Raw genomic sequence first — 117641 nt, 5'->3', positions numbered from 1 at the left:
TTCATAAAACGTGAAAATAAGAGTAACCAAGTATCACTGAACATCTTGTGCGAGTTATAGTAGTTTTCAAAATCAGCACTGCTGCTATATTGAATCGCGTGATGCAGGTGAGACGGCCAGAGGCATTCCACTTGTTACTAAAATAACTATGCCATTCCTTTTAAAATAATGTTTCTAATTGTGCTATGACACTTACCGAACCATATGGATCGTTTCTTGACTTCTCTTTGGTGTGTTTTTAAGAAAAAAAAAGAATTTTCTCGTGATCTTCACGTAGATACCGCAGGGTCATCGTGGTTGTAAACTTTTGCTTAAAGAGGGCGCGCGATATTATTCACAAGATGTTTGTTTACGGTTCTGTAGCTTGTACTGCTAGCTGCATTTTAGACGCTCAGCATTATTTTCCTCTTTTTTTTTTTTTGCTGTCAAGCGGTATTTTCTATTGTAGCGCCATCAGCGATGATGAAATGTAAAGAGTCGCCTTGAAATGAAGAAAAATTATGTCACATTAATTCGTTAGTTTGTTTCCTATTTTTTTGCACTTTTTTCTTCTTCCTCATCTATGATCAAAGATGAATACCTTTTTTTGATATCTGTTCTAAAAGCTGGACATTTTAAATATTTTGTTCAAGTAAATAAATCAACAGGATAGTAATCAAAATGCGATAGAGCTGCTCGAGCTGAAAATTCTGATACAAGGACTTGAAAATAAAACATTCTGAGCACTTTTTATAACCATGATGAGGAGACCTATATATATATATATATATTTATATATATATATATATATATCTTCGGAATATATATATATATATATTCCGAAGATCTATATATATATAGATCTATATATATATAGATCTATATATATCGAAGATCTATAGATCTATAGATAGATCTATAGATAGATCTATAGATAGATCTATAGATCTATAGATCTATAGATCTATATATATCGAAGATCTATATATATATAGATCTTCGGAATTCTATCTTGCAAAGGAAGTGATGAGGACAGAAAGCTTTTGGAAGAGAAGATTATCCATCGCCTTGGATGTCTCCAACCCAATGGACTCAATGTTTCTTTCCACTCATTTCGTCTGACGTAGATATTTCTTTTCTTTTCTTTTTCTTTCTTTTTATTATTATTATTATTATTATTTTTTTTTTTTTTTTTTTTTTTTTTTTTTCTTTTACCCACTCTTCCTTTCTTTCCTTGTCTTTTTCCTTCTCTTTTTTCTTTCTTTCTCCCCTATCTCCCTCCTTCTCACCCGCTCTTTCTTTCTTTCTTTCTTTCTCTCTCAATGTTTCTTTCCACTCATTTCGTTTGACGTGGATATTTGTTTTCTTCTTTTTTTTATTTTTCTTTTACCTTCTCTTCCTTGTCTTTCTTTCCTGTTCTCTTTCCTTTTCTTTTTTCTTCTCTTTTTTTCTTTTTTTCTTTCTTCCTTATCTCCCTCCTTCTCACCCACTCTCTCTTCTTCTTTCTCTCACGCGCTCTCTCTCATTTTCTCTCTATCTACTCCTCCTACTGTCTTCTTTCGTTTCCCCTTTATGACGTATCCTTTTCGTCATCCTTTGTGCGCTTTTGCTCACTGCTTGGATACCGCGCATTTTTATGATGCATTATTTTGACGCAATCTAATAAATTTGTCATAACTTGACAAAGCCCTATGGGCGAAAATTCGTTAAAATATTACTGTCCACGGAGTTTTTATACTTTTCTTTGTTTGAACCTATATATTTATATATATATATATATGTATATGAAATAAGCTAACACGAAAAAAAGACGTTTTGGGGACTGTTGAATAAGAATTCATGAGTGGGATAGGTAACTATCTATTCTATTCTTGTTCGTTTTCTATTATTATTTGTGTGTTGTGTTTATTTTTCTTGAAGCACCAAAAGGTGGACATGTCCGCTAAGATATATTAACGAAGTCACCATTATTATCACAAGCTAACGGATCAAAATGCGAGCGTGAAACGTGAGCTTCTTTTTTTCTTAATTCAGTCTTAACGATACTTTTTCATCATATTTTAAAGGTGAATCTCATGATTCAAAATGATAAATGCTTGTCGCACGGGCAGAAATAGCGGGACCAATAGTTATTTTCAATATTCCGAATTGCATTCTGGACGTTGTATAAGCGCCTTTGTATAAAAATTAAAAGGGTAGGCCTATTTACCTTACAAATTATGCGAGCGCTGAACTTTTGGACATTTAAACCTCAACAAATGGACATTTTTAAAATATGAACAACATCATAAATGTCACTTACAAAAATGATGCCAGCGCGAAGCTCGCGCTTAGAGTTTTTGATATTGATGACAGGACTGTATCTAAATGAAAAATAATGCGAGGGCATTTGCGCTTAAGATTTAAATTTGGGATTTGAAAAGTCTGACAGATTACCTATACTTTTAAAAGAGGAATGACCTCCAGAATTCAAGCGCGAAGCGCCAGTAGATTTATGTTGAAGTTTAGACCTAGAACAGGGACGTTGAACCTTTATAATCATGAAAAAGATGGTATTTTTATAAATAAAACATGGGAGTCTAATTTTGTTTTAGTGTTAATATTCAGATCTTCAAACTTGACATTTTCCTATCCCCTTCATCATCCCCTCTACTTCTCCCTTTCCCCATTTTCGTTCTCCCTTCTTTTCTTCTCTCCCTTTCCCTTCCCTTTTTCGCTTTTCCTTTCCCTTCTTTTCTTTCCTTTCTCCCTCCCCTACTCTTTTCTCGCTCTTTCCATTTTTCTTTCCCTCTCCCTTCCCCTCTTCCTTTCTTTTGTTTTCTTTCTATTTTATGGTCTCCTTTTCCCTCTCTCTCCTCTACTTTTCCCCCTCCCCTGATCTGTCTTTTATTGTCTCTCCTTTCCTTTCCTTTCCCGCCCCCTCCATTCCCTTTCTCCCTTTTTCCTTTCCCTTCTTTTCTTTCCTTTCTCCCTCCCCTACTCTTTTCTCGCTCTTTCCATTTTTCTTTCTCTCTCCCTTCCCCTCTTCCTTTCCTTTGTTTTCTTTCTATTTTATGGTCTCCTTTTCCCTCTCTCTCCTCTACCTTTCCCCCTCCCCTTTTCCTTTCCCTTTCCCTCTCCTTTTTTGTGCAAACATTAACACGAATATCTTGCTTCCTACACACACACACAAACGCCCGCAATCTAACACACGTAATGCGAAACAATCGGGACATTATCATTTTGTTCATATATATATATATGTATATTTTCTCAATGAACATTTTCATCTATTTAAAGCTTTGAAAATTATTAAACAATGATTCCATAGGCGAAATCTCAATGATCATTAGGAAGGTACTTTACCCATTTTCATTTTATGTCATTGTGATTATTCCATACTAAGGCAACATATTTTGGATATAAAAATACGTGAAGGATATGTTCCTCTTCTGTTTTATACTTTAACAGAAAACATTTTGTTCAACCAAATTATGATTTGTATTTCCAAGTTCCATGTAATATTTTCATTGGAAAATCTCTTAAAGGTCAAGTGCACCCCAGAAAAAATTGTTTGAATAAATAGAGAACTATGTTGTTTTTTGGTACAATTTCCTATTATGCGCCGACGACTTGAATCGAGAATGTTCGATAGGAAAATTTCGCATTTCGATTGTTGTTTGCGTAATTTCCACCGCAGTACGAAGGATGACTAAGGACGGACCGAGCGAAGTATCCTGGTTGAGATTTGGAGGTAAGCGATAAAAACACTTTAATAAATAATTTATAATTTCTTTTTCAAATAAACTTAAACCATACGATCAAGATTAACATAGTGGACAAATATTGAAAGGTTTGGCGTAGTTTAGTCCCTCACATTCGTGTGATGAATGAAAACGTCAAAATGCACTATGAAATCACATGTGTTGTGCGAGGTTAGTATACTAACCTCGCATGTTGTGTGAGTGGTACCAATGAGGTCCAAACATTACATGTATGGACCTCATAGGCGACAGTAGTATTTTTGGTTAGAAATCTCTGAGAACAGGATATTTATATATTATATCACAAGTACAAGCTATATTCCTTTCTCTTATTTAAATTATAATTTTATAGTGTAAATGCATCGTTAGCAACAACAAAAAAATGAAAGAAATGAAGGGGAACTTACATTTTCACGGCTTTTTCCTGATTTTCTGGGCAGTTGCTCTTCACTTCTGACTCGCGATCGAAGCTGATATGAAGATCACGTGATTAGCGTTCTCGTCAGCTGATCGGTTGGGTATTCTTTTCGTCAGACGTTAATAATATATATTTTATAATGCTAGCATTCATCGCTAATTTAGGTGAAAGAGATTGAAGTTAAACAGCGCCAGGTCGGAATCATAATTATTTTGGAAGAGTGTATTTATACACTCGATCTCATACCTGACGTAGACAGCGCTATTCAACAAATGCACAATCTTCAATATAAAAAATAAAACAGAAAGAACGCCTTGAACACATGCCAAAATGCCTAACGATTTCTCCGCGGCATTAACAACTATCGTAAAGGGCGCTCCATTTATTAATAAAGATGGATGTATAGCTGTCTATGGCGACAAAATTTGCCGCAAATATTTACGAAGAATTGTGAGAAATGGTCTGAAAATGCAACAAAAGAACCGGTGAGTACCGATTAAACATTATCAATTTATTTAATAGAACATATTTCATGACTAGAGTTTAACAATTTCTAGATAATATTGCTTAGTTCTAAGCTAGGGCGGCCCAAATGCGCGTGAGTGGAGTCCCAGTTTATTAGCACGGGTAAGTATTGGGGTGTCGCCTAGAGTGTTCGTGCCCAGCCCCAGGCCCACTCACACCTTAAAAATAGCCTGGAGGCTTCTGGAGAGTAAAAGTAGTTTTACTAACGTAACGTCCATGCGCAGTGAGTCGCCATCAGCAATAATCGGCGGTCTTCAACCTTCAATTTTGCACAAAAAAAAAAATTCTTACCCAAGGCCAAATCTCTGACTTTGACTTTGACTTGTTAGGATGGGGGATCGGGTGTCCGGACACTTTATATTTTTGAAGCCTTCTTTTTGTCTTAAGATTAGACTAAAAATGTGAATTCAATAGTTGTAATCATCTTCTATTTTGTTCTCTATAATATTTTCTAAAATTTTGTACTAAAATTTGATGAAACTTTGCTTGTAATTTTTTCCAAATGACTTTCTAAAATTGATCGTCCGGACACACAACCTGTCCGGACACACAACAACTGGGTATATAGCCTATAGTAGGGAGACCGGACCTAATTTCTATCTTTGGATAGGGTTTGACTTACGTGCTATGAGTGTAATCATTTTATAGGGAAAATTTCACTCATACCAACTGCCAAATTTCTTGAAGTAATTCCATTTTACTGCAAAGTTACAAGCGAAGAGAAATTGACATTTTTCCGCCAATAATAGCTCAAAAACCTCCCAAAATATGGTCATCCACGATACGCGTTCACGTCCAAAAAAGAAATGAAGGCCTCCCTCGTAAGGAGGAGTCTCCGCGAATGTTGCTAATGACGTCAGCGCGCCATGATTTTTACGCTGCACGGTCATGAATATGTATTACTTTGACCCCGACTGTCTTCAAAAGTTCGAGTTACGCACCCGTACGGGTGCGTTTAGGTCAAGCCATGTCACGAGCGAATTCAATGCATAGAGAGAGAGAGGGGGAAAGAGACGCGATCGTAACGTCCAGAACCAATGCTTGAGAGGTTATGAGAGAGACAAAAGCTTATGATGAAATGTGTCTGGGATTATTTGTGTGCATCAAAAGTGTGTCCATTCAATGTACCTTCCCACGTGGCTCACGACACGGCATGGAAATTTCCTTTGTTTATATTTATGTCTGACATGGTCTGAGAGAGTCTGGCATTTGTCTGTGATTTGCATGTGATGTGGCAGTGCATTATCGAGTGTGTATCTGCTAAGACAGAGAAAGTTTAATCATCACTTCATGAAAAAGGTATTCCCCAAAATGCGAGAGAGATGGGGCGGGGGGGGGGGAGGCGAGGCAAAGAATGAGAAGAATCAGCATGTAGTTTTCAGCATGGGATTGATTTTTTTATTGTGTGATTCTCTTTCTTATTAATTTTATTGATTCTTCTTGAAAATTGTTTTAATGCTTTTAATCAGGCGCTGGTGGGAGGGGGGGGGGGGGCAAGTTCCCACCCACTCCATTTTGATTTCTTTTTGCTTGATTGTCAGAAATTTATCCAGTTGTCAACTTGACAGTGGCGGCCAACTTCTTTTCGTCCAAAAAGCGTAACCCCCACCCCCCCCCCCCTGTTCTGATAATTGGATTCACCCCTTCAAATAATTAACCCCCTTCTTGATTTTGCACTTTGGTTGTTACCGATTCCAACACAGTCATTATCATATTTGTCGTATCTATAGCGAGTTGTAATTGATAAATTTCCTATGATTTGTGAAGGCTTTGATAACTGGGATCCAAAGAACTAATACAGTCAGACCGCAGCTCGCGCGATAATGAGCATATTCACAGAGATTTATTCAGCGGCCCTCTAGCGGTCTCCGAAGGAAAACGTGCGATCAATTTGGCTTGATTTTCCCACTGAATTGGAGGGGCTGAAGTTATAGCTCTGTACTGGTCGCTAACTTCAGTTTACGTCGAAACGAATTGTGGTAAGTTATTCTTAAGACCTTCATCTACATTTTGGTATATAATTTTCCATATTTCGACATTTTCAACCTACCATTTTTACCTCTTTAATTGATGCTTATTTTAGTAATATTTTAACTGCGATTTTGTAGTCGGAATTTCACTTTTGGTTCCTGACTTTGCTACATAACCAAATTGTTTCGATCGGGGTTTTTTAGAAAGAAGAAAAGTCACTGTTCAAAATATGTCAGAACCAACTTGACGCAAACTCACCTTATATTTTTATTTTAGAGAAAATGATACCCTAAAAATCAAGAAATTTACGTTTTACCCGGAAGTAACCTTCTCGTTCACTCCACGATGGCGCGAAATAATGCCAAAATTACGTTCGTCGCGGGTTGGTAGAATTTCGCCTTTGGTCCCATACGTTGAAACTTCTGTAATGATGACAGATGGCTCGCATTATATATGTGACTGTGCCTGTGGACGGTGGACTTGTTTTTTTTTTTAAATTAAGACTTAATATAAACGAAGCTTAATAAGTAGATCCCTTCTAAAGTTTTATTCAATGATTATCAGGTTTCCGAATTCCATCAAGTTTTTATAGATTGAGATATTTCTTGATTTATGTTGAAAATTGTTAACCTTTTTTCTTAATTAGGCCTAGTCGAAGTTGAGCCCCATGATGATTTTTGCCCCAGGCTGCGGTTAAGAATTAAATGATGATTAGCTCAGACAGTCTACTCTCGACACTATAAACAGTTTAAAGTCAAATTAAAAAGTCTGGTACTACCGTACTCAGTAGTATTTATAAACCATTTTGTTCAAATAAAAAAATTGTGGCTGTCACAGACAGTACTTAGTTAGTCTCTTAATTGACTTACATGTAACATAATTCATACTTTGAATAATTTAGACTATTTCTCTCTTTTTTTGTCTCTTCTACACACAGATCTGCATACTTGCTGACTCTGGTCTCTGCTTGCTACTTCATTCTGGGAGATTCCATCATGTACTATAATGGTCAGACCATGATTTGGACAAAGCCCTTTTTTCGTTTGCAAATTTTGGACTGATAATGATACAACAGAAAATTGATCTTTATCGATATTGGAAACAAAAAAATTAGAGCACAGTTTTGGGGAGGACTAAGAATACTGACTTCGACAGGAATACAGCTTGACAAAAATAAAAATTCACAATTCAAAACCAAAGAACATTTTTAATGCATTGCAAGAAACTTTCTACTCAATCTCACATTCCAAAATTAAGGGTAAGTCCTTTGAATAAACACAAACATGTAGTTGATTTGCAATTGAACATAAGTTACCTGCAATGCCCCATAATTATATTTTGTTCTCAAGCAACTCTGTTATATGTTATCTAATGTGCTGAAGGTTAAGTGCCATGTATGTTCACAATTTTTGTTTTCGAAAGGTATAATATATTTGTCCTTATTAACGGTATTTGAATGTGGTTACGCCTTGTTTTTGTTTTCCACAGTAATTATTGCATATATGAACAGAAGTGAAATATTTGTTGTGAAGCACTGTATGAATGTTGTGTGATCATGGAGCTATGGTGTGATGGTATTATAATTAATTCATAATTTTTGTTATAAGACTGTAAACCTGGTGGATGTGAGGGAGTGGCCTCGATGAAAGGAAAGTGAGCATGTGTCCAATTACTGATTTGCATATGTTTAGACAATTTTGTTCGTGGATAAATATTAATGTGCATTCCCTATTCCAAGCAAAGAGTAAAGGAGAAGTCCACCCCACCAAAAGATTAATTTGAATTTAAAGAAAAATAAAGTATTGTAGAAAATGTCATAAAAACTATGATTCAAAATTAAAAAAATTACTATTTTGACATTGAGAAATTTGCCTAATTTTATAAAACAATTATATGCTCATCTTGGTCAATGTGCAAATTACAGAACCGATTATGTCACACGCACTCTAATTTCTTGTGTATTTTTTTGTTTGATAATTGTACATGACATGTATATTTTATTTTAATTTTCATTAACAAATTTTGAGAGGGATTTTAATTCCTCCATTAACATTCGTAGTTTCCATAAATGTAACCTATTGTGATTCGAGAAAGATTTTTTAGATCAAATTTGCTAAAATTTATATAATAAAAATGCAACAAAAATTTAAAAAGTAATGTGATGTGAGTGACATAATCAACTCTATTTGCATACCATTGTTTTGTGTATATAACTGTTTTGTGTTAAAACAGGGAAATTTCTGTATTTATTCAAATACTTTTTTGTTGATGTGCACTTGACCTTTAACTCACTTCCCTTCCCACCCCTGCCCAAATAAGTGTAATCAAGAACTTGAAAATCAAAAGCAGTGATTAAGAAGAAGTAAGAATTAATCATAGAGCTATTAATAGCTCCATGATTTAATAAATACAGGCCTAATAAAACTTCATATGAAAGTAAAAAGAGAATAAAGCTGGGTAGGAACGATGAAGGAATATGATTTAAAGAAAAAGCAAAAACATATCCCCATCAACCCCCCCCCCAAAAAAAAAAAAAAAAAAAAAAAAACACCCCGGCGGGTGCGAACCAGGGTCCTTGCACACGTCAAAACATTGCGCTTACGCACTTCGCCATCGATCTCTTCCGTACTACTTTCGGGTTTTTTAAGCTATATCAAATGTTGTAAGTCTGTGCGCCGCTGTTGACCAATCAGAACGCGTCGGCAATTCCAATCATTTCGCGATGGACATTGCCGTGGTTTTTTGTGGTTCCTGACTTTGCGACATCATAAAATGTCATAATTCTTTTTCAGTCGTAAAGAAAAATGTCTACGCTTTATATTGATTATAATATCAATTTGACGCAAGTGTGATTTCGATGCAAAAATGCGCTCTGTTTATTCACATATATTTCTTGAAAAAAAATCATTTTTTCTAAGCTAAATATCGGTCTTCAAAATACATTAAATGTGCATTTTATTTAGCTGATCAGAAATTTCAAAGTTTTATCTATAAAATAAGACCAATTTTGGGGGGAATAAACGATTCTAAGAGTAAAAAACACCGATCGGAAAGTTCGTCTTCACAGCTCATTACGTATGCATAACCACGGACGGCTATGCATACCGCTGAATAAAATAGAGCACTTTCGGACGGGCTGCGGACTGACTGAATATGATTTATATAGTTACTCTGTCATGGCAACTACCGTGGGAACAGGGCTCGACCACAATCGTTTCCATGTTCAGAACATGGACCCCTGGGAATGACCCGGCATTTGACCTCCATTCTCAGTCTCCAGATATTTGTAAACAATGATCTTATCTTGGCCGCTGGTCACCATGGTAACGGACATTCCAACGTATGTTCAGTTCATGGACCGAGAGGTCCATGCACAGTTGAATCACGATCAGAGTTGAAACATGGAGAGGGACCTCCATGGTTGAAAAAAAAGACACTCTCGATCTGGAATAAGTGGAATCAGTTCATGTAGGATTATATAAGAGCATTTCTACTGTAAGCATTAAGATGAAGGAAAATAATGACTGAAATGAGCCCGGGAAATGGGCAAAATATTTGGACTTGGAGACGGCTTTTTTTTTTAATCATCCTTCGAAGTTCGAGGGATATATATACGAAGACGGCCAGCAAAATTATTGTTCTATGAATTTAATTCTGCATGTTATTTATTTTTTTTAATGTGTGATTCTCTTTCTTATTCGTGATCCCGTTGATTCTTCTTGAAAATTGTTTTTAAATGCTTTTAATCAGGGCTGGTGGGGGGGGCGACAAGTTTCCATCCACTCCATTTTGATTTCTTTTTGCTTGATTGTCAGAAAATTATCGAGTTGTCAAGTGTCAACTTCACAGTGGCAGCCAACTTCTTTTCGTCCAAACAGCGTACCCCCCCCCCCCCCCCCCGTTCTGGTAATTCCTGGATTCACCCCTTCAAATATAATTAACCCCTCTTTTTTATTTAGCGTTTTGGTTTTAACTGATTCCAACACAGTCATTATTATATTTGTCGTAGATAGCGAGTTGTAATTGATAAATTTCCTATGATTTGTGAAGGCTTTGAAAACTGGGATCCAAAGAACTTATATGATTACAGTTACTCTGTCATGGCAACTACCGTGGGAACGGGGCTCGACCACAATCGTTTCCATGTTCAGAACATGGACCCCTGGGAATGACGCGGCATTTAACCTCCATTCTCAGTCTCCAGATATTTGTAAACAATGACCACCTGCATGTTATCTTGGCCGCCAGTCACCATGGTAACGGATATTCCAACGAAAGGTCCATGCACAGCTGAATCACGATCAGAGTTGAATCATGGAGAGGTATACCTCCAACACCATGGTTGAAAAAAGGACACTCTCCATATGGAATAAGTGGAATCATTTTATATAGGATTATAAGAGCCTTTCTACTGTAAGTATGAATTGTATACAAAGTGAAAATTAAAGATTAAGATGAAGAAAAATAATGACTGAAATGAGTCCGGGAAATGGGCAAAATATTTGGACTTGGAGACGGCTTTTTTTATCATCCTTTGAAGTTCGAGGGATATATACGAAGACGGACAGCAAAATTATTATTCTATCAATTAAATTCTTGTGCCGATGAAGGTACAGGTTCGTGGAGGGGGGGGGGGGTAGATTGTACCTGCCTTCTGACTTTTCAGAAATGCCATTTCATTGCCATATCAAATGAAGTAATATTGACATCATCCAGGACTATATAATTTAGCATGGTCAACGTTCGATTTTTTTTTGCTTGATCTCTATTGTTCAATTACATAACGTGAACTTGTCTCTACCCCGAGGTCTCTACCCAATTTACATAAATTCTCATCACACTGCTACTCCGACCTCTCCCCTTACATCTAACTTATCTCTTTTTCTGCTCCCTCTTGATCTTCTCTTCTCAACCCCCCCCCCCCCTCTCTCTCTCTCTGGGTGCATCATCTTTGGTCAATATATCAAAGTCTGGCCGGCTCGAAAATTCATTAAAAAAAAATATTTAAAAATGTCGAGGTCTCGGTAGCATACCGGCCTTGATGCATCTTGATGAAATATTATTTGGACTGTCTTCTTCCACTAACATTGTTGTTTTGGTTGAATATGATTGCTGCCGCGAGACTTTGATATATCGACCAAAGATAATTCAAAAATTGATGTAAAACAGGGGATGATAAATGGACAGATCAAAATACATGCACGGTTGAATGATTACACCAGTGATGAGTCTCTAAGTTTACATGTGCAAATGCAAATCATCCACGTGCATGTGTGTAAGCGATACACTCACGATCATTCACAAAGTACATGCAGACAAAATTGCATTGAAACTCCATAGCATTGCGCACAGCGACACCCGCGATGAACTTGAATTCTCGCGCCGGTTGGGCACGTGACCACAGGCGCGGGACCGCTTGACGTCATCGGGTTTACCACGCCCTTTTTTCGCTGTTCAAACACTCGCATGGTAAGGGTATTTTGAATTGCAATCCGACACATGATCCTCAGGGATATGCGAAAAAATGATGTCATAATCAGATTCAGCATCGTCGAAAGTGCAAACTGGACTCGGTTTACGTACAGAGACTTTAATCGTACTCTCGCTATCGCAGAAGGAATGTTACTTCTCATTATATATTTTTTTGGCGAAAGCGAGTGAATCGTAAACCGATATGAGTATACAGAGCAAATTATTTCCTTTCTTTTGGTATATAGATCATGATCATACGATGTGAGGATCAAGTGTCGAAAATGCTTCAAAGTGGAATTTTGCTCCAAAATCTCTGACCATTTCGAGGGGAAATGCGACCTATGCGAATTTGCGTGTGTTAGCGCTCGCGCTGATGAACCGTTGTTCAAACCGGTGAGTGAGGGGTCATTTCCGTTGCTTCAAAAGCATGATAAAACACCACGATCTCTTCTATTTCGACATTGATGAGCTTGAGAATATACTTGATGATGATGTTGTTGGCTTATTTTGATATATATTGACTATTTTGTTTTGTGATGGCAAAATAATGAGAGACATGTCGTATTTTTGTGAGCTGCTCGTTGAAGGTCCGTGCGGCGTGTAACAAAAGGCGGAATGCAATTGACGTCCGCGCGGTCTCCCTACCTATAGTACTATAGACCTTATCGCAAATTGATTCACGCAAAGGATCATGGGATCGCAAAGGGGGCAATAGCGCCGCTGTTGTCCGGATGCGACCATGCGAGCCCAAGCAGCCGACAATAAAGTGTACGATTTCCATAGTGTATCAAAATACGATCGACGCCCGCAGCCAACATTTTGCTAACTTCCAGTAAACGCCTCGTCATATTTGTTCCAGAGTCTAACATCACTTTTCTTCTTAATCATGGATGGCAGAGATAGATGTGCTGTCTATAGCTGCAAGAATTACCACAGATTTTATGAAGACAAGTGCAATTTTCTTTCATTTTCGCGCACTGTCTGTGCGTATTTTGAGCTGTGCAGCTGCTGTGCAAAGTGTGCTTGTATGCACGGACAGCGGGCATGCACTCTCGGCCCAGGGGTACGTCGGCGAGGCAGTGGAGGAAACTGGTCCCGAAATTCCAAGCAATAATAAAATGATGATCAATAAAACAAACTCTAAAGTAGATTTGATTACTTTATTCTAGTTATATATTTTTGTAATATCAATCAAGAATACATGTTTCATAAATAATTATCTCAATCATGATTTTATTCAGAGTTAGAGTAGGCCTACAAACCGAGCTGTGGTTTCTTTTTCTCTCCACAGATAGGCTACATAATGTTATTGCATATTATTCAGGATCGTGGTCGGACATTCTGAAGTTTTATTAGTGGCATGCATAGACAAAATAATGAATGAAAAAGAAAAAAATGAGAATAGATGAAAGTACATTTAGAGAAAATAAGCTAAAAGAGAAAAAAAGAAATTAATGAGGAAGGTGATCTGTTAGAGAAAGTGACTGAATGCGATGAAAATAATTGAAGATGTAAATGTTGAAATAAGATTTTTTTATCCAAAGAATGGAATATATATCATTTATATGAATTAAACATCCATCATCTGCTAAGTTTCAGACAAAATAAAATTACAGAGAGGTTGGAGGGATAGGGCCTATATGGGATCATAAAATGTTTTAAATTCAGGGATTTCTGCATGTCATAGGCCTATTATTTTATATGTCCTTAATATTATGTATGTATATATGTATATATATATATATATATATATATATATATATATATATATATATATATATATATATATATATATATACACTAGCTTATTTTTGGCTTCAGATTTGTCCGATATAGAACTTGTATGATCAAACAGCCCGAGTTGCAAAATAGGACTATATTTCCCCCAAAATAACAAAAACTAGCTAAATTCATATGGAGATATATGGTCTACATTATGATTCTCATGAACATTCTTTAATGGAAAAAATATGCTATCTAATTCGGATCGCCGACGTGCTCTTTTCTAAAGTCGATCGGCATTGACCCGTAATCACCGTCTCACTTTTCCCACAAAATCTTTCCAAGTTTAGCCCCAGAAAACTTCAAAAATACGGTGATTATTGAGTTCATACTTTCACTGGGCAATCATGATACAAAGATTGTTCTATAAATCCACATTCAAGTATCCAAAATAATTTAAATACGAAGAAATCAGACTTTAGAAAAAGCCTGGATTTTGAGTGACACTATACAAAACATATGGCATTGTATGGCTTCCCGAAAGCCGATTCCGCGTTTGCCCCCTTTCGCATCCCGTGATCCTCTGCGATGACAGACGCCCTCACGCGACAGATGCTATTTGCGATAAGGTCTATAGGTAGGCACTTCAGTCGGGTGAGCGATCGCGCAGACACAGTGCTAGACGCACTTGTTCTCTTCAACCATCCTGCCTGTGGGGAATCTACAGGTAGGACTATGGTTAGACCAAAAGCTTCAGTCTCTGTATTTTTTGGCTGAACTACGTTGGCTCCACTCACCAATACATAGACTGAAGTCAGAGCTTGGAGGCCCATACGCACTCGTCATCCCTGACCATTTGCCATACAGCAAAAGGTAGGGGATGGGACTAGAGGTATGTGAGGCGTACTCATAGACAAAATTTGTTATAAAAAAATGTAAAAGTAAGAGAGTTTGACTTAACAGTCTTTCCCCCAGAACCAAACGTTGATCTTCCTTCCGTTGTTGCTGGAATTTATCTTGGACCCAACGATATATTGTCATTTATTCGAAGACTCTTCGGGAAATCGTCGGAATGTATGATGAAATTTGTCATGATCCTCAGCAGCGCATAGACTTCTACGTAGAGGATGTAATGCGCCCTCTTGTGCTCAATTAAAGAAAGCTAACGGAAGCAACCACACCACTGACCTCTACAGAGCTGTATAAAAATGCTTCTCACCACAGATACCTGTTTCCGGTGATGCTTCTATTTCGGATCTCCGAGATCCAGCGATAGTAGTCTCTTTCTCCCCTTTATTATTTTATACACAAGAATAATTGTTGTAACGCCATCAGCTTAGTTTATTCTATAATGAACTGTATCTTGTCGTATGGTGAAAGGAAATATGATGCCTTTTTTTTGGGGGGGGGGTTATTGCTTCTTCTCTCGATCCCTCTCTTTTATTGAGTACTATCATTGTAAGGGTTAATTATTAAAGGAGAATGAAACTCTTGGAGCAAGTTAGCTTTTGTGAAAGCAGAAAAATCAAAGAATAAGATCAACAAAACTTTGAGTAAAATAGGACTAGCAATAAAAGAGTTATGAGCATTTGAATATCGAGATCACTAATGCTATGGAGATCCTCCCATTGGCAATGCGACCAAGATCTGTGATGTCACACACGTACAACTCTCCCATTTGGACACTGAAAATATACCCCAAAACATCTCTTTTTGCTTATTCTAATCATATGACAAACGATTCATCAATGGTATAATGTTGTGAAACCTCTGTACTTGTCATCTCATAAAGAGAACACCTCACCTTGTGATAGACTCTATAAAAGTGAGAATATAAGTGAAATAAGTACTAGAGTAATGAGGGAGTTGTACGTGTGTGATATCACAGATCTTGGTCGCATTGCCGATGGGAGGATCTACATGGCACTGGTGATCTCAATATTTAAATGCTCATAACTTTCTTATTATTCATTCAATCTTCCTCAAACTTTCAACAATATGTTTCTTTGATTTTTCTCTTTGATATGGATTCAGCTGGTTTCAAGGGTTTCATTCTCCTTTAATATTATTATTTTGGTTTTCTATTATTTTTCATATTGTTGTGGAATATTCATTTTCATCATCATATCACTTTTGTAAGCCCACATTTTGTACTGTCCTGAAATTAATAAGGGTAAAGGGTGAAATGTGAAAACAATGAAAGGGGCAAGAAACTCAAGACAAAGTGATGAAACAGAACATAATTACGTTCCAATATTTTTTAATGAGTTTCTTTTATTTATCCAGGATGGGGAGCACATCAGGCTCGTGCCCACCCCCTCGAAAGCAATAGAACAGATTTATTTTGCATCCATTTTGTTTGATAATTTATATAAATTGTTAATTTCATTTGATTGTAATCCTTTATGTTTGGATTTGAAATCAATTAAATTAACTTGAAACTTTCCAGCCCTCCCCTTGAAAATTTTGATCTGCCCCTAAATAGGCCTTTGTGGTAAGAGATTTTTTATTTTATTTATTTTTTAATGAAAATCCTTTAGGTTTGGATTTTAAATCAATGAAAACAAACTTGAAACTTCCTACTGTATAGCGAGGAGCTGTTATCATAATTGTGAAATTATTCGTTACATAAATCTCCTTCACGGGGGGGGGGGGAGCTTGTTATTTTTTTCTGTAAAAGAAACCACCCCCTCCCCCTTTGGAAAATCCTGGATTCTCCCCTGATTAGACCCACAGTAAAGTTTGTTATTCCAAACTTCTGTTACATTAATAATTCGGAAATTAATGCCTAACTTTGTTAAAAGTATTTCTATCGTCAGGTTCATTAATCAGAAAAGAATAAGGGGCTTCTTCATCAAGAGTCCCATAACAGAAAATTAACAAAATCGAAACAACTGAATTTCTCCTTTATTTTTTTATTTCATACAAAAATGTCTTATTTCATTTCAGTTTCACAACTACTAGTATCACTTTTGACTATGTATCAATATGAAACAAAATTGCAAATTTGTCTTGATTGAGGCTATCAAGACTTCCTTACCAGAATGCATTACGAGCAAAGTTTCGTCGAAACCTCAACGGTCAGTGGTCCAAACGGGTTGATGAGCCTCTATGGTTTCGTGAGATCTTTTTTCTTTTTCGATTTGTCACTGTCGAACACCATAGACGTAATGGAGGCAGTTGGATGAGGTTCATGTTGAGAAATCGGTGAGTTTTTATTCATTTTTTATATCATATTTATTAATTTCAAGTCATATCCGTCAAAATAACAGTTTACATCAACGGATCAGTTCAAGTATGAACTGATTCGCGATGCTTTGGGCAACGGATGGGGGGAAAATGAGCAATGTATATTTTAACAATAGAGAGGTATACAGCCGAGAACGAGGTTATATTATAACCTCGTTCGTAGCCGTAGGATGAGTGCCCGTTCGTACAGCCAACGTATAAGTGAACTAACGTTATATAGGTCGCGATTTAAAACTGTTTTTAAGCGAAATTTACAGTTTCATGGTTTCCATTATCAGGGAAATATAAATCACTTTAAGTAATTGCGTACCTTGGACCGGAGTTATTGATAAAAATCCTCTGATAATCCTCTGATAATTGTCCGGGGGGGGGGTAATCGTCCAGGGGTAGTTGCCCTTGAATCAAAGAAATCATATGCCAATATGTCAAATCAATCTGAGTACTTTAAGATTTTAAAAATAAAAAGCTTGTACAATTACCCATAAGCTATGTATTATAAATGTGCCATGCCCAAAACAGAGAATAATAAGATTTCGTAAGCCCTGTTTTTGTATCACAAAGATGACAATTGTTATTTTGTATGACCTTTAAAAATAAGAGTAGTGCCGTCAATAAAAAAAATTATAAAACAAATAGGGCAAGCAAATATTTTCATCACTTGCCCAACAGGGCAAGTGACGAAACTTTTTTTTGTAGAGGCCTGACTTATATAATTTCCTTATTGTTCAGAATTTTTTGACAGGAACTTCTGCAACAACACATCTTCTAAATAAAACTTTCAGAATGATAAAACATTGAATACGTACAGAAAGATCTCAGTATTGCAGTATTTGATAAATGTATTGATTAGTAATTATCAATTTGCAAATTAATTAGTTATCTATTCAAATCTCACTGCTGCAAAAAAAAATCCTGTTTTGGTATATTTAAGTTTGCCTAAATAAAGGATAAATGACATCCCAATTATCTTACAACAAAATACTGAAAACAAGCTAAAATTGTGTAATGTGTATATTTATAATCATCAAAGGATGTAATAACTAATAATATAAATATAAAACAAGTAGACTCTAGATCTCAAAAGCAAATAATAACTCGATCAATGCGATGCACAAACTGCTAGCATAATCCCTCTGAGCCGGTGCACCCATGCCAGGGCTCCCGGCGACACTGCACTCATGATGGTCGCGTAGCACGCAACTCTCGCAGCAGTTTGCTTTTTCTGACAATCAATTTTGAGGAAGTAAAAAATAAATGATGGGATGTTTAGATTCGATTTATATTCACCACACACCAAGAAAAATATATGAACAAGCTGTTAAAATAGGTTTAAAAACTGTCAAAACTTACCTTCAGGGCCGGTCACGATGGTAAAGACAACATTAGACTTTCACATGAGCCAAATCCAACTTCTATGCGTTCGATCTTCAAAATTTGACAACGAGGCAAAGGGGATTTTTCTCAGCTACGTCATCAGTGAAAATAAGCCAAATTGGTGAGAAGCCGCCAAATCTACACCCATTTAAAGCCACCCCTTACAGAGCAACCCAAACTCGTTCTGAAACCGCTGCCGGTGCCGCGGTATTGAGATCACATCGCGCGATATTCACATACCTACTTTGTATATGGGTCATTCCATGGGGTTGGGGCAAAAATTGTGACATCAGGGTCAAAAAATAGAAATGTAATAAATGAAAAGTTTTTTTTCTTATATGTTTCATGGGACAATTCTTCAACTAAATCCACTTACAGGCATTTCATACCACCCTGCATATTTGAGTAAATTGCGAAACAAGATTTGACAAAATACCACCGTTACATGGACATCATTTATCATCCTTACTTAGACTATACTCTCCCACTGTCAAAATAAAAGGGTTGATCTCAATTCCTCTCAATAAATATTTTGCTAACAATATTTTTAGTCACTTTATTCCACATTTTCCAACATGGCATATATATTTTGAAAGATTTAGCATCAATAAATGGAACTTGATGCTCTGTGTGTATACCAGTGCCATGTTCTGTGTCGTTCTTTTTTCTCACCAGTCAAGAAAATTCAATTTATGATGGCATGTAAAACTAAATAGTTGACAGAAGTCATGCCTCAACAGAATGGAATATTCTTTTTGGAAAAACTCAACTACTCTTTCTGGCCTAACCTTCTATTTTTGGTGTTACCACCGTTACATGGACATCATGTCTCTGTAACAGAGGTATAATTTGAAGCATTGTAAGTTAAGGTCCATTAATGGTCATCACATACCAAATTACACTTTCTGCCTTAAATTATTTGCACAAGATCAATTGATTATATTAGAAAAAAACCATTTTGCATGTCAAATTCTTTGCAAATAAAAGAAATTTAAATTAGAGTTTAAACAAAGAAAAATGTACAAAATTATTGACAAATTATGTGTCGTTCTTTTTTCTCACCGGTCAAGAAAATTCAATTTATGATGGCATGTAGAACTAAATAGTTGAGAGAAGTCATGCCTCAACAGAATGGAATATTCTCTTTGGAAAAACTCAACTACTCTCTCTGGCCTAACCTTCTATTTTTGTTTGGTGTTACCACCGTTACATGGACATCATGTCTCTGTAACAGAGGTATAATTTGAAGCATTGTAAGTTAAGATCCATTAATGGTCATTACATACCAAATTACCCTTTCTGCCTTAGAATATTTGCACAAGTTCAATTGATTATACTAGAAGAAAAACATTTTGCATGTCAAATTCTTTGCAAGTAAAAGCACTTTAAATTAGAGTTTAAACAAGGAAAAATATACAAAATTATTGACATTATATTTAAAATCATACTAATCCTCAAGGTTCCACTTCCGTCTGTCTCTGGAAACATTTATGTTTCTGTCTAAAGGGGAAAAAACGAAACAGTGCTATCTTACGATCTCCAAATCTTTTATTACTTTGAAATATCTCCTTCAAGATATTACTTTCAAATGTAGATACCTCTGTTACACGGACATCATGTCCTTGTAATGGTCATATTGAATAGCATTACTTGAATATTTTGACATATTTTTCTAGTATCAACACACTAAATGCAAGTTAACTCATCTTACTCAAGTGTAGAAATACAACATCTACAAGCAAGCTTCTGTAATTCATATCAATGAACAGGTAAAATGTTTTTTTATTCATACACAATTATAAAATTTTTTGATACCTTTGATACAATATTCAGGTGAAAAATATGTAGGGAAAAGGTACTAGTTTAGTTCTTCTAAGCTATGGTTTTTCAAGACAAAACAAGACAAAGTTCGCATGGAAGACATGGACAACGCATTTATACCTTACACATATAAACTTGTTCAATTTGTTAACTCTAATTTGTTTTACCTCAGTTACATGGACATCATGTCCTCAAAATGGTAGTGTAGAAGTGACATTAATTAAAATATAATCATGTCATCACTGGAACTTACATACATTAGATAAAACATTAAGTTCCAACATGTGAAAAGGACAATTGTAAAGTACTTAGTGGACAAATTTAATTTAAGAAACTCACCACCTTTATATCTTCTGTTTTTTTAACAGAGTTGTAAGCGAGAAAGTAAAATGTACTAAGCTATTCTAATGATCAAAAATAAAACTGCAAGAACTCTTTGGTAAACTTCTTACTGGCAAATGCAAAAAAATGTATTACACTGTACACTAAACCTGACTATTAAAATTAACATGCAATATTTCTCTCTGCATTCAGGTTACAAGTTTATGAACTTCAAGAAGACTGGTGACCCAATAAGAAATTTCAGTTTGGAAGAGGATTCTGTCAATGTCACAAAGTGGATGGAGGTAGAATTGTGCCTCGCCATCAGGCCAGGAGTACAGGTCACCAGATTGACACTTCATGTACTGAAGATATACATTTTCACCTTGAACAGAGGCTACCTGTAGTTGAGAAAAATAGTATTTGGAAGTTTGACTATATTTTTTAAGCAATAAGCAAATATTTTTTATATCATATCAAATCATTTACTTATTTATGTCTTGACATTTTCTCATTAAAGGGGGTGGATTACTAGGGACAATGAATCTGATCTGTTCTTGCAAAATACACAGGAACCTTCACTTTGTATTTTTTCATAGCAAATAGAATTCATCATTTCATAGTTCATAAATTAAATATAAAGTTACGTTTTATAGAAGGTTTTTGTATTTGTGTTGTTGTGTTCTACTTTGTTTTCACAATACAATTACTTGCCCATTACCTTTTCATAAATTATCTGTACTTCAATTTCATTTCTCAATGGATTAATTTAATCTAATTTTATTCTGCATTCTAATCAAGGGTGGTTATCTAGACAATTCCATTTAGTTTTTTATGACCATCCTATTTAATTTTCATTGCTGAAGTTTAATTGTTCAAGCAATTACATAATATATGTATGTTTTATTGGAATTAAATAAATTAATGGAATTCAAATCTGCAATTTACCTTCTGATACAGCAAATAAACTCTTGTGAAACAAACTTGATTGTGTCACATTTTCTTTTGTTCACTTGTACATGTTTTAAAAATCTCATTATATTGCAATAAAAAAAAATCACATTGAAAACAATCACACAGGCTTTTGCTTTCTGATAAAACGAATCCCCCCCCCCCCTCTCCTTACAATTGAATATATAGAAATCAAAATACAAAATATTGAAAAAATATTGAGAGAAAAAAAGAATGTGCTGAAAAGTATAACATTCAACAAGATGAAAAGTTTTGGGAAGGTTAGGCCTACAGCCAAGAATTACTAGTAATTGGATTATGGCCATGCTTCATCATACACAAAGCACATGCACTATGTGTAGGGGGTAGTAACAGAAACATTATTTTGCCCCCCCCCCTTCTTTCGGATTGGGATCAGCTGACAAGCAAAAAAAAAAAAAAAAAAATGGGCGGGGGGGGGGGGGCCTGCCTCCCCCGTGGCGCTGCCACTGGTTCTAAACTCTCATTTTTTGGGGGAAATTCAAATTTGATCATCAGGTCTTTGATACCCATATTACGTAGAATCAGTAGGAGCCAATTTCAACAAGGCGAGATTTTGTACCAAATCTGAGATGTCAGCATGATCATCGGTGATAGAGCAGTTTTGAGTATCCATTGGCCTATTGAAATAACATATTTCGGTGTTCAAAAAAATCAACTAAATTGCGATTGAATCATGTCAGCTAACATTCAAAACATGTTTGCACGGAATCACAGTAATAAAAACATTATTTCTTTGGGGCCGTTTAGCAAATCTGGAACAAACACGGCGATGTCTCAATCACATATTTCACTTACACGAAAAGATACATGTGGGACTGTAGTAAAAGATTATGGAAAATTAGCGAGATTTTTCAAACTTAAAAACACTTTCTGCACGATAATATAGTTTCACATTTTTAAGATAAGGTTTAACTGATTTAAAAATACGAGTATCGGGATAAATCTCCGTACTTACGTCGCTTTGAAAGGGAAAACATCGTGGAGATCCAATCCACCGTTACACGGACATTGCGGGAAGATTCCCAATTGCAATGCTGCAAAACACCCGATATCATAGCCGTTCATGTGCACGTGGATTTCGGCTAACATCCCGTCCGTCTGATACATACAACGACGGTCTCTTCTCCGGTCTCTCCTTTTTACATACGCGATGAAATGTGATCCACCGTTACAAATTTGACCCGGACATCGCCCAAAACATCGGCGACCCTCGATTAATTAACATGACATTAACATTGGTTTTCAAAGCTAATCTTTTGATGAAAAGTTGCTTACTGCCTGCCCTTTATTTCTGACACATAACTTTGGAAAGAATGATTTCTGACTTTTAGTTATTTACCACTTTACCGCCGTTACAGAAAAAAATAAAGGCGGACATCGCATGTAACGGTGGTATGCGATGTTGTAGGAATTAATAATGATATGAAGCCTCTTTTCATTTGCTATCCCATTACTGTTTTGTTATTAAACAAATGTTGCTTTATCAATCATGGCCATTTGAATTTGACTTAGTTTATCTTTTAATTAGATATCTTCAACTGAAAATGACCATTTTGGATGTCACACTTGGTACCCCAAAAAAGAGTCTGGACATCATCATTTAAAGTCTCATCATCAAAAATACTTGAGGTTCAACATTTTTATTTCTGCATCAAGTAATTGCTTACATAACTGCCTTCCAACAAAACCACATTGCAACATCCAAACGCCAAACACATTCTCAGGATAAAGCCAACAATTCATAGGGAACACAAAAAAGTGCTGTTGCCCCAACCCCGTGGAATGACCCATATGACTAAGTTATGTCTATGAGATGAAAGTATCCACAAATCCTTTCAAATATGTGAAAAACTTTTCTCCTGAAATTGCTGCATTTTTAAGTAAGAATGTCATGAATTACGCACTTTCGGAACGGTGACACAATGATGGGTAAATTTTGAGTCACCGATTCGAAACGTCCAATACATTTACTACACAGACATATCGCGCATGCGCACACACACGCACCGATCGTACACAAAAGTGCATTGACTCAGCTGCGTTGTTGAGACCTTGGGTTGAGATATACGTTGAGACGCCACCCCCTCTTATTTTGATAACAATTGTCACCCCCACTTTCAAAATGAAATGATCGTGAGCATTTTTTTATAATCTATATTTTGATAGCAAATATTGGTAACTTGAGCGGGCAGCTATGGAAACATTGATTGCTTAGTGTGGGCGTCTTAAATCTTCGCCCGAGAAAAATGGCAGCTAAAATTTGCACCGTATGGACCAAGTTTGCAAGTTGTATTTATTTATTTCACATCTTTATACAGGGTAACTAATTCAGCTATACACGATAAAAACATTGACAGTCTGATTTTGACTGCGCTAAACTCCTTTTTCTTTTGCTGGATCTTTTAACCAAATGTTGCAGCATTTCAGGGAATTACTGAGGATTAATATCAGATGCCACAAGACACTTTTCAACATTGCAAATGATTTCTAGAACCATTTTGGTCAGGCAGTGACAGGTGAGTGGCGCAACAGTAAAAAAATTGCACATGGCAACTCACTGCGCATGGACGTTAGGCTTACTCTCCATGAAGCCTGGGATGGGATGCCATAGGCCCACACACACCGAGTATTTGGAGACAACAATGTTGCTCCAAAATACTTGATTTCTTTAACTTACTAATTACAAACTTATGTAAAAATGTAACCTTTTTACACGAAAAATAATATAACAATTAAGAAAAATCATGTAAGAAGATGAGCAGATACTCACAGATGTTATTGTCGCCATCTTGCCGTCTTTGTTATCGTAGCCTAGCTAAAAGAGAGGGCGACAATATCATGAGCAGTGCCAATTTAAATAAAAAAAAGATACTTCCATTGGCCGATAAATATCATGAATCGTAAAATACTTGCATTGGCCAATAAATATGATATTTATTGCCGATGCAAGTATTTTACGATTCAAGATATGATGATATTTATCGGCCGATGCAAGTATTTTTTAAAAATTTAAATGAAAAAAAAAGGACAAAAAACAGTGACCTACTTCGGCTGTCGCGCAACTCCCACTTCCCTAGTTTATCTGAACTTAATACATAAACATATGTCCATTGAGTCCCTGTACAGATCGAGTTAGAACTTCGGTCTGTGTAATTGGTGAGTGGAGCCAACGGAGTTCAGCGGAACAACCAATATAACAGAGACCGAAGCTTTTGGTCTAGATCTACTTAGACCGTACTAATGTTATATCTCAAACTGACTCGAGGATGAGGGGTTCGATCGAGTCCCGCTCATCATGCGGAAAGAGTACATCTATCCAACGACGACGAAAGTTCAATGTCCATGCCAACCTATATAAGAATCATTATTAAACATCAAATCCCCCACTTAAAGGGGAATAATGCATTGAGTCTATGGGGTAGAGTTCCCTTTCACTGTGAGCAGGATGGATGGCTAGCCATCTTGTATTTTTTGTATGACACGAGGATAAACCAACAAAGTTTTTTTTAAATGTCAGTACTGCAATTTTCCAAACAGACTAATTTAGCTGTCTACACTTCACTTGAATGAAGACATTGCTACTGATAGTGTTAGCAAGTTCAATAACACCAAACATGTCATGAACTGCCTGATTTAGTTGGCTACAGTGCTGGCATTGTTGCTCAACCTGACTCATTGAGGTCAAGAGTCCGGAGACGGCAAGAAATCTTTATTGAAGCTAAAATATTGTAGTTTCTGATGATAGATGTACAGACATTCAGGTGAAAGATTGTTTAGGAAGGTTGGGTTGGGCAAAATTTGGGTAAGAAACTTTAAATTCAATTGCTAGAGAAACCACCTACATTTGGGCAGGTTACGATTGTCTTTGTTCAAATTTCATGAAGTTCTTCTTCCTCAGGGTGGACCTGTGTCTTTCACACTTGAAGATTAATACAGGCGAATACAGGTTCTCTTTTGTCTAAATAAATATAATGTTTTAGTGTCATGTACATGTAGGTGTCACTATTTATGTAAAATTGAATACTCAATTTGGCAAATATATAAAATATTAGAATCTGTTGAGGTAATCATGGCTTCACTTCATAACCTACTTACCTAGCCTTTAACCTTTTTGAGACAAAATTAGATCTTTAGAAATTATTCATCGGCATATTTTCCTTTTATCAAACAGTATTCATGATCTTGCATTCAAGCCTGATGGAACCCAACTTATTGTTGCTGCTGGTAATAGAGTACTGGTAAGCCATGATATTATTATGTCTGTATTCCAACTCAGGAAGCCATTACCTGTGTGTGGAATGTCTTATTCCCGCAAGTGAAATATTATATTTCATTTCTTTGATGTATGCATTCAAAGAGCTCATCAACTGCTGCTACAGCAAAACCTTGCATTAAGTGTGAGTGCTGTATGTTTTCTGGTCAGTTAAATTTCGACACTTGAGATGAAAGATGCAAATTAAATAATTTTTCCTTCAATAATTCATAAATTCTTTAGATTTAAGTTGGAAAATATTATGAGAAAAAAATTTATTCACAATGCTCTATGATATTTGATGCATACTAGAATTTGAGAAATCCAACTGCAAATTAAAAGTTGTATATATCTCAAGTTCTTATCTAATCCCCAATCTTATTAGATTGTAACTCAAGTCAGTTGATCTTGTTTGCTTCTCTTCCTTTTTATTATTTATCTCTTGTTTTTCCTTCTTCATCTTCCTGTCTTGTTATTTTTCTTCAATTTCTTGTTATTCCTCTGTATTTCTCTTCCCTGTAAACCATTTTAAATAAAGATATGAATTCATAGTATTGGAAGAGATTTTGAAGTTGTTTGATAGTATATCATCATAATGGCCTTTGAAGATAAATTGCCTTTAAGCAGGGTTGGGCTCAATTACATTCAAAATACATTCCTAATTACATTACAGAGATGATCCAGCTACTTACCAGCTTCTAATTAACATTATATTAACCTGTTAAAGTCAGCCCAATGAAAAATTATTGTCAAGTTGATTATAATCTGGTCATTAGCTGGCTTAAGCAGGTTATTGTAATGCTAATTAGAAGATGGTTAGTAGCTAGATCATCTCTGGAATGTAATTAGGAATGTATTTGGAATGTAATTGGGCCCAACCCTGCCTTAAGTAGATATTCACATTGTTTGTTTTTATCTTCATAATCAAATAGTCAACTTGATGTGTTTGAAACTTGCGAGAAATTTGAAAAATCACATTTAAACTTTTTTATTTCTTTTCTTCCTAAGTTCCTTTACTGGAACATTAGTGGGAGCAGAACTCAACAATTCATACCAAATGCTTGTATTTTTATTTCAAGATAATTAGCTCGATCAAGTACGATTATTTTTTCATCGTGCATTTGTTTATTTCAGTCTAAGATCTACTCTGTTTTAAGTTGAATTTACTTACACATGGTCTGTATCACACTTTTCAGCTTTTCAATAAGATTAAAATATTAGTAGTATTACCAAGGTTCTTGAATATCAACAAAACTCATCATACAATGTGTTTTATGTCATAGGTTTATGACACTAATGATGGCACACTTATGCAGCCTTTGAAGGGTCATAAAGATACTGTCTATTGTGTGGCATACGCCAAGGATGGTAAAAGATTTGCTTCGGGATCAGCGGACAAGACAGTCATCATCTGGACATCAAAACTAGAAGGAATATTGAAATATACGTAAGTCATGTGATACAAGAGACAATTACTTTAATTATACTTTATCCTGCAACTTACTTGATTACCAGCCTGTAGAGAAGTCATCAGTGTTATTCTCAATGCCCCCGAATAAATGCAGTGGTGTATACTGTACAGCAATGATAAGGTTCATATGTTATCTTTTTATAGGGCACCGATGGTCTTGGTTTACATCTAAAAGAAGGCAATATATTTAAAATTGATTTAACTGGTGTTGATGATTGATGGTCATGAAGAGGAAATTAATGTGAAGGATGAAAAGAATATAGATGTTCAGTAATAATTGAAGCAAAAGAACTACTGAATTTTCAGAGCATTTATTAGAATTCATTAATTTGAAATTAAAAAATGGTGCTGAGTAAAGACATGCTCACATTTGTTTGTTTTTTACTTGCACTTATCAAGAATGAACAGAAGGCGATTTCAAACAAATCACAACAGAATAAGGGATGTTTCTAATCGTTATTTTTTACATTAAAAAAAATTGTTTGTATTGTTTTATTACAGTCACAATGATGCCATTCAATGTCTTGGGTTCAATCCAATCACACATCAGCTGGCTAGTTGTGCTTTCAGTGATTTTGGTTAGTATCTGCATTAGTATTATTTCTTGTTTATTCCTTAGATTTTAGTATGTCCTAAATTTCATATATTCAATTCGATTCAATCTATTCTTGATAATAATTAAAACATCATCTAATGTACATTCGTATATGGAAATTTCATTACAAGAAAAGGAGGGCAACAAATAGTTTACACTTGAAAATTAGAAGCCTCCAAAAATACAGTAAGTATTGTATGTACACATTAGATGAAGCGACCTGTTGAATATTTTCACTTCCCCTTTTCCAAGATATCTAAATAAAATTGAACATAATGCAATTATGGTACCCTTAAAATTCTCTTGAAGATAATCATTTAATAATTGAAGGCAAATTTCTTTGTAAAAATATTAAGATACCTGTTGTGAGACATACCTAATATGTGTTTAAAATCATTTGTTTTATGAGGAAACCTCTTTTGATTACTTTAATCTAAGTTTAATAGACTGTCAAAGATACAGTTCCTGTCAACTGTGTCTATTGAATATAAATACAATGTATTATTATTATTATTATTATTGAAAAGGGTTACAGTATTCTTAGTTTAGGGAGAAACAGAAAAGGGTAATTTCAGTGCATTTGTTCCTATTTTGTACAAATTTGTCTGACATGATATATAAGAAATTGAGGAACATTTCTGTTTTTAATTCTCTTTAAAATTTATACCTATGTCTTGCATTTCGGAGTTGGTAATGTTAGATATGAAAAAGTTTTTTTTTTCTTTTCCCGGGGGGTCCTAAATGATTTTCATGTAGAGAAAAAGGAGATGGAGTGGAAGGGTGGATAAAATGATATTATGGAGCAAGCAGGCTCAGTTAATTCAACAGGTCACTACTTCATGAATTCTAGGATACATCTATTGCTATAATATTTGAAAATAAAAAATATTGAGAAAATGTTTAAGTAACAAAAAATGCTGTTAAAATCTAATTTCCATTTAAGTAAGTTAAAAGGAAAGGCGACAAATGTATTTAATACTGAATGAAATTATCATGTATACATGTATGGTGGAAAATTTTCATCAGAATATATGTTGACCTCTATTTTTTTTCTTTCAGGATTATGGTCCATGGAGCAAAAATCTGTTTCCAAACACAAAGTGACAAGTCGTATTACATGTTGTTCTTGGACTAACGATGGTCAGTACCTAGCTTTAGGACTGTATAATGGATGTATCACTATCAGGACTAAGGTAAATACTCATAAGGAGACAGCCGATTGGATGATATTATATGACACCTAGGTAGATCCTTGTCATTTGATTGGTTGGTCGATATCGATCATTCAGCCCATTCTACAATGACGTTATCAACCATGCAAGTTTAGATCCATTCATCGTGCAATTTTGGATCCATATGATTTTGCGCACCCAGACTACAATGCAGGCACCACGCGATAATCAACAGACCAAGCTCGCACTGCATTAGCATATTTTGCATCGAAATTCACAAATTTCATATGAAATAGAATCTATTTTTAGGTGTCATATAAACCAAATAATGAATGTTCTTTTCATTTGTGCAATGGACAGAATACTTCATTCGGTGAAAGATGAAATGATCCATTCCATTCTCGGCTACGCCTCGTCGAATGGATCATTTCATCTTTCACCTCATGAAGTATTCTGTCCATTGCACTCATAAACATTCATTATTTGTATATTATCTCGAGTCATATTTCAGTATTTTCTGAATCACATGTAAAAAAAACAGTACGATTTCTCTGTTATGATTTTAAGATTATTTTCGAATAAACCATTGTTATGATATGGCAAAAAATAACAAGTTAGATTAATTCTAAATTTGATTCCTTTCTTTATTTACAGGAAATAGATCATACATTAAACAAAATAAAAAATTATCTTACATATCTTGAAGAGTCAGTTCTGAGTATTTCCAAATTATGTCCTGTATTAAATCCGTATAATATCCAAATTGGCTGGCAACGATTCCTATGTTCTTATTATGCAATGAACTTCCTTAGAGAAAAAGAAAAACTAAATGGATGAACGTACATGTGATTTCGCTTACAATTCTTAAATATAATTTGGCTCAGTATCGTTTTATATATTTCTTTGTAGGAAATGAAAACGAAATGTAATTGAATAATCAAATGACTGGAACATTTTTTTCAAATCTTTATTTGCCATTGAAGGTAGGGAGAAATGATTACACTACAGAACAGGATTCATGGGATTTGGGATGTGTATGGGTGTAACATCTGTGTAAACAAAGTAGGTGAGATGGTTTTTATTTGTTATTATTATTATCATTTTTTTTTCTGGTTCAATGTGATAAAATATGATTTTATGAATCATGCTTATTTTTATAGAATGGTGAAGAGAAGCTCAAAATTGAGAGACCTAATGGTGGTCTTAGTCCTATATGGAGCTTACAGTGGAATCCTTCTAAGTAAGTTATCTTTATTTCTACTTCTTATTGTTACAATCAGCTCTATATTATAGCAGCTATATGTTGAAAGTTAACCCCTTTTTTGTGTGTGTGTATTGTCAAACATGTAGTGAGGTACTTGCACTTTGGATAGGATAGCAAGATATTCATTTTCTTTTTATTATTTCAGAAAATATCTCGCAACCAGCCAGGTTTATGCATTGAAATGATTACTCATTGATCAGATTTAACTAGGAGAATGACTGAATGCAAATGCATTATGTGCATACCATGTAAATTAGAATAGTAATGGTTTCAGAAAAATCTATTGTCATCTTTGAAGTTTAAGAATTTGAAAAGTAGATCACTCTAGAAAGAATAAACAAGACACTAAATATTCATTAGATCTTTTAGAAGGCAGATAAATATAATTCAGTCTAAGTTTGATGTCATGGGAAATTGATAAGTTTGATGAATTAGTTCCGCTATTAATCTAATCTTCTTACTGATATTTTGGACAGATCATTATTTTTCTTTGGGTGAGTCTGGATATTTGAAGTAAAACTTTGATATTGTGGTTGTCAATAATTTTTGTTTTTTGTTTGATTGATTTTGAAGGATTTGTTTCATTGGTAGTTCTGGCTAGACTAATTTTACAAGCCTTTAATAATGATTGTGTGCAGTATCTTGGCCTGATGATGGACACTGTTATTCTCTGGGGAAAAACATAAATTCTAGAATTTTATCTGTAAAAGGAAAGTAGAATAAAATGGTTGTGGAATTGAAAGAGATCTTGTTTGATGAGAATGTGAGAGTATGATGTGACCTTTCAGTTTGATCTGTATCTTTTTAATGTAACTTCCACTGATATGAATTCCAAAGATGTGAAAATTATTTGTCTGTACTTAACCATAAATAATTTAATCTGATGAAACTATTACTTCAACAGTTGGATTTTAAAGTACAGTCCAGTTTTGGAATGTATTCATGAATAGTTCATGGAAAATTTATTTGATTGTAATAATTTCTTTATTTTGATTGAATAGTAAGAGTGGAAAGCTTTTCACATTGTTGCTCACCGGAGCATAACCTTGTTCGTCAAGTCCATAATTAAACAAAAAGATTATCTACTAAATATTAAATAAAGATGATTGAACTGAAGTCCTGTCATTTCAGGGTTTTGTAGATATAGCTAAATTATTCTTGTTGAATTGATTTATGGCAATCTAATTTTACACTTTCTTAATGAATACTTGTTTTACAGAGATGAATCTGTTGATACCCTTGCCGTCCTTGATTGGGGTCAGAAGTTATCTTTCTACAATCTCAGTGGAAAACAGGTATGATGATAGCTTACAGATTAACATCTACTTGAATTAAGATTGATCAATTACTATAAGTGCAATAGATTATAAGCAATTAGTGATTCATTGATGTAAACACAATTCATCAGCAATTTACTTGACTATTCTTTCTATATTTAGTTTAATTCAACTCTTCATTTTTGTCTCACCTGCATTATGCATAGCAGAGTGAGACTGTAGGCGCCGCTTTTCCGATGGCGGCGGCGTCAACATCAAATCTTAACCGAAGGTTAAGTTTTTGAAATGACAGCATAACTTAGAAAGTTTATGGACCTAGTTCATGAAACTTGGACATAAGGTTGATCAAGTATTACTGAACATCCTGCCTGAGTTTCAGGTCACATGATCAAGGTCAAATTCATTTAGGGTCAATGATCTTAGGCCATTTTGGGAGTTCATGAAACTTGGCTATAAGGGTAATCAAATATTACTGAACATCCTGCCTGAGTTTCAAGTCACATGACCAAGGTCAAAGCCTCAAAGGTCATTTCAGTTCAATGAACTTTGGCCAAGTTGGGGGTATTTGTTGAATTATTTTCATAACTTTGAATGTTTATGAATCTGATTCATAAAACTTGGACATAAGAGTAATCAAGTACCACTGAGCATCCTGTGCGAGTTTCAGGTCACATGACCAAGGTCAGAGGTAATTAGGGTCAATGAACTTTGGCAATGTTGGAGGTAATTATTAAATTCCTGTCATAACTTTCAAAGTGTATGGATTTAGTTTATATGAATTGTGGATATAGGGGTAATCAAGTATCACTGACAAGTCGTAGGTAATATGATAAAGGTCGAATGTCATTTAGGGTCAATGAATGTAGTATTGTATCATTATATGAATGGTGTTTTTGTGAATAATTATTCTATAGTAATTTTCAAAGTCATTACTGCTGCTATATTGAATCGCGTAATGCAGGTGAGACTGCCAGAGGCGCTCCACTTGTTTGATGCTCTATTTACTTTGTAATATGAAAAATGAAGAAATCTACCTATTCGTGGAATTTAGATAATACTTCTGAATATTTTATTTGTTCTCAGATCGGTAAAGAACGTAATTTAGGTTATGATCCATGCTGTCTGAGTTACTTCTCTAGAGGAGAATACCTGATAATTGGAGGAGCTAACAAACAGGTTACACTTCATACTAAAGATGGAGTTCAGTTAGGAGTGGTTGGTGAACAGAACTCATGGGTATGGTGTGCCAAGGTTAGACCAGATCAGAATCATGTGGTAAGTCATACCATATAACAAGATGCTTTTAGTCTCAAATTATGTATTTACATGGGTTAAATCACTATTCTCCTTTTGCTTTTGTAGCTCTAGACAACATTTTAAACAACATGTTTCTACTCATCACCATCTGAAAGTGATAGATACGTATTCTTCAGGAGTGCATTGTATGGTTACATTATCCAAGCTTAGAAAGAAGCTCTAGATGTAGGGTAGTGTTGCTGTAAATAATTTTGTTGATAACTGTCTGTTTCTGTTTGGGTAACTCCCGTAGGAACTCGGCAAAGCAGCTTTCTGCTGCATCACCGCCAAGCTGGTATATAACCAATTACATATATGAAATAGTTTTGTACGTCTAGGTTAATCAGTCTATATGGCTGACCGTTATAGAAATTACTCTCTGGCCTTTTTTGGGGGTTAAAGTGGAGATAATGGCACTCACAACCATTCAATCACTAGAACACATGAAGTAGTGTTCTTATATTCATGTGCTTTAATGAAACAACCCAATTTTTAGCAATAATTACATTATAGGTTAGTGCAATATAATCCATCCTTATGTTAATGGATGCAAATTAGCACACTAATCTTACCTTCTTCTATCCAGGCTGTCGGATGTCAGGATGGAACCATAGCTCATTATCAACTCATATTCAGTACAGTACATGGTCTGTATAGAGATCGGTATGCCTTCAGGGAAAACATGACTGATATCATCATACAACATCTTCTTACTGATCAGAAGGTCCGCATTAAATGTCGTGATCTCGTCAAGAAGATTGCAATCTTCAAGAATCGTCTTGCTGTGAGTTATCTGGATTGTATTTTTGTTCATCGTTTGGAGAGGGATTGAGAGAAATGGTTTTATTTAGAGATTATATGTTATTAAAACTTTAATCCTAGTTTAGATCAAGATTGAATATGTATTGTAAATCATTACATGTACTGCTAGAACGTAGCTCCACTCTTTAACCCTCATAATCTCAGGGTATTTTTAGTCTTATGGGGGGGATTACTACAAAAATTTGCATGATGATGGATTCTATGTACAGTATATGCATAGCTAAATTTCACTAAATCTTTTTATTTTGTATACATGAATTGATTATGCTAATTTACATGTAGTAGAATATAGCTGTAATCATATAAACAAAGCATTGAAGGTTGTTTTTGTCTCACCTGCATAGCAGAGTGAGACTATAGGCGCCGCTTTTCCGATGGCGGCGGCAGCATCAACACCAAATCTTAACCGAAGGTTAAGTTTTTGAAATGACAGCATAACTTATAAAGTACATGGACCTAGTTCATGAAACTTGGCCATAAGGTTAATCAAGTATTACTGAACATCCTGCCTGAGTTTCATGTCACATGACCAAGGTCAAAGGTCATTTAGGGTCAATGAACTTATACCCTTTTTACACACGCTAAAATTTCCTTAACCCCGTACTATAGGTGGGGCTAAATTGCCATTTAGCCCCACCTGTAGTACGGGGTTAAGCTTAGCCCACTTTCTTTTTACACAGCATTTTTGCAAAGTAGGCTAACCCCACCTTTAGTACGGGATTATTTGGCCCTGCAAAAAAGCAGGGTTATCCCAGCAATTGCGGTGCTAAGAGCGATAGTACGGGGTTAAGATCACTAGTGTAAAACAAAAGTCGGCTAAGCGCTCCCATTCATGCCCCTCAACAGAGCCGGCCCTGTTGTCCAATCAGAGGTAAGTATAATGAATATTCATGACAGCGAACACGGCGATGAGAAATTCCGAGTGAAGTACTTGTACTACAATGATCGACAAATGTATTTAAAGCGCGCGATTTTGGATATGACCCGAATGACCCCTCAGTGCGCTCGTGAATATTCATGAGCTACCACTAGTCCGGGGTTAGCGAGTTTTGTGTGTGAAAAGCAAGCATTCCTTATCCGGGGTTAGCAATAACAATTTGGCATTGTGTGAAAAGGAAAAAAAATAGTACGGGGTTAAGAAAATCCTGTGTAAAAAGGGTATTAGACCATGTTGGGGGAATCAACATCAAAATCTTAACCTAAGGTTAAGTTTTTGAAATGTCATCATAACTGAGAAAATATATGGACCTAGTTCATGAAACTTGGACATAAGTTTAATCAAGTAATACTGAACATCCTGCATGAGTTTCACGCCACATGACCAAGGTGAAAGGTCATTTAGGGTCAATGAACTTTGGCCAAATTGGGGGTATCTGTTGAATTACCATCATAACTTAAAAATTTTATGGATCTAGTTCATAAAACTTGGACATAAGAGTAATCAAGTATCACTGAACATCTTGTGCGCATTTCAGGTCACATGACCAAGGTCAAAGGTCAATGAACTTTGGCCATAATGGGGGTATCTGTTGAATTACCATCATAACTTTGAAAGTTTATGGATCTGACTCATGAAACTTGGACATAAGAGTAATCAAGTATCACTGAACATCCTGTGCGAGTTTCAGGTCACATGATCAAGGTCAAAGGTCATGTAAGGTCAATGAACTTTGGCCATGGTTGTTTTTTTTGAAATACCATCATATCTCTGTAAGTGTATTGGTCTAGATCATAAAACGTGGACATAAGAGTAACCAAGTATCACTGAACATCTTGTGCGAGTTTCAGGTCACATGACCAAGGTCAAAGGTCAATGGATATTGGCGATGTTGGGGGTATTTGTTGAATTACCATCATAACTCTGTAAGTATATTGGTCTAGTTCATAAAACTTGGACATAAGAGTCGTCAATCATCACTAAACATCTCATGCGAGTTTCTGGTCACATGACCAAAGACAAAGGTCATTTAAGGTCATTGAACTTTGGCCATTTTAGAGGTGATTATTAGATTGCTTTCATAACTTTCAAAGTTTATAGATATAGTGTATAAAATGTGGATATAGGGGTAGTCAAGTATCACTGACAAGTTTTAGGTCACATTATCAAGGTCAAATATCAATGAACGTAGTATTGTATCATATGAATGCAGGGTGCTACATAACTTTTTTGAAGCACTTGCCCAGTCGGGCAAGTAAATTTTCAAATAGTTGGAGAATACTTGCCCGAATATAGATTTCACTTGCCCGAAAAAATTCTTCAAAACAAGTTATAGCCTTATAGTCTTACATACCATACCATTGACGGCATTAAAAATACATTTTTCAACATGACTACTGATGTACCTTGTAGTTGTATTTCTTTTTTTTAATGATTTTTATCTTGAACATCATGACAAAATATATGGTAAATATGCTATTTAATTAATTTCCTAATCTCATATATTTTCCATATATTTTGGAGGGGACTAGGACACAATAAAAAACGGGGAAAACACTGAAAATAATCAGAGGAAAAAAAAATAAGAGGGGGAGAGAATGAAAGAAAATAAAGTAAGAAGACAGAAAGGACGAAGAAATAAAGGAAGAAAGAAAAAAAATAAAATAAAGAAAGAGAGAGAATGGCTGCGGGGGAGAGAAAGATGGAAAGAAAGAAAGGAAGAAAGAAGGGAAAGGAGGATGGAAAGAAATAAAATAGAAAAAAAATGAGAGGAAGAGAAAGGAAGGAAAGAAAGGAATGAATAAAAGGAAAATAAGAAAGAAAAAAGGTAAACAGAAAGGAAAGAAGGAAGAAAGGAAGAAAGAAAAGGTATAGGATAGATGGAATTAAAGGAAGGAAAAAAAGAAAAGATAGATACAACGAAAGACAGAAAGAAATGAAGGAAGGAATGAAGGAAAGAGATGAAGGAAGGCAGAAAGAAAAAATAAGGAAGAAAAGAAAGGATGGATGGAAAAAAAAAAGAAAATCAGAAAGAAAGAAGGAAGAAAGCAAAGAAAAAATATATAAAAAAAAAACTGAGGGGAAGAGAAAGGAAGGAAAGAAAGGAACGAATAAATAAAGAAAAAGAAAGAAAAAAGGTAAAAAGAAAGAAAGGAAGAAAGAAAAGAGAAAAAGAAAAGGTAAAGGATTGATGGAAGGAAGGAAAAGAGAAAGGAAAGAAGGAAGAAAGAAAAGGTATAAAGATAGATGGAAGGAAGGAAAAAAAAGATAGAATGAAAGACAAAAAGAAATGAAGGAAGGAATGAAGGAAAGAGATGAATTAAGGAAGACAGAAAGAAAAAATAAGGAAGAAAAGAAAGGATGGATGGAAAAAAGAAAGATCAAAAGAACGAAAGACAGAAATAAAGGAAGGAAGGAGAAAGAAAGAAAGAAAGAATGAAAGACAAAAAGAAAGGAAGGAATGAAGGAAAGAAAGAAAAGAAAGAATGAAAGGGATGAAAAAAGTAAGGAAGAAAAAAAGACAGGAAGAAAAGTTAAAGAATGGATGGAAGGAAGGAAGACAGTAAGAAAGAATGAAAGGAAGGGGAAAGTGAAGGAAGGATTAAAGAAATAGGTAAACAAAGGTTGGATGGAAGGAAGAAAGAAAAAAAGATAGAAAGAAAAGAATGACAGCTATAATAGTATAGTAACAGAAAAAATGAACAAAAGAAGGAAGGAAATTTAAAGAAATCAAGAGAGATTCAAAAGAAGGAAAGATAGGCAGAAAGAAAGAAAATAGAGAGGAAGAAAGCTCAAACTATCCAGTCATAAATAAAGAAGAAAATTTCATAAATTTCCTTGGCTAAAAAATAGTTACGAAAGAAACCACGTTTATCAACATACACACAAATGTATATGTGGGACTGTCAAACAATGTATTTCAGTGTGTGCGATACAGACGATCATTCGAAACCCGATCTTTTTGAAGCATAACAAAAGTGAAAATTTCTCCTTTTACCGCTTACAAATGACAGAGCTACCACCAATTTTTAGGAAATATGGACACTACAAGAATTTTCATTGGTAAGAAATGTGAATTTGACAGTTCTGTGGGAGATTTCTTCCAGAGCAAACTTCGTTCGTGCAGCACCGTACTCCATAGAAACTTTACTACATGCATCGGCTGCGTGGACTAGGCGCTAGCTAGCTAGGTATGCTAGACTGCCATTGATTCTGTGTGTGTGTGTACGTCTCTGAGCTGTGTGTTTATTGCAGAATATGGCGCAAATTTTGCAATTCGAAAGAAGAAATTAATGATATTGCTTTTTTTGTCTCTCTTTCTTTTCTATATTTTGATGGTGAAATATGGGGAATCTTTCTAAAATATAATTTCCATAGGAGAATTTTGCTTGCCCGATTCGGGCAAGCAGTTTTTGTCTTTGCTTCAAAACACTTGCCCGACTCTAACTTTTACTTGCCCCGGGCAATCGGGCAAGCGCTTATGTCGCACCCTGTGAATGGTGTTTTTTGTGAATAATTATTAAAAGGTTGTTTTTCAAAGTCAGCACTGCTGCTATATTGATTGCGTGATGCAGGTGAGACCGCCAGAGGCATTCCACTTGTTTTTTTAAGAGACTGTATTGGACTATTAGGGTTAAATAACAAACTCTGTCTCAGATTTGAATTCTGTAATAAGTTCATGAATTCTGTAGGAATGGCTTGTATAGACCCCTGTTACATCAAGAAAATCGTTGGCCCGGAGCCTGCCTCAGGTAGGAAAGAAATCCGATGTAAACATCCCAAACCAACCTCGGGCCACCTTTTAGCGAACCTACCTGAGACCACCTCCAGAGGTAGTCTCAGGCAGTGATTTGCTTATGAGACTTACTGTAATTTTATATTTTATTTGATAGAAGACAATAAACCGAGAAAAACATGTTATAAAACCAAAAGAAATCTACTCGGTCCCATGTAGCTTGACCCTTCCGTCTGCATCCCGAAGAGGGGAGGAAAAATGCTGTTTTGTAAACAGGCACATTAACGGACCAGGGGGCCGTTTCATAAAGCTGTTCGTAAGTTGAGAGCGACTTTAAGAACGACTGGTGAACCTCTCTTACGTGCTTAACCATCGCCAATTAATATTTCATTTACCACAAGAAAGGATCACCAGTCGTTCTTAAAGTCGCTCTTAACTTACGAACAGCTTTATGAAACACCCACCAGGTCTGTTCGCAAAGCTAATCCACTTGATCCTCATCAAGGTTGCAACTGCACACAGGCCGACCCCTGGCCACCGATTTTTAGATGTAATGGGGGTCATAGATTTCTCTTTTTCTTAAGCACCCTCTTGTCAAATGAATGACATTACATAGTAATATTACTATGATTCTTAATATTATCAGAAAGATAATTACTTTGAATTTCCATCAGATACATGTGGGCAATACTATGTTTTTGTTTCCTTTATCTTGTTGCAAATTTATAAATCATTATGATTTGAGCAGTTTGTGGAGTGAAGTAAAAATGCAGAAAAATAGACTTTCCAAATGATTGATTATTTCCTGGTATTGCCTTTGTATAAACATATTCAAGATGAATAGACAATAATTTTACATGTGAAATTAATGATTAAAAGATTGTTCAAGCATGATCCTAATGTTTATCATTTTAGGTCCAATTATCCGACAGGATTGTTGTATATGAGCAGTATTCTGATGATGCCTCTGATATGCACTACAGAGTTAAAGAGAAGATTAATAAGAAGTTTGACTGTAATCTTCTTGTGGTTTGTGCAGAACACATTATCCTCTGTCAGGTATGTTAGTTGTAGAATTGTTTGACTCTGTATCTTAATTCACCATAAGTATGATTTTATTCAACATACCATGAGGACGCTGCATATCAACATTTTTAGGGACACAGACAGAATGGTGGAGACGGTCCAATTTCTTGTCTTAAACTAAAAAATTTTGCAATATTTTATGAGTATATGATTTCTAGCATCCTGATTATATTACAAGGAGAGTATTTACAGAGCTGCCAACTGTTAGTCATAATTATTACTCTTCATGTCAAATTATGCCTTTATGCTTTTGACCTTAATTATTACTCTTTTTGAGGGCAAGTAAGTATGTTAACATTTAATGTATAGGCCTAGTAATACATTGGACAGTGGTGAACTCATCTGTAGGTTGCCAATGATGCTTGCTATTCGCATGATCCTGTATCTTTGTTTAAATTGCTTTGAATGTTGTCATCACTTGCTTAAATACTGACTCGATCTTGCAGTTTTTTCCTCTTTGATTTGTCATAGATTTACACAAAATAGAGAGTACCAGAGATGATTACGAATCTAAGCCATAAAATAAAGAGGATTCATTTTTTAAAGGAATCTGTTCCTCATATTACATGTACCTCTACAAAGAAATTTACAATACCGTGTGGCACATATTAAATTATGACTTTTATGTCAAAATTATGACTTTTGAGTTTCTGGATTACTACTTTTTACCTTAAAAGGTTGTCAGTTCTGTGTGTATTATCTTTTATGTTGACAGGTTTATGTTTTAGAAATCTATAGACATATTTCAATTCTTGGCTGTGTAATTCTACTCACACTGTACAGTTTAACAACAGACATAACAATGATCAATGTCTCCTTGTAATCTATGGTTCATTTTTCCTCCTATACAATATTGCATGATAATGAAATTTGGGAATCATTTTTAGGAACGTCGTCTTACCAGTTTAACCTTCTCTGGTGTGAAGGACAGAGAATGGGTAATGGAGGCCTTGATCAGGTATATCAAAGTGATTGGTGGCGCTGAAGGTAGAGAGGGTCTACTGGTTGGTCTTAAGAATGGACAGGTAATATATTGATTTCTTTTATTTCTTAACGACATCAGTAAAGTGGAAGGAAGTGACATTTTTCGATATCATGAATTTAATAGAATGTTTATTTCAGTGTTTTTTTCTATAATAAGTTTGAATAATTATCATGTTTTATCATCTATTGAAAATCATACCTGTGTCACAACTGTCTATATTCCATACCAGATGTGGCAAGTGTTTATTTTTTAAATTTTTCTTTTTAGTTTAGATTTCTATCTTGACTTCCGATGTGTAGATTATCATTGATTACCAATCAGAAAATGATATTGTTTATATATGAAGTACCCAGTGATCTAAATTTTCCTGTGATCCAGTAGAAATTAAACTCAGATTATTCTTGTATACTAAATGATATGAAGATGGAACTCGTAGATTTTCATGCTGAAATACGAACAGTAGGAGAAATTCATGCATGGAACTTTTTATAAGCTATAAATTTGCAAAATGGTGATGAAGTGATAGAAAGTTCATCAATTTAAGATTGTATTTGTTTATCCCTTGATATTTCTTCAGATCTTCAAGGTTTTTGTGGACAATCCTTTCCCTATCTTGATCCTGAAACAACAAACATCAGTTAGATGTCTTGATATCAGCTCATCAAGGAAAAAACTTGCTGTGGTTGATGAACATAATACCTGCATGGTCTATGATATCAATACAAAGGAACTACTCTTTCAGGTGTGTATAGGAGACTGTTCATAGGATTGAAGAGAGGTAGAAGCAATCTTTCTATATGTTAAGATATGATATGAGCATATGTTAAGATATGATATGAGCACTCGTATCTGCATTTAACTTTATGAGGCGAAGAGCAGGTTCTCTTGAACAAAGAATGTTGCCTTTATATAGACTAATGACCTTTCTATTTGATACCCCAACTGTGCTTGATAGCTGGCTACTGGGAGATGTTCTTGGGAGATTCTCTCAAAAGTGGCACACTTATGAGGAATTTTTATCACACTAGTTAATGAACTATCAGGTTAAATTCCCTTATCTCTGCTTTTCTGATTTGGAACTTTACTATATTTTGATGCCACACTAGAACTACAAAGATGAAGTTTAATTTCTTTTGTGACATCATAATAGCTTTTGCATATTCATGAGCAGTGACAACATTCGTTGATGGCTCTCATCTGAGAGTTAACCTTCTTGCATTTGGCTCTTTAGTTTTCCATGGTTAACATAGTTACCATTATCAGTTTTGTTAATATTTTATAAAGCTGTTAATTCATTATGCGCAACTTCACGCTTGACTGGTGGCCTAGTGTTCTTGTACTAATTAAGATACCCATTATTTTTAATGATTTTGTAAATTTGAACAAATGAGGAGCTTTGCATTCAAATGCATGTTAATACATGTACTTTAATTGACTATTAAAATTGGATTGCAATTTTAGCTGATGGGAATCATATTGGCACTCAAGAACAGGTCACCAGTCATCCATAAAGTTGTGTGTACCTTACAAACATTGAAACACCAACCTGGTTTAGTTTTGTGCAATTGGGCCAGATTTATGCAATTTGTGTTATGAGCACTCGGGAAACAAACTGAAATTTTTCTTATAAAAATTGATAATGAATAAAGTTTGCTTCATGACAAGCCAATCCATTCAATTTTATTGATCCTAGGAACCCAATGCCAACAGTGTAGCATGGAATACTCAATATGAAGACATGCTTTGTTTCTCTGGGAATGGAACTCTCAATATCAAAGCCAGTACATTCCCTGTCAAGCAACAAAAACTTCAAGGTTTTGTGGTAGGATTCACTGGATCCAAGATCTTCTGTTTACATATCTATGCCATGACAACGGTAGAGGTTCCACAGTCATCTGGGATGTATCAGTATCTAGAACGCAAACAATTCAAGTGAGTTAGAGACATCATCATGCTATATCAGTTTTTTATTTGGGAGAAGAAGAAATGGGCAGTTGCATGTTTAAGGAGATTGTATGGGCTATAAGTGTGTACTTTCCTCTCAAACATGTAAATCAGTCTTGACAGGAATTGAATTATTTCAGTTAGGATTCCTTTATGGGCGATTCCACACCAGAACTTCAAAAATATCATAAATTTCAACATGCTTTCAATAAGTCACAAGTAGTGTAATATTTTACTATGATACCTAAATTTTATGAAAATTATGAGTTTTAACCAAAAGTGAAGTCAGATATAGTTTTTTTGGGGGGAACAATGGAATTTTCAATTTTCAATAATTTTGCTAATTAAATAGTCAAGTACAAACACTGCCTGAAACAATTATTGGCAAAGTGCAAGAAGATTGAAAATATTGCAGGTCAATGGAAAAATGTATCATTGATGGTTCCAAATAATATCTACAACATTTTCATGATCCATAATGGGGGCAGCCCTGATTTTTCCGAACCTATTTTTGGCAATGTCCCGTACGACACATGAAAATGCAAAAGTTTTTCCTACAATTTTATTTTTGATGATGCAATTTCACAATATCAGTTTCTCTCTCTTTGACCCATGGGTGATCGATTTATCCCATAAGGATCTAATTACTGCCCTTCATTTTTCAATAATTGTCCTATTAAAAGTTGTCCCGTACGACACACAATATATAATGCATGTAATTGCAGGATTTGGATTCAGAAACTATAAATAGTAGGCCTATTTTTATTCAAGTAATTGATTTGACATAAAGTGAACTGAAAAAGTACTTTCTTATCTTCATAGAACATGAAATAGGTGATTCTAACCATTTTGATTGATTTCATGTAGGCGTATTCTTTTGTGAATCCCTTCAGCTAAACTGGCGATTTTCACTGGTCAGAGCAGGTTAATTTCTTTGTCATTGAGCATGAAAAGAAAACCTTTATAATTGATTCACCCTAGCCTGGAAGATGACTTCCTCTTGCATGCTAATGTGGAATTATTATAAGATGTAAAACGAAAATTACATATCAAGTATTGAAAGTCCTTACTTTTTTCAAGTTGTAAAAAAACATCACAAACCATGTTGTTAAAAAAAAAATCTGGAAAATAAGACAAACCATATGGTTTCATGAAATGCAGAAAGTTTTGAAAAAGTAGATCCGCATTTCTTTAGAAAAAAATTATTTTGTGGAATTACAAGTGACAGTTGTGACATATATCATGTATATATACATTTTATATGAAAAATTATAACATTTTAGCCCCATAATTTACACAAACAGTTTCATTCATTCATTGTTTAAACAGTGTATTGGAAATCATCAATTAATTCACTAAGATATAACTTCACACAAAACCTCAAGTTTTTCAGCTCATAAAAATGCTGTGAACCCTTGTACATTTCCCCATCATGAAAAAAAAATGATAACATATTGCTCCCGATTGTATATATTGAGGTTTAATACTTAATTATATTGTCCTGAATGACTACTTATTAAAAGACTTTGCATAAAAAGGAAGAATTTAGGGGCAATGCTCCCCTTCTGATTGATAAAAAGTTCATTGTTTTATTCAGGCTGCCCAGTACAACACGCAAGTGCCTGTACAACACACAAGTGTCCCGTACGACACACAAGTGTCCCGTACGACACAGAAGTGTCCTGTACTACACACAAGTGTCCCGTACGACACATTATTTTGTTTATGATATATTGACAGAAATATTAAGCCAATAGCGGTTTCTAACATAATGAATGTCTTTAGTTTGATAGGATTATCATTATCATCAGCCAAATAAAGGGATTGAAGAAGTCAAAGAGACATAAAGTAAGTAAGTTTGGCTTCAATTTAGAGATGTCCCGTACGACGCATTTTGAGTGTCCCTTACACCACAATGTTCTCGAAAATTGTAATTTGCTTTATTTATTCATGAATGTTTATTTTGCTTTCTTTCATAGATGTGTTTGTTCTTGGGTAATTGAATATCAGTTTGAGTTCAGTTTCTATGAAAATTATCTGTCCAACTCACAGACTTTAGAGTACAAACTTGAGGTTTCTAAAAAAGCCACTTTTTCTGCGTCCGTACGACACATTACTATTTAAAATCTGTATTATACAGGATGTGAATTCAAGTCATGTTAAGTCTTGGTTTTTCTAACACTCTGGTAGTGCTTGATGATCACCTTTAGTTACTGGAATATTTTTTGTTTTTCTAGTAAAAAAACTGTCAAATGTTCTCTAAATGTCCCGTACGACACGTATGGAATCACCCTTATTAGGCTTAGGAGTTAACTCAATCAGTGATGAAAGTCGACCACTGAGCAATACTGTAAACAAAAATTATTGTCGTGTTAAAGATGTTCGTTGCAAACAGTCATTACAAGAGTTTTTATCCTGCACTAAAGTATTTGCATCACATATCACTTAATTTCATGAATCCAATGCACCTGTAAAGTTTATGGACATTTATTTGTAGTAAATGTTAGGAAATTTTTGATTGGTGAATCAGGAATCTGAATAGGATACTTAAGCTCATCTTGACATTTTTTTTTTACTGTATTCATATTTCTTTTTTTTCATAATCTAGGGATGCATACAAAGTAGCTTGCCTTGGAGTAACTGTCAAGGATTGGACAGCTCTAGCTCATGAAGCCATTCAAGGTCTGGATTTTGATACTGCCAAGAAAGCCTTTACTCGTGTCAGAGACTTACGCTATCTGGAATTAATACACAGCATAGAGGCAAGTTCTTGGTCTCATCCATACCCCATTGTTTTTTAACAATTAAAGATAGGCATTGTATAACATCTAGGATTATCAATATAAGTCTTTTTATTTATAACTTGGGTAAGTCGTACACATTCATTATATTTCTCTTTGCTATGTTTGATTTTGTCACAGAAACTTTATTGAATCCTCTAAATCTTTTTATTGTTGTCATTCATTGAAGTTTAATTATATCGAATGAATACACATGATTGACATGATGTGACCTTTGACCTTGATCACAGGAGCGGAAGCGTCGTGGGGAGGTGGATGATCAGTTGTTCTTAGCAGATATCTATGCATATCAAGGCAAGTTTGGTGAAGCAGCTAAACTATACAAAAGAGCTGGTCAAGAACAGAGAGCAATGAATATGTACACAGATCTACGCATGTTTGATCATGCTAAGGTAATGATTGATCTCATTTTTTTGTTTTGTGACTATTTATCTGACTGTGTGGGTTTAAATATAAGTAAGCAACTAGAGTTCCAGGACTTTATATCTACTCTTAAGAGAATTGATATTAAAGAAAGTGTACAAGCCCTATTTCATGTATAACTAGTTAATCAATTTGTTATATAATCTTTAGATTTTGACTAAAGGTATCATGACCTGGTGGGGATGTCTTTAGATAAAAGGTATGGGGTTCAAATCCCACTGTTGCACTAGCGTCCTTTGGCAAGGCACTATCTACATCTGCCACTTTCAACCCAAGTGAGATTTATAGATGCCCGGCAGGAATTTATTTCTTGAAATGCTGAAGTGCCTTCATGGCAGCTTGCCAAAGCAGAGGTTGTAATTGCGGAGCGCCTTGGGGGCATTTCACAACGTTGTTCATAATGTTATGTGATATCAATACTTCTACAGTAAGTATAGCAACTCCAACTTCATTAGAAAGTATTACTCATGCTTCTTCCAGCTAAGCTTCTTAAGCACACACATTTTATGGGTTTCTTATTCACTAAATTCCTCCTTCTTACTAAAAGGTCCACTCCCCTCAATTCAGAGTAAAGTTATGACGTACAGATTGTTTTGGTCAAGTGTCCAAAGTTGACCAACACCTGTTTGGCTGAAGAGAGTCTTGACCTGATCAATAGAAAAGGGGTTCACTTCTGAACCCAAGTCAGATTGGTTACAGAATAAAGAATAGTTTAGAGATTGGTTCCAGCATCAGAGATCAGGTTTTAGAGCTACAGAAGAGTTTATATTATATACTTTCATCTTCCTAAGATATGAGGACAACTTCAGCTCGAAAAATGATTGATTTATATGATATTATTGTTGAGTAAAACTTAGTTTTAACATATTATTACAATGTATACTGTTCTGAGACATCTCAAATTGTCCAAATCTTATTGACAAATTAGTATAAGTGTAAGAACAAAATATTGTTTCATAAGAACATTTTGTTTCAAATTAGTAATCAAACAAATTATTCAAATTCAAAGACCTGTATTTAGTTTAGGGACTTATCTTAGGGACTTATCTTTGTGAAATATTTTTCATCTTGTATTTTTCATACAATATTATTTATGTCTAGTTGATATATATTGCTGTAGATAGTAATCATTGCTAGTGTAGAGTGTTAAACAAACTATAGTTCAGAAGAAGGTAAAATAAAATTTGTCACAAAATGGATCATTATTTCAATATTTTTTTCAACAAATGTGGGAAAGGCACATTTTCTAATAAAAGGGGATGTTATGTGATACCAATATATATTCAATATTTAACTTCTACAGGAAGTATACCAACTCCAATTTTTTTTAGAAAGTATTACTCATGCTTCTTCCAGCTAAACTTCTTAAGCACACACATTTTTGTCTCACCTGCATAGCAGAGTGAGACTATAGGCGGCGGTGACGGCGGCGGCGGCGTCAACACCAAATCTTAACCTGAGGTTAAGTTTTTGAAATGACAGCATAACTTAGAAAGTATATGGACCTAGTTCATGAAACTTGGCCATAAGGTTAATCAAGTATTACTGAACATCCTGCCTTAGTTTCATGTCACATGACCAAGGTCAAAGGTCATTTAGGGTCAATGAACTTAGACCATGTTGGGGGAATCAACATCAAAATCTTAACCTAAGGTTAAGTTTTTGAAATGTCATCATAACTTAGAAAATATATGGACCTAGTTCATGAAACTTATACATAAGGTTAATCAAGTATCATTGAACATCCTGCATGAGTTTCACGTCACATGACCAAGGTCAAAGGTCATTTAGGGTCAATGAACTTTGGCCGAATTGGGGGTATCTGTTGAATTACCATCATAACTTTGAAAATTTATGGATCTGATTCATGAAACTTGGACATAATAGTAATCAAGTATTAATGAACATCCTGTGCAAGTTTCAGGTCACATGATCAAGGTCAAAGGTCATTTAGGGTCAATGAACTTTGGCCAAATTGGGGTATTTGTTGAATTACAGCCATAAATTTGAAAGTGTGTTGGTCTAGTTCATAAAACTTGGACATAAGAGTAATCAAGTATCACTGAACATCCTGTGCACATTTTAGGTCACATGACCAAGGTCAAAGGTCAGTGAACTTTGGCAATAATGGGGGTATCTGTTGAATTACCATCATAACTTTGAAAGTTGATGGATCTGACTCTTGAAACTTGGACATAAGACTAATCAAGTATCACTGAACATCCTGTGCGAGTTTCAGGTCACATGATCAAGGTCAAAGGTCATGTAAGGTCAAAGAACTTTGGCCACGTTGGGGGTATTTGTTGAATTGCCATCATATCTCTATAAGTGTATTGGTCTAGTTCATAACACGTGGAAATAAGAGTAACCAAGTATCACTGAACATCTTGTGCGAGTTATAGTAGTTTTCAAAATCAGCACTGCTGCTATATTGAATCGCGTGATGCAGGTGAGACGGCCAGAGGCATTCCACTTGTATGGGTTTCTTATTCACTAAATTCCTCCTTACTAAAAGGTCCACTCCCCTCAATTTAGAGTAAAGTTATGATGTACAGATTGTTTTGGTCAAGTGTCCAAAGTTGACCAACACCTGTTTGGCTGAAGAGAGTCTGACCAGATCAATAGAAAAGGGGTTCACTTCTGAACCCAAGTCAGATTGGTTACAGAATAAAGAATAGTTTAGAGATTGGTTCCAGCATAACAAATAGATCAGAGATCAGGTTTTAGAGCTACAGAAGAGTTTATATTTTCTACTGCAGAGTTTATCTTCATCTTCAGAGTATAGTCACCATCAGACTTACTCATGTATTTGTCATCATTATCATGTTATAATCATCTTTAAGAAATGTATATATAAACTGTACATCCTGCATTGCATTTTCTTCACTTAAGACTGGTTGAAAGTAAAGTGCAATATCGACCCAACAACAACATAAGTTAAAGGACATGTCCACCCCAACAAAAAGTTGATTTGAATAAAAAGTGAAAATTCCATCAAGCATAATGCTGAAAATTTCATCAAAGTCGGATGTAAAATAAGAAAGTTATGACATTTTAAAGTTTCGCTTAATTTCACAAAACAGTTATATACACATCCTGGTCGGTATGCAAATAAGGAGACTGATGACGTCATTCACTCACTATAGTAGACCGGCCAAAACGATTTTTTATACTTTGGACGGCAAAATTTGTTAATGCTTGCTAATGCTTGGCATCCCAGCTAATAGTCTTGCAAAAATACCCAGGAATAGCGTACGGCCGGATGCCAAGCGCAATTTTGCGTGAAACTGTCTTTTTTAGCGTAAAATCTGAAAGAATGTCGAAAATCACGCATTTTGATATTTTGACGGATTATTTTAATATTTTTGATTATCTTTGATATGCAATTATTTTTATTCAGAGTTTCAAATTATAAGTCTCATAAATATGCATTTCAAATTTGAATATTACACACATACATATGGCACAGGGAAACATAAAACTGCGATTTCCTCCAAATAAAAGTTTGTGAAAACTATCAATAGTTTAAAGTTTTTTACGCAACTTAAATTCTTCGATTTAACTGCGTTTATCCATCAAATGTATAGTAAATGTCCTAATGCCACAAAAATTAAAAGAATTTTCAAGTAAGATGGAATATATCTCATTTTATGTTATCCGAAAGGAGACAATGTGCATTTTACCAGGCGCGCATTTTGAAAGAAAAATTGAAAATACCGTACATTATGTACATAATTACATGTATCAGTACATACTAAAGCGGGTTTTTAATTACATGTATAAGTACATACTAAAGCGAGTTTTTAATTGAATAGCACAATTTGTCAATTCTTTGCATCCCAGCTCAAATTCTTGTGGAAATACTGAGGAATAACGTACGGGCGGATGCCAAGTGCACTTTCGCGTGAAAGTATCATTTTTGCGTGAAATCTGAAAGAATGTCGAAAATCACGCATTTTGATATTTTGACGGATTATCATCATATTTTTGATTATCTTTGATATGGAATTATTTTTATTCAGAGTTTTAAATTATAAGTCTAGTAAATATGCATTTCAATTTGGAATATTACACACACATATATGGCAATATGAAATATAAAATCGTGATTTACTAAAAATAATAGTTTGTGAAAACTATCAATAGTATAATGTTTGTGTTCCGCATCTCAATTTCGTCAATTTTAGCGCTAACCGAATAAATACATAATAATTGTTGTCATGGCACATATAGTGAAAACAAATGTTGAAATAAGATGCAAGATATATCATTTTATGTTATATGCGAAAGATAACAATGTACATTTATCGGATGCGCATTTCTGATAAAATACAAACAGCGCACAATATTACATCTATATTGCACATACTAATATTAATCAGTGCGATACTCGTCATGATAGTATATAGGAATATGTTTACTTTTGTAGAGTTCGATCTTCTTGCTATTTCCGCGAATTAATTGGTGCTGAACGTAAAATCTACCTGTGGCGATATTCATAAATAGGTCTGATATTTAATTTGCCGTTACCGTGGTAATATTAATTTTGTAGGAATATCTATATCCAAAATCATAGAAACAGTAGCGTACCTAGGATTTTCCACAGGGGGGGGGGTGCAAAACCGTCGGCCAAAAAAGTCTTCAAGCTCGTCAGGGGGGGGGGGGGGCAAAAAAGGTCTTCAAGCTCGTCGGGGGGGGGGGGGGCATGGATACGTCTTTTGCATGGGTTGGGACTCGTCAGGGGGGGGGCAGACTGCCCCCTCTGCCCCCCCCCCGTAGGTACGCTAGTGCATAGAAAATAAACATGTATGAATAAAACGATCGAATTAGCATTTTTAAACTACTCTGTCAATCTACATTTTACTTCAATTATTGGATTATCAAAGTCTAAAAAAATATGGCCGTTGCCACGGCAATACCTATTTTATGTCTCGCCTGCATGCATAGCAAAGCAGGACTAAAGGAGCCAGGGGGGTGGGGCAGGGGTACATCTCCTGCATGAGTTGTGACTCGTCGGGGGGCAGTCTGCCCCCCCCCCCTTTACGCTAGTGGTATATTATCTTGAAAACGGGACACTTTCAGCTCCATGTAATCCTTTCGGACACTATATATACATGACCTTAGGCAGCGGGGGGAGGGGGGGGGGGAAGAGGCAGTTGCGGCCAGAAATTTTGTAACTCGTTTTAAGTATGTACTTATTCATGTAATTATGTTGATAATTGACAGTATCTTCAATTTTACATTCAAAATGCCCCCCCCCTCCCCGCTAAATTTTGCATGCCCCCTTTCGCAAAATATTTCTTCCATCTTACTTGAAAATTCTTTTAATATTTGTGACATTAGAAACGATCGATATTCAATAGATGAACCAATTTAAATCGAAGAAAATAACTTGTAAAAAAACTTAGAACTATTGATAATGTTCACAAACTTCTATTTTGAGTAAATCACGATTTTTTAATGTCATATTGCCATATATGTGTGTGTAATATTCCAAATTGAAATGCATATTTATGAGACTTATAATTTGAAACTCTGAATAAAAATAATTCCATATCAAAGATAATCAAAAATATTAAAATAATCCGTCAAAATATCAAAATGCGTGATTTTCGACATTCTTTCAGATTTTACTCTAAAAATGACAGTTTCACGCAAAATTGCGCTTGGCATCCGCCCGTACGTTATTCCTCAGGACTTCCGCAAGACTTTTAGCTGGGATGCAAAGAATTGACAAATTGTGCTATCCAATTAAAAACTCGCTTTAGAATGCACTTATACATGTAATTAAAAACTCGCTTTAGTATGTACTTATACATGTAATTATGTACATAATGTACGGTATTTTCAATTTTTCTTTCAAAATGCGCACCTGGTAAAATGCACATTGTCTCCTTTCGGATAACATAAAGTGAGATATCTTCCATCTTACTTGAAAATTCTTTTAATATTTGTGACATTAGGACATTTACTATACATTTGATGGATAAACGCAGTTAAATCGAAAAATTTAAGCTGCGTAAATAAACTTCAAACTATTGATAGTTTTCACAAACTTTTATTTGGAGGAAATCGCGGTTTTATGTTTCCCTGTTCCATATGTATGTGTGTAATATTCAAATTTAAAATGCATATTTATGAGACTTATAATTTGAAACTCTGAATAAAAATAATTTCATTTCAAAGATAATTAAAAATATGATGATAATCCGTCAAAATATCAAAATGCGTGATTTTCGACATTCTTTCAGTTTTTACGCTAAAAATGACACTTTCACGCAAAATTGCGCTTGGCATCCGGCCGTACGCTATTCCTGGGTATTTTTGCAAGACTTTTAGCTGGGATGCCAAGCATTAACAAATTTTGCCGTCGAATCCTTATCTAGAGCACTTTTTGACTTTTGGCCGGTCTACTACTATTTCTTTTGTATCTTATATGAAATTTTATCATTTTATCCTCATTGTGGGATGAAACAACAATTACTTCCTTTATGAACATGTGGAATTAGCATTGTTTAATAATATATGGTTCAGTCAAGTCGGTAAAAAAATGAAATATTGTACAATTCAAACAATAGAAAACAAAAGAAATAGTGAGTGGGGGACATCATCGAGCGTCACATTTGCATGTCACTGAGTTGTGCATACCACTGTTTTGTGAAAATAAGCGAAACTTTAAAATGTCATAGTTTTTGTCTCGCCTGCATAGCAGAGCGAGACTATAGGCGCCGCTTTTCCGACGGCGGCGGCGGCGGCGGCGTCAACATCAAATCTTAACCTAAGGTTAAGTTTTTGAAATGACATCATAACTTAGAAAGTATATGGACCTAGTTCATGAAACTTGGACATAAGGTTAATCAAGTATTACTGAACATCCTGCTTGAGTTTCAGGTCACATGACTAAGGTCAAAGGTCATTTAGGGTCAATGAACTTAGACCATGTTGGGAGAATTATTTTCAAAATCTTAACCGAAGGTTAAGTTTTTGAAATGATATCATAACTTAGAAAGTATATGGACCTAGTTCATGAAACTTGGGCATAAGATTAATCAAGTATTAGTAACCATCCTGCTTGAGTTTCAGGTCACATGACCAAGGTCAAAGGTCATTTAGGGTCAATGAACTTTGGTCAAGTTGGGGGTATTTGTTGAATTACTATCATAACTTTGAAAATTTATGGATCTAGTTCATGAAACTTGGACATAAGGTTAATCAAGTATTAGTGAACATCCTGCCTGAGTTTCAGGTCACATGGCCAAGGTCAAAGGTCATTTAGGGTCAATGAACTTTGGCCAAGTTGGGGGTATTTGTTGAATTACCTTCATAACTTTGAAAATTTATGGATCTAGTTCATGAAACTTGAACATTAGGTTAATCAAGTACCACTGAATATCTTGTGCAAGTTTCAGGTCACATGACCATGGTCAATGGTCATTTAAGGTCAATGAACTTTAGCCGTGTTGGGAGTCTTTGTTAAATTACCATCCTAACTCTGAAGGTTTATGGATCTAGTTCATAAAACTTGGACATAAGAGTAATCGAGTATCACTGAACATCTTGTACGAGTTTCAGGTCACATGACCATGGTCAAAGGTCATTTAAGGTCAATGAACTTTGGCCGTGTTGGGGGTATTTGTTGAATTACCATCCTAACTCTGAAGTTTATGGATCTATTTCATAAAACTTGGGATATAAGAGTAATCAAGTATCACTAAACATCCCCTGTGAGTTTCAGGTCACAAAACCAAGGTCAAAGGTCAGTTAAGGTCAATAAACTTAGGCCATGTTGGGGTAATTGTTGAATTGCCATCATAACTTTGAAAGTTTATGGATAGAGTGAATGAAATGTGGACATGGGTGTATTTGACCATATGAATGGTGTTTTTGTGAATGATTATTTTATAGTAGTTTTCAAAGTTAGCACTGCTGCTATATTAAATTGCGTAATGCAGGCGAGACTGCCAGAGGCGTTCCACTTGTCTTATTTTACATCCGATTTTGATGAAATTTTCAGCGTTATGTTCGTTTGATTATTCTTTATTGATTCAAATCAACATTTTTCTGGGGTGGACTTGACCTTTAAGAATGACTTTATGCACACGTTGTGGCCCATTCTTGTGTTAAATGGTATATCTCTATGTAACTAGCTTAGCATCTAAGGTCCAGTCATTTGTAAAATTGTTTGTAACATTGTGTGTAACTTTATGAACAGCTTTATGAAACACCTCTCAATGGTATCATACCTAACAAACATGAGCACTGAATATAAAAACTCATTATGAAACACCTCTCAATAGTATCATACCTGACAAACATTAGCACTGAATATAAGACCTCATTATGAAACACCTCTCAATGGTATCATACCTAACAAACATGAGCACTGAATATAAAAACTCATTATGAAACACCTCTCAATAGTATCATACCTGACAAACATTAGCACTGAATATAAGACCTCATTATGAAACACCTCTCAATGGTATCATACCTAACAAACATGAGCACTGAATATAAAAACTCATTTTGAAACACCTCTCAATAGTATCATACCTGACAAACATTAGCACTGAATATAAAAACTCATTATGAAACACCTCTCAATGGTATCATACCTGACAAACATTAGCACTGAATATAAAAACTCATTATGAAACACCTCTCAATGGTATCATACCTGACAAACAGCACTGGATATAAGAACTCATTTATCGTTATTATATGCAGGAATTCATTGGTTCTGGAGATCCACTAGACAAGAAACTGCTTATCACTAAGCAAGCTGACTGGGCAAAGAATATCAATGAACCTAGAGCTGCTGCTGAGATGTATTTATCTGCTGGTGAACATCTCAAGGCTATAGAGATCATTGGAGATCATGGATGGGCTGATATGTAAGTTCTTTGTTAGGAGAATTTTATGAATTGCATCAAGAAACAGTTTTATGTATGGACATAGTTTTTCCAAAGTTGACTTAAGTAGCTATTATGTGTTACAGAGGTGGACTAACAGTGATGATAATGTTAAAGTATTCCCTTGTTTGAAATGCCTTCATCTGAGATCATTTATGCTAAAGAGTGTATTGTTAAGATTATCAGCTGTAAATCAGACACAAGAGGTCCTTTTTCATTGCAGGCTCATTGATGTAGCTCGTAAACTAGATAAGGCAGAGAGGGAGCCTCTTGGGAAGTGTGCTCAGTACTTCAAGAAGATGGAGCAGTTTGCATATGCTGCTGAGACTTACACCAAGATGGGGGATACTAAGAACCTTGTCTTGCTTCATGTTGAGTCTCGTCACTGGGATGCTGCCTTTGGTCTCGTGGAAAAACATCCAGAGTTCAAGGTAATACACTTGATTTTTTAACACCAAGCTAGATGTAACTCAGGCTAGGGTCTATGGAAAACACATCAACAGGCTGAGGCAAATTATTGAATTTTCCATTTTGCGAGTGATGTGAATCAAGTCCAAATTTATTTTTTAATCAAAATTTACATTAGCTTTTTTTATAATGACAATCCTGTTCTTGTAGATGACAGGTGAAACCAGAATTTAGATTGATATAAAATTCAGTGACATGCTTGTATTTATATAAAAACATTTAAGAATCTATACTTAATTTCATGGATTCATTTCTCTTTTATACTATTGTATATATAATTAATGTAAATGAATATTTCCTAAGAAATTGCCCAGGTACCTGTTCATTGAAGAGGTCAAAGTAATTTGTAATATTCATTTTAATTTCAGGATGACGTATATGTCCCCTATGCCCAGTGGCTTGCAGAGAATGACAGGTTTGAGGAGGCCCAGAGAGGTATGTATGAAGGAGACTAAAATAATATACCTATCTTTGAAGACTTATCTAAGGAACTAGGGTTTAACTTATTAAGTTAAATGGATTAAAATTATAAGTTGTATGTATTTACCTTATAGATATAAGTGCATTTTGTTGATTATGTTAGAAAAATTAAGGACCTGTTCCAAGAAAAATGACCCAATGCAATAACATGTATTACCTGTGGCTATGTATCAACTGGTTTAAATACAAGCATTCACAAAATTTCTCCTTTTATTTTAGCATTCCATAAGGCAGGTCGACAAGATGAGGCTGTTAAGGTGTTAGAACAACTTACCCACAATGCAGTTCTGGAGAGTCGTTTTAATGATGCTGGATACTACTTCTGGATGCTTTCAATGCAGTGTTTGGATATAGCAGGTGGTTAGTACATTCAATTCATTTTATATAAAAAACATACAAATCAAGGTAAAAGATATACTATGAGAGATAAACACAGTGGTGGTTTAACATGGTTTAAAGTCTTCCTTCTTTGTGCTGGACAAATGTGCATTTTGATAAATAGTTGTATTGCAATGTGATATGCTTTCCCTGATTCTCATTGCATTACAAGAGAGTAAGTAGGGTACTCACCAATGGTCAATTTTCCTGGTCTTTACTGCACCTACATAACAAGTGTATTTTGACTAGCATTAATATAATTCTTTCATTTAAAATCTAGTTCACAAGTATTTGCGATTGTTCAATTATCCCCTTATTAATCGGCTGGTACTCAATTTTATATTTCTCTTGTAAATTTTCTATTGTATCCGTCATGTTTGTTTTTCTCTTGCCTGGAAATAAAATGAATAAATGAATAGATAAATACTGTATTATAAAATATTCTTTATATTTTATATTTTCAGCTGACATAGACAAGAGAAGAGACATGTTAAGAAAATTCCAGGAATTTCAAGCTAAAGCTGAAATGTACTACGTGTATCATTCTATCCAACGTTACACCGATGAACCATTCACATCTCATCTTCCTGATGCACTCTTTAATATGTCAAGATACCTGTGGCATGCTATTCTCAATGATATTCCACATGGAATTAGCAAAGTGTATCCTTTGATTTTCATTCATTTTAAAATTCATAGCTTAATGTTAATGTTAAGAGTCTTGATGTTAGTTTACGAGTCAGGCTATCTTGTTTTATAAATTCATGTTATGAAGTATACATTTCATAATCATTTAGTACATGCAATACTTAAGGTAATTCTCATTGATGTTAGCTTGAAGAATCTAGATAGCGTCATTTTAGATGATGGCAAGTAAAAGTGAAATAAGTATGGCTATTGTGAGACTGACTGATAATTTACCTTGATTGAAGCAAGTTATTTTGTAATTCATCCATGATTTTTAAAAGAGTTGTTATTGAGGGAAAAATATTTATTTTTAAATTTTTGAGTATTTTGCATTCATCATCCATTGAAATTCTTTTTAACGTCACACAGTTTCAGACCATAAAAATGCTTAATAACAAAATTGTAGCACAACCGTCACCAAGATAATACCCATCGTCTGTTTTCATGAATCGACGTCTGACAATTTCTGCATACATTTTATGTTGTAAAAATGTCACTAAAAGATTAATGTTTGACAAGGTCTTATTTCCTTAACGTTGTTGTTTAGGAACACACTGTATGCCTTGGCTAAACAGAGTCGTAACCTTGGAGCCTTCAAGCTAGCTAGGTTTGCCTTTGAGAAGCTACAGTCATTGAGGATTCCTGCTCGGTTCCAAGAATCTATTGATCTTGGTAGCATCACTATTAGGTCCAAACCATTCCATGATGCTGAGGTAACCACAAACATTGCACCAAATTCTTTAAACTGGATTAAAAATCATAAAATATGTGTTAGAATGATTTCATGTCATTATAATATGTGAAAGTTTCAACATGAAGAGAAATTACCATACTTTTGACATTATTTGTTGCATGCACATGTTTAACATGTAATGGTGACCTAACCTAAACAGACTCTTTGTAATTGATTTTCAAACCAGAAAGCAATAATTTTTTGTTAGGGTCTCTATCCTGAGGTGGTGATTCAGATCTTCTGTATGTAAAGCACAAGTGTACAAGAGTTTGAACCCCTTTTGATGATTTCCTGAATAAGTGGATGGATGGTATTTAAACGTGTAACATTGATTTATTCTATGTCTCTTAGGATGTCTTACCAATGTGCTATCGTTGTTCTACCACCAACCCTCTACTCAACAACCAAGGCAATCGGTGTATAAATTGCAGTCAACCCTTTGTCCACTCATTTGTATCTTTTGGTGAGGAGGCATTCTTTATTTTATTTATTTTGGAATACATATTTACAATGACCATTGCTCTTGTTTCATATGTCATGATTGTGTTTCTGTTTAGTACATAAAATGGAACTCATTACCGTTTTTTTGTACCTATAAATTAAATAATTTACATATGTAAGAAACAAGAATTTAATATACTAAATTGCACATTTGTTTTACAATCAATGAAAGCTAGACCTATCCCATTTACCTTGACCAACTGGTCCACTATTTCTTACAATCTCAACATCTGCATCAGGTTCTCATTCTTCTTCCTCTCCATCATCTTCATATCACTCTCACCTTTGCTCTCTCTGTCCTCCTCAAATCCCACTGATAAACCCCTGATAAAACATAATTTGATTTCTGATAGACAACTCTGATATTTGTTTTGACAGAGGTGCTCCCTCTAGTAGAGTTCCACCTGGAGGAAGGGATCCCTGATGAGGAGGCTATCCAGCTGATCCAGATGGAGCCACCAAGGAATGGTCGTAGTGGTGGAGATAAATGGAGTGAATCAAACAAAGGCAATGTACAATCTATGAGACTAGATGAATATGGTGGAGATGATACAGATGTTCAAGAAGATCCTTTCACAGCTAGACTCCTTAGCTTTGAGGTAAGAAACCCCTTCCTTGATCCCTTCACAACTAGACTCCTTAGCTTTGAGGTAAGAAACCCCGTCCTTGATGCCTTCACAACTAGACTCCTTAGCTTTGAGGTAAGAAACCCCTTCCTTGATCCCTTCACAACTAGACTCCTTAGCTTTGAGGTAAGAAACCCCTTTTTTATCCCTTCACAACTAGACTCCTTAGCTTTTAGGTAAGAAACCCCTTCCTTGATCCCTTCACAACTAGACTCCTTAGCTTTGAGGTAAGAAACCCCTTCCTTGATCCCTTCACAACTAGACTCGTTAGTTTGAGGTAAGAAATCCCTTCCTTGATCCCTTCACAACTAGACTCCTTAGCTTTGAGGTAAGAAACCCCGTCCTTGATCCCTTCACAACTAGACTCCTAAGCTTTGAGGTAAGAAACCCCTTCCTTGATCCCTTCACAGCTAGACTCCTTAGCTTTGAGGTAAGAAACCCCTTCCTTGATCCCTTCACAACTAGACTCCTTAGTTTGAGGTAAGAAACCCCTTCCTTGATCCCTTCACAACTAGACTCCTTAGTTTGAGGTAAGAAATCCCTTTCTTGATCCCTTCACAACTAGACTCCTTAGCTTTGAGGTAAGAAACCCCTTCCTTGATCCCTTCACAACTAGAACTATTAGCTTTGAGGGAAGAAATCCCTTCCTTGATCCCTTCACAACTAGACTCCTTAGCTTTGAGGTAAGAAACACCTTCCTTGATCCCTTCACAACTAGACTCCTTAGTTTGAGGTAAGAAACCCCTTCCTTGATCCCTTCACAACTAGACTCCTTAGCTTTGAGGTAAGAAACCCCGTCCTTGATCCCTTCACAACTAGACTCCTTAGCTTTGAGGTAAGAAACCCCTTCCTTGATCCCTTCACAACTAGACTCCTTAGCTTTGAGCTAAGAAACCCCTTCCTTGATCCCTTCACAACTAGACTCCTTAGTTTGAGGTAAGAAACCCCTTCCTTGATCCCTTCACAACTAGACTCCTTAGCTTTGAGGTAAGAAACCCCTTCCTTGATCCCTTCACAACTAGACTCCTTAGCTTTGAGCTAAGAAACCCCTTCCTTGATCCCTTCACAACTAGACTCCTTAGTTTGAGGTAAGAAACACCTTTTTTGATCCCTTCACAACTAGACTCCTTAGCTTTGAGCTAAGAAACCCCTTCCTTGATCCCTTCACAACTAGACTCCTTAGTTTGAGGTAAGAAATCCCTTTCTTGATCCCTTCACAACTAGACTCCTTAGCTTTGAGGTAAGAAACCCCTTCCTTGATCCCTTCACAACTAGACTCCTTAGCTTTGAGGTAAGAAATTCCGTACTTGATCCCTTCACAACTAGACTCCTTAGCTTTGAGGTAAGAAATCCCTTCCTTGATTCCTTAGCTTTGAGGTAAGAAACCCCTTTTTTATCCCTTCACAACTAGACTCCTTAGCTTTTAGGTAAGAAACCCCTTCCTTGATCCCTTCACAACTAGACTCCTTAGCTTTGAGGTAAGAAACCCCTTCCTTGATCCCTTCACAACTAGACTCCTTAACTTTGAGGTAAGAAACCCCTTTCTTGATCCCTTCACAACTAGACTCCTTAGTTTGAGGTAAGAAATCCATTCCTTAATCCCTTCACAACTAGACTCCTTAGCTTTGATGGAATAAACACCTTCCTTGATCCCTTCACAACTAGACTCCTTAGCTTTGAGGTAAGAAACCCCTTCCGTGATCCCTTCACAACTTGACTCCTTTGCTTTGATGTAAGAAACCCCTTCCTTGATCCCTTCACAACTAGACTCCTTAGCTTTGAGGTAAGAAACCCCTTCCTTGATCCCTTCACAACTAGACTCCTTAGTTTGAGGGAAGAAACATCTTTCTTGATCCCTTCACAACTAGACTCCTTAGCTTTGAGGTAAGAAACCCCTTCCTTGATCCCTTCACAACTAGACTTCTTAGCTTTGAGGTAAGAAACCCCTGCCTTGATCCCTTCACAACTAGAACTATTAGCTTTGAGTAAAAAAAAATCCCTTCCTTGATCCCTTCACAACTAGACTCCTTAGCTTTGAGGTAAGAAACCCCTTCCTCGATCCCTTCACAACTAGAACTATTACCTTTGAGGGAAGAAATCCCTTCCTTGATCCCTTCACAACTAGACTCCTTAGCTTTGAGGTAAGAAACCCCTTCCTTGATCCCTTCACAACTAGACTCCTTAACTTTGAGGTAAGAAACCCCTTTCTTGATCCCTTCACAACTAGACTCCTTAGTTTGAGGTAAGAAATCCATTCCTTGATCCCTTCACAACTAGACTCCTTAGCTTTGAGGTAAGAAACCCCTTCCTCGATCCCTTCACAACTAGAACTATTACCTTTGAGGGAAGAAATCCCTTCCTTGATCCCTTCACAACTAGACTCCTTAGCTTTGAGGTAAGAAACCCCTTCCTTGATCCCTTCACAACTAGACTCCTTAACTTTGAGGTAAGAAACCCCTTTCTTGATCCCTTCACAACTAGACTCCTTAGTTTGAGGTAAGAAACCCCTTCCTTGATCCCTTCACAACTAGACTCCTTAACTTTGAGGTAAGAAACCCCTTTCTTGATCCCTTCACAACTAGACTCCTTAGTTTGAGGTAAGAAATCCATTCCTTGATCCCTTCACAACTAGACTCCTTAGTTTGATGGAAGAAACACCTTCCTTGATCCCTTCACAACTAGACTCCTTAGTTTGAGGGAAGAAACCCCTTTCTTGATCCCTTCACAACTAGACTCCTTAGCTTTGAGGTAAGAAACCCCTTCCTTGATCCCTTCACAACTAGACTCCTTAGCTTTGAGGTAAGAAACCCCTTCCTTGATCTCTTCACAACTAGACTCCTTTGCTTTGAGGTAAGAAACCCCTTCCTTGATCCCTTCACAACTAGACTCCTTAGCTTTGAGGTAAGAAATCCTTAGTTTGAGGTAAAAAACCCTTTACTTGATCCCTTCACAACTAGACTCCTTAGTTTTGAGGTAATAAACCCTTCCTACGAAAATAGGGAAATACAGAGTGTATTATTTTAGGGTATATTAACTTATATTTTATCGAATTATGAATTTGCTACCATTTTCAATGAAATTATATCCATGCCTATTTACAAGGTATACAGTGCGTCCCACAAAAAACGAAACCGAGATTAATCGATGATTTATCATAACTTAATCGCAAATACAATAGACAAATGACCTACCATTTTATAGCTTAGAATCTCCTCTTTCATCTGAAATTACTTAGATTATTTCTCATTCACGCATGAGTGAGCAAAAACAATTTGAAAAGGGGATACCAAAAAGTCACTTGGCGGGCCGTATCTGGGTTTTAAAAAGAAAACCACATTTTTGAAAAGTTCAATATCTGCTCTTTAATTTGATACCTTAATTACAGAAAATGGTTAAGAAATAACAAAGTTCTGGTTATTTGAAATAAGGCTTGAATTTCAATAATTTCAAAAAATGAAGAGGTTTTACAGGCTAGCGTTCAAACTCACTCGACACTCCGTTTTGTTGACGATCAGCCATGCATTAAGTCTTTTGTTACCGTGCGATAGCTTCTGTGGGAAACCGGTGAAAACACGTTTATTTAATAAAATTATGGAAATACAAGCATTGTTTCGAGGGATCATAACTTTTTTACTACTTGACCATTTTCTGTGATTTAGGTATCAAAGAAAAGAGAAGATATTGAACTTTTTAGTCATGTGATTTTCTTTTTGAAATTCAGATACCCCCCGCCAAATGAGTTTTTGGCATCCTTTCTTCGAATTGTTTTTGCTCAATCATGCGTGAATAAGGAATAATCTAAATAATACCAGATGAAAGAGGAGATTCTAAGCTTTACATTGGTAGGTCATTTGTCTATTTTATTTATGATTAAGTTATGATAAATCATCGCTAAATCTCGGTTTCGTTTTTTCTGGGACGCACTGTATACAAAGAATACCTACTTTCTTTTTCATGGCGAAGCATGCCCTCTCAAAAGAAGAAAAAAAAGATATTTTGTGTAATGATAGCCAAGGGATGATTTCAACTTGATATTCTTATTATTTCTGATATTCTTATTATTTCTGATATTATGTTGTTTGTGATGAAGTCTAATTTATCATGATCAGTGAAGCCCTTTCAATAAGATTATGTACGTATTGTGGTGCTAACTATATGATCAATTGCACTATTAGTTCATAAATATTGAAATTAATTTAGTATTTTTGGAGTCTTGCCAAAGTTGTTGGGTCTCCCCCCCCCCCCACATTTTGATTTTCTTATTTTTGATTTTTCATGTAATATATTGTAACTATGTATACTTGTATTGTAACTATCTATGTATATATTTTGATTGTTCTGATATTTATATGTCTTTTACTCAATTTGTGGAAAATAAATTTGAATTAAATTGGATTGAATTGAATTGAATCATATGCAATACAATAAACCTATTAGGTCATTTTTATGAGAAGAATAATAAGTAATTTTCATAATTTGTATTCATTGTAGCAAGGAGGAAATGAGTTTGTTCCTGTGGTGGTTAACCGAACGGTCTTAAAGTCTCTTGATCGTAGTCATGTAGTGGTCAAAAGATGGTCAGCTCCACTTCGTTATCAATACTTCAAGTCTATTATGCCTGATGTATCGGTCATTGTATGTCCTTCATGTAATCAGGTAAGTATCAATACCACTATGCCTCTGAAGTTCTGAAATTAATTATCCAGATAATAATAATGATATTCAGTTCTCAGAAATGCATAATACCATATGTTGTATATGAACAGACTATATGCTTGTTGAAATCTGAAATTTTTCGTTAAAATTTAATTTCATTCATTTTTGTCTCGCCTGCATAGCAGAGCGAGACTAGGTGCCGTTTTTCCGACGGCGGCGGCATCAACATTGAAATCTTAACCAAAGTTAAGTTTTTTTTAAATGTCATCGCTTCGAAAGTATAAGGACCTAGTTCATGAAACTTGTACATAAGGGTAATCAAGTATTAACATCCTGCCTGATTTTCAGGTCACATGAGCAAGGTTGAAGGTCATTTAGGGTCAATGAACTTAGACCATGTTAGGGGTATTTGTGGAATTGTCATCATAACTTAAAAGTTTGTGGATCTAGTTTATGAATTTTTCACATAACAGTAACCATGTATCCCTGAATATCCTGTGCGCATTTCAGGTCACCTGACCAAGATCAAAGGTCATTTAAAGTCAATGAACTTGATATTTGTTGAATTGGCATCATAACTTTACCAAATAGTTTATGGATCTACACATGTAGTTCATCAAACATCTACATAAGGGTAATCAAGTATGAATGATTGTTTTGCACATGTCTTAGGTCTCATGATCATGGTCAAAGGTCATTTTGGGTCAATGGACATAGTATTTTATTATGATATGAGTGTTTTCTTTTGTGAATAATTCGATAGCTGTTTTAAAAGTCAGCACCTCTGCTATGTCAAATCTCGTAAAGCAGGTGAGACTGCCAGAGGCGTTCCACTTGTTCGTAGGTAATATTTCTTAAAAGGTAGGGTTTTTACACAGATTTAAATCTGCGAATCTAAGAGAAAATATTAGCAACATGATTTGTAATGTTAAAAAAAAATTCAAAATCTGGTCTTCTGAAAACTTTAACATGTTGGTTGATATTTCTACTAATTTTTTGTTTGTCTATAGTTGTTTCACACTGATGAATATGAGATTCAAGTCCTACAGAAGAATCACTGTCCATTCTGCCGCAAAGCTGTCTCTGAAGCGTCAGAATCATGAGACTAGTCACCCAACTCCTTGTATACATGTAATGTAGGGTGGTGATTTCATCAAAGAAAATAGTCAACCTTTTTGTATGTCTGACCCCCATTTTCACTTCACTCTATGAGCTACTCAAGCCATGATAATGTGAGAGAATTACAACATTTCATACAAAGCACAAAGCAGAGACAATTAATTTCAGGAAGGACCCACATATAGGGGGTTGGATGTACATACTACATGGAATTACCTTCCTGTAAACCGCTTTAAATCACTGGTTTTGATAAGGGATGGACTGAACCGCTTTAAATCACTGGTTTAGATAAGGGATGGACTGTGAACCGCTTTAAATCACTGGTTTAGATAAGGGATGGACTGTGAACCGCTTTTAATCACTGGTTTAGATAAGGGATGGACTGTAAACTGATTTAAATCACTGGTTTAGATTGGTTTATAGAAGGGATGGACTGTAAACTGGTTTAAATCACTGGTTTAGATTGGTTTATAGAAGGGATGGAATGTAAACTGCTTTAAATCACCGATTTAGATCGGTTTAGAGAAGGGATGGACTGTAAACTGATTTAAATCACTGGTTTAGATTGGTTTATAGAAGGGATGGACTGTAAACTGATTTAAATCACCGATTTAGATCGGTTTAGAGAAGGGATGGACTGTAAACTGATTTAAATCACTGGTTTAGATTGGTTTATAGAAGGGATGGACTGTAAACTGCTTTAAATCACCGATTTAGATTGGTTTAGAGAAGGGATGGACTGTAAACTGCTTTAACCCTTAGTAAACTGGGGTTGGGTCAATTTGACCCCCCTCCCTCGACAAATTTCGTCACTACGCCGTCGTGCAAAATTTTTTACTTTCAAGTCTTGCGCATCTTTTGAGACCAAATTTGCGACGCCTGGGTACACGGTTCCAAAATTACGCAACATTTTGTAAGTGCATGGCTACTTTATATTTTGCCTAGCTAATACATGCAGTATTTTATTTGATTGCTACATCTTTCATTCAGCTGTCAAACAACGCTCATTTCCTTTCATGTATTTATTTCTATTATATCTATTTCTATTATATCTGAGTTTAAACTTGTTTTCTTGAGCTTTGAACTTCCTACATATTTCCCTTTTTTTCAATTTTATTTTTAAGAGAAGATGGAAAGGGGTGAATTTTTAAAAGTCTTTATTTTTAGACTGAAATGCTACCATGATGTAATCAATATACTTCAATCATGATCTTTTTAGTTTGGTCAATCCATATCGTCTAAATGCAAAACATGTAATATTTAACTTGTAAAAGTCACATATACAGTTGTGCTCAAAAGTTAGTGAACCCCACCACAAAAGGTACTCCATCATGTTGAGTGTTGAGTGTAGACAACAACACTACAATGTTCGGCAAGCCGAGAGAAGCAAACTATTGAATGTAATATTTTATCACCTGACTTCACAATTAAATATCTAAAATAGGGCATACCTTGAACACTTTGAATATGTTCATTTTCTGGTTGGGTTCATTACCTTTTGAACACCACTGTATACAGTAGTGCTGTAGTTCCAAGAAATTTGACTTCAGCAATGCCTTGGGTTTTTTTTTTTTTTTTACAAACATAATTTCGTGTGTCTTCAAGCCTTTAGAAGAAATTTTAGTACTTTCTAAACTTGCTTTAAAATGCATCTACCAAAACATGTTGTTTTATGGAAACTAGTTTTTCTCGGAATATGTATATTGCAGGGAAGGTAAAAATTTAGTTTTCCACCTAAATTGACATTTCAAGCCTTTAAACATTAATCATATTCTCAATCATTAATGTATGTGATTTATATTGTGAGAAAGCATTGTATTTGTGACCATTTATTTTGAATCAAAATGAAATACTGTTGCTGAATTTCCGATATATTTTGTGTGAAGGTACATATTTTCTTATCCATTGAGTAACCTTTGAACTTGAATTAAATTTTTTATCATACTGATCCAGTCTGTGTATATTGATAAAGAAACAATGTGGACAAAGACATACTATAATTTGTTTGAAGAATAAATTTAAGATGACTAATGAAAAATGAAAGGAAATTGTTCTGACGATTATCTTTACCACCATATGTATTTTGTTGCGATCAGAGTGAGATAATTTCAGTAATAAAAATCTATTGCTTGTGTGAATAACACATAAATTTGTACTTATGTAAATTATTGAAATGAAATTTATACTGACATTAAAAGCTCTCAAAAGTAACACTTTATTTACCTCTGTGCGAAGTTGGGGATATGTTTATTAAATTATTTCTTGGTAAAATTGCTTATGAAATATAATTAAACATTTTTTTTATTGAATGTAGAAGGTGTATAAATATATTGTGTATTATATCTAATGAAATCAATAGTGAACATACCATCTAAAAGTCACATAAAAAACCCTTTTTTTTTTTTTAAGTCACTTAATTTTATATCTCTCTTCATTTCAAACTGCAATTTTCTAGCAGGTTAATGTGAGCATTAATGTGGAGAATGATTATTGTACATTTTGACCATAGCATATCTGTAAGTAAAATGGAGTGTATTCATTTGTAAATAGAACTTGTGAATGTTAGCAAATTTCTATTTATGATATAAGTTGTAAAATAAAAGATTTTTCTTCATTAAATGCACCTCTGCTTCTGTCTTTATTTGATGTGATTTTTTTTGTCTTGTTCTGAAATGTTTTGCATGAAGATTTGATTGGAAACAAGCCTTTATTTCCTATCTTTGTAACTATGGCAACAATAGAGTGGCAAAGATTGTATATCAGTAGATCTCTGCTTGTTCAGACACTGCACAACAATAGAGGGAGTCAGAATCAAGATGAGTAGATATCAGCTTGTTAGACACTGCACCACCCCTCCCCCCCCCCCCCCGGAAAAAAACCTCTGAAACATTTTAAGGTCATTCCATTGTTAAAATGAAATCCATGTCATTTTCACCAAATTTTACACAGTTACCGTAGCATCTAATTATTCCAAATATGCACAATTTAACGGGTTGATGTGCTTGATTTTTTTGCTATCGAGCTTTCAGGTTCATTTGAAAGGACTCAAGAAAAAACAATTTTGCATTTTTAGACCCCAAGAGATCACAACATTGAGTTTTTACCTCTATTACTTGGTCAAGACCCATCTAAATTTCAACAAAATTTACATTATAGATCAGAATTATGTATTTAAGGTAAAGAATCCACTCATATTGCTATTTGCTTGGTGTGAAAAATGACAAAAACATATCTAAAACCTTCAAAATTTATATTAAAAATTTATGAAGTACAAAAAATGCAGGACTTATTAGTCCGAACCAACATGGATTTAGGGTGGGGTATTCCACATCTTCAGCATTACTTGATTTTATTCAAAGTATTACTAGTGTTATTGAAATGAAAGGTGTATCAATTGGCTTATTTTTGGATTTACAGAAAGCGTTTGACACACTTGATCATAGAATACTCCTGAATAAATTATTCAAGTATGGAATAAGGGGAAAAATTTGGGATCTTTTAAACAATTATTTAAGTCATAGACAACAATTCGTAACTTTAAATAGTCAACAATCTAATTATAAGGACTTAAGGTGTGGAGTACCCCAAGGTTCTATCCTCTGGCCCCTTTTATTTACTTTGTATATAAATGATCTGTGCAATGTATCCTCGAAATTGAAATATATTTTATTTGCCGACGATACAAATATTTTTATGTCACATGATAATATTGATGTTCTGCAAGTGCAATTTAATAATGAATTTAAAAAGGTGACTTCTTGGTTGACCATTAATAAATTATCTGTAAATATTTCGAAAACACAGTACATGGTTTTTACAAATAAAAAGATATGCATTGACAATCTGCAGGTGCAATTAGCAAATTTTAGTGTAGCAAAGGCATCGCAAGTCAAATTTCTTGGTATTATAATTGATAGTAAATTGCTATGGGTTCCTCATATTGATTTGATTTGTAATAGAATTTCCAAAATCATAGGCATTTTGTACAGATTACGCAATTTTCCAATTACTGTTTTATGAAATATCTACCACGTACTTGTTGCACCTTTTTAAAGTTACGGTATTCTTTCCTGGGGCAGTGCTTCTTATTCACACCTGGATAGAATTTTTAAACTTCAAAAACGTGCGATAAGAATTGTTAACCATTCGTCTTTTTATGCTCATACAGAATCAATTTTTAAGTCTTGGAGGATTTTGAAATTTTATGACTTACAATTATGAGACTGCAAGTGTTATAAATATCTTTTACCTCAGTCAATATGTAATTATTTTGTTTTAAATCGTAATGTACATAATTATACAACCAGGGGCAATAATGATTTTCATATACCTAAAGTAAGAACAAAATTATTTCAAAACTCAATTTTTTATAGGGGACCATTAATTTGGAATACTTTATCAAAGGAACTTAAGGATAGTTGCTCTCTTAATGTTTTTAGGAGAAATTGTAAATACCAAATCATCACTACTTATTCATTTTTTATGTAATTATTATTCTGATTGTTTGGGTTGGTTAGGAATCTTTCCCCTTTTCTACTTTAATTGTTCAAATAATGTATTATTTTACTTGGGTCGGCCGTACATAAGGTTAACTATTTTTGGCTGCTACCCTTTCAGTATAATACTTTATTTATGTCTATGTCTGATTTATTTCATGTTTGTACTATTTATATTGTTTTTATACCGTACTGAGAAAAATAAATTGAATTGAAAATTGAAATTGACTTTATTCAAATCCCATGTCATTTTCAAAAAAATTTGCATGGTTGTAGAAAAATCGCTGTGATCTTGGGATGTCTACAAATGCAAAATTATTTTTATTGCGTATTTCTTGAGACCATTGAAATGGGTGAATTTCAAAGCTTGATAGCAAAAAATCAAGCACATCAACCAATGTTAATTTTTGTATATTTGGAATATTTAGGTGCTAAAGTACCTGCAAAATTTGGTGAAAATGACACTGATTTCATTTTAACTATGGAAGTCACTGATAAACCTTTTTGCATAATATTCAGTAAGGATATACTCAGTTCATGAAATATCCACTTGGTTTACATGTTTATTATGAACCAAATGTTCATGTCAACAAAGTGCAAAATAATAAGTAGATATAGTGGAAATGTGAAATGATTATTAGACCAGGTGATAGTTGAACCAAGTGCAGAGCTGCCAATCAGTAGCATTTTATTTTAATTATTAAGATTTTTAACGAGAAAGTGACACTAAATAGAATTTCCTTCCTAGAAATAGAATTTTTTAAACTTGTCAGAAGGACAATTTTGGTATGTTTTTCAAAATTTTAAAGAAAAACAGGATTTAAGGCTTGAAAATAGGATAAAAAGAAAGAATAGGATTATTTTACAATTAAGGTTGGCAGCTCTTGCAAGTGGCGATTGGACCCAATATAAAGTGTGAGAAGACCAGAGAGTAAGACCATCTCTTAGTAGACCAAGTGAGTTTAGCCTTGATGGTGATATAGAAGACAGGAGAGTAAGACCATCTCTTAGAAGACCAAGTGAGTTTAGCCTTGATGGTGATAGAAAGAGAAGACCAGAGAGTAAGACCATCTCTTAGTAGACCAAGTGAGTTTAGCCTTGATAGTGATAGAGAAGACAGGAGAGTAAGACCATCTCTTAGTAGACCAAGTGAGTTTAGCCTTGATGGTGATAGAGAAGACCAGAGAGTAAGACCATCTCTTAGTAGACCAAGTGAGTTTAGCCTTGATGGTGATAGAAAGAGAAGACCAGAGAGTAAGACCATCTCTTTTTAGACCAAGTGAGTTTAGCCTTGATAGTGATAGAGAAGACCAGAGAGTAAGACCATCTCTTAGTAGACCAAGTGAGTTTAGCCTTGATGGTGATAGAAAGAGAAGACCAGAGAGTAAGACCATCTCTTAGTAGACCAAGTGAGTTTAGCCTTGATGGTGATAGAGAAGACCAGAGAGTAAGACCATCTCTTTTTAGACCCAGTGAGTTTAGCCTTGATGGTGATAGAGAAGACCAGAGAGTAAGACCATCTCTTTTTAGACCAAGTGAGTTTAGCCTTGATGGTGATAGAGAAGACCAGAGAGTAAGACCATCTATTAGCAGACCAAGTGAGTTTAGCCCTGATCGTGATAGAGAAGACGGGAGAGTAAGACCATCTCTTAGTAGACCAAGTGAGTTTAGCCTTGATAGTGATAGAGAAGACCAGAGAGTAAGACCATCTCTTTTTAGACCAAGTGAGTTTAGCCTTGATGGTGATAGAGAAGACCAGAGAGTAAGACCATCTCTTAGTAGACCAAGTGAGTTTAGCCTTGATGGTGATAGAGAAGACCAGAGAGTAAGACCATCTCTTAGTAGACCAAGTGAGTTTAGCCTTGATGGTGATAGAGAAGACCAGAGAGTAAGACCATCTCTTAGTAGACCAAGTGAGTTTAGCCCTGATGGTGATAGAGAAGACAGGAGAGTAAGACCATCTCTTAGTAGACCAAGTGAGTTTAGCCTTGATGGTGATAGAGAAGACCAGAGAGTAAGACCATCTCTTAGTAGACCAAGTGAGTTTAGACTTGATGGTGATAGAAAGAGAAGACCAGAGAGTAACGACCATCTCTTAGTAGACCAAGTGAGTTTAGCCTTGATGGTGATAGAGAAGACAGGAGAGTAAGACCATCTCATAGTAGACCAAGTGAGTTTAGCCTTGATGGTGATAGAGAAGACAGGAGAGTAAGACCATCTCTTAGTAGACCAAGTGAGTTTAGACTTGATGGTGATAGAAAGAGAAGACCAGAGAGTAACGACCATCTCTTAGTAGACCAAGTGAGTTTAGCCTTGATGGTGATAGAGAAGACCAGAGAGTAAGACCATCTCTTTTTAGACCAAGTGAGTTTAGCCTTGATGGTGATAGAGAAGACCAGAGAGTAAGACCATCTCATAGTAGACCAAGTGAGTTTAGCCTTGATGGTGATAGAGAAGACAGGAGAGTAAGACCATCTCTTAGTAGACCAAGTGAGTTTAGCCTTGATGGTGATAGAGAAGACCAGAGAGTAAGACCATCTCTTAGCAGACCAAGTGAGTTTAGCCCTGATCGTGATAGAGAAGACAGGAGAGTAAGACCATCTCTTAGTAGACCGAGTGAGTTTAGCCTTGATGGTGATAGAGAAGACCAGAGAGTAAGACCATCTCTTAGTAGACCAAGTGAGTTTAGACTTGATGGTGATAGAGAAGACCAGAGAGTAAGACCATCTCTTTTTAGACCAATTTAAGTGAGTTTAGCCTTGATGGTGATAGAGAAGACAGGAGAGTAAGACCATCTCTTAGTAGACCAAGTGAGTTTAGCCTTGATAGTGATAGAGAAGACCAGAGAGTAAGACCATCTCTTTTTAGACCAAGTGAGTTTAGCCTTGATGGTGATAGAGAAGACCAGAGAGTAAGACCATCTCTTAGTAGACCAAGTGAGTTTAGCCTTGATGGTGATAGAGAAGACCAGAGAGTAAGACCATCTCATAGTAGACCAAGTGAGTTTAGCCTTGATGGTGATATAGAAGACAGGAGAGTAAGACCATCTCTTAGTAGACCAAGTGAGTTTAGCCTTGATGGTGATAGAGAAGACCAGAGAGTAAGACCATCTCTTAGCAGACCAAGTGAGTTTAGCCCTGATCGTGATAGAGAAGACAGGAGAGTAAGACCATCTCTTAGTAGACCGAGTGAGTTTAGCCTTGATGGTGATAGAGAAGACCAGAGAGTAAGACCATCTCTTAGTAGACCAAGTGAGTTTAGACTTGATGGTGATAGAGAAGACCAGAGAGTAAGACCATCTCTTTTTAGACCAAGTGAGTTTAGCCTTGATGGTGATAGAGAAGACAGGAGAGTAAGACCATCTCTTAGTAGACCAAGTGAGTTTAGCCTTGATAGTGATAGAGAAGACCAGAGAGTAAGACCATCTCTTTTTAGACCAAGTGAGTTTAGCCTTGATGGTGATAGAGAAGACCAGAGAGTAAGACCATCTATTAGTAGACCAAGTGAGTTTAGCCTTGATGGTGATAGAGAAGACCAGAGAGTAAGACCATCTCTTAGTAGACCAAGTGAGTTTAGCCTTGATGGTGATAGAGAAGACAGGAGAGTAAGACCATCTCTTAGTAGACCAAGTGAGTTTAGCCCTGATGGTGATAGAGAAGACAGGAGAGTAAGACCATCTCATAGTAGACCAAGTGAGTTTAGCCTTGATGGTGATAGAGAAGACCAGAGAGTAAGACCATCTCTTAGTAGACCAAGTGAGTTTAGCCTTGATGGTGATAGAGAAGACCAGAGAGTAAGACCATCTCTTAGTAGACCAAGTGAGTTTAGCCTTGATGGTGATAGAGAAGACAGGAGAGTAAGACCATCTCTTAGTAGACCAAGTGAGTTTAGCCCTGATGGTGATAGAGAAGACCAGAGAGTAAGACCATCTCTTAGCAGACCAAGTGAGTTTAGCCTTGATGGTGATAGAGAAGACCAGAGAGTAAGACCATCTCTTTTTAGACCAAGTGAGTTTAGCCTTGATGGTGATAGAGAAGACCAGAGAGTAAGACCATCTCTTTTTAGACCAAGTGAGTTTAGCCTTGATGGTGATAGAGAAGACCAGAGAGTAAGACCATCTCTTTTTAGACCAAGTGAGTTTAGCCTTGATGGTGATAGAGAAGACCAGAGAGTAAGACCATCTCTTTTTAGACCAAGTGAGTTTAGCCTTGATGGTGATAGAGAAGACCAGAGAGTAAGACCATCTCTTAGCAGACCAAGTGAGTTTAGCCCTGATCGTGATAGAGAAGACCAGAGAGTAAGACCATCTCTTAGTAGACCGAGTCAATATAAATGTGATTATGGTAAGTTAGGAATGAAGTTGATAATTGAAAATCAAACATGACCGAGACAAAAGAACTAAACAAGTAACATCATGTTTGTATACTGTACAGTAAAGCATATTTATTGATTAAGGCTTCCTCACAATGCAAGCCCAGACATCCAACATAAAAATCATTTTAATGGCATCACATTTACAAACATACAAATGCTAGAAAAGCCTTCTAAATGATGAACACAGAAGTTTAATACCTGTCCTACTGATAAAAGTTGTTAAATAAAGAAATTAAAATTCAATAAAATAGAAGAGTTATTTATAAAATGTTTAATTTCAATGCAAGGCAATTCTTAGTTCTAGTATACATGTAAAATAGATAAGAATTTTTTTTTCTTTTATGTAATTTTGACAACTGAGCATGAAAGATTCAGTTAGCCTTTATATGCGCTCTCTCAATACTGATCAATCATGCATCAATACATTTGTCATAAATCTGTGATCATATCAATCTTGTCTGATAACCTCCTAGTTTAAGCTCCAGTTTGAATCTTTAATCTTAATTAAATCAAAACTGTTTTTTTATTCATCAATTAACATTGAAAAACCCTGGTTATTGGTGTTCTAAGAGAAGTGGCCATGAATCAATTGTGATCATACATTACTATGGAAATGGGATACCAGATAGAAAATATGCAACAATCATGTCGAAAGGATTACAGAGAGAGAGAGAGAGAGAGAACAAAAAAAAAAAGAATCTACAACCTTTAAAGACTAAAGCTGCCACAATGGACAGATCTGGTTTTGCAAATGAACCCTTAGACCTCTCCATTATTTACAAGAAAAAAATCAAACCTAAATACACATGCATGCATTTAAATTCCATTCATTTATATCAAAGTGTACATGCATGTAAACAATATTCATCAAAACAAATCAATCTTTCCTAATAATATGTTGATTTCATTTTTCTTACAACATTCTGCTGTATCTACCATCATCAGTCTACTGTGTTGTTTGACACTTGGCAATGATGATTACATCAATGATAAAATCAAACATATCAAATGACAAAAGTTACAAATCACTGCATTGCAAGTATTTGCCTGATTTTCCTACTCCAAAATTCAATATGGTAACCCAAATGAATAATAGTACAAAATGAAACAAGTAGAGTTATTATACAATCATTTCATATATTTATTGGCAAGCTCAACATCATAGATTTATTCTTTTATAAATTTCTTTCAAAGCTCCTTTGTTAATGTAAGGCAATATTGCTGTCATTTTCCAATGTAAAATTTGATTTAAAAACACTTTCTGTTTGAATTTGTATTAGAGATTTGCTTTGAATCTTAAAATGATCTGACAAATTCTTTTTCTCTTACTCTCTTTGTTTACGATCAAACTTTGTTTGTAATGTTGAGAAGGGTATTGAAATTTTGGTTAAAAAATACAAACTGTGCATATGACCTATTGTCGTTTACAATGAATTTCTACCTATAACTTATGTTAACAAATCTAGTCATAGATAACAAAATACTCAATGCTTATTTTTCTTGTCTACAACATAAAGTAAAAAAAAAAAGAGTAAAGATATCAATGAATAATTATTAAGATGATGACAAAGTATACATATATAACATTTCGAGATAAATAAGACCTATAGCAATTTAAATAATGCAATACTCACTGAGACATATTTAATATTAATTGGAAGAGCATGCAGACATACAAACAAACATAGGTACATTAATAAAGGGAGTTCATTTAACAATCTGTTTTAAAAATGTCAATCATATTTTTGATATCATTTGTTTCAGCTGCCCAGTACTGAACTAGGATTACTATTTGAACATACTTATGAAACAATATTCTTTTTTTTTTTTACTCTCAAAAGAATTTATGCTATATATCCTGAATGGCAGGGATATAAGTATAACTTAATTAAACATTGTTCTCATTCCTAAGCTAAAAAGCTATTTGGTAATACACCACCAGGAAAGTGTTATCAACATTTATCAAGTCTGATGACTTTCTTTGATTTTGATTGGCTGAAAAGCACAGATGTCTAACTATTACGATGGTAATTGTCAGATAAAACAGACTTTATTGTCCTCTAATGTCACACTATCAGTACAATGCAACAATACTGTACCAAGTGTCAGGAGTGCGATATTGTAGTGTATATGAAAAACTGATTGTGAGATGAATATATCTCATCTCAATTATACAAATTATGAATAAGTATGCCCTTTCCCCTCATTCTAAAAAAATGTTATATGAAGAAATGGAGAAAACAAAGTGGTAATTTTAATAAGGGTACTGGATGAATAAGAATGGTATGGACTAGTAAGGGGAATGACATGGGAGAACTGACTTTTCTACTCAAAGATATCAAAATATACAGGTAGATCTAAAATTCTCCTACCAGTACACTACATTAATTGCATATCACCAAAGACCATCAGATAATCTGATGATGCAATTGATGTTACAATATCAAACAATGTGCATACATAGCAACAACATAGGGTTGATCATCGCAAGTTGATATACAGTCCCAGACTAACTAATTGGAATTGACCAATGTGAGGTCCTCAGAAATGACTGACTTTATTACAAGTAACTTCTTGCAACTATTCCTCTTGACCAGCTTCAAATATAAAGTCTAATTCAGACATGAAAATGCAAATGATTTAAAGATGATAAGATCAGTGTGATGTACATTTGAGATGATTATTGAGTGTTTTCTTCTGTGCCCCTTCACACCCTGCATTGTTATCTAACAAGGTTTTGCTGCTGCCAATTTTTTTACATGAAATCTGAATGAGGCATTACAAACGAGGCTGAACAAAAGACATAGTTTTATTAAATGTATAATTTGGGACTAGGGTGCAACAATGTAATCTAAAATGTAGTTAACAAGTGATACATATACTGTCCTATGTTATAGTCAATTACATGTACCAAAATTTGTACAGTTGAACAATACAAAACAAAGCAGAGTTGAAGGCTTTTGCTTTTTTTTCTGAATGTACAAAAATGATCCCAGTAATACTGGTCCCATATAGAAGACCCCAACACTCAATACAGACAATCTTTGCAACTTTTGTTTGTCAGTTCCATCCACTTTCTCCTTTTTCAACTTGAACCAATCTTTCCCAAACATTCTTCTTATACTGATTTTTACCAGTCTTCAAGGCTTATATTATAAGTATGTGGAATATTTGTTCCTCTATTAATCAAGTCAAGGGATATTAATAAAGAAATGCAGCTTTCATGTAAACTCTTGCATCTATAAGAACAATGATATGTTTTTAGATGTTTCTGAGTTTTCAAGTATAGTACAGTGCTATAACAAACAAGCATTGCTGAGTGGATAAATGTTATCTAATGGCTAGAAAACGTAAAAAATCCTTGTTCATTGTCAAGATTTCCTCTATTTTCATGCAGAAGATTTGAATAATATCACCTCTATGGAGAGAGCACAAATCACCACAAGGGCTACCAATATGATGAAAGTGTTACAAAGCATGTTCAGAGTCATTCTCTATTAAAGCTGCACAGAATTTGTCAGTCACAAACCCGATGGATTGTTTAAAGCTCTTACAAAATCCTCTTTTCACCCCGTTTCATTCCATCAAACAAATATTTTTTTTCATCCCAAACAGCCATTTATTACACAATTATGCATTTCTTTCTGTCACCCTTTCCTCCTTTTCCTGGTTTCTTCCGTGATTCTGGTGTTAGTCGATTGATCTGTCTGACTAGGTCATAGAAGAGGTCATTAACATTGACCTTGGCTTTAGCTGAGGTCTCCAAGAATGTACTGCACAAGATAAAAACAAACATTGTAGAACATGTATAATGCTGACATCAAAGGTAGTTAATCCTTTTCATTCAAAGCATTACAGCAAGGGGGCATTTCATGTAAGTTTTCAGCACTATCTTAATTGTCAGTGCTGACTTTTTAGTGAGATCCTTGGCTGAGAGGCACTGGCCTCTGACTGTTACTATAGTATCAGAGAAATTCAACTTGTCAGTGCTGACAACTTTCATGAAACAGTCCCCAGATCTAATAAATATGTAGTGTAAATGTAATACAATGAAACAGTTTCATAGTGGGGTGGTAAAAAAACTAGAAATACATTCATTGCCTGATTATTTGAGGTGTTAGGTATCATATTGGATGTGGGTTTATGCATACTTGATATTTAAATCACTGGACTTTCTCCTCTTTATGATAACATGTAAAAAGAGGTACACTTTACATGTATATTGAAAACAGAATATTTGAGGAATTGGACATTGCATACAGTATGCAAAAAAAATATTGCATGTATTATTTATTGTTTTACACATGCATTGATAGCACTGTAAGCTACTTCTAATATTCTTACCCCCCAAAAAACAATAGCGTTTAATTGACAACATTCCTGCTGGGTCCATACAAAGTAATAGTGAGAGCATTGAAACATATCTTTCTTTCTTTCTACAAATTAAATGTGTAATATGGGAAACTTAAATATTAAAACTAAAAATCCCTTTTTTATGATAGGAATGTTGTTATTTAAATATCTCAATTTTCTCTTCAAACCCCAAACCTAGCAGATGCATCCTTGCTGTAATGACTGTAGAAAGTAATAAAGTCACAGCTGTTTTCTGCTATGACTTTAAACAATTTTTGTTTCTGGGAGTTTGCCAATGAGGTACATAATTAGGGGGAAAAGGGAAAAAAAGCCAAGACCTAAATAGAACATGGATCCCATTCCACACATGTCTGTATTAAAAAAGGATTGCAGGAAAATATTTAGGATACACACCCCTTTAATGGCAAATAAGACTTCAAAATTCATAATCATTATGGCATTAAAAAAATCATAAATGAAATTAATAGCTTTGAAATTCAACCCCTGATATTAACATTTAAACTATTCAGTTTAAATCTTTGCATTTATCTTGACACAGAATATACATACAATCTAGAACAGGAAACAAGTGGGAATCACTAACATTCACTGTAATATGGATCCAAACATTTTTCCAGTTCTTGGAGAGAAAAAACTTGCATATCTAAAACAGAATTAATGTTAAAGTGACTTAATAAGTTCAAACAGTTATTACACCTCACCACAAACTTGAAGTGAAATAATAGGAGCGAAGAATGTACTGGATGTCTGTTATATTGACCTCTACTTTTATCATACCATTTAATCTCTTAAAAAAATAAAAGATCTTTCTGCACAATTTATCATGATCAGGATTTGTAAAAAGCTACATCAGTTGGTATGAATTCAATGGGTGAGAGAATCTATTTATATCACAGGTGACTCTTTTCAATCTTTGTTTTGAACACTAAGCAGGTACTCACAAAAAAATGAGTGTTTACGGTAATTGTTCAGTATTTTGGGGATGTATAGTGAAGTCTTTAATGTGGTTCACTACTATTCCTTTAAAGATATGATAGTAAGGGTCTTTTAGTTTGCATGATGAATGCTTCTACGATAAAAAAATTGACAAGCAGAACCATCTACGCATGCGTCATCTATGATTTGTGGGTTCATAAAATCAATGTTGCACTACAAACAACAACAGGACCATAGAGTTTTAATCATGTGGTACTTTTCGATACAACATTAGTACACCCTCATCCTAAAAAATTAAAATTGGATAGAAAAACCGATCGCTCAATAGAACAGATATAGTTGCCAACCAAGGTAGAAGCATCCATCGTTTAAAATATAATTGCTGTAAAAATAAAATGTATGGATTGGTGTACTTACCATCCATTGAATTGCCTTGCTAAGCTGGCTCCCTGATCCTTTCCTACTACTCTCTCATCTTCTAAATCACATTTGTTTCCTACAAGTACCATGGGAACCTGAAAGGTACATCATAACAACAGTCAAGGGGATGTTTTAGAGAATATAGTTACCATCAATGTACAAAAAATGTGTAAAAAAAGAAAAACAACAATAAATGATAAGCAAATATATGGTATGAAATGATATGAAATTTTAAAAGAATTGAATTCAACGAATAAAAGAACAATAAAAGCAGGGTGAGAAAGCAAATAGGGGAAATAAAAGCATTTCTCATTGAAATTAAAGGCATATTTTTATAAAAAATTACACTATTTATGTAATAGATACAGCAAAACAAAATTACTTATCTTACTTAAAAATATGAGGGAGGATTACTGACTTGGCATCATAATGTCTATGAATCTTCCAATATACATGCATGTGCACCAAGACTTCTTTCCTCAACAAAATATTTGAATAACAACATTCTTGAAAGTCAAACATTTATAGCAGGAGACAATGTCCTAAATGACACGAGTCTCCCATTACAAGCTTTATCAGTGGATAAGTGCTACCTGCATTATTTTCAACAAGGTCATATTAAACTGTATAGTGTACCACATGTATGAAAGCATTCAGGTAAACAAAGGTGTATTAGTCTGCCGACTGATAGGTACTCACATTATCTGTGTCTTTGACACGTAGAATCTGCTCTCGTAAATCATGTAGATCATTAAAGGTAGATTGTGCTGTGATGGAATACACAAGAACAAAACCCTGCCCATTCTTCATGTACAAATCTCTCATTGCTGTAAATTGTTCCTGGAGACATAAAAAGAAAGGAAAAGAATAGAAATAAAAAGATTACTTGATAAATTATGTGAGTATAAAATGAGCCCTGGCTGAGAATATAAAGTGATTTGTACTACTCTACAATTTATTTCATTTTAACTTTAAATAGTTTGTATATATAACTACTATTGTAAGAATAATAATTTAATAATATAACAAAAATCAAAACAATTTTATAATAATGATAATCATCTTTCCTCCAAATTCATTTTGAAGAGTGCTTGCAATGTATATTTAAGAAGTTATTTCATAACCAAATAATGATGCATGCAATGTGTTCATGTCAGAAATGAGATCCCCCTTTAAATCAATCATAATTTAATGAATCATTCTTCCTATAAACTGTCATTATTTTCGCTTTATGTCATTTTCACGTTCTTGGGCAAAGGAGTTCACGTTAAAAAAAATTAAATCTAAAAAAATTATTTTAAAAAATCGGAATTTCAATTTTAATCGGGAGAATATCATGCCTGGTATATATAGCAAAGGTATAATCATAAAATCAGCTCGACCATGAAGTCATTTCAAAATTGTGAAACAAACACTACACACATTTTGTTTCACAAAATGTTTTATGCATGCAAATGTTCGCAGTTCGCAAAAATGAGAAAGTATTGATTGTGATTAATTTTGGAAAAAAAATATGTTCTTATTTTCACACACGCACACAAAAACCAACAAAACGTCTTTGATTTCAAGGTTATAGGCTTCAACTATCTCTAAAGGGCACATTAAACAAAAACAGTCCGGAAATATGTTGTACAATATAGTAATACATGTAAAATACACTTCTGGTTGGAGGGATGATCCTCATCCTGTACATGGAGGTCTATTGGAATTTGATGTGTGTGTGTGTGTGTGTGAATTCATTGCAAAAGGATAGGGTATGGATAATGGATATCCGATTTGCTCAACTTCCTTTTTTATAATAGCTATTTGACTGTATTTTTCAACAAATAGAGAGAAGGTATTACGATAAAACTGACTTGATTTCTGACCAACATTCACGCAGGCTTCTAAGATACAAAACATAATACAAATAATAATTTGTCACAATTATCCAATTTCATATTTCCCCCCTTTTGTTTCACTTAATATCCACATTCATTTGGCATTCTTAGTTCTTCCAGGTATCGCATCACGGTTTGATCCACATTTTATAAAGGCTGCTCTACAAAAAGTCTTGTTTTGTTGCAGATTTTTACAAAGGACTGTACTATAGAACCTAGATCTTTTCTCTTATGACCAAAAATGCTGATGAAATTACAAATGCAAAATCATTCTGTGTATTACATGTATTTAGCATGATTTATTTTTCATTCCTGTTCATTTAAGTATAGTAAGACTGTAAAACAATTCAAATGTTTGTATAAAAGACACCTCCTGATTACTTTACCTGATTGTTCTGATTGATGCAGATGTACAGTAATTCACGTACCGCACTTTTGTTCTTACCCTTCGTTAGTTTGTATTATACATTTTTGGAGTTATTTCATCTTTGTATGTTACTTATACTGTAAGGGGTCATTTTTAATAAGCCATTATTTGTGTTTTTTATGATCTTCCACTAGAAGTATTATTATGTATTGAATATGGCATTGTATTGATTTATATATACATGTATTGTTGTTTTTAAAAAAGGAAATAAATTGAAATGAAGAATGTTTCCATTTGTATTTATGTATATAGATATATACATTATTCTTAAATTTTCATTTTGTAACTTACACCTTTCTTTTATTCAATCGTCACTCTGTTCATCCCTTCCATCCATTGTTGTTTGTTTGTTTTTATATTTTTTTTGGGGGGGTAACTTTAAACTTACTGTGCCTGCTGTATCCAAGATCTCGAGCATGCATTGTTGTCCATCAACTTCAACTTGCTGAAAGATATGAAATGATATAAAAAGAATTGATTTGAATGTATTAAATATTATAATATCACAATGTCATATTAGTTTGATTTTTCTGAGTCACATTAAAAAAAAAACAACATATACATTTTAAAGGGGTACTGTGGGCTGAAAATAACTATATAAATAGAGTTAACTTCGGTGAGCAAAATGACGAAAATTTCAACAAAATATGATAACAAATAACAAAGTTATTGAATCTTTTAAAGATAGCAATATTTTGTTTTTAATAATACACACGTTGTCATGAGTATTCATTTGGTCGGCTGATGATGCCATGTCTCCCTTTTTTTCTCATGTTATTACTTGAAATCATCATTATGTCATATTTTCATGCAAGAGTGTATGATATGTCTCCCTTATGATAAAATAAGTTGTAGTAATAAACATCTAATCAGTTGTCAACCCAATATTTTAATTAATTTTAATAACATTCATATTTCATATTCCATATTTCATATGCTAAAATACGAAATAACAAGTGGGGATATTACATCATCATTTTGCTCATCAAATATCCATTAGCACATATATGAATAGAATGTTTTACCAATTTGTACAAATAAATCAGAAAAATAACTTGCTACTAAAAAAAATTAAGAACCCTGTGTTCTCATTTCTATCTAAAACAGTGCGATGCCACTTTTATTATAGAACTGATTACAGTTAATACTTGCACTTTAATCTGGGATTCAAGTTTCAACAGGCATATTCAATGTAACCTTCATTATGTTATAATTTTACATGTAATCACAAACAAGAGTGTCGCTAAGGCGAGCACATAATACGCCCATCTGTAACACGGAAAATTGAGTTATTGGTCAAGCAAGAAAAGTAGAAGGTGGTGCCTTCACCTTTGACCTTTTGGCCTCAAAATCAATAGAATTGCTAGGATCTATGCTAGTATCATACACACCAAATTATATGAGCCTAGGTTCAGTTAAACTGAAGTTATCACGTTTACAAAGACTGCAGAAGGGTAAGATGAAAACATGTCACTGACTCACTGTGACCTTGACCTTTGACCTTTAGACCTCAAAATCAATATGCTTCCTGGAATTCATGCTAGTATCATATATACCAAATTATATGAGCCTAGGTTCAGTTAAACTGAAGTTATCGCGTTTACAAAGACTGCAGAAGGGTAAGATGAAAACATGTCACTGTGACCTTGACCTTCGACCTCAAAATCAATATGCTTCCTGGGATTCATGCTAGTATCATACACACCAAATTATATGAGCCTAGGTTCAGTTAAACTGAAGTTATCGCGTTTACAAAGACTGCAGAAGGGTAAGATGAAAATATGTCACTGACCTTGACCTTTGGACCTCAAAATCAATAGGCTTCCTGGGATCAATGCTATTATCATACACACCAAATTACATGACCCTAGATTAAATCAAACTGAGGTTATCGCGTTTACAAGGAAAAGTTAACGGACGGACAGACGGATACCGAGCGTGATACCATAATACGTCCCGTCCTAGGACAGGCGTATAAAATATTCTGAAGTTTGACACCAAAATCCAAAACATTACAATAAAGCTCACAAGTATGACAGGTCTTCTGCATTAAAGTGTACATGCAATACATTAATAGATATTTGCCTTCCTTTTAATGCTGCTATCCATGTATCCCCCTTCTACAAATTTCCCTTTAAACTTCCTTCATCCCTCTCTATCATCCTTCTCTCTCACTTGGCTCTCTTTACACTAGGGGAAGTCATATCAATTATCCATTTCCTTTCTTTACTTTCCTTTATCATAAAGTGTTAATAGGGATCCATACAATTAGAAATCATGTTGTGATCTTTAAAATGCAAGTATCACTCCCAATCCATTCTGAAGCAGTCTGGGGTTTTTTTCCAACAGAATATATTGCTATTAATTGCCTATTTTTTTGGTTAAAATAATCCATATCCAATACATGTTTGGTTCCCCCCCCCCCCCCCCTCCCCATCATCTGTTCGATTCAAACAGGAGAAAGAAATCACTGGTGAGCAACACTAAAAAAAATCATTGTTAAGACACAGCTCTTCAGCATGACTACACGTATGCAAAAAATAAAAATAAACTATTTAAGCCCAAGTATTTTTTTAAATATGGAAAAAGCATTATTAAAGGTATGTAATAGGTAATCAGTTTCCCTAAAAAAAAAGTATTTGGGATGTGTCACTGGACTCTATTATACAAATGTATTAACACACATATTGTATCAATCTACATGTACATGTAGGCCTATATGTTTATACTTTTATGTGTGCATAACTGCTTATCAATAAAAAGCACTAAATATTTCCTGGGTGTTTGCATGGTAATATCAACAATTTACTTCCTTGAAAGATATTCAAGTACAGCTTTTGGGGCTTATTTCCTTTCACAGCTCTTTAGGATTTTGAAACACAATCAAGATTCAAGGATGAACTTTAAAACAAGTGGACAGCTCTGGCAGTGTTGCCTGCATCATACATGTAGGCCCTATATTCAACGTGACGGTGACAGCAGTGCTGAGAAAGACGAATAAATTTCACATAGGGGGAAAGCCCTAATTTCACATGTCCAAGTTTCATGAAACATAATTTTTACAAACTTAACCTTGGTTTAATAATAAGTTGATACCAGAACATGGTTAAAGTTAGTGACACTAAATGACATATGACCTTGATCATGCTGAACTGAACTGCATGAAAGATTATCAGTGATACTTGATTTATGACTACATGTAGGCCTACAATGATACATATTTCACAATCAGTAGGTGGTTTCAAACCGCCTCGATCACAAGAATCCCCGTTAAATTACGAGAACATTTTAGGCTAAAAAATACCCATTAATTAGTCCTGCATTCAGACCGCCCCGAAAAATACACTTCGGGATAAATTCCTGAAGTTAGGAGCATGCGCAGTATGGTCTAATAAGCAGGCAAGGCGCGAGATTCAAAACTACTAGCCCAGCAGCCACCCACGGCGCCGCACCCAACGACACGCTGGGCTAAAAGTTCCCGTAATTTGCTTTCACATCGCCAAAATACCTGCGACCTTGGAAAAATCCCCGCGAAAGTTCTCGTAATTTCGCCCAAGTACCTACTATTTAGCGGGTATTTTCTTTCGGGGAAATTACGCGTAGTTTGCTTTCACATTACCAAAATACCTGGTATTTTCTGATCGGGGTAAATTTCCCGATCAGAGAATACCTGGAACTGACGAACTTCGAGGTGGTCTGAAATCACCTAGTGAACAGATAAAATCTTCCATGATTTTGTAAAAGGGGGTTTCATAATTTCAATGTTCCATGGCCTACTACAGTATGACACATATCAACAAGTTCGGTGGGTCATATAATTATCCTATCATGATAATAAGGCCTATACATGTATCTCCACAGTATCATACATGTAGCTACATGTAAACCAGGAAGCCTGCCCCAGTCATCTGTACATCCACATTTGTAACGTGACAGAGATATATATATGCAAGTCCACAGTGACAAGGTTATGCCATTTACTGGTATAAACAAAGGAAACATCACCAACACTACAGTATCAATTAGGATCACCAGCTGTGGTGTTCTTGTATCATTATATACAGGTAGGATTAAAACAGGAAGCAGGATGCTTTAAAGGAAAATGAAACCTTTGGAACAAGATAGCTTGTGTGAAAACAGAAAAATCCAAGAAACAGATCCACGAAAGTTTGAGAAAAATCGGACAAATAATGAGAAAGTTATGAGCATTTGAATATTGCGATCACGAATGCTATGGAGGTCCTCAAATTGGCAATGCGACAAAGATGTGTGATGTCACTTGTGAACAACTCTCCCCCATTGATTTAGTATATATTTCACTTAAATTGCCTCTTTTATTACATCTATCCGTAGATCATGTGTTCTTTCTATAGGAGGGCATGTAATACAGATTTTGAAAGAATACATCATGGATAAAGAGTTTGTATCACCATAAGAAAAAACAAAAGAGACTTTTTGAGGGTATTTTATAGTACATCAAAGGGAAAGTTGTTCACATGTGACATCAAACATCCTTGTCGCATTGCCAATGTTAAGATCTCCATAGCATTAGTGATTGCAATATTCAAATGATCATAACTTTCTCATTATTTGTCCGATTTTACTCAAACTTTCTTTGTTCATATTCTTTGATTTTTATGTTTTGACACACGCCTACTTGTTCCAAAGGTTTCATTCCCCTTTAAGCTTCTGTGGGATATACAAGTAGAGGTCATTTCAGAGAAATACCATATTAATATCTTGACACTGTAAATAGAACTACTACTACATGTAGTACATGTACCTGTACATTCAAAATACATATAGGCCCTAAATTAGACAGTCTTGTAATTTTTGTATAAATGAAAGTGTAGAAATGGATGCCATCAATATTCACACTTCAAAGAAAAATAATGTAAAGAGTTAAAAAAATATTAAATTAACTTCAATCCTAAGAGATTATCGAATTATTTTCATTTATTTTCACTTTTTACAGCATGTCACTGTACATGTATATACAAAAATCTATTGTATTTTTCATTCAGCCATTTTAATTTTTCAAAAGGGGTAGATCTAACAGTTTTTAAAGGACAAGTCCACCCCAACAAAAAGTTGATTTGAATAAAAAGAGAAAAATCTAACAAGCATAACACTGATAATGTCATCAAAATTGGATGTATAATAAGAAAGTTATGACATTTTTGCTAAATTTCCCAAACAGTTATATGCACATCCTGGTCGGTATGCAAATGAGGAGACTGGTGAAATCACTCACCCACTATTTCTTTTGTATTTTATTATATGAAATATTCTAATTTTCTCCTCATTGTCATGTAAAACAAAGTTTTATTCCTCACTGAATATGTGGAATTGCCACTGTTTTAACATTTTCTGGTTCAGTAAAGTTGGTCCTTATTGTCAAATTGGTAAAATTGAAATAATGTATACGGTAATTCAAACAAAAGAAATAGTGAGTGATGGACATCATTGACTCTCTCATTTGCATGTCACTGAGTTGTGCACAGGGTTGGCACGTTTTAAACGGTGTGTTTTAAAACATGTTTTAAAACGCGTTTTAAAACACCTCATAGACTTGTGTGTTATAAATATGCATGGATGTGATTTTACATGAATATATTTTTTATACTTTTTTTCTTAAGTGGTGTATTATTTTCTTCTAACTAAATCTCTTTCTCACCACCACTCTTTTTCTCCTCTCTCTTTCCCCCCTTATTCTCCCCTTTTCCATTGCTTTGTCATGTTCCTTTCCTCCTGTTCAATTATGTAGATCAATCTATATATTCTCATTTTAACAAGCATTTGAGCGTTGTGCTCACTTTTAGACAGGGATAGAAACACTATTTAAAATAAGCTCAAATATGTAATAGTAGTACTTGAATGAAATGGAAGTGTTGCACAAGCACAATAATATTTTGCTAATAGACAGTATAACTGACATCGTAACCTTGAGGTACACACGAAAGTAGTCGAAACTTTGCGCTTTGTAAAGATGAAGAAAAGTAGTTTAATTCAGAATAAGATAATCAGCTAGCAAACCTTAAAGGACAAGTCCACCCCAAGAAAAACGTATTATGCTGAAAATTTCATCAAAATCGGATGTAAAATAATAAAGTGATGACATTTTTAAAGTTTCGCTTAATTTCGCAAAACAGTTATATGCGCATCCTGGTTGGTATGCAAATGAGGGGACTGATGACATCACTCACTATTTATTTTGTATGTCGTTATTTTCTCATTGTCATGTGAAATATATTTTTTTTCCTCCCTGAACATGAGTGGAACTACCATTGTTTTAACATTTTTTGGTTCAGTTAAGTTGGTCATTATTATCAAATCTGTATAAATTGAAATATTTTATTGTTCAAACAATTAAAAAAACAAAAGAAATAGTGAGTGAGAGACATCATCAACTCCCTCATTTGCACATCACTGAGTTGTTATAAATGTTTTGTGAAAAATAAGCGAAACTTTAAAATGTCATAACTTTCTTATTTTACATCCGATTTTGATGAAATTTTCAGCATTATGCTTGGTTGAATTTTCTCTACTGATTCAAATCAGCATTTTTCTGGGGTGGATTTGACCTTTAACCCTAACAATCCCAGGGGACTGTAATGGCCCCCTTAAAAATTTCTATGATAAATCCATAAGAACAGCAGGGCCACGCCATATTGTTCAAGACTATTTTTTTGATACATGCATGGATATGCGGTTATGATATTACCATGGAGCTATCAACACATTGATAGCTCCATGATATTACACAAGTAAAGCCAATGCAAATTTTTCGCCAACATTTTATCTGTATCAATATTTGTACTTTTTGTTAATGATTGGAAAATTGTTGCCAATAATTTCCATTAAAAAACGATAAAAAAACCCAAAAGTAACCACAAAACTGTACATAAGAAATTTAAAAAAAAAACAGTTAAAACAAACATTGAAAAAAACAATTTGATTAAAATTCCTCAATTAAAGAAATAAGCAGTTCAAGGGCCTAATATTTATAGATTGAAACCCAAACTTATATTTCATGCACTTGTGGGTACCCGGTAGGATGTGAAAGTCATTGTAGCTTGTCCAGTACTGTGTGCGCCTCACTAGCGACTGACTGGAATACTACCCAGGGAGTGGAGGATGTGCATACATTGTGCGCGGGAATGACTGATTGAATCCGATGACTGGGTTAATAATATATCTGTAAAGCGCTTAGACACGTCGTTCCAATGTATTAAGCGCTATATAAAAGCGGACTATTATTATCATTATTATTACTTAAAATTTGTATAATTGATACAAATGAAATAAAGCATATTGAGTAAATGAAATGAAGCTTTGAAAGCCTATAGTCTATAGATTATGTTGTTTTCTTACATAGTGCAACTTCTTCTCACCCCTATAGATTGATAAGACAAAAAAAAACCTGAGACTACATGTATGAGGAATAAAATGTTGATTTGAATAAAAAGAGAAAAATGCAACAAGCATAACACTAAAAATTTCATCAAAATCGGATGAAAAATAAGAAAGTTATGACATTTTGAAGTTTTGCGTAATTTCACAAAACAGTTCCTGGTCGGTATGCAAATGAGCAGACTGATGACGTCATCCACTCACTATTTCTCTTGTATTATATAAAATATTTAAAAATTTTCCTCTTGTCAAGTGAAACAACGTTTAATTCCTCCCTGAACATGCAGAATTAGCATTGTTTGATACTATATGGCTCAGTCAAGTTGGTCCTTATTGTAAAATCTTTAAAAAAAATGAAATATTGTTTAATTCAAACAATAAAAAACAAAAGAAATAGTGAGTGATGGACATCATCAAGTGTCTCATTTGCATGTCACTGAGTTGTGCATATCACTGTTTTGTGAAAAATAAGCGAAACTTTAAAATGTCATAACTTTCTTATTTTACATCCGATTTTGATGAAATTTTCAGTGTTATGCTAGTTTGATTTTTCTTTATTTATTCAAATCAACATTTTTCTAGGGTGGACTTGACCTTTAAATATGGCAAAATTCATCATCTTGCATAATAAAACATATGCCTATGAATGTATTGCACTCATGTACAGTTCATCATCATCTCAACAGAGCAAACAATTAACTGCATTACATCCCGCTTGAAATCAAGCAAGAGGAAGGCAATTTTTTTTTTCATAGAAATTGTATCATCTTAAAATCAACAAAATTCCAGTTACAATCCACAAAATGAAGTAATACCCCTTTCATAAACCCATCCTCCAATTAGCCGCCTAAGAGTAATGCGGATAATTCAATAAAAATTGCGTTCACAAACTCCGAAAATAATCCGCACTATTTTTACGAGCGCCCGTCCTGAAAAAGGCGGATAATCGTCATGGCAACCGCACACACCCCCTCCGATGTGGTTGTGTTGGGAAAAGGTGACCTTGTGACCGCACCATGGCAATTATCCGCATTACTTTGAAATGCGTTCTTTAAGTCAAAATCTGGTCCCGATGCCGCTATTATGCGGATAATTGCAGCATCAAAATAATGCGGATAAATCTGGTCCTCCTCCGATTTTACGACCAAATTATGCTGCTTATTAGCCGCATAATTGGGTTTATGAAAGGGGTATAATTCTGCCCATTTTCTTCTCCTGCTCTTATCATTCTTGTCAATTATTTCATGTCAAATACATATACATGCATATTGAACATACATGTATATGGTTTTTCTCTGTATTACATGTACACATTGTAATTTGCTTTTCTTTATAAATATTTATAATGTCAAAGGATGTGTTAATGCTTCCACTGAGGGGACAGAATCAACATTTTCAAACGTCGTTTCAGAATGCCGATCACTAACGTGGTTCTGGGAGTGCTGTTAATGCTTCCATTTTTCTGCAGCTGGCTTCGCATTGTATTTTTTGTTGAGCAGGAAAGTGAGGTCAAATTTGGCACGCCCTTTTTTGAAAGTTTTTTTTCTAAGTGTTGTGATGGTCGACTATTATTTTAACTTCGAACAATTTCCGATCTTTTAGAAATTGCATGGAGCTACTTGACATAGTCATATAGAATTTCTACCATGGTGAGGATAATAGTAAGACAAAATAAAGTATATATACGTAATAAAGTAAAGACATCAATTTGTTTCTGCTACTGCAGGGCTTCTGCCTCAGCGATGTCTTGTCATAACTCATGTTCTGTTTTCTAATCCCTCAACATTCATCATGATTGTGATTGTACTTAATTTAATATTCACAAATGCAAATGTAGGTTGGTCATTATCAAAACCAGGCCGGAGTTGAGAGGTAATTTCATGGAGGTAACTCCCTATAATAGAACCATGCAACTGTATTTTCATCTCACCGGAAGCATGTACCAAATGACGTCATTTAAACACGTTTACGAATGTGGCCCTGTTTATACTTACCAAGAAACCCTGAATCTGGTCAAACGATGTTCAGAAACACACCTTTTAGTAAGTTTATGATCGGCGTTTTGAAACATCATTTAAATGAAGGTAAGCATGGACGCAACTATGTTTTGGACTAATGAAAACGCTGATTCTGGCCTGAAAGATGGAAGCATAAACACACCCTAAAACAAACTGGAGCAGTTCATCCTTTGTTTTACATACATGTATACCTACAAGACAAGTGTACTTGAGTCACAGTAGTTTCTACCAATATAAAAAATGCCCTTATAGAAATTGGAGGACAATTCCTCTTTTGTTGTTTAAAATTTTCTATGACTAAGCCCAGCACAGATTCAACTTTCATAATATACGCTACAGTAGGATTTGAAATACCTAGATCAAAGTTGAAACAATCAAAGTTGAAACAATTAAAGTGGTGTCTGGCCAAAACAATACTGTACTGTAGGTGGGGTGAGGTGCATGTCACAAACCATGGTTTCTCTTTCCAGCAAGCAAAGTTAAGATTAACCTTATCTAATTCGGTATTTTCACATTGTTTTCCCATAATAGGCCCATTCTTGTACAGTGTGTTGAATATGTCCTTTCATACATGATCGAAAATTGTGCTGTTATTGTGACTTCACTCCATCGCGTTAAACCCTGAGAGATTTGTTAACCATAGTGTAACAGCATAAATCAGACTTTCTCTTTCAAAGAGATCAAAAACCTCCCACACGTACATTAAGTCTTGATTGGGATTTCTTCTTCTTTTTTTAAATTCAATTTTCTCTCATAGCCTGCGCTACTTTGCATGCCTGAAGAAAAGGTGGTCAATCCACAAGTCTCTCATGATAATGAATGTTGATGGCATATATTATGTATGTATTATAAAAGGCACAAATTTAATTATTCAAATAAAAAATTATTTTCTTGACCAGCTATATTTTGTGCTGAATCATATTATCCTACTTGGTTTTATTTATATGTATAGGCCCCTACTTCTTTTGATACATTTGCAGTACATGTAGATGCTTTGAAATTGAAATTATAAAGAAAAGAAATTAAATCAAAACATGAAAAAATATTATCAAGGTTTCTTCCAATGATCTAATGTTACAACAAAATTACCAGCGGTAAACATTTGATAAAACAAAGAAATGTGAAATCAAGGATGGGTAGAACAAAGAGGAAGCATTAGAAATCAAGTCATCAAACATTTTGAGGAAAAAAAAATCTTGTGTTCCTAATCGAGTTATCTCCTTGACTCATTCTAATATTTCAACTTTATTTTCCCTTCATGTTATAGGCCTACATGTACATCATTTCTGCTTCTTTTTAGCTCGTTAGCCAAATGTGGGAATGACCCTAAGGGATGAATGCAGAGAGAAATTAAGGCCTTGTCCTCGAATGAACCAGGCCTTTGGGTCAACAATATTAAAACGACCAGAACTGAAATAAATTGATGTGCCAATCCAGAGGCATATTTTGAGAGTCAGCTTTATTGATTTTGACCACACTGTGGCCAAAAGCAACTTGTCTCTTGACAGACATGAATGTGACCTGTTGCTCCAAGGCACACAAAAGAACAAATCCTACAATTCACCTTTCCGATGAAAAGAGCCATGACATTTAATAATGAGTTGATTAAAAAAGGAATGATTCTGGCTCTCATCACACAATTTATTGGTTTCTTATTTAAGGCATTATAGAGCAAAAGTTCATCCTCATGTTGAGTTAAAATTCAATTAAAGCATCAGTGAGAAAGATGAATATGTGGCCTAAATGTAGCAATGAAAGATCTATGAAAGGGTCATAACAGAGTTAGGAAGGTTTTAAAATTTGTGATATCACATGTACATGCAAGCAGCTACCCAGTAGCTGTTTTTGTGATTAGACCTATACGAATTAAAAACTTTAAAACCTCTAACCTACCTAATATTTCATGTGATATGAATTCCAAAAAAAGCGATTTCATCAAAAATAATTCTCATTGTGCATTCAATTTATTATGAGAAATAGGCATTACTTCATCATCACGCTTCTTAGTAAAAGTCCTGACAAATATCAATCATTCATCATAAACAATAAAACTGTGATTTAAGGAATTGAACACATGTGTGTGTGTGTGTGTAGCTACTCACATTAGAAATAACAAAATTTCATTTTGCACAGTACAATGTACATGTAAGCCTGTCTCAATATAGTCTAACACCTTCAAAAATAAGGAAGATAAATGATTCATATCAAATGGTCTCATAAAGCCAAAAGTACAATACAAAATTAGACTCTACAGCTATATTAAAAAGAAGCTTCTCCTATTTCCCTCCCTCCTACGCCTTGCCCTAAAACAACCACCTGTCACAACCCATCTTCTCTCACCTCACTACAGCCACCTTGGCTTCTGACTGAGTGTAATGATATTTCATATGATATCAATATTGGATAGACAGCTTCTGGTCTTAACTTTCAGACATGATGCCTTTTAAGGCTTGCATTTGTAAAAAAACAACTTTTGCAGTTCTGAATTTCCTAATATCCAACAAAGAGCTGCATTGGTTGCCTACCAACTTTGGATTATAATTTAATAATGCCTTTTATCATAACACAAATTTCAACAACTGTCTGCAACTTTTATTTTTGAAAATGCTTTGACAATTCAGTCAGATAAACAGACTTCTAGGTTGAATAACATAAACTAGCACATCAATGATGTGGAGCTCATCCAACATCTTGCAACAAAATTTTACACAATTTTAATTTCAGCCCAGTTGACACTGTAGTGAATTATATTGGTGACATAAATTGAGGATATAGAATTGAAATTGATGAAGAAATGACATAGAAGCATTTTTTGTGATCTATGAATAAATTTCATATAAATTAAGCATAAATAACTTTCTAGTCAAAATTTCTTAACTCTGTGTAGAACCTTGGTGAACCTCATGTTGCTCTCAGATGGAACAAAAATAATCAAAATCAAATAAATAAGTAATTTTGGTAAGTTTTGAAAATATATGAATGAATTAGCATATTTAATGAATTTCAAAATTCTGTGTTGAATTTTGTATCACCACCTCGAGCTATCATATAAAGCAAACAAAATTGAAATTGATCAACAAATGAAGAAGACATTTTTTGTGTGTGATTTATGAATAAATTTTGCATAAATTAGCATAAATAATTTTCCAGACAAAATTTTGTGTACAAGTTTGGTGAACCTCATGCAGCTCTACCAGATGGAAGAAAAAAATCAAAATCTGTCAACAAATAAAGAAGAAGAGGCATTTTCTGTGATTTATGAATAAATTTTGCATAAATTAGCATAAATAATTTTCTACTGAAAATTTCAAAATTCTTTATAGAAGTTTGGTGAACCTCATGAAGTTCTACCAGATGGAAGAAAAAAAATCAAAATCGGTCAATAAATAAAGAAGAAGAAGCATTTTATGTGAATTTTTAAAATATGCATAAATTAATTTTGCATAAATTAGCATAAAAATTGTTCTGGTCAAAATTTCAAAATTCTGTATGGAAGTTTGGTGAACCTCATGAAGCTCTACCAGATGGAAGCAAAAAATTCAAAATCGGTCAACAAATAAAGAAGCATTTTTTGTGAATTTTGAAAAATGCGCATAAATTAGCATATTTAATGAATTTCAGAATTCTGTGTAGAAATTTTGAATCCCCCACCTAGTGCTATCATATAGAGCAAACAGAATTGAAATCGGACTTGAAATGGCGAAGAAGTAGCATTTTGAAATTGTGGACGGACGGCGGACGCCACGGCATAAGCTCATTTGGCCCTTCGGGCCGGATGAACTAAAAATCACGAAAATTATTTCAATGCATATTTGTTGAGATCTGTTGAATAAAGAACATCATACACTATTAAACTACAGTTTATTACACACCAAAATCTGATTCTGTTTGCAGGAAATCAATCCATCATAATTTCAAAGGGTAATAGCGAAGCAGACTGATGGAAATGAACATCCCCTGGTGATAATACAAGACAGTCAGTCTGCAAGCCCCTGACTTAATGAGCAAATGAGCAAGATTTATCCAAGTCCTCTTGTAGTCCAGGATAGAAGAGGCATAACCTTGTTTTTTTTATATATACAATATTTTTTTATGGTTTCTTGTCAATTCGAGGGTGCTGATTCCGAATCTGAATGATGCCACTTGTGTTACCTTGAGCATTTTCCGCAAATTGGCAAAATCCAATATGGCCGCCAAAATATGCAAATTACCCATGAAAATCATAAAATTGTCGGCACATTGGCTATGAAATGCATGAAATTGTGTGGCAGGAGTGAAGTACTCTCTGAAAAAATAATTTTTGACAAAATATTTATTTTCCTGATATTCAAAATGGCTGCCATAGGCCCTTGTATACTCTATTATGTACAATATGAATAGGGAAAACCAATTTTCACAAAAATGAGCACTAAAAACTGCAAAAAAATCGCGATGTATGAACAAAGTAATATATGCAAATCATCATTACTAATGAGATATATCATTTATTATGTCATATATGGGAACATTGCTGTATTTTGATATCTAAAATAGCCACCACTGGCCCAAACAGTATTGCATACAATGGCAATGGGGTCCAAAACATTCACAAGAGTGATCACTAAAATGCATATTATTAAGATTAAACGAGTAGAATACTGACTAAAAACATAGTTGTTAACGAAATATAGTATTATTATGCCATGTATGTGATGAATGTTGTATTTTGATATTCAAAATGGCTGCCAAAGGCCCTAAAAGTATTATGCGCAATGAGAAAGGGGAGCAAAGAAATCACAAGAGTGAGCACTAAAATGCATATATATATGTGATAAATTAATGGGATACTGTCTAAAAACGTATTTTCTAACGAAATATATCATTCAGGTTTCAAGTTTGTGTTAACTACTGTATTTTGACTTTCAAAATGGCCGCCATAGACATTAACTGTAATATGTACAATGCAAAGTGGGAAACCAATATTCACAGGAGTGAGCACCATAAATGCACGCAATAGTGATATATGAGCAAAATACTGTCTGAAAGCATAATTTCTATTAAGATATATAATTTATTCTGCCAGTTAGGTGATAAATACTGTTATTTGAAAGTCAAAATGGCCGCTACAGGTCCTTACGGTATAATACACAATGTGAATGGGAACAAATAATTTCAACAGAATTTGGCTATGCTTGGCCAAATGGTGATGTATGAGTGAAATATTATCTGAAAACATGATTTATAACAAAATATATCATATCTTATGTAATTTAGGTGATAAATACTGTATTTCAACATTCAAAATGGCTGCCATATGCCCTTTTGTGAACATTATTTGTCTCCACTCAAATTGTATATTTTACGATAAGGGCCTATGGTGGCCATTTTCAATTAAAAATGCAGCATTTATCACCTTAATTACACAGCATTATGATATATCTCGTTAGAAACCATGGTTTTAGACAATATTTCACCCTTACATCACAATTCACAATTATATGCAATATTTAGTCAAGCAAAGCCAAATTCTGTCCAAATCATATGTCCCATGTTACAATGTACGCAATACTTTTAGGACCTATGGCAGCCATTTTGGATTTTAAAGTACAGCATTTATTACCTCCATGACTAATATGTGATGTATTCAGTTAGAAATCATGTTTAAGACAACATTTTTACTCGTGCATCACAGTTATATGCATTTTATGATTCTCACTCTTGTGAAAATTAGTTTCCCTATTCGCATGTTACATAATTTAGTTAGGGCTTGTAGAGTTTATTTTGAATGTCAAAATACAGTATTTATCACCTATATGGCAGAAGAAATGCTATAATTTATAAACAAAAATATGTTTTCAAATAACATTTTACTCATACAACAGGATTATATGGATGTCATAGTCAAGCAAATCCAAATTCTTACAAAATTATATGTCCCCATTCACATTGTAGATAATACTGTTAGGGCCTATAGGGGCCATTTTGAATTTCATAATCACTTATCTCATGCATGACAAAAGAAATGATATGTCTTGCTATAAAACAATGTTGTCAGACAATATTTCACTCGTACACCATGATTACATGCATTTTATGTTTCTTACTCGTGTGAAAATTAGTTTCGCCATTCGCATTGTACATGATAAATATAGGGCCTATGGCAGCCATTTTGGATTTCAAAATACAGCATTTATCACATAAATGGCATATTAACAATTATGGTTTTAGTCAGTATTCCACTCGTTTACCTTAATAATATGCATTTTAGTGCTCACTCTTGTCATTTTTTGGCCCCGGCCTTTGCCATTGTAAATAATACTCCTTGGGCCAGTGGCAGCTATTTTAGATATAAAAATACAGCAATGTTCCCATGTATGACATAATAAATGATATATCTCATTAGTAATGAAGATTTGTATATATTACTTCGTTCGTACATCGCGATTTTTTGCAGTTTAGTGCTTATTTTTTGAAAATTAGTTTTCCATATTCATATTGTACATAATAGAGTATACAATTGCCTATGGCGGCCATTTTGAATATCAGGAAAATAAATATTTTGTCAAAAATTATTTTTTCAGAGAGTTTTTCACTCTTGCCACACAATTTCATGCATTTCATAGCCAATACGCGGACAATTTTATGATTTTCATGGATAATTTATATATTTTGGCGGCCATATTGGATTTTGCCAATTTGCGGAAAATGCTCAAGGTTACACGAGTGGCATCATTCAGATTCGTAATCAGCACCCTCGAATTGACAAGAAACCATAAAAAGATATTGTATATATAAAAAAACAAGGTTTGGTCAATTACCTATGGGGCCTATCCTGGACTATTGTGGCTGAATTCATGTCCCTGCAAAATCTCGTGAATTGTGAGACTTTGTTTCTCAAAGAATTTAACCACTTTCTCCCTGAGTAAAATTGATTATTTTTGTACCATATAAAAGAGTAAACGTTACACTTTAATACTGATTATTTCTTTTGAATAAAATACAATGTATGTTGATAAATAAGCGTATTTTAGGCATAAAAAGATGCCTCAAACAGAATTTTCTTCCTCTTTTTTCTCTTGCAAATTGTGCAAAATTTTGTGTTTTAGGCACAAACATTATTTACATCATCAGAAAGCTCAAACTCTATACTTTCTTACAATGTCACTCTTTGATATGTGGCACCTTTTAGATGGGTCAGCAGCCAGCTTTATCCACCAAAATGCAAGACGAGATTTCTGAAATTTCTGAGTAGCATAAAATCCAGAGTTCTGATTGGTTGAATAGTGTTTTCAAAACAGACGCGGGTAATTTGAAGAGATTACCACATGGTGTGTGTGACCTTGCAGAGGCCCAGTGTGGGAAATTGGAATTTGCTTGGGTGTGTGGTCTCTATATGACCAATCAGGGCGCATTATTCTTGTTTTTAAACTGCTAAAAGTACTTGGCCTATGAAAAGCTGCCTGCTGACCCATCTAAGATACCTCTTCCTAATAAAAATTATATCATGTTAAAGCTTAGATATTCAGCTTTATCATAATCCAAAAATTATTTTGGCCCAACCAGAAATTAAGTGTAGAAACAACAAGTTTTGTTGCATGAAAATAATTATGTTTCATGTTTTAGATCAAAAGTTTCACCTATGTTACAAAATCGTTTTAAAAATCCAGACACATGACCTGAAAGAATGATTTTTTTCTTTATAAAGATACCAAAAACATGAAATTTGGTCAATATTTAGAGCAGCAATGGCCGAATAAAAGAGGTGTTTTCATCAGCACCAAGCTCATTAACAATGCAAAAACCCTCTAGTCATGAATATCTTTTGGATAAAAGAAGCTACTTTTTCAGGGCTTGCCGACTGACTGAAGACATAAAGGGAATGGGGAAAAGACCAGTATCCAAAACATGTACATGTACGTCTGAACTGAAGTGAAAATGGCAACAAACTCAGTGAGGAAAGGAATGCATATAAAAACATGGGTGTGCCTCCAAGGGTGCGTTTATCCGCCACTTTTTTACCCTAGAATCATGATTTGAATCATGATTCAAATCATGATTCTGCAGAATCACGATTGCGTTTAGTCGAAATTGAATATAATCATGATTAGAATCACAAACATGAAACACAAAAAAAGGGGCGTTTGGAAAGACGTTTCTGCAGAATCACGTACGAAAATGTTCGAATAAACGATATCGTGATTACAATCATGATTATATGACCTCACTGTTGTGTCGGGCTACTTTCGGTTTGACTCTTGCCAAGCTCAAGGCGCTCTATATGCTCATTGTATGTACATGACTATGTACTATGAATTCATTTCTTGTCATGTTCAAGTTCTGTGTTGGTCATCGCATCGTCCACTACTTTTCATTTTTTGGTCATGTCTTCAACTTCAAGTTCTAGTAAATGAATTAACTGGACAGACAATGATCTCAGTTGTTGTTGAGTATACAGTATCAATATCAAATTGGATCTACGCTGAAATTCACTTCCGAACACCATTTTGGATAAACTAACAAGATGAATAGAATGGACCCTTTATGATAGAAGTAAACAAAATGAGGTATAGACTGAATTCTGATGGAAGCAAAAGAATTTTCGAGAGCCGAAACACGTGCGAAAAACTTCCTCTGTCAAACTGCGCACTAGTGATGCGCACTGGATTGGCCCGAATCTGAGGAGAAACAGCATTGGAATGAAGGTCGTCTAAACGCTGATTCTGTGATATTGTGATTCATGTTTGTGTTTTGAATCATGATTCTGGCTTGAGGTCGCATAAACGCAGCCTTAGTCAGATGGAGGTCAACTCCAAATATATTTCAGCATGGACCCTATTTCAGAAAACAAAATAATTAAATACTTGTTTGTTTGCCATGGGGAAGAAAAACAAGATATTTGTGCCATTCTACTATATGTGTCAGGCCTATACTGTATAGTGTACCCACCTACTATTGTCACTTTCTCAAAGAAAGAATATCAATTTTTCATCAGCCTAAAGCATTCTATTTAAAGAAATATATGTGTAGCCTACAAAAATACCCACATCAGTGGAGGCGCAAACTGGAAGTAAGTAAGATATACATGTAGAAAGGTGATATAGGATTTCCTTCAATACAGCAATTAATTATTTACTCCAATATGATAACATCCTATAAGAGTCAAAGAAGAATCAGAATGATGTCATTATTTTTTCAGTTAATATCATATGCATCATTCAGAATGGTGATAGGATGGCGATAGAGAAGCAAACACTTGACAGATTAATCAGTCAACTACTGAATTAGTAAACTCCAAATCTTGGCATAAATGGATGAAAGTAGTTCTTGTGGTTGTTGGCATTTTCTAAGGAGTGAACAATCTCTACATAAATCTAGACTTCGGTCCTACATCAAATCAATTTAAAGGATGGGGGCATGATTGTTTGAGGGAAATAAAGAAGCTAATATTTTTAGTCTAGAGCTGGAATTGATTTCAAGGGTTGGTCTACACATGCATAGTCTTCGGGCAAAGGCCCTCATTGAAAATTTGATCACCAAGTGGGTCTCTATGCGAAGACAAGTGCTCACATAAAATCTTGCTGTTTATTAAAAGGACAAGTCCACCCCAACCATTAGTTGATTTTGATAAAAGAGAAAAATCCAACAAGCATAACACTGAAAATTTCATCAAAATCAGACGTAAAATAAGAAAGTTTTGACATTTTAAAGGTTCGCTTAATTTCACAAAACAGTTATATGCACATCCTGGTCGGTATACAAATGAGGAGACTGATGACATCATCCACTCACTATTTCTTTTGTATTTCATTAGATGAAATATAAAATATTATAATTTTCTGCTCATTGTCAAGTGAAACAAAGCTTAATTCCTCCCTGAACATGTGGAATTTGCATTGTTTTAATACTGCATGGTTCAGTCAAGTTGATCCTTAATGTCAAATCTGTAAAAAATGAAATATTGTATAATTCAAACAATAAAAAACAAAAGAAATAGTGAGTGATGGACATCATCGACTGTTTCATTTGCATGTCACTGAGATGTGCATATTTAACTGTTTTGTGAAAAATAAGCGAAACTTTAAAATGTCTTTTTTGGTGGGGGTGGACTTGACCCTTAATTGAGAGGGCCTTCACTAAAAGGCATAATAGGCTGCACATTCAGAACTTTAACTCGAGTGAGGAGTTTGCACAGTAGACATGTAGGCCTCAATGATACACGTGGAAACATAGTAAAAAATTCAAACATAAAATGTTTTAAGAAAGTATCGAATTCCCTTGGACCGATCATTGAATTTAAAGAAAATCCAGCTTATTAGTGCTAGCAAAAATTACAAAATATAAAGAGCTCACAAACTGCAAAATAGACTATGTAAACAATACATACATGTACGACTACTGTGTGAAGCGAAAGAGAATACTGCAGCGTGCATTTTTATGGGGCGCCAAGTGTCCGCCAGTGAATTCCGTCCAAATCACGGCATTCCGTACACAAAATGTGTTTTTATTCAGACGAAAATCATTTCGTCATGACGCTTTTTTATTTCGTACACAAAATTTATTTTTTGTCACACAAAATCAATTTCGTCTCGACGAAATGCACGAAATCAATTTCGTCTAGACGAAATGTAATTGCGTCCACAAAGTTTATTTGGCGTGCCATACGAAATGAATTTTTATCAAACGAAATGGCGCACCAAATGTCCGATGGTAAATTCCGTCCAATTCACGCCATTCCGTACACAAAATGTGTTTTTGTTCATATGAAAATCATTTCGTCATGACGCAGTTTTATTTCGTATACGAAATTATTTTTTGTCACACAAAATCAATTTTCGTCGAGACTAAATGTAATTGCGTCCACAAAATTTATTTCGTTGCGATGCGAAAATCTATTCCGTCGACGAAATCATTTTGTGTCAAAACCACAAAAAAATTTCGTTGACGAAATGATTTTGTGTCAAAACACAAAAAAATTTCGTCGACGAAATGATTTTGTGTCAAAACCACAAAAAAATTTCGTCGACGAAATGATTTTGTGTTTTGAGTCTTTTTGACATAAAATCATTTCGTCTCCTCTGATCTCGAAGGGGACATAAGAAGGTCGCTGATTGGCTGCACCTTGCTCAAGCTGTTTTCGCTCGATCCGCGGGACGATCACACTTTTTCACAGCTCAGATTGGCATGTTGGTGAACTTATTAGCTTAGATTTCACGTTATTCATGCCTACATGAGCTGCATACAACTGCTCTAATCGGTAGGATGTGGACGGACATTGCATTCGTAAGTTCAGCTATGTTTTCGACTTCAAAATTACGTTGAAAAAAAAATGGGAATTCGTTAGTCGTTACCAAACTTGCATTTGCAAAAAGCTGTGTAACAATACTAGTCCCGTGTATTTAAGTTTATGTACTGTAGTCAGCAGACCATTGGGGGGGGGGGGGTTGGTCTTTTCTGCACACCTAAAAAGTAAAATGGTTATGAATTATACAGGTTGAAGATATTTAGGCCTTGATCTTAATAAATAATGTAAAATTCATTCCGAGCAAAATGCTGAAAATTTCATTGAAATTGGATGACAACAAAAGTTATTGATGCCTGGCCGTACATGCCGTATGAAACTCTAAGAGTCTAACGTTAGGCTACTCCACTCAGTGACTCACGCGTATTGCGAGGTTAGTATTAGTATACTAACCTCGCACCATTAACCACGTTTGGCAATGGATTTCTAACTAGTGGGTCACGCGTGCTGTGATCCCACTTCTGGTGTCCACAACACACAACTTCTATTGCTTGATTTTTCTGTGCGCGGCGGCATGTAATGAACCCTTGAGTGACTAGGCCTAAAAAACTCAGGCAATGGTTCGTATAGCCAGCCATTAATCAGTATAGGTGAAGCAGAGGTTAGCAGTAGTGAAGTGTAGTGGAGCTTACACGAACCATCGCCTGCTGTACTAGTATAGTTGTGGTAGCCCTGGCCCCACTCATTACTAGTTCGAGGTTAGTGGCTACATATAGTTGCTACAGTACATGTATAGATCTATAGTACTAACCTCGTACACCGAACTGCATTTGGCCCTGGATTTCTGTGAAGTTGGCAAACATCGCTTCATTACAATACAGAATTAATATTTGCCGAAACTCCTCGCTACTCATCGGGGCGCTTTGCGGTGAGTAGCCATAATACAAAAAGTCAATAGTATATTTTTAATTAGGCCTAGGCCTAAATCAAAATCATATTTAAAAAAAAGCAAATTTGATTACTTTGGAGTTTGGACTAGAAAGTGACTTTGCGTGTCTCTTCTTTTTACGCAAATAAAAGGAAGCCTGATGGTGGCGCTAATAAATTTCACAGCCTTGATTCAGGCTCGCTTCAAATGCAGCTCCTCGGTAATTATGCCCCCGCAGACAAAGTCCGGAGGGGGCATTAAGCGTTGCCCCTGTCCGTTGATTCGCCCGCCCCCCCAATTGGTTTCCGCGCAATAAATCGAAATATATTTCGATTTATATATATTGATTTTAAAAAAAATTGGTGTGTAGGTACATGACACCATAGTACAGGCTAACTTTGAATTCGGAGTCTGCAGGTCCAAGGTCACAGCTCATGAAATATCCGAGTTGGTTTCCGCATGATGACTTATAAAATATTCAACAGATTTATAAAAATTAGGGTGTGTAGGTAGATGACACCATATACAGGCTAAGTTCGGAGTCGGCAGGTCAAAGGTCACGGCTCATTAAATATGCAATTTAGTTTCCGCATGATTACTTATGAAATATTCTACATATTTAAACGAATTTGAGTGTGTAGGTAGACGACACCAAAATACAGGTCAAGTTCGAATTCGTAGTCGGCAGGTCAAAGTTCACGGCTCATTAAATATGCAATTTAGTTTCCGCATGATTACTTATAAAATATTCTACATATTTAAACAAATTTGAGTGTGTAGGTAGATGATACCAATACAGGCTAAGTTCGAATTCGGAGTATGCAGGTCAAAGATCACAGCTCCTTAAAGATATCTTATGAAATATTCAACAGATTTTTAAAAAATTTGGGTGTGTAGGTAGATGATGATGATGCACAGCATTTTTACAGCGGCGTAACAGGGTTCGGTGGCCAGGGGGGGGGGGGCAAGAGCCAAAAATTTCCCGGTCATATCATGGTATGAATATAGGCGTAATGGTGTAGTAAGGCGACTATTTTGAGAAGGCCAGAACTTACCTTTAAAAAAAGTTGCGAGCGAGCGAAGCGAGCGAGCAATTTTTTAAATACCTTTTTAATACAAAAATCCAATTTTGTGATAGATTTTGACATGATATCCAGATAATAAATTTATTTAATTCTTCTCTCTTTAGATTCCTTTTTTGTCACGGTGGTCTGTACGCCACTGTGAAGAGGATTCTTTGCGGCAGTAGCGTGAAGAGTAAAAAACAAAACAAAAAAACAACGAGGAGCGCAGTATAGAACATGTGCCAAAAGGCTGCTTTATATATATAAGTCCTGAGCGAGCGAAGCAAGCGAGAAAAAAAATCAACTTTTCATGAGAATCTAACTTTGAGCTATTTTTTAACATATTCAGTAATTAAAATCATATCCTACAATACTTTTCCAACAAAAAAGGAGGTAATTCCTCCTTTTTTTGTTCTTGGCTGTAGAACTTTTTGGGGCCATGGCCCAACCCTTCCATACGCAGTGCTGTGTGTTTGGGGTCCAGGGCAGAGCCCCAGGAACTTCTTGATATCAAAGCCATTTAAACCTTGCAGATTTCCCCAATTTTAATCAAATCGCGGGCATAATATAGCTTTTACACAACACATTTATTCAACCCAGTTGCGTAATGAACCAAATATTTTGAGGGGGCAAAACATAGAAATGTGGGAAAAATTTGTAAAAAGTCGCCAGTGTGCAAAGCGAGCTGGAAAAAATTGCCTATTGAAATTAAAATCTAATTATGTGATAGATTTTTCCATTATTATCAGCAAATAACACATTTCCTTGTTTTTATTCATTTCATTATACGTCATGTACGTTGTCTCCTATAAAATTTCTTTTATATCCTCTTGGGTGTGGAACCACGACCCCCCCCCCCCCCCCCCCCGCCTGTATGGCAGTGATTGAACGTGATTGAACGGGGGCGTTATAGAGCCATTTGAAGATTATAAATGAAGAGCCCCTACTTTGTGGGGTCTGGGGCAAAGCCCCGGTAGCTTATTTGCATAAAATTTAGAAAACTTATAGCACAATGTTGTATGCAGTCCATCTTTCTTCCCGCTCTTTAATTTCAATCATCAGCAGCCCGGTCGTGTTATTTTTTTTCTTGTTCCTTTTCTTTGTTTTCTAATTTAGCTCTTGACTAATTACATTCTACCTTCGTTTCCCGCTATTGTTTGCCATTTTGTCATCTTTTAATTTATTTCCCACCGTGCTATTGCAGTACATAGGCCCTTTTCTCAATGATTTGTTCTTTTTCAAATGTTAATTCTATCGTACATTTTCCCGCTTTCCTCCCTTTTTTACTAAAAACAGTTTTTTCTTCGTTGTCTTTTTCCTTTTCTCTTTCCATTTCCCTTTCCTCCTTTTCTTTCCCCTTTCCTTCCCCTTTCCCTTTCTTTCTCCCTCCTTTTTTTCTTTTTCCCGTTGTTTTTTAATTTTCCCGGTGAAATCCGCCAGGGGGGGGGGGGTAACTTGCCCCCCCTGCCCCCCCCGCCTGTTACGCCACTGCATTTTTATAGCACCATATATCTGTCAAAGACATTCAAAGGCATATTGGAGGAGCCAGCCAATCTGGGTCGCCTACAAGGGCGCGCACACAGAACTGTGACCCGCAGGTCTCTCCTCCCGATAACTGGTTGGGGGAATGCAGGTGGACCACTACACAGGGTCATTAAATATGCGAGTTGGTATCCTCATAATAACTTATAAAATTTCAACAGATTTTTTAAAAATTGGGTGTTTAGATAGATGACACCATAATACATGCAAATGAGCCTCGAAATTCAAAAATTATAATATTACATAATAATTCATAGAAAATGAATTATATTGTACACAAGTGGGATAAATCATTCAATAGTAATTGTAATGCACAGAATTATAACAAGTGTTGGTAAAACATCACAAAACCATTCATTTTAAAGTAGTAAAATAATTGAATTGACAAAGATTCTACCACTTCAGGCCATCCATAATTGGACTCGTACTCGTCGCTTTCAGACCCTTCTCTCTCTAATATACGCATAGAATTTATAAAATCGTGTGTTTCGGTATCTAAAGAGTTTATTCATGATGATAATATTTTGATGGTGTTTGGAATCCTAAAAACCTGTATAATTATCATCATTTTAGGAAGAAAGCCTGTATGGTTTACTTAAACTATTCAAATTTTATATCTGGGGATACCCATCTCAATGTCCACATACATGTGATTTTTTTTTGTCATGAAATGAATTACTGATAATTTCATTTCATCAGCAATTTAATGCCCATGTCTGCATGTTTGAGTATGTTTTATGCATATTTCGCCTCTGCTATTATTTTGATAGGATGTATTTCCAAATTCATCACAATAATTGTAAGTTTTATCATAATTTTACTTTTTGAAAATTATGCTATTTTTGTTCCACCAATAGTATCAATATGACGATATCAATGGATTCTAGTTAATCCTTTTGGGTAAGATTGGAACTAACTCTGTGTTTAATAGATAAAGATATATGACTAACTTGTCCAGGTAATGAGAAATGGGCCCCTGCTGAGTAGGCCTAGAGTTTTTATGCCCCAGCAGACGAAGCCCGGAAGGGGCAGTAAGCGTTGCCCCTGTCCGTCCCCCCACTTGGTTTCTGCGCAATAACTCGAAAAATATTTAATGGATTTTAAAAAATTTTGGTGTGTAGGTAGATGACCACAAAATACAGGCTAAGTTCGAATTCGGTGTACGCAGGTCAAAGGTCACATCTCATTATATATGCAAGTCGGTTCAAAGGTCTAAATTTGTTAATTAATTATATATATGCATATTGGTTTCTGCATGATATTAAGTTCAATCATATTGAATGGATTTCTGATCGCGTTAAAGGGGAATCCAGCCTTGGCCATTAAATGTTGTGTTGGGAAGGAGAAATATAAATTAAACAGAATGGGGAAAGTTTGAAAGAAATCAGACAAGCAATAAGAAAGTTATAGCTGCTTTAAAATTGAGATCACTAATACTATGTAGATTTCAAATTGGCAACTGGATAAGTAAATTATGACAAGGGGCAAGGACAACTTTCCCATAGGCCATGTACTTTATTATCAGGGATTAGTGGTTTTCTCCTAAGTACCCATTCCCCTGGGGCAGTAATCTAAATATAACTCAGGTAGTATATTGTTTTATGTCCTCATGAAAGAAAAATATTAATTTGAAATAAAACTTTTGGGAAAAAATCACATTTTCGCCATAATATGAATTGGAGTACATGGAAGAGTAGTCCTTGCCTTACATCACTATGACATCCCATATGCAGCCAATTTGAAGTCTCCATGGGTACAGTGATTACCAATATTTACAACTTTTAAAAATTCATAACTTTCTTGTTGTTTGTCCAATATTGTTCAAACTTTCACCTATCAACTTGTCTGATTTTTCTTTTCCTTATAAAAACAATTTTTTATTTGGGTTGGATTCCCCTTTAAGCGGGGGCATCTGTGTCCTTTGGACAAGTCAAATTTTCTTAATTATGTGTAATTGATTTTATGACATGTGTTTACATTTGCTGCAGATTCCCATTCAGCCGTTGGACTGAACCTGTACTGTCTGTAACACAGTATGGATGGTCAATATGAAGCGAGCTTCATTGAATTCCTCCAAGAGCTCTGTACTCCGTTCTGACCATTTTGAAGATGGTTGCTTTGACAGGACTGGGCAAGTGACTCGTCTTAGACAGGATGCTGTCCCAACCATGTTTGATTTCCTGCCTCGTCTTCAGAAGGTACAGTAGATCTATATCATACATGTGTTCTAAAGAAATATTTTCTCTGTATTATCTACCTTTGGTTTGATAGAACATTGCTTTAAATATTCCATTTTCAGTAGCCAAATAGAGATGAAAATTATCCTATTTGGGAGGGTAACCATGGACCTGGGCCTATACTGTGTATTTACAGTAAACTCTTACTAAATAAACAAATATATTAAAAATTTGGTTTACCCTACATAATAATCCTGGGCTACTTTGAGATTGCATAGCCCGGGGGGGGGGGGGGGGCCTTTTTGGTCCCCCTCTTCAGATCTCCATGCACTGTCGATCGCAACGAAAACCGATGCACACGTCACCATCAATGTAATCTGCAAGCATGGAGCTCGACATTTTTTTGACCGCGTCACTCGTTGACTTTTTACTTTCAAGTCTTGCGCAACTTTTGAGACCAAAATTGTGACCCCCAGGTACAGGGTTCCGAAATTACGCAACATTTCGTAAATGCATGCAGAACCAAAATTGCTCAAAAACGTGTATTTGTGTACAAATCCAATGCAAGTAGTGTTTTTAGCCAAAATTTATAAAATGTATCATATTTTTCCTTTTACTGCTCAAAATCAATTAATTTTATCTTGTTTATGGTAAAAAAAAACGTCTCCGACAATTTCCATTGAAAAAACAATAAAATACATAAAAAAATGAATGTGATGTTGACAACTTTTTTAAAAATTAATTTAATCAGATGCCTATAAAGAGTAAGTGAAACAAAAATGAGCATTTTAGGGGCATTATTTTGTTAATTAGAGCAAACTTATGATTTTACGCATTAATTAACATAATGAGCAATGAGATTTTTCGCAGATTTTGATATTATGGTATTGTAGATAATGCCATGGGTAACGCGCGTGCCAATTCGTCGCGATTGCGAGATCAACGGCCAAGATCATAAGGGGGGCTGAATCAGCCCCCCCCCCCCCCCCCCCGTCTTCTTAGGCGTCGAAATAGCCCAGTCTATTTAGGGTTAAAGATAAATCCCTTAATAATTCCCCAAATTCTATGATTTCTAAACAAATGTGCTCCTGAAGAAATGGTAAATCAAATTTCTACTTTTATGTATTTTATTGGTTCTATAATTCCATACGTATTTCTTTGTTTTGGGGCCTTATGTATTTTATAGTTTTTTTTCAATGGGATCACTTCGTGGCACTATTCCAATTATAAAAAGCAAGATTTGATTATTTCCAACCAATTAGTGCAAGAATAATGATGCATTTGTCAATTGTGACTGAAAATAGAATTTCCATTGGATTAAATATGTATACAAAATAATATTTTTGAGCAATTTTCGGTCCAACATGAACTCATAAAATGTTGCGTAACTGCGTATCTGGGCGTCTCGAATTTTGTCTAAAAGCTCTGCGAGAATTGAACGAAAAAGAAAATTGTGGTACCTCGTTTCTCATTGTGGACTTATCGTGAAAAATGTGGATGGGGGGGGGGGCTTATTAAGCCCCCCCCCCCCCCCCAGGGGCTAGATAGGGTTAATATATCATCATGAATATTTAAAAAAAAAAACATTTATTTTGTTGCAAGTCACTGGAAAAGGTTTGATTCCTAAATAAATATTATTCTTCATGTATTATCAAATATTTAATTGAAAAATTTAAAGCTATCTTTTCATTCTTCTATCTGTTTTTGTTCAATATTTCTTATATGTTTCTTTTTTTTAATTCATTCATCTCGTACAGAATTCACCCAAGCCAAGGAATTCCCCGAAAGAAAGACGTTTTGATTCAGCAAACAACCTCCCAGATACTGCAAAGTCTTCAGCACCTTCATTTCTCGAGGACCACTCCTACTCAATATCAGAAAGTCCAAGAGAGGTAAAGTGGAAGATAACAGCAATAATGGACTGTATTAAGAACTTGGAGAAGAGGCTGAAAACCACACACAAGAAGTCCCGCCGTGTACATTACTTGCTCTTAAGTTTGGACAAACATAACTTGCAAAACTTTACAACAAATAATTACCCCAATGTGCATTCTGATTATTTAAAATAGCTCAATGAAATAGTTTATCAGTGGGCATGTAACAAAAGTGAATTCATTAAATTTGAACGTGTTGCAAAAATGATGTCTTACAGTATATTCATTCTGACTTAGAATGTCAGAAGAGAAAAAAGTTTGTGAAAAGTAGGAATGACGGCAAGATGACAGAAGAATAAAACAGGATAGAGCAAGGGGGACAGATAAAGGACAAGTCCACCCCAAAAATTGTTGATATGAATAAAAAGAGAAAAATCCAACAAGCATAACACTGAAAATTTGATAAAAAATCGGATGTAAAATAAGAAAGTTATGACATTTAAAAATTTTGCTAAATTTTACAAAAGAGTTATATGCACATTCTGTACACAGTCAGTATGCAAATGAGGAGACTGATGACGTCATCCACTCACTATTTCATTTGATATATAGAATAAGGTATATTCTAATTTTCTCCTTGTCATGTTAAACAAAATTTTATTCCTCCCTGATCATGTGGAATTAGCATTATTCAATACTTTTTTGGTTCAGTAAAGTTTGTCCTTATGGTAAAATCTGTAAAAAATGAAATATTGTATGATTCAAACAATAAAAAACAAAATAAACAGTGAGTGAGGGACATTATCGACTGTCTCATTTGCATGTCACTGAGTTGTAAATATTTTTGTTTTGTGAAAAATAAGTGAAAATTTAAAATGCCATAACTTTCTTAGTTTACATCCCATTTTGATGAAATTGTCAGCGTTATGCTAGTTTGATTTTTCTCAATTTAACTGAACCAACAATTTTCTTGGGTAAACTTGACCTTTACTAATGAGCTGTTGGATAGAGACAAAAAGATGAATTGAGATTGAGGGTGATAGAGAAAGAGAGACAGGTGTGGGGGAGCCTTTGATGAATGCCTGAGAAAGCGAACATTACCATAATTTTTTTTTAGGATTTGGACAGTAATGAATAGTACATGTTTTTTCTGTTGGTATTTCTCAAAATATGTGTATGTTGTATGTAATGAAATGGGTATAATCCTTTTGTAAGATACACTCATTCAGAAAATATTAACTAAACAAAAAAAAAAACCAAATTATATTTTACTTATTTTCAACTGTTCAGACACTCTCATATCAAAAGTACCCCCCCCCCCTCATTTCAAGGTATTGGAGAGAGAGAGAGGTTGGATGAGAAATGGATTGGCTGTCTGCAGAAAAAAATGCAGGGGGAGCAAAACATTTTTAGGATATGTTCAAGGGAGCGAAGCGACCGAGCAGAAAAATTATTCTGGGGATATATATGAGAGAGCAAAGTGACGAGAAGAACAAATGCAGGGGCCAAAATATTTCGAGAATATGTGAGAGGGAGCAAAGTGACCAAGCAGAAGTAAAAGGAAAGAGGGACAAAAATTGTGGTATGTGTGAGGGAGCAAAGCATCCGATAAAAAAAACCAGAAAGCAGGTCAATCAAAATATTTTTTGAATTTGTGCTGGTGCGCGACACGTTCACTCCCGAGCGATAGGGACTTGTTTAAAAATGGCATAGGAAATATGCGTTTTCTATAATCATGGTAAACTGATAATATGGTAGAATTTAGGTGTTGTAAGAGTTAAATTCTGAATGAACTGTATTGGCTGGTTAGACATGCGCAGAGGATTATTTGTCTTTATCCATTTTTATTTTCACATTTTTCTTTTGTTTGAATTTATTTTCCAGGGGGTAAGCCCCCCCTCCCCCCATTCCTGTGGATACCAATGGGGCGGGGGCTTGGAATAGTGCAAGTTAGAGAGGGTGAATCTGAACTTTATAGATATCAAAAGAGAAAGAAAGAATTGTAAAATGAAAATGAATAAAAACAAAGATAGAGAGGGGGAGAGTGAGAAAGCAGGTGAACTTTCGAGGGGCATTAAAAAGTCTCAGATTAAAAACAACATTTTTGTTTTTGTAATTGTTTATTTTATTTACCCAGGGTCAGTCAAAATATTTTGGAATATGTGCGAGGGAGCGACACATTCACTCCCGAGCGGTAGGGACTTGTTTTAGGAAACATGCGTTTTCTAAGAATGGTAAACCCATATTTTAAGGTAAATTGCCAATTCGTCTACTGCCATACAGTCCACTCACCACATGGTCTACCTTCATTTTGTCTATAAATGCCATTTCGTCCAATAGCAATTTCGTTTACCACCCATTTAGTCTAATTCTATTAAGGCTAATGCCATCTCCATTAATCAGTTCGTCCAATGTTCATTTAGTCCAAGCCATGTTGGCTAATATCAGTTGGTCCAATATCCAAATTATCTACCGGATAATTGTCATTTCGTCTATCATTTCGTCCACCACCCATTAGGTCCAATAATCAGTTTGTCTAACAACCAAATCGCCCAGTTCGTCCAATTCTCAAATCGTCCAATAGTCATTTAGTCTAATAGCCAATTGGTCCAATAGCCATGTTGTCTAATACAAATATAATGCATCATCCGGGGGGGGGGGGACGAAATGACTTCTTAAATATACCTTGAAATTCCTGAAGATAAAAAAATATATAACTAGGCCTGCTATCAGGAATGGAATGATGCGGTACAGCATGCAGCCTCCTACCCCCCCCCCCCCCCCCCCGCTCTCTCTACCACATCACGCACACAAAAGGGGGAATTGGAGTGGTTAAAATTGATAAAATTGAAATAGGGTCCTTTGATTTGGAATTTACCCTCATTTCTTTTTTTTTACAAATGCACACCTAAAAATGATAATCATCACTCATCATATAACAATGATAATAATTGTAATAATAGTAATTAATGATAGTACTAATAAACAAGAAATGTACTATAATAATAACGATAACAGCCTTGGACGGTACAAAAAAAATTAAAAAGAGAGAAAAGTGGGAAAGGATGGGGAGAACATTACATAAAAACATAAAATGTATTACAATGGAGCTTAAAAAAACACTAATAAAAGATTAATCAAACGACAGGTGTAAATTAATAACAAATCACAAGAGCAACAGGAGTCGAGGTAGCAATACACAGGCACCAAACTAGAAGGACTGCTAGTAGGAGACTATTCCTATTTGATTGTAGACGAAACGAATATTGACCGGGATGGCAATTGGACCCATTGATGATTAGACCAAATGATTGTTAGATGAAATGGGTTTAGACTAAGTGACAGTGGATCAACTGCAGTTGGACAAAATGGAACATAGACAAAATGTAAGTAGACTAAGTGGTCAGTGGCCATTTGCCCTTAGACCAATTGGCTATTGGACTAAATGGTAATAGACATAATGAAAATGGACAAAGTGGCTATTGGACAAATTGGCCAAAAATGCAATTAGACCAAATGAAAGTAGACAAATTGGTTATTAGACGAACTAGCTATTGGACAAAATGGTAATTGGAAGATGTGGAAAAGGAACAACTGATGGTAGATGAAATGACATACCATTTGGTGAGTGGACAAAATGGCAGTAGACGAAATGGCAATAAACCTATTATAGGCCTACGGTAGAATTTAGGTGTTTTACGAGTCAAATTCTGAATGAACTGTATTGGCTGGTAAGACATGCGGCAAGGATCTGTGTCTCTTATCCATTTTTATTTTTCAAATTTCTTTTGTTTGATTTCAGTTTTCAGGGGAAGCCCCCCCCCCCCCCCCCCCTCCTGTGGAAGCCAGTGGGGCTGGGGCTTAGAATAGTGCACGATAGAAAGGGAAAAACCGGAACTTTAGATATCAAAAGAGAAACAAAGAATTGTAAAAATGGGTGAGCTTTCGAGGGGCATAAGAAAGTCTGAGATTAGAAACATCATTTTTATTTATTTCTTTATTCATTTATTCTGTTTTATTTACCCAGGGTAGCCTCTTCAGTACAAAACTGCTTTACAAGAGAGCACTGCACATCTAAATGTATTTATCAGCATTAATAGTTTATACATAATTTTTAAAATGAGCGTGAAGCTCAGGATAATGTTTGATATTCCAACCAGAAAAAATGGCATTTTAAGCATATAATCCCCTGCCCCATTGGCATCCACAGGAGGGTGGGCCTTTCTGCCTGGAAACTGAAATCAAAAGAAAAGTGTGGAAAATGGATGAAAGACAAAGATCCTCTGCGCATGTCTTACCAGCAAATGCAGCTCATTCAGAATCTAACTCTTAGAGCACCTAAATTCTACCGTAGGCCTACAATATGTGTTTACCATGCTTAGAAAACGCATATTTCTTAAGCTATTTTTAAACAAGTCCCTACTGCTCAAGAGTGAACGAGTCGCTTCCTCACACATATTCGAAAATATTTTGACCTGCTTTTTTTATCGGTTGCTTTGCTCCCTCACATACCCCAACAATTTTATGTCCTCTACATTTCTTCTGCTTGGTCACTTCGCTCCCTTTCACATATTCCCCAAATCTCTTGTCCCTTGCATTTTTCTTCTCTGTCATTTCGCTCATTTCGGGGGGGGGGGGGCTGATTCAGCCCCCCTTATGATCTCGGCCGTTGATCTCGCAATCGCGACGAAAATTGGCACGCGCGTTACCCATGGCATTATCTACAATACCATAATATCAAAATCTGCTCAAAAATATTATTTTGTATACATATTTAATCCAATGGAAATTCTATTTTCAGTCATAATTGACAGAGGCATCATTATTCTTGCACTGATTGGTTGAAAATAATCAAATCTTTGCTTTTTATAATTGGAATAGTACCACGAAGTGATCTCATTGAAAAACAAGTGGAACGCCTCTGGCAGTCTCGCCTGCATTATGCAATTTAATATAGCAGCAGTGCTAACTTTGAAAACTACTATAAAATAATCATTCACAAAAAATATTTTGACCTGCTTTTTTTATCGGTTGCTTTGCTCCCTCACATACCCCAACAATTTTATGTCCTCTACATTTCTTCTGCTTGGTCACTTCGCTCCCTCTCACATATTCCCCAAATCTCTTGTCTCTTGCATTTTTCTTCTCTGTCATTTCGCTCTCTCGCATATATTGCAAAATAATTTTCTGCTGTCGCTTCGCTCCCTTGCACATATCCCAAAAATTTTTTGCCCCCCCCCCATATTTTTTTTTTCTGCAGACAGCCATGTCCCGTTCATACTCTCTCTCCAATACATTGAAATGATGGGGGGGGGGCACTTTGGATATGAGAGTTACTGAACAATTGAAAATCAGTGAATTATTTGGCTTTTTTTCTTTTGTTTAGTTAATATTTTCTGTGTGAGTGAAACTTCCGAAGGATTATACCCGTTTCGTTACATAAAACATACAAGTATTTTGAGAAATACCAACAGAAAAAAAAACCCAGATTCTTCCTGACTGTTCAAATCCTTAAAAAAATTATGGTAATCTTCGCTTTCTCAGGCATTGATCACAGGCTCCCCCAACACCCGTCTCTCTTTCTCTATCACCCCCATTCTTAATTCATCTTTTTGTCTCTATCCAACAGCTCATTCATAACTATCGCCTTGTTCTATCCTGTTCTATTCTTCTGTCAGCTTGCTGTCATTCCTACTTTTCACAAACTTTTTTCTCTTCTGACATTCTAAGTCAGAATGAATATACTGTAAGACATCATTTTTGCAACACGTTCAAATTTAATGAATGCACTTTTGTTACATGCCCAGTGGTAAACTTTTTCATTGAGCTATTTTAAATAATCAGAATGCACATAGCGTAAATTATTTGTTGTAAAGTTTTGCGAGTCATGTTTGTCCAAACTTAAGAGCAAGTAATGTACACGGCGGGACTTCTGCTGTGTGGTTTCAGCCTCTTCTCCAAGTTTTTAATAGTCCATTATTGCTGTTATCTTCCACTTTACCCCTCTTGGACTTTCTGATATTGAGTAGGAGTGGTCCTCGAGAAATGAAGGTGCTGAAGACTTTGCAGTATCTGGGAGGTTGTTTGCTGAATCAAAACGTCTTTCTTTCGGGGAATTCCTTGGCTTGGATGAACTCTGTACGAGATGAATGAATTAAAAAAAAGAAACATATAAGAAATATTGAACAAAAACAGATAGAAGAATGAAAAGATAGCTTTAAATTTTTCAATTAAATATTCGATAATACATGAAGAATAATATTTATTTAGGAATCAAACCTTTTCCAGTGACTTGCAACAAAATAAATGTTTTTTTTTTAATATTCATGATGATATATTAACCCTATCTAGCCCCGGGGGGGGGGGGGGGCTTAATAAGCTTAATAAGCCCCCCCATCCACATTTTTCACGATAAGTCCACAATGAGAAACGAGGTACCACAATTTTTTTTTTCGTTCAATTCTCGCAGAGCTTTTAGACAAAATTCGAGACGCCCAGATACGCAGTTACGCAACATTTTATGAGTTCATGTTGGACCGAAAATTGCTCAAAAATATTATTTTGTATACATATTTAATCCAATGGAAATTCTATTTTCAGTCATAATTGACAAATGCATCATTATTCTTGCACTAATTGGTTGGAAATAATCAAATCTTGCTTTTTATAATTGGAATAGTGCCACGAAGTGATCCCATTGAAAAAAAACTATAAAATACATAAGGCCCCAAAACAAAGAAATACGTATGGAATTATAGAACCAATAAAATACATAAAAGTAGAAATTTGATTTACCATTTCTTCAGGAGCACATTTGTTTAGAAATCATAGAATTTGGGGAATCATTTAGGGATTTATCTTTAACCCTAAATAGACTGGGCTATTTCGACGCCTAAGAAGACGGGGGGGGGGGCTGATTCAGCCCCCCTTATGATCTCGGCCGTTGATCTCGCAATCGCGACGAAAATTGGCACGCGCGTTACCCATGGCATTATCTACAATACCATAATATCAAAATCTGCTCAAAAATATTATTTTGTATACATATTTAATCCAATGGAAATTCTATTTTCAGTCATAATTGACAAAGGCATCATTATTCTTGCACTGATTGGTTGAAAATAATCAAATCTTTGCTTTTTATAATTGGAATAGTACCACGAAGTGATCTCTTTGAAAAACAAGTGGAACGCCTCTGGCAGTCTCGCCTGCATTACGCAATTTAATATAGCAGCAGTGCTAACTTTGAAAACTACTATAAAATAATCATTCACAAAAACATCATTCATATAATGACATAATACCACGTTCATTGACCATAAATGACATTTGAACGGAGACTTAAGACTGTCAACTACACCCATGTCCACATTTCATTCACTCTATCCATAAACTTTCAAAGTTATGATGGCACTTCAACAATTACCCCAACATGGCCTAAGTTTATTGACCTTAACTGACCTTTGACTTGGTTTTGTGACCTGAAACTCACAGGGGATGTTCAGTGATGCTTGATTACTCTTATATCCCAAGTGTTATGAACTAGATCCATAAACTTTCATAGTTAGGATGGTAATTCAACAAATACCCCCAACACGGCCAAAGTTCATTGACCTTTAATGACCTTTGACCATGGTCATGTGACCTGAAACTCGTACAGGATGTTCAGTGATACTTGATTACTCTTATGTCCAAGTTTTATGAACTAGATCCATAAACTTTCAGAGCTAGGATGGTAATTTAACATATACCCCCAACACGGCCAAAGTTCATTGACCTTAAATGACCATTCACCATGGTCATGTGACCTGAAACTCGCACAGGATATTCAGTGGTACTTGATTAACCTAATGTCCAAGTTTCATGAACTAAATCCATAAATTTTCAAAGTTATGATGGTAATTCAACAAATACCCCCAACTTGGCAAAAGTTCATTGACCCTAAATGACCTTTGACCTTGGTCATGTGACCTGAAACTCAGGCAGGATGTTTACTAATACTTGATTAACCTTATGTCCAAGTTTCATGGACTAGATCCATAAATTTTCAAAGTTATGATAGTAATTCAACAAATACCCCCAACTTGACCAAAGTTCATTGACCCTAAATGACCTTTGACCTTGGTCACGTGACCTGAAACTCGAGCAGGATGTTTACCAATACTTGATTAACCTTATTCCCAAGTTTCATGAACTAGGTCCATATACTTTCTAAGTTATGATGTCATTTAAAAAACTTAACCTTAGGTTAAGATTTGATGTTGACGCCGCCGCCGCCGTCGGAAAAGCGG

At 35.0% G+C, this 117641-nt stretch overlaps 3 protein-coding genes and 2 long non-coding RNA genes across 5 annotated transcripts in view; 3 read left to right on the top strand and 2 right to left on the bottom strand.

Annotated features, from left to right (window-relative positions):
- The first annotated feature begins 24006 nt into the window (after positions 1-24006).
- Positions 24007-66828, top strand: LOC129258024 (intraflagellar transport protein 122 homolog). Its single transcript, XM_064097772.1, has 25 exons — positions 24007-24104; positions 25760-25826; positions 27124-27287; positions 27813-27889; positions 28966-29099; positions 30239-30318; positions 31562-31637; positions 32703-32894; positions 33502-33699; positions 39326-39469; positions 40384-40521; positions 41059-41223; positions 42175-42413; positions 45034-45187; positions 45457-45618; positions 54377-54543; positions 54785-54992; positions 55398-55464; positions 55729-55869; positions 56352-56550; positions 57122-57287; positions 57659-57770; positions 58187-58407; positions 62926-63090; positions 64101-66828. The coding sequence occupies exons 3-25, from the start codon at positions 27151-27153 to the stop codon at positions 64191-64193; spliced, it is 3435 nt and encodes a 1144-aa protein (XP_063953842.1). The 5' UTR covers positions 24007-24104; positions 25760-25826; positions 27124-27150; the 3' UTR covers positions 64194-66828.
- Positions 66829-70062: 3234 nt separating this feature from the next.
- LOC135153475 (zinc finger CCCH domain-containing protein 13-like) lies at positions 70063-74857 on the top strand. Its single transcript, XM_064096107.1, has 3 exons — positions 70063-70850; positions 71454-73048; positions 74844-74857. The coding sequence occupies exons 1-3, from the start codon at positions 70063-70065 to the stop codon at positions 74855-74857; spliced, it is 2397 nt and encodes a 798-aa protein (XP_063952177.1).
- LOC129256657 (ras-related protein Rap-1A-like) lies at positions 73123-81583 on the bottom strand. Its single transcript, XM_054894817.2, has 4 exons — positions 81505-81583; positions 79509-79649; positions 78807-78904; positions 73123-76852 (listed from the first exon to the last, which is right to left on the bottom strand). Exons 1-4 carry the CDS (start codon positions 81532-81534, stop codon positions 76702-76704), a joined length of 420 nt encoding a protein of 139 aa, XP_054750792.1. The 5' UTR covers positions 81535-81583; the 3' UTR covers positions 73123-76701.
- A 20094-nt stretch (positions 81584-101677) lies between these two features.
- Positions 101678-110070, top strand: LOC135153708 (uncharacterized). The gene is made up of 3 exons (XR_010293217.1): positions 101678-101806; positions 107288-107497; positions 109234-110070. It is a non-coding gene; the product is annotated as an uncharacterized LOC135153708 (long non-coding RNA).
- A 5037-nt stretch (positions 110071-115107) lies between these two features.
- LOC135153707 (uncharacterized) overlaps positions 115108-117641 on the bottom strand; it is a 5407-nt gene continuing 2873 nt past the window's right edge. Inside the window, exon 3 of the long non-coding RNA XR_010293216.1 lies at positions 115108-115486. This is a non-coding gene — a long non-coding RNA (uncharacterized LOC135153707). The remainder of the gene's footprint in view (positions 115487-117641) is intronic.

The sequence above is a fragment of the Lytechinus pictus genome, chromosome 3, assembly GCF_037042905.1.
Source record: "Lytechinus pictus isolate F3 Inbred chromosome 3, Lp3.0, whole genome shotgun sequence".
Taxonomy (NCBI): Eukaryota; Metazoa; Echinodermata; class Echinoidea; order Temnopleuroida; family Toxopneustidae; genus Lytechinus; species Lytechinus pictus.
Note: the sequence above shows the minus strand (reverse complement) of the source record. Positions and strands in the feature narration are given on the sequence as shown.

Excerpts from the sequence above, each read along its gene's own strand:
- LOC129256657 (XM_054894817.2), bottom strand. The coding sequence starts at position 81,534 with ATGCTCGAGATCTTGGATACAGCAGGCACA. Across the intron at positions 79,650-81,504 it reads TCTTGGATACAGCAGGCACA|GAACAATTTACAGCAATGAG; the intron begins GTAAGTTTAAAG and ends TTATGTCTCCAG. Across the intron at positions 76,853-78,806 it reads GCAAGGCAATTCAATGGATG|TACATTCTTGGAGACCTCAG; the intron begins GTAAGTACACCA and ends TATCTTGTGCAG.
- LOC135153475 (XM_064096107.1), top strand. The coding sequence starts at position 70,063 with ATGGTGATAGAAAGAGAAGACCAGAGAGTAAGACCATCTCTTAGTAGA. Across the intron at positions 70,851-71,453 it reads GTGATAGAGAAGACAGGAGA|TGAGTTTAGCCTTGATGGTG; the intron begins GTAAGACCATCT and ends GACCAATTTAAG.
- LOC129258024 (XM_064097772.1), top strand. The coding sequence starts at position 27,151 with ATGCAGCCTTTGAAGGGTCATAAAGATACTGTCTATTGTGTGGCATAC. Across the intron at positions 45,619-54,376 it reads GCATGTTTGATCATGCTAAG|GAATTCATTGGTTCTGGAGA; the intron begins GTAATGATTGAT and ends TATTATATGCAG. Across the intron at positions 55,465-55,728 it reads GTTTGAGGAGGCCCAGAGAG|CATTCCATAAGGCAGGTCGA; the intron begins GTATGTATGAAG and ends CTTTTATTTTAG.